A 144,179-nucleotide genomic window follows, 5' to 3' on the forward strand; every position below is an offset into this window, starting at 1 on the left:
GCTTCGTTGGCCGTTGGACAGTTTCTGGCGAAGTGTCCATAGACCTGGCATTTCCGGCATTTGAAAGGCAGCTGTTCATAGTCTAACTTCTGCACATGTGTCCAGTTCCCTACTTTGAGTTTGATGGCCTCAGGAAGCCCCTCCTCCAGATCCACCTCTACGCAGATCCTTGCGCAGTCGTATTGATCCTTGCTGTTCGCTCGATCTATGAATTTCCCTAGGGCATTTCCAATATGCATCAGGGAGTCCCAGTTCCAGCAATGAACCGGGAGATTGGGGAGCCTTACCCAAACCGGAACAGCTTTGGGCACATCTACTGCTGGATCAAAGTCGGGAGTCCATTTGTTCAGGTACAGACCCTGGGGGCCCATAAAGTAAGGGCCATTTCGAAAGATCAGCTCCTTATCTTCTTTGGAGGTAAACTCAAAGAGGAAGAATCCTCGACCCAGGAAATAAGATGTCACACTTTCGCTGATCAGCGGCAACCAATTTCTTTTAACCCAACTCTCTGTCGACTTGGGAGAAGGCCATAAGCCAGTAAACTGACCTATGAGGGCCCTCTCAGACAGAGACAGAGCAACCTGGATCGGGGTTTCCGGAGGTAATGAAATCTCGGGGATATCGTCAAGTTTCTTGACGAATCTCGCTGCTTCTGCATTTTTCTTCTTGGGCAACCCTTCAAGAAGGCGACTAAACGCTTCAGCAGGGGAGCTTGCCGACGGAGGAGGGGAGGAAGGGGTCTGGGGGGTGCCCAGCACCTCCATGGGCCCAAGATCTGATTGGCAGATCAAGGCTCCATGATCCTCAACAGGCACAGCCGCAAAGGAAGCGCGGACGGATCCTCAGCTGGTTCAACCGCGGAAGCGCGCAGGGGAGGGGATCAGCGAACTGGTCAACGGATCCGAGCTCGATCTGGAAAGCGCTGGGGCAGAGCCGAAGGCCGAGCAGGCGGCAGCTCTCAGGCGACAGCAGATAATAAATTACATTCTTTATTATTATTATATTATTATCTAATTTTAAAGTCAAAGCAAAAGCAGAGACTAAATTAGTATATAAGACACCTTATTTGTAACGCAAAACCCACCTCACAAATTCTACATTTAGATTATTCTACCTTCAAATATCACAACAATTATTCTACATTTGGATTATTCTACCTTCAAAGATAATAACAAATCAGACAATAACATGCAAAGATTAAAGAGAATAACAAATCAGACCGAGATTCAAGAAAACAAGAATATTCCAGAAGTGTGTGGAAACAGTGCACCGGTGTACAAAATAGATTAGCACCAAATTCAAGTCAAGATGGAACTGTAGCATCTTTGTGCAATTTCATCCTCTCGAACCTCTACATCTCTCACATCATCCAGCGTGAATTACAAAAGGTCAGCCTTATGCGGGCTGACCATCTCATCCTGGCATGATATCTCCAACTGCCAAAGTAATCAACACGTCATGTCTCCCCATTGTCCAAGCGAATGCAAATGGACTATTCACCAGAACCCCCGTCAATGTCGGTCTTAACAATAGATATATATTTGACTGTCCCGTACAATACTGAACGGTTAATTTTTACACTCTTCCCGTGCATCCACCTGTGATGCCTTCTGCATTTTTATGTCACCTGCTCTATCCATAGATCTGTTTTCTGGAGATCGATTTTCGCTGTACACACTCCGCACCTCTGTTGTTCATATCAATTCAACATACTCTCATTCGTCTTTATAAATAAGATGGCCGAACCAGCAGATCAAGACAATACAAATAAGATGGCTGAACCAGCAGATCAAGACGAAGATGGGTATATAAAGATAACATACCCTGAGATCGAACCCCTTCTTCACAATCTATTAATTTTACCTCAATTCTGCGAGCAGGTCAGAAACATTACTCCATCTATATTTAGTTTATTTCAATAGTTTGCACTCTCCGGATATAATTTGTTTGAAATTTCAGTGCATCTCCATGTGGCATGAATTCGATGGCTCGTTTGTTTTTATTTTTCGAATTTTTAATTTCATAGGTTAAAAGCCTTGGAAGCCAGAATCGCCTTAGAGAAATTGTATTCGGGATTGTCTAAGTGCTTCATTTTCTTTCAAAAACTGAATATCTGGAAGTATTTTATTCTCTGCTGGCTGGTTAAATGTCCTTTTGGTAAGTAACCACGGGTCCCAATTGAACTATAGAATCTATTGAGTTTAGTTTGATATTCCCCCAATTTTCCAGGGTTTGGCATTTTTTAAGAAAGAAAATTCGAAAAAACAAATCCAAAATATATTCAGAACTCCTTGTCTCAGCCATGAGAGGCTAGCCAGGTCCATGAAAGGCGTGTGACGCTATAGTCCCCATCCAGTTTCATTCCTACTGGCCGACATGCGAGGTGCAAGGGGGTGTTGAACTGCCCAAGATCACTAGGTTGGGCTGGGTGGTTGTTCAGTTAAGCAGCACCCCATTCTTGATAGATGGTGTATGTTTGCCACTCTTATGTGATAAGGAAGCGTCATTAAAAACATTTAAAAACCTGTCACCACTGATATCTCTTCTGAGCACCGAATTCAACATCCATGTCAGTTGAAGACAAAATTTTTCTGCCAACATATTGATCTGCTGAATATGCCTCTGTGGCATTGCTATTGTCTTCAGCTGACAATGATGGCATTGTAGCAACATCCTGTTCTGTTGAATATTCTGGTGTAGTTTTAAATTTTCCTATCCTCGTCAAGATTAAGATTTCTAGGGCCAGTTGAAGAAAATATTAAGGAAATGAAAGTCATATAATAAATTGTCCTGGTTTTCCCTGTCCTTCAAAGCAAGCATGATTCTATGCAGAGAAGTGATTCCATAATTTAGCAGCAAACCAATAGGCTCTTGGTATATGCAGTTCAGAGATTGACCATTAATAACAAATAAGTGCATTTGGAAACCATCCTTGTTAGGTTTATCAAACACTGGAGCCTTCGTTCCTTGTGAAGCGGAGCATGTTGATTCAAGATTGCATTTCTTGAGCCAATCTGGTGGGCAATTTTTCCTCTGTAGCCGAAACAATCAGATCACAGGCAACATCGATGTCTATTCCTGCTGACCTTGATTCAGCTTGTGCTGACTCTGGAGTCTGGAGAGCAAATTCTCATTTCTGGTACAGATTTGCCCGAAGCTTGTTAACTAGGAATTCAGCCCAAGTCATCTTCACAACAAGCTCTCTAAGTTGCTAATAGACCGTGTTGAAAATTGGCAGCTATTGAATGTATTTCCTTGAATAAAATTTCATTTTTGACCTTTCTAAAGTGACTTTCTAAAAACAGAAAGAGATGTCTATCTATGCAACCATGGGTTTCCAAAATAAGTAAATCACCTTCCATCAATTCGTAATCATATATATATGATGGAAAATCACTTAACTTTTCCTTAATCAATCTCAATTGTTTAATTTTTAACTTAATCATCAATATTATTATTATTATTACTATTATCATGTTTATGATATTATTATATTATTATCAAAAATAAATTCAAGTCTCTCAATCATGAAACTCAATCATGTCATATGTAACTCCCCTCAATTAATGCATATGTTACTCTCTTTCTCTCTCTTAATGGATTCATTCCTCGCTCTCTTTAATGCTCTTACACACCTCTTACACTCTCTTTCACACTTTAATGACTCGTCATAAAAAGATTCCTCTTACACTTTATTAATGCATAACTTATAAGTTATACTTATCTTTTAAATGCGTAAGTTACACTCCTCTCCTTTATGGCATAAGTTACACTCTTGTTTTGGCATATGTAACTCCTCCTCAAGGCATAGGAGTAAACCCTTCATGAATTCGACCTCCTTGCTCTTCCTATATATTTGTGCCTCTCATCCTCACTTGATACACTTGTGCTTGTGAAAGGAGGATTCAAACATGCGAAAGAGAGAGTTTGAGAGTTTAGAGGAAGATTGAGAGAGAGAGAGGGAGCCAAAGTGATTCCGTGTTTGCGTCAACTACTGCTATCAGAGATCTTCTTCAGATTTGGGTGAACTTCTTCATTCTCTCATTGTACTTTGTATCTCTATTGAACAATTGATTTCTAATAGAAGGAGAATCTGGCTGGGTTTTCCCATTGTGGGTTTTGCCCTGGTCATTGACCTAACTTCTTTGTGTCTCATTGAGTTATTGGTTGTCTTCCATTGTGCATATGGTTTATATGGTTTATGTTCTATCGACAATTACTTAACTTGTTTTTGCAGCATAAAGAATTTTTGGATTTAAGTGATTGTAACAGCATAGAACATCAGAATTTCAACAGACCGTAGCCCAATGGACATCCTTTGTCTATTTTTGGCATTTTTTTATATAATTATATTATTTTTAGTGCTCCAATCTGGTGGGCAATTTCTTGAGCCAATTCGGTGGGCAATTTTTCCTCTGTAGATGAAACAATCAAATCACAGGCAACATCGATGTTTATTCTTGCTGACCTTGATTCAACTTGTGCTGGCTCTAGAGAGCAGATTCTTGTTTCTGGTACAGATTTGTCTGAAGCTTGTGCACTAGGAAATGAACCCAGGTCATCTTTACAACAAGCTCTCTAAGTTGCTACTAGGCTGTAGCCCAATGGACAACCTCTGTCTACTTTTGGATTTTTTATATAATTGTATTATTTTTAGTGCTCCTCATGAGAAAGTCTCTTTCTGATAAGTTAGCTTGTTTCAGGCTAGATTCAAACAAGGCTGAAGATCTTAGTGCTCCTTGTGAGAGCCTCTCTCTGATAAGATGGTTTGTTTCAGGCTAGATTCAAACAAGGCTGAAGATCTATATTTTCCTTCAGTCTCCCATTTTGTCTCAATTTTCTACTTCAAATATTTATGATATTTTGTGGAAGGAGGGAATTCAGTTTGGAAAACCTTCATGGTTATGTATTTTTTTTCTTTCAACTATTGATGTTCTAAAATCTAACAAAGGAAGCCTACATAAGGTAATAAAATAAGATAATTCTGTTGATATCCAAGAAATGATCTCAATAGTAGGTCAATGGGATTGTTGAGTAAATAGTGCTGATACATGGTGGGAGTGCCCTATAAAACCTGACAGAAATTAAGTAAAATAAAGTGAGGTGCTGCTCTAAGCCAAGACCTAAAAACTGAGTTTTGATTGTTGAAAACAGATTTGAAAGAAATAGACCTAGAATATGGATACAAAGAAAGCAAACAAGGATATGCTAGCACTTGCTACCTAATTTAAGGCTGAATGGAGGAAATTCCGTATAGAATGTTGTTGGGAAGAGGAGTTGGAATATAAGTTGGATCGTGCATTGCATTGTTGCCTAGATGAGGTCGCCTACCGTTGAGGCTTGGGTGGCCTTGTTTGATTGCTAGTATGGGATCTGGAATGACAATATCATTGGGATCATTGAGAAGTAGGAATAGCCCCCCAATCCCACACTAATATACAATTAGGAGCATTTTGCTAATGATCTGTCTCTTGGTATTGTTGGTACAGGGGAGCACTAGGCAGATGAAGATGATCATTCAATAGGATGTTGGTCTATGGGAGGGGTGGAGAATCTGGGATTGAAGTTTGAGTGCCTCTTGCATGTAAATAGCCAAGCATTGCTAGTGGGATATTGAAAGAAATTGGAAAGTGTTCATAGCTCTTTAAACAGATTGTGATAATGCCCTTGAATGTTGCAATGAAAGTGTTAATTTTAGATAACAATGGTATGTTCTATGCTTAAGAGTAATTTACTTCATTTTTTCTTATTAGCCCAGTATCAATTTCCAAATTAGCAATCACATTAATATGACAGTAAATGCAGATAGAACATAAATAAAAACAGTAGAAGACAAGCCAAGACAAGAGGACAAGATGTGGCACATGCTAGGGACAAACCCCAATGTGGGGAAACCCTTTGATCAAGTCTTCTTATTATTCTTCAAAATTTCAACAGAGAGAGAGTACAATATACAAAATTCACTTGCTGAATCATAGTCAAATCTGTCCAGTCAAACTGCAGTCAATAGGATGCCTTAACCAGAAAGTCAACGCTGGTCAAATCAACAAAATTACACCTCCCAATCAACTCGGCCTCCAACAACAGTCCAAATCAGCTCAAAACAGTCCCAAAAATCTCAGTCAAACTCGGTCAACGCAGAGTCAAACCTATGCTCAACTTCCCTGCAGTCAACTTCCCTGTGGTCAACACTGGTCAAACAACACAGGTTGCCTCAATTTCTGTGCCCAGAAATGCGGCCTGCCCAAACAGAATTTCTCCAAGGAACAACACAGTCAAACAATGTCAATTGTTGCCCGGTCAACGTTGGTCAACCCTTCTGCAATTTGGTTAACCTAGAAAACAGAAAATTACAGTCAAACTTTGCACGTGTGGAGCAGAAGAAGGCTGCTGTGAATTTGTACAACCCAATCAGATGAGGATAGAGAGATGTGTGAGAATGAAGGATGTCCAAATGAGTGCAAAAGGAGGAGTCATCCTGGAGACTCAAAAGCAGGGCGATCTGGCTCAAGGAGGGCGACCGAAATACAAAGTTTTTCCACCATTTCGCAAACGCAAGGAGATGCAAAAATTCTATTTGGAGGATCGAAGATGGCAACGGGGGTTTCTTATACTCTCAGCATGATATTTCGATGGAAGCCTCAAGGTATTTTCAGAATCAATACCAGCGGCGGATGATTGATATAAACGATGTCTTCTGGGCGGTTGACCAAGTGCCAGTTATGTTTGATGATGAGGCCAATACACAATTTTTCAAGCCCATCTCCGAAGAGGAACTTCATGGTGCTATCAAGAAGTTCAAAAAGGACAAATGTCCCGGACCAGATGGCTGGTCGATCGAGTTCTTCTCGCACTTTTATGATATGTTTAAAGATGATCTGTTGGGGATGGTGGATGCCACTCGTATATCAGGGAACATAAACAGCGCTCTCACTGCCACTTTCATAGCTCTAATTCCCAAAAAGGAAAGATCGGAATCATTTGCAGACTACAGGCCCATTGCATTATGTAACATCCTTTTCAAAATCATATCAAAAATTATCGCTGAGAGAATGAAACCTGTTCTCAACGCCTTCATCTCCAAGGATCAGCACGCTTTTTTATCTGATAGGAATATTCTTGATGCAGTTGCCTCGACACAGGAGTGCTTATTTTCAGTCTTATCCAAAAACACTGATGCCGCTATCCTAAAGATAGATCTGGAAAAGGCTTACGACTGTGTTGATTGGGGGTTCCTCAGAATTCTCCTTGCAAAAATTGGACTGAGGACGCAGGGAATCAATTGGGTGATGGCATGTGTCGAAAATGTTTCATATTCAGTTATCATCAATGGTATCCCATCATCCTTTTTTCAGGCGGAGAGAGGGCTGCGACAGGGCTGTCCTCTCTCTCCCCTACTCTTTATCCTTGTCATGAATTCTCTTAGCACACAGATCAACAAAGCTGTTGCTGACCAGCGCTGTCTTCCGATCAAGATCTGTAAGAATATTTTTCTTTCTCATAACCTTTTTGTTGATGACATTCTTATCTGTGCCATGCTTCACAAATCTAGCTGGCTCTGTCTCAATGAGATCTTTCTTAAGTTTCAATCAGCAACAGGACTGGTCATAAACAAGATCAAATCCATGTTGTATCACAATGGCACTAATCAGGAGTTAGCTCAATGGATTGCCGCGTTATTTGGTATTAATCTGGCATCTATAATGGAGGGCTTTAAATATTTGGGTTTCCTCCTCAAACCAAAAGGGAACCGCAAACAGGACTGGTTATGGCTGATTGATCGTTTCTATAACAAAATCTCAAGATGGGAGATGCGTTTCCTTTCTCTGGGAGGCAGACTCATCCTCGTTCAATCGGTCCTTTCTCATCTTGCAGTCTATTGGGCTCATCTTTATTTCCTCCCGGCTTCCATAATTAGCAAAATCGTTTCTCTGTCTGCTAATTTTCTTTGGGGCGGAAGATCCCACCAATCAAAGATCCATTTGGTAAAGATGGACTCCATCACAAGACCGAAGAGGGATGGCGGTTGGGGCCTATTACATATGAGGTCATTTGGCATGGCCCTCCTATGTAAATCTCTGCACAGAGGCATCTTCGGAGACGGCATTTGGAGCTCCATCATCAAACAGAAATATCTGAAAGGAAGGCCGATCGCACATTGGTATAGGAGGAAATCCCTCGGCTCAAAGAGGGGGTCCGCCATTTGGCTCAGCCTCAGAAAGGTTCAGGCGCTCTTTATGTCTTTCTTAAAATGGAACATTTTTTCCGGCTCTGGCATCCTTCTTGGTATTGACTCAACTACTTATGGACTGGAGTCCATGCTCACTCCCGATCTCATATCATTTCTACACACTAAGGGGATCTTCACTTGGAATAAATTGATCCATTCCTGGTCGTCTTCTTCGCCAATCTGGAGGGACGGTGATGACCTTGGTCTGCCCCTTTCTCTCCGGCCTACATGGTCCTCTGCTGTTAATTGTTTTGCAGGGAAAGGTATTACTCAAACAGGTTTAAAAGACGAATTAGTTTGGTCGATGGGGTTCTCCAATCAGCATGTACGTGTCAAAGATTTATACGCAGCTGCCTCATCCTTTCTTCCGCCGCTTCCCGGCCCCTCCTTTCCTTTCAAACTCTGGAAATCTACCTGTCAGCTCAAGGCAATTTTATTTTCGTGGCTGGTTTTCTCTAACAGGAACCTCACATGGGAGGTTCTTCAAAGGAAGGGATGGATGGGCCCCGGAAGATGCTCCATGTGCTGTCAGGCGTCCGAAACAAATGTCCATATGTTCTTTCAATGTCCGGCATCGTCCCAAATCTGGTATGATCTCTCCTTATCATATGGTTTTCCTTACCAGGTTTTCTCTTCTGTTCAGGATGGTTACAGATGGTGGTCAGATCAACGGCCAGCATGGAGATCCTTATTCATCATCACGTGCTGGCTCCTGTGGAAATGGAGGAATGCTCGCATCTTCCAGGAGTCCAAGGCTCCTATTTCCTCCACTCTGATCCATATTTCTGCTATGCTCGACCCAGCTTGATCCTGCTGTTCTTCTATCGCCTTTTCTGTGCTCTATGTTGGATCTTTTTATGGACCTCTCCTTTATGTTAGAATGTTTTGGTCTCATGTGAATCTATGTTGCTCACTTGGAATGTATTGGTACTGATCTCAACAGCATTAGTCCTTTTTTTTTGGCCTTTCTGTCGGCCAGCACCATATGGCTTTATATGTATCTGTTCATTATATTTCCTTAATATAATATCATCATGTTTTTCTCTCTGAAAAAAAGAATGATGTCCAAATGAGGTAGATGCACCTTCTATTTATATGCAAATTTGAGGGTGATAGACATGTCTTTTGGGCTTTTGAGTCTACATTAGATTGTTGGCCGACCTTGACAATTTGTCAATTTGTCCATAAACGAAATAAATTCATAATTCCATTTGTAAATGTCAAAATTAGATGATCTTTAGATCAATCCTACACCTTTTGGAAAGTGGAATCCAATAAAAATATCAGTTGCATCATATGATCTATCCAAGGTGGAGTTTGGCCCTAGTTGCCAAATTTAACACTCCCTCTCAACTAGGGAGAAATCCACCTGCCAAACCATCTGACAATCTTTGCTATATTTTGCTCTGTTCTGCTCTACTCTGCTTTGCTTTGTTGAACTATGAAGAAATAATCGAGTGTATCATACCACTCTCCACTGACCCAAAGTCAGTCTCCATTGATCCCAGATCAATATCAAACATCCTAGCATAGGGAATATGGTAGTACACGATGTGTCCATCGGTAGTACTATGGTCCCTATCCTCATTTACCACTCATTGGCTAGATGAGAGGTACTTCCCATGAGTTCTAGACTACATGGGTAGGATGTATCGAAAGGAGAAGGTGAACCACTCATCTTGCTCATATTCCATAGGAGAAGGTGAACCACTCATCCTATGCATATCTCAACCATCATGGGGTATCACAGGGAAAGATGAACCACTCACCCTGTACATCGCGCACCACTAGGGGAAGGTGAACCACTCACCCTATGGTCGCTCATCGCTCCCAGAAGTACCCCAAGCCCCCCAAAGCTCCCAGAGCTCAATATCCATATCAAATGGGACCCTCATAAGAGGGTCTCTCCACGACTCCAGGTCGTTCATGGAAGGTTAAGAATTTGACCTTCCCCAGGGGCTTTGTAAGAATATCTGTGACCTGATCATCAGTCCCGACTCCTAATGTGATGGAGCCTTATTGCTCCCCGTTGTACCACATCCTAGATAAAGTGGTACTTGATATCAATATGCTTGGAGTGGTAATGAAACACGAGATTATTAGAAAGACGAATCCCACTTTGGTTGTCACAAAAGATCACGGTGGTATCCAGCACATGTCCAAATAGTTCACTAAAGAGCTTCCTCAACCAAACAGCTTCACGGGAGATCATACTAGCAGCAATATATTCAGCCTCAATGGTGCTCAAAGCAATTGACTTCTGCTTCCTACTCATTTAGGAAATCGATGCAGAACCTAGAGAGAAGCAACATCCAAATGTGCTCTTACGATCCACCACATTGCCAGCCTAGTCAACATCAGAATAACCATGGGGCCTCACATTCCGAGCAGTGTATCTCAGTCCATAGGTGATTGTGCCCCAAAGATATCTCAAAATATTCTTGGCAACAATCCAATGTATGTGATGAGGCTCGACCATAAACTGACTCAATGTATTCATTGCAAAACATATGTCCGGATGAGAGTTCACTAAGAACATCAAGGCCCCCACGAGTTGACGATACTCAGAAGGATTTCCCAAATCGGGCCTAGTAGCGCTTTTGCATAACTTCTTGAAGTTAAGTTCCATCAGAGTAGTCACGGACTTGCAGTCCACCATCCCAAATCTTTCAAGTAGCTTCACAATGTATTTTCCTTGAGAAAGGAAAATCTCACCTGGCTTTTGCCAGACCTCCAACCCTAGGAAATAATGCATCAGTCCTAGGTCCTTCATTTCAAACTCGGAAGCCAACTCCCTCTTACATTGATGAATAAGAGGGTCTGCACCTGTCAGAAAGAGATCGTCCACATAAAGTACCAAGATGAGAGGTTTGTCATTCTCAACCTTAAAGTAAAGGTTCAGATCAGCTTCACTTCTTGTAAAACCCAGCTTCATCAGATAGTTGTTGATCCTCTCATACCAAGCTCGGGGAGCTTGCTTCAACCCATAGAGGGCTTTCTTCAACCTGCATACATGTGTCTGACGATCTTGAACTTTGAACCCCTCGGGTTGTTAAACATAGACTTCCTCCTTAATTAAACCATGCAAGAAGGCGATTTTCACATCCATCTAGTGTAGGTTCCATCCTTGCGAGGCAACAAGGGCTATAATCGAACGGATGGTGGTATATCGGGCAACTGGTGCAAATATCCCATCATAGTCCACATCTTCCTTTTGAGAGAAGCCTTGAGCAACAAACCTAAATTTGAATTTTTCAGCACTTCCATCAGCTCTATGCTTGATCTTGTAGAGCCATTTTGAGTTGACAATGAATTTGTCCTTGGGTCTAGGGAACACATCCCAGACATCATTTTTCATAATCAACTCATACTCTTCGTTCATAGCATCCTTCCAAACTTGGTGCTTCATAGCTTCTTCGAATGTGCAAGGCTCAGTTTGAACAATGGTGCTCATGGCAGTTAAGTACCCTTGGTACCTATTTGGCTTCTTCCTTTCACGAAAAGTTCCCCTTGGAGCAATATGTCTCTCGGCATCTTCGAGAGTTTCCCTAAGCCACGAGGGTCTCCTTTTTTAGGAGGAGGGCTCACGAGGAGGTGGATCAATGGGATCCATTGGTCCTTCAACATCGGGCATCGACTCCTCCCGCGTCTCTCCTTGCTTTCCTGAATATTCTTCTTTGTCCGTCCTTGGAATAGGAAGGTTACTAAGCTTCCCAAGGGCAACATCTTCATCAAAGGTGACATCATGAATTATCTCTACTTCTCTTTGACCAGGCACATAGATTCTATATGCCTTAGAAGTTTCATTATAGCCCAAAAATGTTCCTTTCTTCCCAGATGCATCCAATTTGCTTTTCTTTTCTTTCGGCACATAAAAATATACGAGGCCACCAAAAATATTAAAGTGAGAAACATTAGGTTTCTTACTGGTGAAAACTTCTTCGGGAGTTTTGGAGTCCAATGGTTGATGAGGGCATCTATTTTGAACATACATGAGAGTGTTGGCAACTTTCGCCCATAAGAACTTTGGAAGGCTTTGATCATGAAGCATGGCATGAGTGGCTTCTATAATAGAACGATTCTTCCTTTCAGCAACACCATTTTGCTCAGGAGTATATGCGGTAGTAGTCTCCCTCTTAATGCCAGCTTCTCTACAATAGTCATTGAACTCATTTGATTCATATTTGGTTCCATTATTGGTCCTCAATATTTTGATCTTCTTCCCAGTTTGATTTTCGACCAAGGCTTTGAAAGAACAGAACCATGAGAATACTTCGTCCTTCTTCTTCAAGAAATATATCCAAGTTTTGCGAGAGAAGTCATCCACAAAGATAGCATAATATAAATATCCTCCCAAGGATGTCACGGGCATCATACCAGATAGATCAGAATGAACCAATTGCAAAATGTCGGTAGTCTTGCTATCACTTGAGGGGAATGGTCCCCTTGTATGTTTTCCTTCAGCACATCCCTGACAAACACCTTCACGTTCTACTTTAAATTTGGGCATACCTGTCACCATCTTCCTTACATCGGGAGAGCCTTATAATGTAGATGATCAAACCTTTGGTGCCATGATTCAGATTGAAGAGATGCGTCGCAAGACATAGCTCCCAATGGGCTTCCTCCAACTTGATATAGGCTATCAACCCTGAATCCAAGAGTAAATGATTCTTTGAAATTTCTATTCCAAACACGTACCTTTCCATCAATGAATGCCACCTTGAATCCTTTGTCTTCCATTGCCGAGATAGATACCAGGTTCTTCTTTAGATCAAGTACATATAGAACTTCTTGTAGATGAATGGTGTTACCTTGATTCAATTGAAGAGTAACATTTCCAACTCCCTTCACGGGATAGGTGGCATTGTCCCTAAGAATGATCTCCAAATTTGTATCATTTTCTATCAGATTTGAAAGAGCTTTCTTATACTCAGTGAAGTGCCTTGAGGCACCACTATCAATCAACCAATTTTCCAAGTTATCCGGTGGAGAGGCAATAGAGAGGGCAGATATAAGATAAAATTATTTTTGCTTGTTATCTACAACATTAGATTCATCATACCTAGAGTTTCTTGATCTTTTGGGAGGTCGACCATTTCCATGTTGAGTAGCAGGAGCATTCCTTTTTCCTTTGTTGTTGAATCTGCCATTCCTTTGATTGTTGTTGCCCCTGAAATTGTTGTGGTTGTTGTTGTCATCATCATGAGGTGTATCCCTTCTATTAGGACACTCCCTAGCATAGTGGCCAAACTTGTTACAATTGAAGCATCTTCCCTTCCTTCCATCTTTGAATCCCGATTTTCCTTGACATTGCTTTTTTGAACCTGCATTGTTCTTCTTTTTAGCATGAGCGGAGAATGCAATAGGTTCATTCCTATTTGAAGGCATGCCTCTCTCCATCATCCTTATCTCTTCTTGAGTGCAGCTAGTCAACAATTCATCAAAACTTGGAATCCTGTCATTGTTGAGGATAGTAGTGTTGAACACATGCCATTCACGAGGGAGACTTCCAAGGGCAATGAGAGTGAGCTCGCTATCAGCAATAACTTCTCCAATTGAAAGAAGATCATTTTTGATCTCGTAATCCTCATGAAGTAGTATTGGATATCTTCACCTCTTCCCTTCTTTATGTTCTTCAACTTGTTTTTGAGGAAGCAAACTTGGTTTGCATTGCTAACTTTGAACATGCCAACCAACCTGTCATACATCTCTTTGGATGTGTTCAAATTAGAGATGTATGCAACCAAATGCTTGTTAATAGAATCCCTGATGATATTCTTTGCTTTGACTATACCTTTCTTGTACTTTGTCTTAACGACAGCTGGTGCATTTGAAGGAGGTTCAGTGATCTTTCCCTGCACATAGTCCATAACATCCTTCTCTTCCAAAGTCAAATCAAGAGACATCTTCCATGCATGATAATCAAACTTATCATTGAGCTTGTAATCAGGCTTGAAGTAAGATGCGGAAGCCATTGACTCTTGTCATTGTCTAACAAATTTCAGTGATTTCTCTTCTCAGTGATTGCTCTTTTCACTCTTGCTTGGGCTTTGCCTTCATCTCAGCTCTGATACCATGTTAATTTTAGCTAACAATGGTATGTTCTATGCTTAAGAGCAATTTACTTCAATTTTTCTTATTAGCCCAAATCAATTTCTAGATTAGCAATCACATTAACATGACAGTAAATGCAGTAGAACATAAATAAAAACAATAGAAGACATGCCAAGACAAGAGGACATAAGATGTGGCGCATGCCAGGGACAAACCCCAATGTGGGGAAACCCTTTGATCAAGTCTTATTATTCTTCAAAAGTTCAACAGAGAGAGTACAATATACAAAATTCACTTGCCCAATCACAGTCAAATCTGTCCAGTCAAGCTGCAGTCAATAGGATGCCCTAACCAAAAAGTCAACGCTGGTTAAATCAGTAGAATTACACCTCCAAATCAGCTCGGTCAAACCCAGTCAACTCGGCCTCCAACAACACTCCAAATTAGCTCAAAATAGTCCTGAAAATATCAGTCAAACTCGGTCAATGCAAAGTCAAACCTGCGTTCAACATTGGTCAAACAGCGCATATTGCCTCGATTTTTGTGCCCAAAAATGCGGCCCACCCAAACAAAATTTCTCCAAGGAAAAATGTAGTCAAACAACGTCAACTGCTTCCCAGTCAACGCTAGTCAACGCTTCTGCAATTCGGTCAACCCAGAAAACCGAAAATCGCAGTCAAACTTTGCAGGTGTGGAGGAGAAGAAGGCTACCCTGAAGTTGTACGACCCAATCAGATGAGGGGAGAGAGATATGTGTGAGAATGAATGATGTCCAAATGAGGTAGATGTACCTTCCATTTATATGCAACATTGAGGTGAAGAGATGTGTCTTTTGGGCTTCTGAGCCTACATTAGATTGCTGGCTGGCCTTGACAATTTGTCCATAAACGAAATAAGTTCATAATTCCATTTGTACATGTCAGAATGAGATGATATTTAGATCAATCCTACACCTTTCGGAAAGAGGAATCCAATAAAAATATCAGCTACATCATATGAGTTGTCCAAGGTGGAGTTTGGCCCTAGTTGCCAAATTTAACAGAAAGGTGTCATGAAAAATAAAGTTCTCCCCACTTTCAACCTTTTGAAGATGGCATTGTTTCCCCTCAAGGGAAGGCTACCCACTGTCATCACATTCGCTCTTACTCTCTTTTGGTTGACTCTTCTCCAACTCAAATGGGGCTTCCCTAACGTGTTGGATTGATAAGGTTCTAGGGAGGGGGGTGCGCCCTAGGTGATGTTTGAAGAGTAAGTCTTAACAAAACATGTGGTTGTAGAGGTGGTATATGTGAGATAAAAAAGGTGATGGAGAACCCCATGACCAATGCCAACCAAATCTTGGGCGAAATGAAGTCAAAAAGAGGGTTATTGCATGAATGTGTGAGGCAAATGAGGGCTGCTATACATGCCATAAGTCAACCTTGGCTTGCTGAAAATTAATTTAGAAAATTATCCTTGGAACGCGAGGGGTGTTACTATAAAGCAAATCCATTAAGGAAATGTTGTATTAGTTCAAGCAACAACTTTGTTTGTTAGATGCAAGTTTAATATAACGACAATTAACATAAGGGGGATTTAATCCTCCCATTACATTATCCAAATGGTAGATGCTCCATTGCAAGGAATTCATGATTAGTTATAAGGTTTCCCTACAAAAATAATCATGTCAAGAATAGCAAAAATAAGCCTCACCATAAAATAGATGCAATACCTCCAATCTTCCATTAAGCTTGCTGAAATGATGTACAATGTAGCCCAAGGGGAGAGGTCCTTAATCCCCAAATTCTCCACAATCATTACAATGGAGAGAGAGCTCCTCTTTATAGTGTCTCTTCTCTCATATAATAAAAATCCATTATCTTGCCGACTAACTCCATGAAAAATCAAACAAATAGTAAAATATTGAAGTAGTTAGATCTCTCCTTAATTTGTTGTTGACTATGTTAGATCATGTGGAAAAAAGCCTCTCAAGGACAACTTGCTCTCATCCAAAAATAGAAGTTAGATCAAAAGTATCCAAGAGAGAGTGTATAGCTAAAATTAGGCATGAGAACAAGGTCAACATGCAAAAGTTCTACATGAAATTAGTCCTCCAAGAATGCAAACAAGCAAAATATAATACATTAAATAATTCTTCACATAGGAGGATGTGCTTCAAGGTCCACCTAGGAGAACTTTCTTAGTGTACCCTCTAAGATTCATGAGAAAGTAAACAATATAATAATCCTCCTAGGAGAATGCTCCACAACAACCTCCTCCAAAAATAGCAAGTGATCCACAAGATGCATCCAACCAATCCACATGTGGGAATCTTGAGACAACCAGCTCTATAGATGAATTAGATCAATTCAACCATTAAATAGTTAAATCAACCTCAATATGTGCACTCAAACGTTAACGCTGAAATAAAACCATATTCCTCAGCCATATAGTCACCAATTGATTAAGTCACCATGAACATGTGTGCCAATGAAGAATGCACTCTATTAAAATGTTATACCATGTAAGTAAAAGATGTTTTCCTTAGACGTTGCTATGATAACAACAAAACATGAAGCATCATCCACCACCAAGGGATTATTACATCAAAAGCATCATCCAACTTGAGAGGAAAAAGGTTAAATCACCATCAAATCAGATATAGTATCCTCCTTTCTCACTCAAACTTAGGAAGTAAGTTAATAACACATCAATGATGGTACTAACATCATCAAACACATTCCCCCTAGGTGATGTCTAGCAAATTTTACATCATTAAGTTATATCACCTTGGAAAATCCAACAATGGCAACATGAATCATTCAACCATAGCGACATTAGAATAGAAGGGATCATAAGAAATTGCTAACCCACCTAATCATCAAGTGCGTTCTCCATTACACATCCAACACATGAAGATCATGTAGAACGGCCCCTCCTAATGACACTACCATCATACATCAACACACCAAGTCCTAATGAATCGTCTACCTCCTAACACCATCTTCTAACCCTTTAGGGGGGCTTAGACCATCATTTGTATCTAAGATAAGCATATATATTGAACCGCAACATAATGAGATATTATACTCCACAACTTGTTGAAATTTCTAAGTCTGACACGTTAGAAATCCCTACTGCATTATCTGGTTTAATTTCTCCTACTTGTTTATTCCATGAACAAGTTATTTCTAAATATAAATACTGAAATAAACACAAATACAACCTTAACTCATATACAGATCAACAACTGAAATATTGAGACAAACACACAATGGACACTGTTATTTATGGACAATCGTCTCTGGAAAAACCCAATGCGGGAAAATCGGTGCAGCAGTTCTTAGGGTTTTATTATTATGCAGATTCTTCAGTACAAATAGGGTGCCAGAAATGGCTCACCCAACAGAGATTGTTACACGGCAATAATACCTCTTCTCGAAGACATATATTCAGCCTCTCAGCTCTAGTCTGCCCCACGAAAATCCTTTCAGCGCTTCCTCTCAATGTTGCACGAAGCAGAAGCGTTTTTTTGGAAGCAGAAGCGTCATTTTCCGAAAATCTAGGAAGCGAAGCATCTGCTATATATATATATATATATATATATATATATATATTTATATATTTTTTTGCATTTATACTCAAAACAAACATCCCAAATAGAAAATTAATTGTAGAAGACATGAAAACATGCATATTTTTGCATAAATCAAGATAGATATGGCATCCATGATTCCATTGTAGTTACTAGTATGTACAACAATCATCTATATTCTAGCTATAACAAACATACATCAAATTTTTAAGCATATTATAAAACATAAAACATTTAAGCATATTATAAAACATAAAACATAGAGCATATTATGATTTATCTAGCAAGTGAGCAACTGTCAACATTTGTCATGTCCAAAATTCAAATAATAATGTTTACAAAATATGTCACTTGGTCACCGCCAAGACAAAAAAGGTTCAAAATTCAAATTCACAAGCCTACAAGTCCAATGAGTAATCTATGACAAAAAGTAGTAGACTGTGAATATATCTACTAATCTCTCCTCCTTCCACCATGAACAGATCATGTTGGCGGGCGGGGGCCTCCACGTGGTCGCAATGAAGAAGATGGTGCCGGTGGAAGTTGTGGAAGTGGCAATGAAACTGATGAAGAAGAACCCCCTACTGTTGGTGTTGAACCATGGAACCTAGGAACCAAGGGACCAGATGGGGGGGTGGCATATCAACACGATCATCATCATCTTGGAATCGCTCAAAAAATTCATGCAAAAAAAACACTAGTTAACAAAAAAATTAAAAACATGAATTAGAGAAATGCTTTATAAGGAAAAATTGGAAAATTCATACCACAATGGACATACCTGGATAAGAGCATCCTCTAATTGCTCTAATCGCAACACTCCATCCTCCAAATTGGGCTCCTCTGGATTCTTGTCCCAAATCAACAGGTCTTTATTAGAGTTTGCATCTTCACAGTAATGGGACAATAATCGCAAGTTGTAATGAACATAAACCAAGCTCTCTGCCCGGTCTAAACTCAACCTGTTCCTTTTAACACTGTGGATGAAAGAATAAGAGCTCCAACACCTCTCTGCAGAAGAAGTGTTTACCACCTGTGATAGCACCCGCAATGCCAAACCCTGTAGAAGTGGAGTACCCCCTCCATGCATGTTCCACCACTCGAGAGAAGAAAAAGTCTCTCATCTTTAATTGCATGCATGCTCCCAAATGGACCAGTGTTAAGCGTATAGTTGCTCACCTGTCTCCGTATCAATGCAGCGTCCTCATCAGGGATTAATTTACTCAATGCAGCCATATATTTTTTGTGAACCTCTTGATCTTGGTGTGGTTTTCTCCTGCTTCCCCCCCAGGTGCTGGTGTTGAAAACCATGATGGATGATAGTATTTAGGTGTCAAAACATATGCTAATGCATGCAATGGAACATTTAGCATTTCCCATCGGTTTTGCACCTCTACACGAATATAATTGTACAAGGTGGTATCTCTAGGCTCAACAATGTCTTTAATTTGCCCCAACATGCTATCCATTTGCTCATACACCTCCCCAATTACTGGTCGATCTGAATCTGCAAACTTGATCATGTAATAAATTGGTTTGGTGAATCGCAAAACATATTTAACCTGTGACCAAAAGTAATTGTCAAGAACAGTGTCCTTGAATGCATTAGCACCATCTATGTCAGTGTTAATTTCATCCCATGTTTTAGCACACACCAGATTAGTTAAAGCTTGTCTCACCTTCACTAGCCGCCTAAAGGTGAGGTAATAACTAGCAAATCTTGTCTTTGCAATTTTAAGCAACTGCAACTTGGAGTAAGTGCCATAGAAGTAGTTTACCCTTGTATGCCCTGTGATGAATTTAATGAGTTGCTTCCCTCTCCTATAAAGCTTAGTAATCCACCCACATTCTTTGTGCTTCACAATATCATGCATCAAAAGGTTCAATGTGTGAACCAGGCACCCAGACCAAAAGATGTGTGGATGAGTACGCTCAATAATTTTTCCTGTTGCCTTACAATTTGCTGCATTATCTGTGATCACTTGAACCACATTATTCGGACAAACATCTTTGATTGATTTCAATAGGAGATCTGCAATGTTTTGTGCAGATGCAGTGATGGAGGAGGAGTCATGACATGTAATAAATATTGCACCACTAGAAGAAACACCAAGAACATTTATCAAATGTTGGTTTCTAATATTTGTCCACCCATCTGATACAATGGATACCCCAGAATATACCCACATTGCTTCCTCTTGGCCCCACGTCAACCTTGCTAGCTTCAGCGTAACTCTTGAAGCATCTACGTTAGCCTCCTGGCTCTCTACGTCAACACTTGGCCCCTCGGGGTCACCCGCGCAGACCTCTCTGCCTCTGCACAGTCCCCAACTGCCTTTGCATAGCTCTAGCTGCCTCTGTGTCAGCCTCTTTAGTCTCTATGCTGACGCTCTGGCACTATCCCGGCCTCTCTATTATGTACTCAATGCCCCTCGCTGCAACAGACCACTAGCTCAAATTTTCTCAGCAAGCCCCGCTCCAGAAAATCGAACTGACTGATCAGTTTTGGTGTGTCTCCAACTGACCCTCAAGCCTCCTCTTATACTTTCCCTGTTGAGTCTTCAATAGTTGAGATTAAGTCTCTAATCAATGGTTAAGATTAGGTTTGGCTTGATCCATGTCATTTATAACATTCTCGCCCAATTTTATATTAATACCCATTAATATTTTAATTTTCCTAAGTTTAGACTTAGGAACCCCATTAAATATATTAATTATTTTAATATCTCTCCAATCGGGTGGAATTTCCCCAAACCATTTCTGGGTCTTGGAGATCTTATGTGCCTTAGCATCTCCACCAATTTTCATGGCTAGAGCACATTCGATGCTACCACAATCAACACTCCCTCTTAGCGAGGAATGTGCTCCAGTAATGCTTCACCACTGATCTTTCCGCACCGGTACCTGTGCTGATGCTTGGCTTGTTGCCTCACATCATTTGCATTGTTGCTTCTTGTACTGCTGCCCATGCACTGCTACATCTGTACTGCAGCTCCCTCTCAATATGGTGCCCATGTTGCCCCTAGTACTGCCATTGCTAACTGCTGCACTGCAACTCAGTTACTGAGAAGTAAGTAACTGATCTACCCAAATGCTGACATCCCGGTCAGTCTGGAAGCCTCATGATGCTGAAGTTGCCCCTGCTGCTATCCCGTGCTCCCTTTGCTGCCATTGCCCTGCTGCAAACACCTTTGTGCCTCTTGCGTTGCTGCAACTTCCACTGTGCTGCCTCAGATTTCTGCACCCAAGCACTGCCTTGCTACTCCACTACACTTTGCTCCACTCGACCTCTGTCATCCTACTACTGTTATTAAGGGCTCCCGTAGTTGGATACGATCCAAGAGTTTGGGCACCTCAAGGATCCTGCCCCTAGTATGTAGTCCTCCTAACTACAACTCGATGTCTCCCCACCTCTTCTCTAGAGGTGCATGAGCACTCATGGCACAATCGTCATCAGTCTTGACTTCTTTTTCTGCCTTAGCTGGCGCTGCCTTGGAGTCGGAAGCCTTTCCCTTGTTTTTCTTCTTGGGACACTGGGATGCATAATGTCGATTTCCCTTGCCACTACTCCCTGCCTTGGTTAACCTTCTGATCTCTTCTTGGCGAAGAGCTGCCCACATCTCCTCCCAACCTGGAAGAGTAGCCCTGCCCAAAATACTTTGGACAAATGTCTCCCACTCCTCAGAGACTGCATTCAAGGTTGTCCTCACCATGAATTCTGGATCTGATGTAGACCCTACAGAAGTAAGTTGGTCACGAATCTCCTGCAATCTGAGGAGGAACGAATCTATCTGCTCTCCCTTCTGCATCTGATACGACCGCAGCTGATTTTCCAATAGCATCTTCCGCTGCACGGAAGAGCCTTGATACAATGTCTTCAAAGTATCCCACATCTCCTTTGTTGTGTTCTTTTCAGCAATATGTGGTACGACATGATCTTTGACCCCGTCAAGGATCATGCACTTTGCCCTCACCATTGCATCCTCATACTTCTCATTCTCAGCTGGGTCGACCGGGATAGCCATGGGTCTCAAGGCAAAGTCCTTGATGCGATGTTGATTCAGGACTGGCAAGATCCTGGCCTTCCAGATGACAAAGTTGGAAGCTTTGTCCAACCTGTCCTGATCCCTCAGCCCGTTCATTGCCATTTTCGCTCCTCTTTTGGACTCCCTCCGAGTTTCGACTTCCCTCCTGGAAATCTCCCTCTAAGTCCTGATTTCCCTGCTGGAAAACCTCCCGCCAAATGTCGAACCGCTCCTCTCCAATCCTCCTTGCAACTGCAACTCGGTTCTGGATTTCCTGGCTAGAAATCCATCAAGGTAGCGACTCCCTCTACCTTGGTTCTGTCCCATTAGGTACTGTCTTGCTTCGACAGAAACAACACCCCACCAGCTTTCCAACCACAATCTGCCCACAGCTCCCTAGGCCCTGGCAACTGAAGAAATTGAGCCTTCCAGCTCTGTGCAATCCCGACAAAGGCTGAATTGCTCCTCTGGCCAACTGCGTCAATCCTACCTGGCTGAGTAGGATGATGTGGCTCTTTGTGAGCCTCTTCTGCCTCTCTCTACCTCTGCGCTAACCCTCTCCTTGGCTCGAAATGATAACGCAGGCCCCCTGTGTCACTTATTCTCTGTTGCCTTCTGCTTAGGAGCAGCTTTGTCTCTCGGGACAACTGCTACTGATGCAAATGTCTGATATCACTGATGCCTTCAGTCCTCTTGTGATCTACAACACTCTGATACCATGTTGAAATTTCTAAGTCTGACACGTTAGAAATCCCTATTGCATTATCTGGTTTAATTTCTCCTACTTGTTTATTCCATTAACAAGTTATTTATAAATATAAACACTGAAATAAACACAAATGCAACCTTAACTAATATACAAATCAACAACCGAAATACTGAGACAAACACACAAGGGACACCGTTATTTTTGGACAATCGTCCTCGGAAAAACCCAATGTGGGAAAACCGGTGCAACAGTTCTGAGGGTTTTATTATTATGCAGATTCTTGAGTACAACTAGGGTGCTAGAAATGGCTCACCCAACAGAGATTGTTACATGGTAATAATACCTCTTCGCGGAGACAAATATTCAGCGTCTCAGCTCTAGTTTGCCCCACGAAAATCCTTTTGGCGCTTCCTCTTGGCCCTGTGTGAGCCCTGCTAGCTTTAGTGTAGCTCCTGAAGCTTATGCGTCAGCCTCCTGGCTCTCTGCGTTAGCACTTGGCCCCTCTGCCTCTGCGCAGTCCCCAACTGCCTCTACATAGCTCTAGCTACCTCTGCGTCAGCCTCTTTGGTCTCTGCGCTAACCCTCTGGCACTATCCTTACCTCTTTGCTATGTACTCATTGCCCCTCGCTGCAACAGACCACTAGCTCGAATTTTCTCAGCAAGCCCCGCTCCAGAAAATCGAACTGACTGATCAATTTTGGTGTGTCTCCAACTGACCCTCAAACCTCCTCTTATACTTTTCTTGTTGAGTCTTCAACGGCCGAGATTAAGTCTCTAATCAATGGCTAAGATTAGATTTGGCTTGATCCATGTCATTTAGAACATTCTCACCCAGTTTTATATTAATACCCATTAATATTTTAATTTTCCTAAGTTTAGACTTAGGAACCCCATTAAAAATATTAATTATTTTAATATCTCTCCAACCGGGTGGAATTTCCCCAAACCATTTCTGGGTTTTGGAGATCTTATGTGCTTTAGCCTCTCCACCAATTTTCATGGCTAGAGCACATCCGATGCTACCACAAGTCAACACAACCATCCAAAAATGCAACCAAGGGGTGATCAACAAGGTAAGTACATTGTGAGAAGACCACCAAGCAGAAAATACAATCATCCAACCAAGGAGAAGTGAGACTCCCCTAAGCCAAAGACCTTCAAGGAACCAATGACAAATCTCCATCAATGTGATGAAAATCACAAAGTGGAACCTCATACAATATGAGGTGTAATAGGTGCTTTTTTCAAAGTGGGGACCTTAGGCAAGTTAAGGATTTAAGTTAGGTGTAGGATTTGCAATTATTTTCCCAAATATTATGAGTCAAATATGGATAAAGCATATAAGACTTGGGCCAACATTCTAGAGTAGGATAATTTGGATGATGGAACATTGGTTTTGGTCCTTGGAGTGATTGGAGAATGCTTTGTTTGATGATGATGATCATCGTAAGATGCCATCCATATTCAAGACTCTTGCAGTAGGAGTTTTACGTTTAGTCTCATCTAGTGTCTACATAATTACCGTAACATTCCAACTTTGGTTCTGACTCCACTACCATGTGGAGACTCACAAGGAAATTGTGGTGGTGCAAAGACTTAAGAGGAATGAAAAGTAGATAGAAATTGGAATAATTGCTTCTCCTTTTTTACTATTTTGTGTCATAGACTTTAGCTCAGTTTATTGTTTTGGATTTTTTTCCCCTTGTATTGCATAAGAGGTAACCATGTGATTCTCATCACATGCTAGAGATTTTTACACGATGACCACCCTCCCAGTGGCATGATGTTCAAGTTTGCATTGATTCTGAGCACTTCAATTTGGTCTTACTAGGTCATATGTTGCATGATGATCTTCTTTGCACATTGGATATGCCTTTCATGCTTTCACGATGATGATAGGATGATTTGGCATAATGATGGTGATGATGTACACATAATGTTCTATTAATGATTATGATTATAAAGGCTTGATGTATTATATACCACCATATTTTTATTTCTAGCTCATGTATGGTGATAGCGGTTCATGTGTTTGTCATCATTTTGGTGAACATTGGTTAAGTCTAATAATGGATCATAATAGTCTAAATTGTTATTATTTGCCTTGTTTTACCATGGTGGATCATAGTCATCCTTTAATAAGTGTTGTCACACTTGTGTTGAGTTGCACTTCTATAGACCTAGGAAGGTATGGTGTATCCATATCCCAAATCATACTTAAAACTTCTCATCTTCCCCATTTTTCCATGCACATATTCCATTTTCCCTCTCATTTGATTTGTCATATGTCATAGTGAGGTCATGTTTCATATTCCCATGAGGAAAGTATCATCTTAAGAGCTATAAGCTCAAGGTTGATATAGCCAAAAAGCTCAAAATCCAAATATTAAAGCTTGATTTAGGCCAACTCATTAGGAGACCAATGCCCCTTGTCCCATGCTTAACAATCCATATCTAAAGAAAAGGGACTAATCAAATAAATAAAGAAAAAGCCAAGAAAAGGGCTGGTAAGTAACAATATTGAGGAATAGTAACTTAATGCTAAAAGTTCTCCATTGTCTTTAAAGGTACTTGTGTGGATGAATATCTTTAACAAGCCTTATGTGGCTATGTAGGTCAACTCATGAAGTTACCTACATTTGTCATATTGTACATCGTATCACATACTCTTCATTCAGTGTCCTTTCTTGTTTTAGAAGTTGTCACATGTAAATTTGTAATAGAGATTGATGTTGTCCCCACCATGGAAATTCTACGAGTTATTGTGAAGTTATAGAATGGCACTTTAATGTTTCTCCATCTAATGGCACTTGCATTTTGACATGGCTAATCATTAATGTTACATTGGGATTTGATTATTTGCCTTGATATTTGTGTACCAACATTGGGATCTTTGTACCTACATTAAGCTCTGTGACTTTGTGACTTTATTGCAATTTCTCATTACCTTGGGATCTGTAAACCTTACTTTGGGCATGATGGCAAGACCATTTACATTCTCTGGATGCCACACATGCCACATCACACTCATTTGAGGGGTCGACTTGCTCTCTTGGACCATTTAATCGTGGTTATTTCATTTGAGGGTCACATGTGCCTTCTTTCCACTCATCTAGCATCTTTTGAGGAGGATGTTGCATGATTTAGAGGAGCAACCCACCTTGGATTTTCATGGGTTGCCAATTGTTGCAGATTTGTCAATGAAGAAACTACTTTGTCAACAATCTCCCAAAGATCATTTTCCTTCGAAGGCAAAGTAACTCTTGCTTTCCAGGGTAGGAAGTTTGAAGCTCCATCTAATCTGTCATCAAACCTGAGATTAGTTGCTACCATATTCCAGATCGAAACCAATTCTTCAAGAAATGTGTTTAGTTCTCCAAGCACAATAAATTGAAGAAATGTGCTTGGTCCATTAAGCACCCAGTAAAAAAAAATTGCTAGTCCCCAGATCTACTAGATTTGTTTGTAGTAAACCTAGATCTACACTAGATTTTTTTGTTGGTCACTCGGATCTACAAGATCTACTTGTTATATATACCTAGATCTGCACTAGATCTATTTGCTGGAAACTAAAATTTGTCAAGATCTGCTTGTTGTAAACCCAGATTTGCATTAGATTTGTTTTTCAGTCTTGTAGATTTGTAAGATTTGCTTGCTTTATACCCATATCTGCATTAGATCCATCTACTAGTCATTTAGAACTGCAAGATTTTCTTGCTATATGCTTAGATATGTAGTTGTAGCCTTCTTGTTGTTGTAACCCTCAAATTTGTTGTGGTAACTATTTGGATACCATGTTAGAATCTCTATTCTAGCAACCTAGGTAAATTAACTTCTTATGGTTTCCTTATTGAAAAATTAATTTAGACTGAATTCTTCAGCTCATAGAATAAAAAACACTTGCTAGAAATTTATCTGGAAATAAAGAATTACTGGAAGCTTTAGGAAACTAATCTCCAAAATACAGAATTTTTTGCCCTTCAAATAGTTGTTAAGGGCTCTGAGACTAGGAAAATAACCCACTTAGAAGTCAAGAATTTTTTTATAGCAAAACCTATATGTTCTAGTGCACCGTACAATTTGTACAACCTTGCCAAATTTTTTTGTAAAAACCCTCTTTTTGCTACTAAAATTTGTCCTAGAAATTAGTACGACTACCATTCACTTTTGTTGGGTTGTATGGTCTTGGCCTCTGCATTTGCCATGTATGACCTGTTAAATTTCTGAGAGTTGGGTTACTCTCCTTTTGCTACTCTTATTGTTTCCTTTTTAATTCTTTGGACTTGAAAATCCTTTATCACTATCTCACTTTTGGTTTTCTAACACTCTTTGTGTCTTTTCCTTTCGTTTTGTCTTTCTTTTATAACATTTAGTTGGTGACCAAGTCTCCATAACCCTAATCTTTCAATGAAATTGGTTATGGAGATTAAATCCCAATCAATAGTGGAGATTACATTTAAATAATTAATGTAGATACTTTACATTTTACTAGACATTAATCAGCTCACCAATGAAAGACTATTCACTTTAATCATTAACTTTAATTAAATTGAATTTCAAAATAGAAATGACCTTTTTTGATGACTTCCACACATAAGACACCAGACCTATGCGGAAGTTCCTGTCCAATGCTACAAACTGTTAGGATAGTCCGACACATAGGATATAGTTAAGTTCAACTTGGTCTAGTATAGAGTTAGGTTAGAGTTAGGTAAAGTGTGTTTCTTTACCGTTGTACATTTTGTAACTTACAATCCGACGGTCACGATATGTAGTGATCCGACGGTTCACTCTCACCTCGGTATTACCGACACTTGATCCGTGGCTTGACACCCGATTGGTCCATGAGTTCTATTTAAAGCGCATGGAGGGTCATTGTTCGGGTAATCCGTGTATGAGAGAAACTTATGTAAATTTTCATTCTTTGATTAATAAATTGCCTGTAGTACCCACGTTGGGACAGGCCGTGCACTGTTTCCCTCCTTGCACTCTGAAGGTTTTAACCACGTCAAAAATACTGGTGTATTGATTTGAGATCTGGTTGTGAGCGGTGTCCTTTTGGTATTCTTTCTGTGGAACTTACCCTGTAAATTCCTACATGGTATCAGAGCTATTTGAGGGCCGCGTCCGTTGGTGATCCAAATCTGAAGCCGGTAGAACTGCATGCGGCTGTCGTTTCCTAGATCTGTTGTTTCTGACTGCTTTCGGGCCGAGAGGACTGCTCTGTTGCGTTCGGAGCATCTGTTCCAGTGAGGAACCCCTTTCGTTTCATGCGAAAAGGTTTCCGGTAGCCCTAGCTGCGTCATTTTTCAGATTGGGAGGTATACAGTGTTTTTTTTTGCAGTTTACTGTTAATTTCTCTCTGCTTATTTCGGTCTCAGTTTATTTAGCCTTTTTTTTAACCGGATCTATACCTTTCATTTCTGCGTATGCTCTTTGCCCTGCGACTCTGTGCGATCTGGGCAAATCAGAAACAGAAAGGAAGGATTTTTCTCATGCGTATGCTCTTTTCCCTGCACCTTAGTGTGATCTCGGAAAATCAGAAACATTGAGAAAAATATTTAGTTTTTCGGCTAAAGCTAACCTTGAGATTTTTTTTAAAAATTTCTAGTTTTTTGGCTAAAGCTAACTTCGAGCCGCAAGGTTCGTTTTTCTTTGCATATTCGTGTTGGGTTTTGTGTTTTGTGTTTTGTAGGGAAAAAGAGCTTTCTCAAGGCAAGCACGCAAACCGAGGCCCTCCCCTCTCTCTCTCTCTCTCTCTCTCAAATTTTTTGTATAGATCAATTGGTTCAAAGCTATTTTTAGAGAGTAGAGGTCTTGGGTTCAAGTCTCCATTTTGTGGGGGCGGATTTTTTCATTCCCGCACATTCGCGCACTTTGCCGGCAACGTCAACAAGTTTTTTTTCAAAAAGCCATAACTTCTTCATCCGGAAGCCTTTTTCAGAGCCGTTTTTTTTTAAAACCGCCTATTTTTTCGAGATCTATCCGTTGGTACACTTACTTTCAGCATCTTCAGCTTCAGTTTTTTTTAAAAATGGAAAGTCCATGCCAAGTCATTCTTGACAGCACTAACTACTTCCAATGGGTAGAATACATGGAAGATTTACTTAGAAGTAAAGGTCTCTTCAGAATAGCCACAAACCAAGAGAAGAAACCAACAGATGAAGACAAGGCGGCAAAATGGGAAAATAGACAAGATCAAGCACGTGGTTTGATAGGGATGTCTATTTCTCCTGATCTTAGATTCCACATTGCAGGACTTGAGACTCCTCATGAAGCATTAGAAAAACTTGCTAAAGTTTTTGGGATTAAAAATGAAATTAGATCCCATCAACTTGAAAATGAGCTGCTTACTTTGGATCCTAATAACTTTTCTTGCATTGAAGATTTCTTGTCCAAATTCAAGACCCTTAGATATCTCTTGGAAGGTGTTAAAGTTAAGAAAGATGATGGTAACCTTATTTATTCCATCCTTACTAAGTTAGGACCAGCCTACTCTGTATTTGTTTCCACTTTCCATTCTACAAGGGAAGCTTTCATTTGTCAAGGACAAGACTACAAGGCCCCTTCCTTTGACTCCTTTTGTGATTCCTTAATAAGAGAACAAGAAAAACTCTTACACCTTGGTCTTCTTAATCTTGGAAACTCTTCCACGAAAGCGTTAGCCGCCCAGCAGCACCCAAATTCAAGGAATCCTAAGAAGTCATATCCTCAAAAGAATGGTCCTAAACCATCTCAGCCTCAAAATGAAAGATCATTTCAGCAAAATGATAAGACCAATAAAAACAAATGGAAGAAGACTGATAGACATTGTAACTTTTGTAATCGAGATGGCCACTTAGAATCTAAATGCTTTAAGAAGATGGAAGCCTTGGAAGCCGCAATGAAGAAACATAACATCCATCTGGAGCCTACTTCAACATCAACTTCCGGAACGGCACTTTCTGCATGTCATCGTCAATCATCTCAGTCTGGTTATGCATTAAATGTATCTTCTTCTTCTTCTCATTCTCATGAGTGGCTCATTGATTCTGGAGCCTCTTGTCACATGGCCAAAAACCAAGCCATGTTTTCTTCTTTAAATGATTGTAACACCAAAAATATATATATTGGTGATGATAGATCTCTTAATGTTGTAGGGACTGGAACTGTTCATCTAGACAATGGTCAGTTCAATGATGTATTATGTGTTCCAAACTTATCCTGCAACCTTCTATCTGTCTATCAGATAACTCATTCAGGTGAAGGTAAAATTGTTGAATTTTCACCTCATGATGTTGTAATCAAGGATCTAAAAGATCCTAAACAGATTCTAGCTACTGGTCTTGCTGATGATTCCAAAAGGTTGTATAAGTTTCACAACTTTGGGTCATCCCATCTTCCCTCAGTATTTGTTGCTCATAATGATGAAGTGAGCAAACTTTGGCATGAGCGGTTTGGTCACTTAAACTATCGCTCCCTTCAGCATCTATGTAAAGAAAATATGGTGACAGGTCTTCCTATGGTATCTTGCAAAGATGGTGTTTGTTCCGGATGTGTACTCGGAAAACATCATCGTGACAGTTTTGACAAACGTGCCTCTTGGCACACCTCAGCCCCTTTACAGCGTGTGCACAGTGATTTATGTGGTCCTCTTCCTGTTAAGTCCAAAAATGTTATCATTAGAAGAGATGTAAAATTTGATGAAAATAAATCGGCCTGCGAGCCTAGTCCGGCGGATGTGCCACCTCTTCCTATCTCTTCTATCTTTGAAAACATTTCTTCTTCTGATGATGAAAGCGAGGATGATAATCCTCCCCCACCTTCTCAGGATCCTCAACTTCCAAGATGGGTCCGTGCTACTCGGGATGCAGCAGGTGATCTTGCCGGTGATCCTACAGATCAGCGACGTACACGTTCTCAGTTTGAAAGAGCCTCTTCTTTACTGGCTCAAGCTCCAGTAAATCATGATCCTGACACTTTTGCAGAAGCTTCAGGCCATCCACATTGGGAAGCAGCTATGAATGAAGAATATCATTCATTGATGACAAATGATACATGGGATCTTGTTCCTCTACCAAAGGGACGCAAACTTGTTAGATGCAAATGGGTTTACAGAACCAAGTATGGACCAGATGGGAAAGTTGATAAACATAAAGCTCGTCTAGTTGCTAAGGGCTTTTCACAGGTTGAAGGCATTGACTACACTGAAACCTTCTCTCCAGTTGCCAAAATGAACTCTATCCGCCTTGTTCTTTCCCTTGCTGCCTCTTTAAAATGGGAAGTCCATCAAATGGATGTTAAATCTGCCTTCTTGCATGGGGACTTGCAGGAAGAAATCTATATGGAACAACCCATTGGCTTCATACAAACAGACTCCAGCCTCGTTTGTCGACTTAAGAAATCCCTTTATGGCCTCAAGCAAGCTCCTCGGGCTTGGTATGCCAAAATGGATAGCTTTCTTTTAGAATCTGGCTTTTCTAGGTGTCATTCTGACAATACTGTCTACACCAAGAAAGTGGGCAACTCTCTTATCATCCTTGTTCTTTATGTTGATGATCTTATTCTTACTGGTAGTGATCCCAACCTTATAAACCATGTGAAGTCCAGCCTTAAAAAGAAATTTGAAATGACAGACTTAGGACACTTACACTATTTTCTCGGTCTTCGAGTCTTGCAATCCCAAGAGGGTATTTTCCTTTCCCAGTCCAAGTATGCTTGTGATATTCTTCGTCATTTTCATATGGAAGACTGTAAGCCAGCCCCTTCTCCCTTTCAGTCTGGAGTCAAACTTTCAGTCTCTTGTACTTCTCCTGAAGTTGATGCTACCTTATACCGTCAACTTGTCGGAAAACTCTTGTATTTAACCCATACTCGTCCTGATCTTTCCTTTGCTGTTGGCCTTGTTGCTCGTTTTATGCAAAACCCCCGTGAAAGTCATTGGAAAGCAGCTAAAAGAATACTTCGTTATGTTCGAGGTACAACACAGTTTGGGATTCATTACAGTGCCAAAGCAGCTCCTCTGTTAGTTGGTTTCACTGATTCTGATTGGGCTGGTGACCCTGATGATCGGAAGTCTACTGCCGGCTATGTCTTCACTCTTGGTTCAGGACCTATCACATGGGCTTGTAAGAAACAGGCTGCCATTTCTCTTTCGTCAGCAGAAGCAGAGTACCGTGGTGCCGTGGAAGCTAGTAAGGAAGCCTTGTGGCTTCGTCAGATCCTATCAGAGTTTGGCTTTGAGCAGCAGCATCCAACCACACTTTGGTGTGATAATCAAAGTGCCATTCAGCTATGCAAAGATCCAGTCCAGCATCAGCGCAGCAAACACATTGAACTACACATGCACTTCATCAGAAAGCTCATTCATGACCATGTTCTTGAAGTGCAATATTGTCCAACAGATGATCAGGTTGCAGACATCTTCACAAAGGCTCTCACAGAGGCGAAGTTCACTAAACTTCGATATATGCTTGGAGTTCAGGAAGTTGTCACTAAGGGGGGATAGGCTCTAGTGCCTCCTTCCTTCTCCTATTGTGTCATATTTGTAAATCCTTCAATCCTATCCCAAGTTGTTCTTAAGGGGGGATGTTAGGATAGTCCAACACATAGGATATAGTTAAGTTCAACTTGGTCTAGTATAGAGTTAGGTTAGAGTTAGGTAAAGTGTGTTTCTTTACCGTTGTACATTTTGTAACTTACAATCCGACGGTCACGATATGTAGTGATCCGACGGTTCACTCTCACCTCGGTATTACCGACACTTGATCCGTGGCTTGACACCCGATTGGTCCATGAGTTCTATTTAAAGCGCATGGAGGGTCATTGTTCGGGTAATCCGTGTATGAGAGAAACTTATGTAAATTTTCATTCTTTGATTAATAAATTGCCTGTAGTACCCACGTTGGGACAGGCCGTGGACTGTTTCCCTCCTTGCACTCTGAGGGTTTTAACCACGTCAAAAATACTGGTGTATTGATTTGAGATCTGGTTGTGAGCGGTGTCCTTTTGGTATTCTTTCTGTGGAACTTACCCTGTAAATTCCTACACAAACAACAACACCTATTCCTTTCATAGATGGAATGTTGAATGAACTTCATGTAGTTAGGTACTTCTCAAAGCTAGACTTACAGTCAGGGTCCTATAGAAAACATAGTAAGGTTAGAAGATGTGGCAAAAACTTCTCTTCGAACTCATGAGGGGCACTATGAATTCAAGGTGATACCGTTCGGGTTAACTAACACTCCAACCACCTTCCAAGTAGCCATGAATGAATTGTTTCGGCCCCACCTAAGGAAGTTTGTAACTTTGTCTTAATCTTTTTTTATGACATTCTTGTTTATAATAAAACATGGAATGAATATTTCAAGCACTTGAACCAAGTTCTTTATCCTTTGGAAGAAAACCAATATTATGCAAAGATGTCAAAATGTACTTTTGGAAAAGAAGTTGATTATCTAGGTCATGTGATACCGAAGGAAGGAATTCAAGCATAATTATGGCAATTACAAAATGGCCCGCACTAAATAAAATTTCTAAGTTAAGATGATTTTTGGGTTTGACAAGATATTATCAAAGGTCAATTTGAAATTACACTCATGTGACTTCCCCGTAACAAACCTCTTAAAGAAGAATTCATTTCAATCGGGTGATAAAGCGAAAAGGCTTTTTGAAGTATTTTGATTTATGAACAACCCCTGTATTAGCAACCCCTAATATTTCAATACCTTTTGTAATCAAATCTGATGCCTTAGGTTTTTGAATAGGAGCAGTGTTGAGGTAGGATGCTCACCCTTTTAACATTCAAAAGTAGAAAGCTCAACAAAAGAGATTGTTTGAAATCTACATATGATAAAGAAATGCTTGTTTGACACTATTGTAATCTATCTCTGATATAGATAGATCACAATAGTGTCCAATACCTCCAACAAAAAACACTTCCAAAGTTTCAACATAACAAAATTGGATAGAGAAAATTGCCAATTTTGACATGGAAATACTACATTAAAGGGGTAAGCACAATATAGAAATTGATGCTCTTTCAGGAAATGATGCAGAGGTATTGTCACTTGGAGTGTCGGTTGTAGTCCTTGAATGGTTGGATGAAAACCGAGGTGAATATGCCAAGAACCTAGAAACATGTGCCATAGTCAATAATTCCATGCAAGTTTCCAAATTTGAATCGAAGAATGAATTCTTGTGATATAAGGGAAGAATCTATCTAAGTCCGGCCTCAAAATTTAAGTCTGATGTTCTTAAGGAGTCTCATGAATCTCTAGCAATAGGACATGTGGGTTTTTCAAGTCTTAATATAATGCATCTCAATCATTTTTTTGGAAATGAATGAATAGAGATATTAAGAAGAATGTAGTAGAATGTGATCAATGCTAGAGAAACAAAATGAAAGTGTTATGATGCCAAGGCTGCTCCATCCCCTACACATCCCAAACCAAAAGTGGGAAGAAATGTCAATGGACTTGAAGGGTTACTATTGTTAGAAGGGAAAGATAAAATCGTTGTGTTAGTTGATAGACTCACTCAATATGCACACTTCATAGGATTGAAGAAATCAGATTCCATAAAATGAATTGTTGAATTGTTCGGCAAAAATGTTTCTTAATTACATGGTTTCCCAAAGATCTTTGTCAGTGATAGAGATGCTAAATTTAAAGCAAATTTTTGGAAGGAATTCCTTAAACAAATGGGGATATCCCTTAATATGAGTTCAACTTATATCCCTCAAACAGACGACCTATTAGAAATTTTCAATAAATGTTTGGACGATTACCTCTATTGTTGTGTATTTGACAAACAAATTAAGTGGTTTCAATGGTTATACATTTTTTAGTGGTGGTACAACTCCAAGTATCACATATCAACTAAAATGACCCCATTTCAAGCTCTCTATTGTTTTGTATTTGACAAGCAAAATAAGTGTTTTCAATGGTTATACCTTTTTAGTGGTGGAATGACTCCAAGTATCCCACATCAACTAAAATGACCCCATTTTAGGCTCTTTATGGTTATGAACCTCCTAAATGGAAGGAGTTTTCCATAAATGAAATCAAATTTCCTATAGCGAGGGAACACTTAGATGAAAACCAAAAGGCTATTCAAATACTTAAGGAAAACTTAAACATCACAAGGAACCATATGAAGCAACAAGCCAACCAACATAAAACTGAAGGAGAATTTGAAGTTGGAGATTGGATACTTGTTAAAATCTAGCAATGCAAACAATTATCCTTGAAGCAACAAGAAGAAAATATGTTGGCTCCCAAATTTTATGGACCATATTAGATTAACACGATGATTAGTCAAGTAGCATATGGTGTGGACTTGCCAGATAAGAGCTAGAAAGTGTTGGGAGAACACCAAACAACATAGAAAACACTTCCTACTTTGGGTGATGAAGGAAAAGTCATTTTAGAGTCAGAAGCTATACTTGCTACTAGAGAGAAGAAGGTCTGCTCTAGAGTATTTAAGGAATATCTCATTAAATGGAAGAAGCTATTGGATGAAGATGCCTCTTGGGAGTTAGGGAATTTCCATTAGCAACATCCTTCATTACCCTTGCTTTCGGGATGAAACATGTTTAAACTTTAAAGGGAAAGACAATGTTTATATATATATATATAGGCTAGGGTAATAAACAAAACAAATATTAAAAGAAAAAAGGTAATAAAATAATGAAAATATTAAATAGAAAAGTAACCCTTTGTAAAGGGTATGTATGTGCCACCTTATGCAATATTTATTTGGGCCCTCAATTGTAATTTATCATATTGTTTATTCATATTTATACATTGAATATTTTACTCTTATTGTCTCCAACATTGAGCAAATTTAATTGTTAAAGCTTCTTTGCACCAAATTTAATGGTTCCATAAGAATCCTTTCCCAAGTGTTGCAAGGTGAACTTTAAGCTTCACCAAAAACAAGAGGACCAAATTTAATGGTTCCATAAGAATCCTTTCCCAAGTGTTGCAAGGTGAACTTTAAGCTTCACCAAAAACAAGAGGAAAGAACCCTAGGATGTTCTCACTCAATGCAATGAAATAAGTAATGAGATGATCAGAAGGAATTGGGTAAGAGGCTTATACCTCAAATTTCCTTCTCAATCAAGCATGGTTCCCTTCTTTGACCTTGTAGCAGCTCCCTCCTCTAGCATACCTGAAAAGAAACAAGCCTTGCAAAATAATACCCTAGAAAATCACTCAAAGGAAATAGATATTGAACAGAGGCTTAATAGGCAAATCTCTCTCAAAATTCTCCAACAAATGAAAAGTGAGGAGGCTTCCTCCTTATATAGATAAAGACTCTTCTCAATACAATAGACCAATACAATGTGCTAGCTCAAACCATGAGCTAAAACTATGAGCTCAAGTTAAATCTATGAGCAAATATCGTGTGTGGTCGCAAAAACACCTAGATAATCCTCAAAAACAAGGGCATCGTCCTCAAAATGGTGAATAATTTAACAATATGCCGTGTGTGGTACAAAGGGGGCATGAAGACAAATGTGCACTGTAATATTTGTGCCAACAACCCCTCAAATGTGTGATGAATGGTCAAGCACACGCCAAATAACAAGGGGTGCTCTTCTAACTAATCCCATGAAACAAGGAAGAGGGATCTCAAAGTGAAATGACCTCCAAAGAAAGGTGACATCATGCCACATGTGTGTCACGTCCAAGGTAAGGATCCCATGAAGAGTAGCACATGTGGAACCCAAAAGGCTAGGCGCTTCTCAATAAAACAATGTAGTGGGTGATAACCAATGTCATAATTACCTATAACCATTGTAACCTCTTGTGACCAAATATAACCACCCCCAACAACCTCAAGAAACTTCCCATTTGTGGTCCATGAGAGAGAAACCAAGTCATGCATGTGAGTGAAGTAGTCCAATGGATAGGGGCACACTCCTAGAGTGATCCATGTGCGGTTGAGATGATGTGGCAAGTAGCATCACAAATCCCTCCTCTAGCATCCAACTCCTTTGCAAGCCATTAGATGATGCACACATACTAATTTCTTCTAGCACAACATAAGTTGCTTTTTAGAATTTGCCTAAGTTTTACCATGGAGGAGCAACCTTAACTCTTATACATGTAACTAATTGTAGGACTTAGACTATTTCCTAAGTCCCTAAGTAAAAGGTACCAAAAGTGATGAGTACTTATGGAAAGGGAAGGGAAAAACTTCATGAGATGACCCTCAAAGTCATAGAAGATGTTGTATAGGCCTTACAACTTTGTTCAACTAGCTTTTAAGAGCTAGGTTTTTATATGAAAGTCTTTAAGAGGGAACTTTACTATTGAGTTTCCTTTCCTTAGGAACTTTTTCTTACTACTTTTAGTTGCCCTTCTATTTATTCGTTCACTTTCTTTCTTTCATTTGTCAAGTTTGTTTTTCTTTAGATATTCATGAACAAGCATGAGACTAGCAGTATTAGATTCATAAAGAGGCAACATAGCTCAAGCTTTAACATTTTTGGCTTTTTTTATTAACTCTCCACCTCTAACCTTCTTGGCTTATTTGACTTAAGCTTTCTTGGTTAGACACTTTCAGTGACAATTGACATGTCAAACATGAACGAGAATAACCTTTAATATATGGAATGGCTTTTAATGGGAAGAATGAGAAGTGAAGTATGGTTAGGATGTGGAATATGTTACCTCATTCAATTTCCTAGTAGGACAACCTAACCCAAGAACTGACGACACTCCTAAAGGACAACTATGTCTTGCATGGTACAATGAGGTAAATAATACAATTGTAAATGTTATATAGTTCTATTAGATCTCATTTTAATGTTTACCACTTTCATGACTAACTCAGAAGTTAGTCATGTTATGAACAACCCAGTGAAGAGGAAGAAGAAAAAAAAGTGAGATGTTGAATGGAAGAGGAAGAACGTTCGAGACCTAGGGTTTGGAGCTGCAACCTGCAGCCTCAACAACAGTTCTGGAAGCACAAAGAGACAGATTAGCAGATTTACTCCACAGAGGTCGAGGACTGACCCGACAAATGGTAAACGAGGGGTCCACTGGGACCCCAACCTTCAAGCAGGCAGTCATGCAAAAGCAGAAAACGCAGGAAGGATTTAAAATCAATGGCTATGGAGATCGTAAGGATGGCAGCGGCAACAGCGGAGAAAGGACACAACAGCTGCAGAAAGAGACAAGAAAAAACCCAAAGATGACGGGTAAAGCCAATAATGGACAGGAGAAAAACGACAAAAGACCAGAAGCAGAACAAAGGAACACAGCACCAATAATAGCCCAAATAGAAGGCGAAAAAGAAAATGGAACAGAGCAGCACTCACAAGAGGAAGAGGAGCAAGCAAAGACTGCCAACCCCGGCTCCAAACAGGCAACTCAAGGAGCATGCAAACCAAAGAAAAAGGAAACCCTTCGAGTAGTCTTCTCAGATCCGAACATTCAGGCCTATAGAGACCACATGATGGAACATGCAATTATTTGCAAATTTATGGGACTGTGGCCAACAGAATGCACACTCTGCCAATGGATCAAACAACACTGGAAACCAAAAGGTGATGTTAAACTCCACCTTGGAGCAAAAGGCTTCTTTACTGTTGTCTTTACAAACTTAGAAGATAAGGATAGAGTCTTCGATGGTGGACCTTACTTCTTTGCCTCAGCTAGACTCTACATGAGGCCATGGAAGGCAAACTTTGTACCTGAACAAGAGACATTCACACAGGTTCTTGTGTGGATCCGCCTATTCTCCCTTCCTATAGACTACTGGGGACTGGCAACGCTTAAGCAGATAGGAGACCGGCTCGGAACCTTCATTAAAGCTTCAGAAGCAACAGTGCAACGAAGATATACTTCCTGCGCACGTATTTGTGTTGAGATGGACGTCTCAGGAGCCCTGCATGAAGGTCTGTGGCTGGAATTCAGAGATGAAGATTACTATCAAGCCATCGACTACGAACAAATCCCCTTCCGCTGTAGAAGGTGTCATGAACACGGACACCTTGTTAGAGAGTGCCCTCTCAACAAAACAGGGGACGAACACAAACAAGAGCAAGCAGCAAAGAATAAAGAGGCCTTCACAAAGCCAAAAATAAGACAGAGAGCTAACAGAAGAACACACATAGCAGAGACAGGACCTAGTATCATCAGTAACACCTTCAACATTCTAGAAACTAATACAGACTCAGAAGGCACTAATAGAGAAACAAAACTTATTGAAGCACCAAAAAACAAGACAGAACACACAACTAAGGATGGGGAGGAAAATACACTCAGAACAGAAGTTCAAATGCAAGAGTTCGAAGACGAACATGATGAAGACACTGACTTGATAACCAGCGACGAGGGTAGCGAGGATTTAGAGCTCAATGCAGTCCTAGAAAAAGGAGTCAACCTCCCAGCCATGGAAAAAAACTGGAAAACCCAAGGGCTAGACAACATTCCGGAAGAAGAAATTAGGAAAATCAGCGATCTCTTCATCGCAAGACAAAAGGCGGAACTAGATAGGCAAAACAGAAGATTAGGAATCACAAAAGGCACAGGTAATCAGTCAAAGAGCATATCTCTTAACCCAACAGGCCAGAAGCCAAATAAAAGAAGAGGCAGAAGAACCAGTGGGGAGGTGCTGCACGATCTGGGGATTCTAATGATCAACTCTGGGAAAATGAAGGCTCTTCATGCCTTCCCGTCCTACCAATGAGTTTTTAGTTATCAATGAAGGTCATCTCATGGAATGCAAGAGGGCTTAACAGCCAAGCTAAGCAAAGACTGCTCAAGAGAAAGTTCCAACAAGAAAAGCCAGACATCATGTTCATACAGGAGACCAAATGCGCTACTAACCAAATGGAGAACATCAGCAAAAGGCTAGGCAAACCTATCAAATATACAGATGTAGCCAGTCAAGGATGGGAAGGAGGCATAGCTACACTTTGGGACACCCGAGCAATAAACATTATCTCAATGGAGGCTGCACGTTCGTTTATTGCCACAGAAGTTCAAATAACAGGTTACTCTGAAACCTACCTATGCATAAATGTCTATGGACCGCAAAGATTAGATGACAAATTTTCTTTTCTTAATTCTCTTATGAATTTAAAGTTAAGATACCCCACCTCTAAGATCATCATGGGGGGAGATTTTAACATGATTACCTCCCTACTGGAGAAGAAAGGAGGTCTCAGAAAGCTTAACAAAGATACATAACTCTTTGTTGATTTCATAGAAGCTACCAAGCTAGTAGACATTCTCCCCAAAAATGGCTCCTACACTTGGAACAACAGAAGAGGAGGAGACAATAGAATCGCCTCCCGGCTGGATCGATTTCTGATTTCGGAAAGTATCTTACTCGGAGGAACAACTGTGGACTCTGACATCCTCCCAAGTGGAGGATCAGATCACTGGCCTATAGCTTTGGAAGTAGCCATCCTATGCACCCCTAGAAACAAGCCCTTCAGATTTGAAAAGTTCTGGTTAACTCATCTCGACTTTGCAAATCTGCTGAAGGAATGGTGGCGCGAACCATCAGATCTAAGAGGAACCAAAATGTTCAAGTTCCAAAGCAAGCTAAAACACATCAAATACAGAATTAAAGAGTGGAACACTGAGAAGTTTGGGAACATCTTCCAGGAAAAGAACATCATTGAAGGTAAGTTAAATCAAATTCACAAGGAATGGGCTTCCGGGAACTACAGAGAAGACTCAAAAGAACAGGAGAAGGTTCTGATGCAGCAATGGCAACTTCGTTGCCAACAGGAAGAAGTTTTGTGGAAGCAAAAATCAAGGATCCAATAGCTGAAGGAGGGAGAACAAAATACAAAAAAATTTCACAGATCGACGCTGGACTACAGGGGGGCAAACAAAATCCTCAGGCTCAAAAATGAAGCAGGGGAAATTCTTCAAAACCACAAGGACATATCAATGCTGCTCACCAGGCACTTCAAGCATATAGCTCAGGAAACGCAAGAAGAAAGATCCGAAGCCATAGAGGAGCTAACTAAAGCTATACCCAGCATCATAACCTCTGAGCAAAACTCTTCTCTGCTAAGAAAACTCTCAATGGAGGAGGTGGAAGACGCGGTCAAATGTATGCCAAATGATAAGGCACCGGGGCCTGATGGCTTCACAATCAACTTCTACAAAGCTTGCTGGCCAACTATCAAAACAGAGGTATGGGAAGTTGTCGAAGACTCTAGACGTTCAGGCTCTATTCTCAAATCCCTGAACTCCACTTTCATCGCGCTAATCCCCAAGGAAGAAGAAGCCAATTCCCCTAACAAGTTTCGACCTATAGCTCTCTGCAATGTGATATATAAAATCATTTCTAAAGTCATAGCCAACAGACTTAAGCCCTTTCTACCTGACTTAATCTCAGAAGAACAGTCAGGGTATGTGGAAGGTAGGCAAATTCTAGACAACATCCTTTTAGCTCAGGAGATGGTTCACACCCTGCAGACAAGGAAACTTCCAGGTATGCTAATGCAGCTAGATCTCTCAAAAGCATTTGACAAAGTCAACTGGAATTACTTGGAGGCCATTCTAAATGCCTTTGGCTTTGACAAGCAATGGACCAAATGGATCCTTGCTCTGATCAAATCTTCCAATTTTTCCATTCTAGTAAACGGCTCCCCCTCTGCTCCTTTCTCCCCCTCCCGAGGCATTCGACAAGGAGACCCTCTCTCCCCCTTCCTATTTGTAATCCTCATGGAAGGGCTCAGCAGGCTCATTCGCAAAGCAAGAGAGGAAAGGAAGCTTAAAGGCCTACACCCTTTCCCCTCCATACCTGCCACAACGCACCAGCAGTTTGTCGATGACACAATGTTGCATGGCTCTCCAACCATCAAAGAAGCTATGGCCTTCAAAAACATTCTTCATCTCTTTAGCAAAGCTTCAGGCATGGAGATAAACCATGCCAAATCGACTATCTTCTTCTTTAACACTCATCCCGCCATCCAGAACCATCTCTCCAGCATTCTTGGCTTCCGAAAAGGCTCTCTCCCTTCTAAGTATCTGGGAGCCCCTCTCACTACTAAGCCTTGGCAAAAAACTCACTGGGAAAACAACTTAGCGAAACTGGAGAAAAAATGCAAGCATTGGACTCACAGGGCTCTTAACTTTGCTGGGAGACTTGTCCTCACCAAAGCTGTACTGCAGGCCATACTGCAATATTTGCTATCCATCATGCCGACCCCCAGTGGTATCATGCAGAAGATTAGAAACATCCAAAGATCCTTTCTATGGAGTGGCAATGCGGAAAAAAGAAAATGGGCACTGGTAGCCTGGAGCAAGCTATGTACCTCGAAAGCAGCAGGTGGTTTAAGCTTAATTGACCCCCACACCATCAATATGACATGTGGAGCCAAGTTGTGGTGGCGCTGGCTGAAGGAAATCAACCTACCTTGGGCCAGACACTGGAAGGAGAAATACACTCCTAACTACAACAATCAGGACCTAATCAGGATACAGGAAACACCGGAGGGTTCTCCAATATGGAACTTAGCTAGAAGAAACCACAACTTAATTTAGGACCACAGCTTCTGGGAGATCCGCAACGGGGAAACAACCCTCTTCTGGGAAGATGCATGGCAGCAACTCCCAAAGCTGGAACAACCAGAGCTAGAAGAGTTCAAAACAGAATGCCAGAACAGGGGAAAGTTTACAGTCCACCACTACTGGAACCCTAACAGTCGCGACCAGGAATGGAGAGAATGGGCTATCCAGGGCGTTGAGAACCCAATTGAAGAAAACAACAACACAAAGGACCTCCTGAAATGCATAAACAATCGCACTATCAGAAAGACCACAGAAAACGACATCCTGAGATGGGGTATGAAAGGAAGCGGGAACTTCACTCTCAAAGAGGCCAGAGAACAGCTAGAACTCTTGGAGCAAATGGAGGCGATACAATGGAGCAGCAAGGTTTGGGATGCCATATTTTGGCCTAAAATAAAAACCTTTTTATGGCTCCTCATGAGCAGAAAAACTCTCACATGGGAGAACCTGCGCAGAAAAGGTTTTGAAGGCCCCTCCATATGCCCTATGTGCAAACAAGCAGAAGAAACCATGAACCACCTTTTCAATTCCTGTGAATGGGCCGATCACCTATGGCAAGGGATGGAAACTATATTGCAGCAAACAAATAGAGATAGGGAATCCATTCAAAATACCATCATGAATTGGCCTAGCAAGTACTCCAACAACACAAGAATCAACAACATATGGAAAATTCTACCAGGCTTCATAACTTGGACCTTATGGAAAGAAAGAAATCGCAGAATCTTTCAAGATGAGCACAGGAATATAGAATACCTGCATAACACCTTAATCCAAAACATGCGCCAATTAATCCTGGTAAAATGCAAGGCAGACCCTGATAATCATCCTTCGGCCGAGGACCAACGAATTCTGAATGCCTTCAACCTGCTCAATGCACAACAACTGGGATCCATTGGGCAGCAGCAAAACCTAAACACAGAGCTGAGGGGCTGGAGGCGACCGCCGGAAGGGTTTTTAAAGCTAAACTTTGACGGTGCCTCGAGAGGCAATCCTGGCCAAGCAGGTATTGGAGGAATCATCCGAAACCATGAAGGAGAAATACTTTACATATACAACAAAGCTCTTGGGGAAGGCACAAATAATGAAATGGAATTCACAGCACTGGAAAAAGGGCTAAGAATCCTCCAAATTAATCAAACAAGCAAAGCAGTAATTGAGGGAGACTCCGAGGTGGCCATTAATGTGGCCAGGAAAATCCATGGAGGAACGCCAGCCAGCAGAGTCACAAAACACTGGCGATTGTCCAAGGTCACAGACAACATTGCCAAGCTGATAGGAGCAATGAAAGGCCTCATCTTTCAGGCGGTAAGGCGAAATGCCAATGCGGTTGCTGACCACTTGGCAAATCATGGGATTGAACACCCCAACGAAATATGGGACAGCTGTTGGCAGCAGGTTGACAACCAGCAATTAAAGAGCAAATGCATCCAACTCTCACGATTAGATATGGTGACGGCAGAGGAGTCCGACCGGAGGGTCGAATAGCCCAATGCCATAATTGCATGAACAGGCTGACTAGGCGCGTACCATTAATTTCCGGCAGGATGCGAAGGACACACAGGATGAGGGCAACCATGACAGAAGCAGGTGACAAAGATTTGTGCAGGGCCACAATCTGTGGTGATATGAGCCGCCGAAACATTATAAGGAACAGGGACACATGGCACAATTTGGAGCAAGCAGGGCGCGGTGACCGTAGACGGGTTCAATTATCCCACAACCCAACCAAAACTCCATCACGTAGCAATTATGGTGATCTGACGTGCAAGTTGCACAAAGTTAATCGATCACACACCGGAAACCTCCCCGAATTTTGTTATTTAACCACTCTCAATTGCCCAACGATAAACATTGTCTCAGTGTGCAGCAAAACCATTCTTCCTCACTCTGCAAACAACGCTCGGGATACAGCTAGGCAAGACAGTAACACCATGGCTGGGGAGACTAGCCGCAACAAATCCGCCAACAATGATCTGCAGCAGGCAAGAGAGATGTTTGAGAGGCGAACCTCGCAACGGAACAAGCGCAAAATCATTGATTTAGAAGCCACTGTCCAGGACGAGGAAAGTAAGCTCTCTGATCAGCAAATCGGGAAAGAAGTCGACTGGCTCCAGGACCCTGGAACTCCCAGCACTCGGGCCACTCAGTTCGTAAGAACTCAAGCGGAAAGTTGGCGAATGAAGACCCTCCTCGCCAAAGCTATGGATGTCCAAGGTGAACACGCAGAGCAGCTGCGTAAGCTCAAGCATTTTGCCGAAACTATGTCGCATGACCACATGGCAGTGGTGGAAAGCAACGAATTTAAATTGAGCGCGATCCACCAACAAGTTGATACCATGGATCAGAAACTCACTGTGCTGATCAAGCTTCTGAAACAAACCATTGGGCAAGACAACAAGCCCTCCAACATGCAGAAGAGTGAACCATCAGGAGACCAGCAGGGCAACTCATCCAAGCCTGGGCAGATCTACATGTCCAGATCCAACTCGGTCCTGGAAATGTTCAAGCGCCTCTGACTCTGCAGTCCACCGGGCCTCCGCTGCTTTCCTCCTCTCAAGCGGGTTATTATGTCTTCGGTCCAGGTTTCCTCTGTCTTTGTCTGTTGTCCACTCTTGCTAATAGCCGCCCTGCGTGGTGTGCATGTTCTTAGTTTACTGTTATCTAGTCTTTTCCAGTCATCAGTCAATCTAGTCTCTTCTGGTATCATGGGGCAAGGCCTGCAGCTTAACGGCCAGTAATCTTCTTCTGCAGAAATTTTGTACCATATTTTGTTTTTTGTTAATATCAAAGCTTACTTACAAAAAAAAAACTCAGAAGTTAGTCATATCCATAAGTGCATTTGTTATTTGAGGTGCGAGGGAGGAGATCTGGTATAACATGGCTTAACACAAGCACATATCTGTATGAGAAAATGAGAAAATTGTTTGAGTCTGGAGAATATGAACATGAGAGCTCATGCAATAAAAAACACAACACCCTTGTGAGGGTGCCTCTAGAAGTAGTTACTCCTTGGGGGCAACAGGTTCATACTTGTGTTGCATGATATTTGGGAGTGTATGTGTTAGTTTCTTCCATGGTTGAGATTGCTTTGTTTATAGCATTGTGATTTTAGTGACTATTCTTAACGCTTTTTTGAAATTATTTATGTAGGATGTTGTCACTCCACCTTCATTTGTGGAGGTGTTTGGGAGGTCTAAGTTATGTTGACCACTCCATGCCAACTACCCCATAGCTGTATTTTTTTCGCTCAAGGATTTCCATCATGTCCGAGCACTCAGATGATCCACAGATTCATCATTATCAGTATGTACACTAGAGTTTTGTAAACCCATTCTGCATTTTGTAATGTAAATGATCCTAGTAAGACAAATGTATGTACCAAAATAGGTAAATTTATTTTTCTAATGATGATTTCTATCCTAGGAGGTTTTTCGTCTTACTGACTCATGTGTGTTTCCAAACACGGATGATCGGTAGGGTTTTTCCCTCCAGCCTCACCCCAAAGCAGTGGTGGATTTTGTCGTCAGGATCTTAGATGAGTCCTAGTGTTATTTATCGAGTCTCTGTAAAAGTAATTTGCGAATAATTCTAGCTATTTGGTTAGATTATTTTATTACAAGTCACTTAGTCTACTAGATCATTTATTGAGTCGCATAAACGAGTAACTTATAGAGGGTTTATAACAAACTAGTGTTCCCCCTTCATGGGTTAGAATGTAATATTTCATGTAAATAATATTTTAGCTATAATGCTAAAGTATTAGAGGGTTGAAAAAGTTATTAATCCCCTCATGAGTCAATTAATTAAATTTTCTGGCTAAAATAAATTAAAAATGGTAACCCATAAATTTAATTAATTTAGGTCCTACGAAAAATTAAATTCTCCAACATCTAAAATTCGTGGGTTTTAAAGTTTTTAATTTTTGGAGGTCCACGGCCAAGGGAATATTGAAAATTTCAAGATATTTTGGACCCTTGGATCTTAGTAGTTAAGTCAAAGTCAATTTTTTGAGGCAATTAACTTAAAATAATCGTTTTTGAGTCAATTAAAAAGAAACTAAAAGTGAAATTTGATTTTCCTCAAAAAGTAACTTAATTTCGACGGCGATGATTAAAAAATCATTTGATCTTCGTCAACGGTTGAGATTACTTTGATAGGGATCAAACCATGTAGTTGTTAGAGAATTTATCTATAAATTAGAGGTCTCTCTCCATTATTTGAATATTTGATCATTGAATTGTGTACTTGCTCTGAAAAGCTATTGTAACTTTTTTTGGTGAATAAAACACAAAGACTTTGGGGTTTCAGACGGTGGTGTTCCTCTTGCAGATTTATGTGGTAATATTGCTCTTAATACTCTGTTGCTTTTATTTGTATTTGCTGGATAATAGCCTTCGAGGATTGACCTGTGCACAGGTATCTTGCACAGATTTCTAGGTTTTTAAAATATCATTTTGATTTGATAAAACTAGTGGGTATCTCTATTTCTTGATGATTTTATGATTATTTTGAATCTTTGTTAATCTAGCAATCAGATCTAAGTGTGCAAAAGTTATTATTAAGGATTTGGATGTTTGGGGAAGTTCTCAACTAGACCAATTGACTCTCAGATTACAGAATCTAAAGAGGCTATTGTTTTTTAATTTCTGAGGTCATCTTACAAAATATTTTATTTGCAAGGTTTTTTGAGCTTGTGCCTCTTTAAAATTTCCATTTTATTTATAAATTTGTGCAAAATTGTTTAAATCTAGCTAATAGAGGGCTTTGATCTGCAGATTTGAAAGCAGAGTTGGACTCATACTCCTCAGATCTACTAGATCTGTAAAATATTATTGTAAATTTGTAAATTTCAAATTTTTTAATTCATTGGGGTTTTGCGTATTTCATATTTTTGTATATACATGTTTTGGGATTTTCTATCTTTTGTTTGTGCAGGAACAAATCTGAAGATTTCCGACAATTTTTGTGGATTTTGGAGACAAATCTAGGCCCTGAAGGGCAAGATCTGATCTCCATTTTATTTGCAGGTCAAGGAAAATTTTCAGAAAGGAAACTTGATCTAGGTTCTACAGATATTGCGAAAGATCATGGGCAAATTAATTATTTTGGGCCTGTTGACCTTGCCGCCTACACCTACCTACAAGTTAGCGAGAAAAGCCTTTAACCCCACAAGGTGTGGTTGGTGGCAGGGAACTCAAAGAATAGGCTGTCACACTAATCCTGACTCTCTCCCTTTGAGCTATGTCCTAGGTTAGCTAAGGGGGGTGATCCCTAATGAAAAGTTAAGTTAAAAAAGATGTGAGTTTCTAAGAGAGTGTTATAGTGAAAATAGATTACTTTTAAGGATTTATGAGCAAATATGGAGTGAACAACTTGAAATAACATTGCCAATCTAATATGATTAAAAAACCATAAAGCCAGTGCCTTATAAGGAATTTGCTCAAAGTAAAATGCAATGCTCTCAAAAGAGAAAACAAAGTAACCCTGAAATGTAAATAAGAATTGTTAGCACAAGATATGTAAGATACAAAATGCTTTTTGAGATAATCAACTTCATAAATCAAAACATGTGAAGCATATCTTGTCAAAACCCAAAAATTAGTAATTAACTTGGAAATGTAAAAGAAAGGAAGTGCTAAATCAAGACATCAATATGCAATTAGACTTGAAACATGAAAAGAAAACACTTGTTTGAAATGATTACAATACTTGCTTTTGGAATAGACTTTGCATATGAAAACTCAAACCATCAAGAGACAAGTAAAATAAATGTAATGGAAAGTTCTCTTGGTTAATTTTATTAATTAGCTCTACAACAAGATTACAATTTAACTCTTCAATCCTCAGACCTCATCCTCGCCCATTGATATGGATCTCACAGTGAGGAGTCAATAGAGGAGTAGAGGATCCCTAAGATGTCTACTTCAACCAACTTATATTGGAGGTAAAATTTTAATGAGGCTTGGAGCCTTCTTACACTAAAATGCCTAGATGAAATGCAAATTGTGTTAATTCCCCAAATTAAAATAATGATACATGCAAATGCTTCAAAGAGATTGATTTGCAATGCTTGAAAATGAAATAGTGTTCAACATAAGTTGCAATTATAACTTCAATTGGAGGAATAAAATTAGTTTACAAGTGTTGCATGTGTTTCATCAATGAATTAAAATGATACAAGTAATTTGCTTGAAAGTAAAATTTGTTTCAAATAGACAATGACAATAAATTGCTCCAATATTCAAGATAACAATGTAGCATAAAATTGAAGCATGTATTCAAGTGCTCATGAAACAATTTACCAAGGTAAATGGAAACGAATCAAAGTTTGTTAAGAATATAAAATGCTTGCATGTAAAGGATGAATTGCCCAAAGTAAAGTGTAAGCTTGTAGCTCCAAGCAACAATGAGAAAGAAAATGCAAAGCTCAAATGAAATTGTAACAAACTTTAACTTAATGAAATGTGATAGTTAGGTTGTGTTAATTCCTAATTAAAGCATGCATGTAAGTGAATGAAGTATGAAATCTTAAACCATGCAAATGTCAATCCACCCAAGAGAAGCCTCCCTCTAAATGGGGAGATAGGATACCATGGGAGAAATCCCAAGCTCCCACAAGCAAGTTAGATCTTTTATTAATATTACAATGAGAAGGGGGCCCTTCAAAGTTCTCAACTATACTTCAAGGAGAGTCCTCACAATAATTTCTTGAAACATGGACACTAGACCTCCTTTCTTGAGAAAGCAGTGACAAGATCTCACAAAACTTATGCAAGGGAAACAAGGTGTGAGTTTCCTCCAAATGCCCACGGCTAAAAGAGGAAAATGGGTAGTCCTCTAGTGAACTCGACTTGGCCAAAATAAGCGTCAAAAGGGCTCACGACATCCTTGGAAATCGAACCCCCAACACTTGCCAAAGGTCTTGCAAACACTTGTTAGATGTTGCGGGAAATTGCTCTTCAAAATCTGCCACACAAGACTTAGCAAACAATCCAAACAACGACTGCAAAATAAGTTAAGTATTAATGGAAAAATCAGCAAGATAAAATGTATATGTACAATTATAATTTACAAAAGGCTAAGCTAAAGAGTGAGAGTAAACTCTCGTCTTTGCTTAGCCATCTTCAAGCTCTTAGATAGCAAATGAAAGAAATGAAGTACAATGTTTTTTTTAAAAGAGATTTAAATTTAGAAGTTCTCGGCTTGTGTACAAGTTATGTGCCGAAATCCCTGCAAAACCACTTTATAAGATAAGACTATGAAGGTTCAAAGAACAAATGAGAGCTCCTTTAAGAATGTATCAAGAGTGGGTTGGTCTCTCCAAAGCATGAGTAAAAGGAATTATACCAATTCTCAACAATTCATCACACTCGAAAAGGAGGAACACTTCATGAATGAAACCCCAAAGTCTTTATTGATATTTCCGAAAGTGTACAAGGCAGCAACGCTTCCGCAAGCACAATAGCTAGTAACAATATATTACAATGTGAGAGCCCATGGCTCTATTATATAGAGAGTTGGGAGCAAATCCCAATGAAGAATGACAATGACAAATGGCATTACAGCCAATCCCAATGTAGAAGTGATTAAACAAGTGGCATGAGGTGACAATCCTGTAAAAATTTCTGTTTTCCCACCCCGGTTTTCAGTTTCTCCTTATTTCTCCCATGTAGTTAAATGCCCATTCCCATAACCATACATTTAACAGACTGAAAAAAATAAATATTGCTGAAAACACAAATTCTGGAAATTTTTCAGAATGCTGGAAATTGCAGAATTAAAAATCAGCGATTAAAAAACAGCCATTAAAACACATTAAAACACTGATATTTTTGGTCAACTTGACCCTGGAAAAACCCCCTACAACTCTTGGGGAAAACCAGTTTGAGAGCTCTTCTTTATTTCTGAAAATTGTCTTTTTACAGTGAGAATTATTCAGCAAAAAATCAGCAAGCAAATTTACAACTTATCTCCTTTCCCGTGCCTCACAGCAATCTGGAAATTACAGCAAACAGGACAACAATAAATGCTGTACGACCTCCGTTTTGTGTGCAGAAAAATCAGCAAACTGCTCCTCGATTTTTGTGCAAAAATCTGCCTTTCACTATGTGCTGAATCAGCTGTACAAATCTGCTCAACTGCTGCCTTGGAATGTGTGCCAAGCTGCTGTCTCCTTCTCCTTCCTGCTCAGAAATCTCTCTTGCTCTCTTGCTCTCCTTCTCCCAATCTGCTCATGAAAGAATGAATGACCTTTTCCTCCTTTAATATAACTCCAAGTGACTTTTGGGGTGATCCAAGTGACTTTTGGGTGATTTCTAAATCCAATGGCTGAAATAGATTTAGATCAATGGTTGAGATTAAATGCTCATTTAAATCTCACTTTCTATTTTTTTAATTCACCCCACTTTAATAAAGACCCATTTAGTCATTTATTTCCAAAGTCACTTTTCCTTTCTAATTTTTCATTGACTTTATAAAAGTCACTTTAAAATTAGACTTAATAACTTTATCACTTAAAGTCACTTTTAAATTAGATTTAACTTTATAAAATTATAAAGTCACTTTAGGAGAAAAATTAAATTCTTTTTGGACACTTTTCCCTAGGCCAAAGATCAAAGCCTAAGGGAACCACCTGTCCTCCGGTACCAAATTTCAACACTCCCTCTTACCGAGGAAGGTGTTCCTCACCACACCCATCTTGTCTCTGAAGTAGACATGCTTGCCCTGTGGTAAGGCTTTGGTAAGGATATCTGCAACCTGCTCATCAGTGGAAATATACTCAAGCTTCACAGCTCCCTTCTGAACATAGTCTCTGATGAAATGATATCTGATCCCGATATGCTTTGACCTGTCATGAAATACTGGATTCTCCGTGAGTTTAATGCAACTCTGATTATCACAGTAAATCACTGAAGGTCTCAACGGCTGACTAAATAAGCCAAACAACATCTTGCGAAGCCAGATAGCCTCACAACTAGCTAGACTGGCTGCCATATACTCTGCTTCCGCTGAACTCAGTGCTACTGACTGCTGCTTCCGGCTGAACCATGACACTACTGCTGAACCCAATCCAAAACAACACCCTGAAGTGCTCTTCCTATCAGAAGCACAACCTGCCCAATCAGAATCAGTGTATCCTGCCAATCTCACTCCATCTCCCTGCCTGTAGTCCAGACCATAATCCACTGTCCCCTGCAAGTACCGCAAAATGTGTTTTGCAGCCACCTAGTGAACCTTCCTAGGCTCACACATAAACTGACTCATCGTGTTGACTGCAAAACAGATATCTGGTCTAGTGTTGACCAAATACATCAAGGAACCAATCAGCTGCCTGTACAATGTGGGATCCACCAACTCGGAATCCGAAGCATGAAGCTTCTTCCAGTTGGTGATCATCGGTGTCGACATGGGCCTACAATCCTCCATGTGGAATCTGCTAAGGATGTCCACAATATACGTCCCCTGCCCCAGGAAGAAATGCCCCTCCTCCTGCCACACCTCCAAACCCAAAAAGTAATGCATCAAGTCGATGTCCTTCATCTCAAACTCCGCCGCAAGATCTCTCTTGCAGTGCTCTATGAGTCTCTCTGCACCTGTAATGATCAAGTCATCCACATACAGCACCAGAATGAGAGGCTCCTCACCAATCACAATAAAGTAAAGGTTTGGATCTGCCTCACTCTTTGTGAAACCCATCCCCTGCAAGTATGCATCTATCCTGGAGTACCAAGCTCTGGGAGCTTGCTTCAGGCCATAAAGGGCCTTCTTCAATCTGCACACATGGGACTCCTTCCCATGCACCTCAAAACCCTGTGGCTGCTCAATGTACACCTCCTCCTGTATGAAGCCATTGAGAAATGCGGTCTTCACATCCATCTGGTGGATCTTCCAACCCATCTCTGCTGCTATCGATATAATGGAGCGGATCGAAGTATATCGAGCCACGGGAGCGAAGGTCTCCTCATAATCAACTCCCTCTACCTGGGAGAACCCTCTAGCCACAAACCTCGCTTTGAATTTTTTAATGCTGCCATCTGCAGTATGCTTTACCTTGTAAAGCCATCTGGAAGTAACCACGGATTTGCCCTCAGGCCTCGGCACCACCTCCCAAACATCATTCTTCATGATAGAAGAATACTCCTCCTGCATGGCCTCTCTCCAGACCTGCTGGCTAGCTGCCTCCTCATAGCTAGAAGGCTCAGAGTCAAGGATGCTGGTAACCATCGCCATATAGCGACAGAACCTCTCAGGTGGTCTACTCTCTCTGACCGACCTCTTTGGCTCAGCAACAGATGTGGCATCTCTCAAGGTGTCCTGAAGCCACTTGGGCTTCCTCTTCCCTGAGCATGCTTCTCCCATAGGAGAATGAAACTCCTCCTCCTCATCACCATCAGTAGCCTGAACTCCTGACTGTCTGTCTGCTGTCCTCCTGCCTGCACCTGAACCTGTAGAAGCTGAGGTACCGTGTGAACTGTCCATCAGTGGACTCCCTAGTGAACTGCTCTGCATGCTACCCGGAGCACCACCCCTCTGGCTCGGCGAGCCACTGCTCACTGATGGACCTGACATCCTCATAGATGTACCTCCGGATCCTCCTGATCCCTGCCCACTGGATCCTTGCGACTGACTCAACTGCTGTTGAGGGTCTGGCTGATCCAGATACTCTAACTCCCGTGACCTCCTAAAGGCCCTGTCCTCCTCGAACTTCACATCCCGTCTGACAACTCTTCTTTGTGCAGGAATGTAAATCCGAAAGGCCTTTGAGGTCTCACTGTAGCCCACAAAGATACCCTTCTCTGCGGTGGGCTCTAGTTTGGTCCTCTCCTCCTTGGGTATATAGGAGTATGTAATGCATCCAAAGATATGAAGATGACCAAGATCAGGTTTCTTCCCAGAGAAAGCCTCCTCAGGAGTCATGTGCCCCAAGGCACGATGCAGACTCCTGTTCTGCAAGTAAACAGCTGTGTTGCAGGCCTCTGCCCACAAGAACAATGGCAACCCCTGATCATGTAACACAGCTTTGGCAGCCTCTATGATGGATCTGTTCTTCCTCTCCGCAACTCCGTTCTGCTGGGGGTTGTAAGGAACAGTGAACTCCCTCCTAATGCCTGCCTCCGCACAATAGTCAACAAACTCTCCAAGGGTGTACTCTTCTCCATTGTCCGACCTCAAGGACTTGATCTTTCGACCTGTCTGAGTCTCCACAAGAGCTCTGAACTCCTGAAACCGCTTGAAGACCTCACTCTTGGTCTTCAAAAAATAAATCCAGGTCCTCCTGGAGTGATCATCAATGAATAACACATAGTACTCATATCCACTCAAGGAAACATGAGACATCCGACCGCTCACATCGGAATGAATCAAATCAAGTATCCCCGTCGCTCTGCTGTCACTGCTGGGAAAAGGGGATTTGGCAAACTTGCCCATCACACAACCTCTGCAAGTATCAAAGTGATCAATACTGAAATCTGGCACACCTGTAGTGATCTCCCGCAATGTCCTCAAGGCTCCATGATACATGTGTCCCATCCTGCGGTGCCAAATCTCACACAGCTCAGAACTGCTAGCTCTGCTGTCGGTACTACTGCTCAATGCCAAAAGGGGCTGGAATGCAAACTTGTACACCTTTGCATGGCGTACACCTATCACTCTAGCTGAATCAGCTGGAGCGTCCCTGGGATACATCAACACCTGTCCTCCCCTGAACAATACCTCATATCCTCTGTCCTCCAAAGCTGAGACGGATATGAGGTTCTTCCTCATCCCTGGCACATAAAGAACCTCTGACACCTTCAAGGGATGTTTGGACTCCCTCTGAAATGTCACTGTCCCCACCCCGACTGCTCTAACAACTCTGTCATCACCGAGTACTACCTCAATATCAGTGCCACTCTCTGAAAGCTCTGAGAAGTACTCCCGGACTCCTGTCATGTGACGTGAAGCCCCACTGTCCACATACCAGATACCTGAAGATGCTCCGCTAATCGAGGGAAAAGCATGCTCCCTCTGAACCTGTGTGGCAGGTGATCCTGTACTAGAGGACTCACACGTAGTGAACGCAAACTCTCGGTCAAAACGACCAGCAAAGTCCTCAATCTCTGCTGAAGCTGCCACGTCCTGGTTCTTCCCCTTCTTCTTCTTCTTCTCCGGACACACAACTGCATAGTGTCCCATCTTTTGACAATTCCAACACTTCACCTTGGAATAGTCCTTCTGTGAGTTACCCTGTTTACCTTTACCTTTGCCTTTGCCCCCACCACTGCTTGTGGAAGCCTGCTTCTTCCCTTTGCCTTTCTTGCCTCCTGCCACCAGTGCTACGTCCTCATCCTGCTCAACTGGCTTGGCTGCCCCAAGCTGTCCCTTCCTGATCTCTGTCTGGACTCTGAATACAATCATCCCAAAACCTCTCCCATGTGGGAAGGGTCTCACGTGCACAAACCCCATCAGCAAAGTTCAACCATGAACGGGGGAGGCCATTCACTGCAATACGCACCAACTCAGTGGATGGAATGGCCTCTCCAATCGCTGCCAACTCATCTCTCACACTGGTAATCTTTGTGAGATATCCAGCTGCACTATCATTCCCCATCTTAATGTTCTTCAGCTTCTCCTTCAGGACCATCTTCCGGTTCTCATTGGTACTCTGGTAGAGATTGGACAATGCTGTCCACATCTCATGGGCATTGCTCTTTCCTCTCACATGAGGAATGCAATGGTCTTTGATTCCGTCTAGAATCAGCCTCTTACCCTTATTGTTCTTCTTTTTATACTCAGCCAACTGAGTAACATCAGTGGGCACAACAACAGGGTTCTGTGCGGTATGCACCATGATATCCCAGACTTCTGCCTCCTCAAAGATACTCTGCATTCTCTCCTTCCAAACGTTGTAATTTATATGCCCATCCAGCCTATCCTCCACCCTCAATCCCAATGACATCCTGCTGTCCTAAAACTGAAAAATAGCACTGCTGTAGTAAAGATAAAACTGTTGTTTATGAAAAAATCAGCTTGCTGGAATTTTCTGAGTGAAAAATCAGCAACTGTAATTTTTCCTTTTGCTGTCCCAAACTGCCCTTCAGCACTCAAACTCTGATACCATGTAAAAATTTCTGTTTTCCCACCCCGGTTTTCAGTTTCTCCTTATTTCTCCCATGTAGTTAAATGTCCATTCCCATAACCATACATTTAACAGACTGAAAAAAATAAATATTGCTGAAAACACAAATTCTGGAAATTTTTCAGAATGTTGGAAATTGCAGAATTAAAAATCAGCAATTAAAAAACAGCCATTAAAACACATTAAAACACTGATATTTTTGGTCAACTTGACCTTGGAAAAACCCCCTACAACTCTTGGGGAAAACCAGTTTGAGAGCTCTTCTTTATTTCTGAAAATTGTCTTTTTACAGTGAGAATTATTCAGCAAAAAATCAGCAAACAAATTTACAACTTATCTCCTTTCCCGTGCCTCACAGCAATCTGGAAATTACAGCAAACAGGACAGCAATAAATGTTGTACGACCTCCGTTTTGTGTGCAGAAAAATCAGCAAACTGCTCCTCGATTTTTGTGCAAAAATCTGCCTTTCACTATGTGCTGAATCAGCTGTACAAATCTGCTCAACTGCTGCCTTGGAATGTGTGCCAAGCTGCTGTCTCCTTCTCCTTCCTGCTCAGAAATCTCTCTTGCTCTCTTGCTCTCCTTCTCCCAATCTGCTCATGAAAGAATGAATGACCTTTTCCTCCTTTAATATAACTCCAAGTGACTTTTGGGTGATCCAAGTGACTTTTGGGTAATCACTAAATCCAATGGTTGAAATAGATTTAGATCAATGGTTGAGATTAAATGCTCATTTAAATCTCACTTTCTATTTTTTTAATTCACGCCACTTTAATAAAGACCCACTTAGTCATTTATTTCCAAAGTCACTTTTCCTTTCTAATTTTTCATTGACTTTATAAAAGTCACTTTAAAATTAGACTTAATAACTTTATCACTTAAAGTCACTTTTAAATTAGATTTAACTTTATAAAATTATAAAGTCACTTTAGGAGAAAAATTAAATTCTTTTTGGACACTTTTCCCTAGGCCAAAGATCAAAGCCTAAGGGAACCATCTGTCCTCCGGTACCAAATTTCAACAAATCCAAAAAAAGAATTTGAATTTGTTGAATGGAGCTCCAGTGCCAAGTGTAAAAATAGAATTCTGGCAAGTGGACATCATTTTCTTCTTCCCTTATGTACCAAATTCGAATTTTATGGTTGAATGACAAGTGTATATGGGTGGTAACTCACGTGGGGACAATTTCCCACAAAAATCTCCACCAAATATTCTCCAAAATCCTCTCAAATGTGCATTAATTTCACAAATTCGAATTTCCAAGCAGCTTTTTCATTTAATGCCTGAAATTTGATTTTATTTGAGCATATGTTCTTTCCTTGATTTTAGGAGTCCACATCACCTTGAGACTTCACTTTAACTCCCCCATAATTTTCCACCTCATTTCCACAACATTTAGCATGTGTGGATATTTATTTTTCTCAATTTATTTAATTTCTGGCTTAATTAATTGTCAAATTTCCCACTAAACTTAGGAAAAGTGGGTTTTGAGGGTCCAAAACACATTATTAACCCTTCAAAGTGTGTCATAGTAGAAAGTTGAGGGTGAGAAGTGTAATTTTGATTACTCATACCCCATTCAACTTCTCTAGACTACACTTATTACAATTTAAATACAATTTTATTTGCAATTTTTGACTTGCGGGAAATCTAAAAAATTAAAAAATGACTACCTAGACCTAACCAAATTCCACGAAATTTTTTGTGTGATCTAGCATGGTAATATACATTGACTCTAGACACTAAAATGTGTCAGGGGCTCAAACTTCAAATTGTCACTTCAGCTTTGGGAAAACGTGAGTGAAAAAACCTAAAAAATTATCCGCCTCTGAAAAAGAAGGGATAATTAACCAGATGAAAAAAACACTCCAAGGTGTACTCGTTTGTTGATCGAGTCCAACATCTTAGGCCTGTTACAAACTCAAAATCCATCATTGCTAGTATCACTTATTACAATTCCCCGTAGGGTGTGGAATCTGGGTACAAAAAAGATGATGAGAAGATAGAAGTAGAGTTAAGAAACTCTGTTGACTGACGATATCTGATGGTACAAGTGTCATTTGGATCATCCTTGGGCATGGAGTCGTCATATAATCATCAGGTGCCACTCTAGTGGTCAACAGGGCCTAGAGGCATTGTGCTGGCCATCTCCAGCTCTCGCCCCCCTTCCTTTCCTCTTGACCTAGCTTACGACCTCCCCTTTTCCTCCTTTCCTCCTCTCAGCCTCCCTCATTTCCCTCACGGCCTCCCTCATTTCCATTACCTCCTTAGCCCTCATCCTCAAGCTTCTCGACCCTAAGCTCCCTCTCGGCTTTCACCAAGTTTTTTCACTATTTTTTTCCCTAAAATTTCCAAAGAATTTTGACAAAAATTCTCTAAAAATTTTAACAATTTATTTTTATTTTTATTTTTTATTTTTTATTTTTTTATTTTTATTTTTTATTTTTCATTTATTTATTTATTTTTATTTTTTTGAGTTGGCATTTGGATCTGAGGATCTTCAGTGATTTGGGCAACTTATCTCCAAGTATCTTCAAGCCCCTAAGGGCGAACTGGTGCACATTCTCTAAACCCTTACCCCATTTCATTGATTTGATTGAGAGCATGACTAATACTGTCATAGAGTTTCAGTTAGCTGAAGTTTGACAACAGATTTGGTTTGCATCTTTTTTTTTTTACAAGAACGGGTATGGAATTATATTGATCTTTGGCCAAACTGCCTTTCACCGGTTACATTTGGTCGGGCATAGCCCTTAACTTTCCTTCCACTAGCTGATCAGAGGTCCCAAATCCTGGGTACCCGCGGAATTTATTCCAGACTATCGATTCTATCTCTGTTATTTTCCCTATCTTAAATAGACAAACAAACTGATTTAGCAAAATGCAGAAGAACATGACAATCGTTATGGAATGGAGTCCCAGCTCTCAATTTCGTCTACCAAGAGACAGCCAGCGGAAAGAGGAACTGCCCTGTTGGCTTCTATATCAGCATCTTTATTATTTTCTCTCAAGACATGGAGGAGAGATGTAGTCCGGAAGAATTTCATCAAGGTTCTGATTCTTGAAATGATTCTTGCCAGGCTGATGTCTACAAGAGAGGAATCCTCTACTAAGACTTTGATGATGGCTTGAGAATCTCCTATAATGCTGACTTCTGAAAGACCCATAGCCTTTGCTTGCTTAAGGCCTTGCAGAAGTGCCAAGGCCTCAGCTTGCATGCTGGTTGACTGCCCTAATCCCCAAGCGAACTTTGCCACTGTTATGCCCTCTTTATTTTTTATAATGCCACCTGCCCCAGCCAATCCAGGATTGCCTTTCGCTGCTCCGTCGAAGAACAAAGAAGATCTGGATTGCCTGAGAAGCAAATCTGACAGTTCGTTCTCCTTCCCCCTGAATTGCCATTCTTTTGTGATCTTGTGGTGCCTAATTTCGCCTGAGAAATGGAGGCCCATCGAGGCGCCCCAATCTAAGTCATGCTGACTCAGATTCAGCTTCGGCAGATAATCCCCAAGATTTTCTTTCCAAAGGAATTTTGTTTTAATGATAATAACCTATGCGTTGAGACTTTCATCCCTGAAAACTCTTCTGTTGCGCTCGAGCCAGATCTGCCAGCAAGCGAATTTCGGCAGGGAGAGCCATGCTGCTCTGAATCTTTCGTTTTTTGGGAGAGTTTCAGGGTAGTAATTCTGCCAATTTGCAAAGAGATCAGGAATAGTCATGGGCAAAGTGAATTCAGAATTCCAGAAACTCAGAAGTCCTTGCCAGATTTCTCTTGAATAATTGCAGTCCAGCATGATATGCTGAGCGTTCTCCTTGTTTTCATAGCATAAATGGCAGCGGGAGGGGCCTTGAAAGCCTTTCTTCTGCAATCTGTCGGCTGTTAATATCGCTCTGTGGCATAACAGCCAGCAAAAGGCGTCGACCTTGGGTATGGATTTAATGTTCCAGATCCCATTCCATACAGCTGGGTTCGGGGGGACATGAGGTCGATCCTGCAAACTCTTATAACCTTGCGCCACCGTGTACAGTCCTGGGGTGGCTCCCCATCCTCGGGCGTCCTTCTTACCCACGCTCAGAGGTGCCATCCCGTTTAGCGATGCAAGGAGCAGATCGCGAGCTTGAGACAGCTCAGGAGGGACAGGAGGGAGTCTCCAGCACAACCATGTTCTACCTTCCCACTGCGAGATGTCCTAAAGCGTGTTGCAGCCTGCGTTGTCCAACCACAAGCGCAGTGGTTGTAGGGAGCTGTAAGACGATAAGGGAGGATGCATCATGATTCTATCTTCCCATATCTTGCAATCCTTACCGTTTCCAGGAATCCAGTATGCTCTGTCTCTGATTAAAGGGACTGCTTTTTGGCAAAGTTTGATCAGCTGAGAGCCTGTGGTGGGTAGAGGGGCGTCCAAGCATCTCTTTCTCTTTCCCCTGAAGTATTTTCTCCAAAGAGCTCTTTGCGCCTAGCCTGGATGTGATCCAATGACTCTCCAGAAGATCTTGGCACCCATGGCTATGTTTTGGAGGTTGAGATCCTTGAAGTTGAGGCCTCCTTCGCTCTGAGGCTTGCAAATTTTCTCCCAGCTGACCAAAGGGATTTTCCTGTCATTATGATTGCCCCCTTTCCAGAAGAACTTGCGAATGAAGGCTTCCATTTTTTTTATGATGCCTGAAGGGGCTAGAATTATAGAGAATTGAAAAATGGGCAGGCTGCAGAGAGCGGATTTGATGAGGACAGCTTTTCCAGCGAGATTTAGCCATGAAAACCCCCAAGCTTGGATTTTGGCCTTAAATTTATCCAACAGAGGGACCCAATCTTTGCTGTAAGCCAATTTACGAAAAATGGGGAGGCCCAAATATGTGAAGGAGGACCAGTTAAGGGAAGCAGTGAAGCCCAGAATTCTTGAAATGATTGTAAGGGTGGAAGTCGAAATATTCCAACAAAAGATTTTACACTTACCCTTGTTTAAGTTGTTGCCTGTAGCTTCACTGTAATCGTCCAGGACCTCCTTGAAACTTGAAGTAGATCTGGCGGAGGCAACCCCTAATAAGAGGGTATCATCCGCGAACAGGGTGTGATTGACATTTTTAACACCTCTTGCTATATTGAGTCCCAGGATCTCTTGGTCAACCAGTTTCTGATCCAGGTAGAAACTCAGGACAGAAACATGAAGAACAAAGAGGAGTGGAGAGAGGGGCAACCCTTCCTAAACCCGCTTGAGGCTTTGAAGAAACTAGTTGCTCTCCCATTCACAAGAGGGGCGATCCAAGGGTCAGCAATACAAGCATGAATCCATTTTAAAAAACCCATTCCAAAGCCGAATATTTTTAGGACCTCCCAAAGAAAGCTAAGTCTAACCCGATCAAAAGCATTAGCTAAATCTAATTTAATTACCATACATTTCTCTTTGCATCGCTGGCTCGAGTGGATCGCCTCTTGAACCAAGATGAAATTGTCAGCAAGCTGTCTCCCTTGAACAAATCTGCCTTGGTTCTCTGGGATGATGGCTGGAAGAATGCCTTTTAGTCTATTGGCAATGACCTTTGTGATCAGTTTGTATCCAATATTACAAAGAGAGATGGGGCGGAACCGATTGAATTCTTTAGCACCCTTTTCCTTGGGGATGAGGGCGAGGAAGGCTGAATTAGTGCTGCCCCCAATTTTCTGGCAAGTTTGCGATTTCAAAACCATTTTGTAGAGGTCTTTCTCCACGATCTGCCAGCAGGTTTGAAGGAATCTTGCAGTGAAGCCATCCGGGCCCGGGGCTTTGTCCGGCTCCATGTCGGAGAGAGCATCTTTTATTTCTTGTATAGAGATCTTCGCCTCGAGCTGTTGGTTCATTGAGGGAGAGATCCTAGGAGGGACCGCCTCCAAGAATTTAGAGTTAGGGTCCGTCACTCCCTCTTCTCTATACAGGTTTTGAAAATGATTGAAAGCTGCTCTCTTTATGCTATCAAAATCTTTGTGAGTTGAGCTGCCATCTTTAATTTCTGCAATAGAATTGAAGCTCTTTCTGGCTTGAGCTTGTTTGTGGAAGAAGGCAGAATTTCTGTCTCCTGCTTTAAGCCATAAACTCCTTGACTTCTGTCTCCAGTGTTCTTCCTCCGAAAGGCAGGCTTTATGGAAGATTTGCTAGAGCTTAGCTTCCTTGTCTAGAACTTCTTTAGTGATTTTTGCATCCTCACTTTGAGCATGGTGGTGGGCGAGGTTATCCTGGGCCTGCTTTCTCTCTTTTGCAGGGGAGGGGAGGGATTTGGCCCAAGATTTGAGGGCCGCTTTCAATCTTCTAAGCTTTTCTTCCCATATGAAGAAAGGGGAACCTTTTACAGGCAAAATCTAGCATTTTTGAACCAGCTTCAGGAACTTTGGTTCCTTAACCCAAAGAGGATTGAATCTGAAGGGGATGGGACCCATATCTTTATGGCCCGACATCTCCAGCAAAATTGGCTTATGATTAGAAGCGCTACATGGGAGGATATGCAATCTGGATTCTAAGCCCAGCAGAAGGAAGGAACTCTGCACCAAGCATATATCAAGTCTAGCAGCAATATGACCAGGACCTATTCTTTTATTAGACTAGGTGTACTTACCATTTTCTGGAGGGATGTCTAGCAGATCCCAGTCCTGCATGAGGTCTTCCACCCATTCCCTTGCAGGGTCCCTTATGATTGTTCCTCCTCGCTTTTCCTCCATACGCATGGTAAGGTTTAAATCTCGTGCCACAATGATGTCCTCCAAATTTTCTGACTCCGACAGTTGTCTGATGGAGTCCCAGCAGTCTCTTTTCTCCCCTATATTTGTTGGAACGTAGACATTGAAAAGGCTGACTGTCTCCCTTGTGTCCAAAGGTTGGAGCTTCAAAAATAGCCAGTGGGTGTTGTGTAACTCGGTGACCAGCCTATACTTGAGAGGGTTCCAGAGGGAGCCCAGACCCCCAGAGGCTGCCCGTGCTGAAACTCTGTGTCCGCTGCTTCCTTTCCAAAACTTTTTGCTGATTTGGAGAAACTCCTTGTCCTCCATTTTGGTCTCCTGGATCAGAAGAATGTCTGGGGCTTCTCTTCTTATAAGACTTCTTGTTGCTTCTTCTTTCACTTTGCTCCCCATTCCTCTGCAATTCCAGGAGACGATCTTCATCATTTATTTTTATGATGATGGGCTCCCTTGGAACCCTGCACTTGATTTTTGTTCGTCTTTGGATTTTTCCCAAGGAGTTTCTCCAGAGTGGGCTGGCTACCCTGAAGCTTGTCCTTGTAGGTTTCCTGATCTCTCTTTTCTCTAGCAGATTTACGGCCTCTTGCAGATCTTCTGACCGATGTCTGCATGTCTCCTATTTCTCCATCCTCCTCAGACTCCTCCGAGTCATGTTCCTCCTCGGATGCTTCTGTTTGCTTTTCCTTGTTTCTTGCCGTGGCACTTTCGTCAGGTCTTGCATCTGTTGAAGTCGTTTTTTCTGGTGGAATATCTTGCTTATCTTCTTCCTGGGGAGTCTCTTCAGCGGAGCTTAAGACCACATACCTGTTTTCTTGACTTTTTGACGGGGGAGCATTCTGAGTGGAGGCAGGATGGGGTGCATGAACCCCAGATTTCTTTTGGGATGCCTTTGACCTCTTGACCTGGTTCCAACCCTCTTCCTTACCTTTCTCTGCTTCCCCTTTGTTCGGGCACCCTCTTGCAAAGTGGCCATAGATATGGCATTTACGACATTTGAAAGGAAGTTGCTCGTAGTCCAGCACTTGAACGTGCGTCCAACTGCCTACCTTTAATTTGATGGCCTCCGGAAGCCCCACCTCTAAGTCTACCTCGACACAGATTCGGGCGCAATCATACTGGTCATTGTTGTTTGCTCTATCAATGAATTTTCCCAGAGTGTTCCCTATGTGCTTGAGGGACTCCCAGTTCCAGCAATGCACCGGGAGATTAGGGAGCCGAACCCAGACAGGAACCGCCGTTGGGACATCCATGGTCGGGTCGAAGTCAGGGGTCCATTTATTGAGATAGAGACCCTGAGGTCCCATGAAGTATGGCCCATTCTTGAAGATCAGGTCTTTGTCCTCCTTTGTGTTGAACTCAAACAGGAAGAAGCCTCTACCCAGAAAATAAGAGGTGACATTGTTCTCGATCAGGGGAACCCAGTTCTTGATGACCCAATTTTCTAGTGATTTTGGCAAGGGACAAAGGCCCATGAATTGACCCACCAGGGCTCGATCTGCCAAGGACAAGGCAACCTGGATCGGACCCTCAGGAGGAAGGTTTACCTCCGGAACATCGTCGAGCCTTTTAACGAATTTAGAGATTTCAGACTTCTTCTTTTTGGGCAGCGAAGCCAGGAGAGAGGAGAGGGTTGCTTCAGCTTTCGGGGGTGGAGCATGCAAGGGACCAGTAGGCGAGCCTTGGGCCTCCATTGCAGAGCACAGATCAACAAACCCGATCTGCTCCAACCAAGAACAGGAAGCAAGGCATCTCAAAATCGGAAAAAAGAGATCTGATCAGACCCTGCAAAACGAGGGCAATCTAGGCAGTTCTGGCAGGTGTAGACGCACAATGCGGTCTTGGCAGAGAAGGCCTAGCGGATCCAGGCAGCCCCGTAGTCAGGAGGACCCGGATCGGGGCGGAGAGGCCGAGAGGGCAGCGCCCAGTCAGGCTATGCAGGTCGCAGCGAGGGCAGTAGCGCTTAGCCAGTCGCAAAAAGCCCTGCTTCAGTTTGCATCTTTTACTCCAGTACATTTTAGAAATAGAATTATCTTCGGAAACTTTTGCATGCTAATTGAAATTTTTTTGAATATTGTTTCACTGCTTTTTCAGTAAATTTATTTCTGAGTTTTAAGATCAAATGCATCACTAGGTTGGAAATAGTTAAACTCAGAAATTTTCCAAATTGTTAGTTATCAGTTTGTCATGTGAAGTTTATGTTGTTATAGAAAAAATCTGAATCTTGAATGGTTATAGAATCATTGGTTTAAAATAAATTGTTGGCATTGTCATTTGTTTTAAGAGCAGATTACTAGAACTGATATTTTAGACTTTGCACCCAATTGTTGTGATATGAGTTTAAACACTTAATTTAAATCCTGAAGTGCATTTGTTTTTACATGCTCATTCAAGAAGGATTAATTTAGTTTTACTTATGCATCTAATGATCTTTGATTGAGTACCTCATACAAATGGATTTCTGAATATGAAGTGTTTTATTTCCAACATTTTACATTGGTTTCCTATTGTGTTTTCAGTAGTTACTTGTGCAGACTTCATATTTTACATTGTTGGTAGAAGTATTTGCTTTCACATTAAGATCATTTTTTTGAGCCTTAAGAAAAAACACTCACGACATACCTCAGAATAACTCATATTTTAGGCCCTATTTTCGCCATCACATCATTTCACTTTGCATTAGATAACCACTTTGTCAGAGACAGGGTCCGTTGAGGGATCAAACTTAGAACAAACATTTAACTAAGATTAACCAAGTCCCTGCATTTCACATAGCTCTAAGTTTTGCATTTGCATATAAGATAGTCGAATCATTTAGAAATTGTTTCCCATCCATTACTCGGCCCTTATTTCCTTTGCAAAATAGTTGACTCCACAAGGCACTGGTATCATTTTCCTCAAATCAAATTGAATCCTTCAAACTCTTGCGCAATCTAAACAAGTATTGGTTGCTTACCTGTGTCTCCCAAATTGGTTGTTTACCAACTGATCTTCCTTCATTCCATTTCCATAGGGTCTACTCCCCTTAGTCTGCTATCGGGAGACAATTCAAATGGAGAGATTGGGGATTAGGGTGATAGCCCCCGATCTGAGCCATTGTCGCAGTGCCTAGACATTCTGTGCGACAACAAGTTCTAAAGAAGAACTTACTATTGGGAGCTTTGTTGCATGAGTTTGTTTCACTATGTTCCAAAGAAGTGTTGAAATATGTAACTAGGTTCGGTCTTCATAATGTCATATGCATTCTTGATTTCATTTATTTGATGTTATAGAGAAGAAATTTATTATTGTCATTCTTGATGCATGGATTTCATGCTCACGGTAAATTTATTTGTAGGTCAAGCACCCATTTGAGTGCTTCTAGGAATTTTTTATGAAGTCAAGAAGTCAAAGAGTCATTGTAATATGTAAAAGACCCCACTGGGCATATTGTATCATGTCAAGAGAATTATTGTAAGTCAAAAAGTGTCACAAGACTCCCTCCAAGACAAGTCGACCTAAGCAAAGATAAGTTGGCCTCATAAGGGTTGTTCGAGCTACTTAGATGGTATATATAAGAGTGTCATCTACCTCATTTGGAAGCAAGCAATGCACTCAAGTTCGATCTCAAGGACAAGAAGGGAAGAAAGACAAGAAGACCTAGCGAAGGGGAAATATCTAAAAGAAGAAATCGAAGTTTGAAGGGCTGTTTTTTGGGCTAAAATCTTCCCACACGTGCGAAGAGTTAGGGCATCAATTTGTTACAAGGAGACCAAATTGCAGAGTTATCAAGAAGCCAAATTTTGGTACTAAGAAGACCTACTTTGGAAGGCAAGCATCCAAGAAGAAAAGATTAAACTAAGCGAAGGAGAAAATGGACTCTATTCTGCCCTACCTAGTTCACACGTGCAAAAATCACAAAGATTGTCGAAGGCCAAATATTGCAATCTTGAAGCAACAACTGAATGTTTGAAGAAGAGGTTGAAATCTGAAGTTCTGAAGCAAGTTGAATTGGGGTTGACTTTGTGAGAAGCAAGTTCATCAAGAAGAGGTTTGACTTGGTCTTGGAGGAGTCTTTGTCAAGGGTCTTAGGTCTTGGAATTCGTCATTTGAAGATTCTATAAGAAGAGAAGAATTCTTGTGGATTTTGCTCTCAAGAGGAGTAGTTTTGGCCCTAGCTAGCAGCCTACATTTTATGTCCTCTTGTCTCATTAATCTTTCATAGTTTGGTAGTTGTTTGATGATAAGAACACAATAATAATCAAGTGAAAGAAGAAGCTAATTACAAGTACATAAAGTTAAGTAAAAGAACATCACAAGTAGTTATCAAAGTAAGAGAAATCACCCTAATCTAGCTGCCCTTGATTTCTCAACATGGTATCAGAGCTAAGGTGACTACAACAAGGAAAGGAAGCTTGAAGATCATCTAATTGAAGAAGGATACATAAGGACCGAGCACAAGGAGATCATCAAGGAGAACTAAGAAGCATCAAGGAGGACTATCCATCTCATCACAAGGATCATATCATCTATAAGGAACAACACTTTGAAGAAGAAGACCTCAAAGACGCTACCTCCATTCAAAGGACTCTACACTTGAAGCTTTGTTGGGAAGCTTACACATTCTACAATCATCAACCAAAGGAAACAAGGCAATCAAGCTGAAGATATCAACATCAAAGAAGCATCTTCACTTGACAAGTAAGTATTCTACATTTTATGTTTCAATCTACAATGAATTCTTTCTGCAAGGAGAACAACAAACTTGTTGGGTCATCGAATTACCTTGCATGGAAGAAGAGAATAGATTTGATCCTCGCAGAAAATGAAGTTAGTGAACATGTCATGGGATCAATCACCAAACCTCCTCAAGGGAAATCTCAAACCCTATCCAAGTATATGAAAGGAGAAATAAGGGCTCAAAGAATCCTCATTGAGTCAATCAAGGATTCTCTCATCCCTTATGTAGCAAAGTTGAAGACATCTAAAGAGATATATGACAAATTGGTGGATATTTTTTTTTTTGTTCTTCTTTCTTCTTTGTAATGTTTGTTGTTGTTATTATTATTCTGTAAGCACTGCAGGAGAAATCATATCTTTAAGAACTGAACTATACAAGATGAAAGTCTCAAGGGAAGAAGGGGTAGCTTCATATTTCATGAAGGTATCTCAAATTAAAGACCAACTACAAGAACTTGGAGAAACAATGTTTGATCCAGAGATGACCACCCTAGTACTCAATGCATTACCAGATGAATGGAGAAACTTTATATCAAACATCAATGGGAAGAAGGAAACCACTCCATTAAGCGATCTGTGGTCATAAGGCAAGATTGAAGAAACTAGATTAAAGGCGAAAAATAGTGTTGGATCAAATGAAAAAAGAAATCATATGATGCTATGGCAAGGAGGAAAGGAAAATTTGGAACGTTTGAGCCTCGAAAAATGTTTCAAAAGAAAATTGACATGTCTAAGATTCAATGCTATGAATGTAACGAGTATGGGCATTTCAAAAGGAATTGTCCTAAACTCAAGAAGGACAACGAAAAGAGAAAGGAAGAAATGAAGCCCATGTCATCGAAGAAGTAGAAGAACCAGAAAAGAAGAAGACAAAGGAGGAGGAAGTGAAAGACCTCTACTATGACTAAAGATAACATCATATACTTGGTTCTTTTCAGTTTGTAGAATATAGCAGTCATGATAAAAAGCATCAGAAGTATGATAGGGTACATTATAATAGAGATTGAGATGACATCTTCATAATGGCATGGAAGGACAACCGAAGTAGATGTCTATATTGTTGAAGCAATCATAGTACATGATAGAAAGTAAGTAGCTCATGGCATTTTCATTGGAAGCATAGAAGGATAACTGAAGTAACAGGTTTGAATAATTGATGAAAGTCATCTAGCAAGATAGTAAGAGAAAGAGATCATTACACATCGACATCATTAGAGGGGAGCAGTTGCAAAATGAGGATCATCAAGATCCTCCATTGGAATCTTTTTTAGAAAGTTCAACTCTACTTAGAAAAAGTATGTGTCTTGCAGATAGTCTACATTCCACATAGTGTGGATCCACAATTTAGAAGAATGATGGTATGATGTCAAAGATGTGCAACATGTCAAGTTGGTTGAAGCATTTTCATCTTCAAGCAAGAAAATGGAAGCTGCTGAAGGAAGTCTAGATGACAACATGAAGGAAGAGGTACGTATATATTCGGTATCACATGGTTGCAAATAGAATGGGTAGAATGCTCTATCTCATAAGCATGATAAGAGAAGAAGAAACTCTTCCTTTAGAATGATGCATGAAGACATGTAGGCAATATGCTTTGAACTCCTCTACATGATATGACCTCGTGGAGAATATGAGGTGGTTGGCAGCCATGATTCTTATGATGAAGGAACTATGTATAAAAGATCCTGAGAAAGCAATATGTGAGAGAAAACATATTAGAAGATGAAAGAAGAGTTCGTGAAAGATGTATCTAAAGTCACGTGAGATAAGATAAGTGATCAACATCTATTAACAAGAAGGATTAGCTTTGACATCTCCATCAAGAAGGTATGAAGACCTTGATATGTATGTTGGAGAAGGAGAACCTTGGGAATGTATGTCTTGGAGATGGATTCATACAATGTGTGAAAGGATGTTGATGTTGCAAGAAGCAAATGTCATGACGAAAGGCCGTCATAAAGAGGTAACTTTGATTTATTATTCATTTTGATTTTTGAGAAAACATTTGGTTGGGTTGAAATAGGGCTATCGAAAAAGGGTTGTAGAAAGTCACCTACAACTAGTACTCATGAGATTGGATGGAAGATCTTGAAAGAAACATGACTTGAAAGAGGTAGTTGTATGAAGAATAGCCAGATATGGACTAGAAAGTCACTTCCCGATGAAGAAAAGGATGGCATGACTATTGGTTCAACAGTATGTCTCATTGAAGGGAAGTGATGGAGAAGATGGTTGATGCCCTACAGAGAAGTTCTGAAAGAAGAAAGCTCCATGATGAAGAAATTGAAGTTCATTCATGACATGATGTAGAAAGGAGGAGCCCTACAAGCAACTAATAGTACCATGATCTCCACCGAAGACTAGATAGATGATGTTGGTTACAAGTCCCTAGTTAAGAGGGAGCTTTTATAGGAATGAGTGGATCCTCCCTAGGTGAGAGGGAGAGATATACACATCATTCTTGTCTTCATGCTATGAAGAAAGAATGGAGGATTGGGTAAGCATTTGGTTTCCGATACTCTTTGAGGATGAGGCAGGGCATCCAATAGGTAAGAGTAGTTGAAGAGGAAATTCCTTGAGGATGTGTTAATCCAAGACAAGAATGGTCCTAGAAGGACATACCTTGTGAACATCTGGATGGGGTATGTGCCTTGAGAGAGAATGATAAAGGTGTCTATAAATCATTTGTCTCCCCAACATTGTGCTCTAATCTTGTGGAGAGATAGAGTTGTTAGTCAAGGCCTTGCTATGTGACAATGTTGGTTGATATGATGAGATGCACTGATATAAGCTGAATAAATAGCTTATGAGATGGATTACCAATCTGACTCTTCTTATGAGAATTCTTCAGTATGAGAATGTCCAAGTACCTTGTTATGCAACTAGGTTCGGTCTTCATAATGTCATATGCATTCTTGATTTCATGTATTTGATGTTAAAGAGAAAAGAAATTTATTAGTCATTCTTAATGCATGGGTTTCATGCTCAAGGTAAATTTATTTGTAGGTCAAGCACCCATTGAGTGCTTCTAGGAATTTGTCATGAAGTCAAGAAGTCAAAGAGTCATTGTAATATGTAAAAGACCCCATTGGGCATATTATATAATGTCAAGAGAATTATTGTAAGTCAAAAAGGTGTCATAAGACTCCTTCCAAGACAAATTGGCCTAAGCAAAGATAAGTCAGCCTCATAAGGGTTGTTCGAGCTACTTAGATGGTATATATAAGAGTGCCATCGACCTCTTTTAGAAGCAAGCAATTCACTTACGTTCGATCTCAAGGACAAGAAGGAAAGAAAGACAAGAAGAGCTAGCTAAGAGGAAAAAGATCTAAAAGAAGAAGAAACCGAAGTTTTAAGGGTTGTTTTTTGGGCTAAAATATTCCCACACGTGCGAAGAGTTAGGGTATCAATTTGTTACAGGGAGACTGAATCGTAGAGTTGTCAAGAAGCCAATTTTTGGTACCAAGAAGACCTACTTTGGAAGCTGAGTATCAAGAAGAAAATATTAAACTAAGTGAAGGAGAAAAATGACTCTATTCTGCGCTACATAGTTCACACGCGTGAAAGTCACAAAGATTGCATGAGGCCAAAAATTGCAGTCCCGAAGCAGCAGTCGAATTTCTGAAGAAGAGGTCGAAATCTGAAGTTCTGAAGCAAGTTGACTTGGGGTTGACTTTGTGAGAAGCAAGTTCATCAAGAATAGGTTTGACTTTGTCTTGGAGGAGTTTTTGTCAAGGGTCTTAGGTCTTGGAATTTGTCATTTGAAGATTCTATAAGAAGAGAAGAATTCTTGTTGGTTTTCCTCTCAAGAGGAGAGGTTTTGGCCCTGGCTAGCAGCCTACATTTTGTGTCCTCTTGTTTTATTAATCTTCATAGTTTGGTAGTTATTTGATGATAAGAACACAATAATAATCAAGTGAAAGAAGAAGCTAATTACAAGTACATAAAGTTAGTAAAAGAACATCACAAGTAGTTATCAAAGTAAGAGAAATCACCCTAATCTAGCTGTCGTTGATTTCTCAACAAGAAGATTGGGTGGAGTTGTAGTCGAGGTAACTTTTTTGTTCTAAATTGTCATGGTTAGGTATTTCATTGTCAATATTCCTGCCCCTTGTGTTAAGGGGAAATAATGGAAGAGATGTCATAACTTTGAGCTTTTTCAACGCGACTTGTAGTAGTGATGTTGGCTGCAGGAAGCTATCATTAATGGTTTTATTGGAACTTTGGGAATAATATTTGATCAACTTATCCATTCATGGTTAACCACTTTAGTGCTTATTGTAGTCCTACCCTTTGAGGTCTTGGGGGCAATCCTTAAACCTTTTTATTGGCAAGGCTGTAGCCTCATTCTACACACACAATGCACATGCAATGCATTGTGCTCTTTGAGATCTTCTTGAGAAGATGTGCTTCATTTTTTAATGGTGTTTGTGAGCACCACCATTTCCACTTGAATGTGTTTGGCCTCATTGTGAAATCCCCATGCTTATCATATAAATTCAATGATTCTATGTCACATGGACCAACTTTGTGTGATACCTTCCTTGATTATATATTTATGAAAACATATGTTCCTTTTGTCTATCTTTTTTTCTTTTGTTAAAGATTTTGTAATATAATTCAAGTTTTTATTATGCTAGAAAAATCTGGATAGGTATTTTTAAATTGTTGATGTTTATAGCTCGAACAAGTGCTTCTGCATAGGCTAGGTGTTAGGCATGCAGAAGAGGTCCAATATCCTCTTTACGTGCTTGCTCATGAAGAGTAAGTGATTAATACGATTTATTTCCTAAGTCTAACTTAGGAACAAATTAACAATACATTAACTAGTTTCTTAATGTTGGCTACTGGGCTAAGTTTCCAAGGATAAATAATTTAATTATTTAAGTGAATTAGATTGAATCTCTATCGTTTATCCATGCGGTTAGGAAATAATCCTGGCCATCTATCACTTTGGAGATTGGGGGTTAGAGATTTAGCTCAAGATGACATTATAAAAGAAGCCTTCGGGGGAGGATGAAGATACATCAAATTCTTGGGAGAGAGATCTTCTCAAGAAAGGCTAAAGAGAAGAGAAAGGTGTGCAGCAAGGTGATTTCAGGAGAAGGAAGAGAAGGTCGAGTTTGTGGAGAGAGAGAGGGCTGAAGCATGTTTGGGGCCGAGATTTTCCAGGTATGCTTGCATAGAGGTAAAAGAGATATTTCCTCTAGTGTGCAAGGGGTTGTATAGATCAAGGAAGTAGAGGCCGATTTGCAGGTAGAGAAACCAAAATTTTCTAGCACTGAGAATCTCCAAAGGGATGAATTCTTTAGGGGGCCAAAATTCCTAGGGGCTGGAATTCCCAGGGGCCTGAAAATCTAGTTTCTAAATTGCTGCAATTTTCTGTGTATTCTTTGAGGGTCAATTTCCCTGTTAAGGTAGCCCTAATTTTCCTAAGTTAATTAAGAGTAAAGGAGAATTTGTGGGGAAGAATTGTCTATTGTTTTTTGTGGTTGATTTTCTGTTTTATTTTCACTTAAATTTTTTATTTAAAGTTAAAATACCGGTGTATTTATTTTCAGTAGTTTTCAAAAAAATATTTTACTAGGTGAAACATGATCTGGTATTAAAAAATTAACATGGTATCTGTAAGATTCCCTCTTGGAAAACACCCAAAATACCCACTGTAGTTTTCAGAGTTTATAAGGTTTTCCAGTGAAGTTTTTTGTCAAACACTTTGTTGACTCACTGCTGTAGGTATCCTTTTCATTTATTTAATTCAGATAACATACATAGTGGTCATTACGTGCCATGAGAATGGTTCTCAATAACTTTGACTGATTTATGAAGAACTATAAACAATGCTACTTGAGAATGGATTCTGAGCATTAATATCCATTTAATTAACTTGCCAAAATATATACAGTGAGCAATGGGAACAAGAGAACCTGGTATATTTAGCAGCCATATAAAACATAAATCTCCAATCAGCTCCAGCAATCTATTTTCAGCAGAATGGAGTGACTTCTAGCACGAAAATTACAGTGACTACTTGTTTCAGCCATAAACTTCAGATCTGATATGCAAATACAAACTCAGAAAATACATAGCAGCACTCAGAAAATAAACAGCAGCTTGTTCCAGGCACTAGTTCAGAGCAACTCGCCCATTTAATAGCTCATGAACAGAGGTACTAATTGCATTTGAGCTTAGCTCCACACACAGAAATGAAGGGACTGGTAATATGACCCTCTTCATGTCTGCTACAGGTTGTTGGAGTATGGACTGAAGTCTGGTAACCCATCTCTTCTCTGCTTGGACTTCAGGGAATCACACCCAGCACACAAACACGTTGTTTCTTAATCCATAACTCGCACCTCTAGTTGAATAAACGCATGGCCATCAAGGGGAGTCTCTTTCAGATTCTGACCATGGCAAAATCGACCCCTTGACTGAAGATGAAGCGCCAGCAAGCATCAAACTCGTCTCTGCTACACACAGAGATATTTGACCTCACATTCTCCTTCAGAACTTGTTCCTTTCAGCAGTATGGAGCTTGATCACTAAAATCCTCTTGCATTCACTAAATTGATACACTGGAATGATCTTGATTCTGGAAATCTCCATTGGTTCCTCTAATTTGTCAAGAAATATGATGAACACAATATCAGAAGATAAAATCAACTGATAAAACCTCTTTACTTCAATCTTTTACTCCATGATAGTGTAATGGTGAAATCTGAGTGATTTTACTCTTGGAACCAACTAAGGTGTCTAGTTTCAACACTGAAGCTAGCTATGGAAGATAGGGTTTTTCAAACCCTAAGTTTCTCTCCCAAAAACTCTCCAAGAGCTCCTTTTCACAAAATGCAAGAGATAGAATGAGGAGGACCCCCTCATTTCACTTTTTATAACTCATTTACCTTTTCCCTCCAATTAAATATTAAAAATACTTTTTTATTATTATTAAATAAAGTGACTTTTATTAACTAATTAAAGCCACTTTTAACCTCAAAAAATGCTTAATTTGACTCCATGGTCACACGGACAACCCAAAGCCCCTTTTTATCATTTTGCCATGTAGATCTTTGCGCCTCGATTCCAATGAGCTATTACACTATGATGTTTCTCCAAGTAATCATCCAAAGACAACAACTTAAATGTAATTAATTAAAATATCTTTGTTAATAACCCTGTTTTACGAGAATCACTGGAATGCAACGGAACCAAGAGCGAACCGTGTGGAACTAATCGTGATGTGAAATATGTCAAGCGATCTCAGTTAGACCTCGTAGAACTCCTCAAACCCTCCAGACCCACCAATAATGTAATCCAACTCTTGCGACCTAGATGACATAAGCTCTAGAGACTTCTCCTAATCTCATCACAAGATAATGCAAAAATTGGGGACATTACAGTATCAAAGCAATAAACTCTAAGGAGAAGGAAGATTGATTTTTGTCACAAGGGAACTTGTACATGCTACCGATACATGCCTTGGTTCATGATAGTGACAACTTATGCAAGCTTTGGCACAGGAAGATGGCGCATTTGAATCACAAGGCTTTGCTTATATTACCGGAGATTATCACTAGTCTCTCTGAGTTTAGCGTCGAGAAGCATGATGTTTGCAAAGGGTGTGCTTTGGGTAAGTATTCCAAGACTCCTTTCCCAAGTAGTGATTGTAGGTCCAAAGGGTTATTGGATCTAGTACATTAAGATCTGTGTGGTCCTATGCCAGTGGGGTCCTTGAGTGGGTACAACTATTATGTGACCTTTATAGATGATTGTTCTAGTATGACTTGTTTGCAAAGGGTGTGCTTTGGGCAAGTATGCCAAGAGTCCTTTCCCAAGTAGTGATTCTAGGTCTAAAGGGTTGTTGGATCTAGTACATTAAGACGTGTGTGGTCCTATGTATGTGGGGTCTTTGAGTGGGTACAACTATTATGTGATTTTTATAGATGATTGTTCTAGTAGGACTTGGATTTATTTCATGAAGACCAAGAATGATGTCTTCAACCAGTTTCAGGAGTTCAAAGCTCTTTTGGAAAACTAGATAGGGAAGAAGATCAAAGTCCTTATATTGGACATCGGGGGTGATTATACCTCTAATGAGTTCAAGGACTTTTGCAGAGAGGCAGGCATCAAGAAAGAGCTTTAGCAGAATTAAGCTGCTGAGAGGAAAAATATGCCATCGTTGGGGTTGCTAAAGCCATCATCCATGATTAGGTCTACCCATGTTCTTGTGGGTTTAAGCATGCAATACAATTGTATATATTCAGAATAGGAGTCTTCATAAGGTCTTGGGGGACAAGACTCTTGAGGAGGTGTTGATAGGAGTAAAACCAGAGGTGAGGCATTTTTGTATTTTCAGGTATCTAGTGTATATTCATGTACCTTCAGAGAAGACGACAAAGTCGGATCCCTCAAGGAAGAAGGGAATTTTTGTTTGGTATAGTGAGACTTCCAAGGCATGTAGGGTATACATTCCATCACAAGGAAAAATTGTGGCGAGGATGTGAGGTTTGAGGAGCAAATAGCCTTGAGGAAGTCACATGATACCATATCAGTGGCAGTTGATCGGGAGCAAGAGGCTTCAAAGGTTGAGGAGAGGCCAACAATACCAACAATAGGTACTCGGTCTTCAAATCAAGAAGAGAAGTAGGAGGCACCTTCTAGTTTTGTCAAGAGGAGGATGAGATAGCTTTAGCAGACTCTGGGAGATACTCAAAAGCATGTGGAGGCTTCTAGGAGGACTTTTAGGGAGAGTAGACTACCATAGAAGTTTTCTAGCTACATGGCACTTATGAGTGACATTAATGATTCTAAGCCTTCTATCTTTAAGGGGGAAACAGACTAGCAGGTTTGGAGGGATGCCATGATGGAAGATTATTCTTCCATTATGAAGAATGATGTATGGGATATTGTGCCTAGGCCAGAGGGGAAATCAGTGGTTAGTTCGAGATGGATCTTCAAGATCAAACATGTTGCAGATGGTGACATCGAGAAGTAAAAGGCTAGGTGCATGGCGAGAGGGTTCTTCTAGAAGGAGGGAGTGGATTATGAGGAGACATTTTTCTGCAGTTGCCAGATACACTTCTATCAGGGTTGTTGTGTCTATCACCTCAAAGATGGGGTGGAGGATACATCAAATGGATGTGAACACAACATTTCTTAACATAATGATTGAGGAGGAGGTGTATATTGAGCAATTGTAGGGTTTTGAAGTGCATGGGAGTGATTCTCGTGTGTGCAGGTTGAAGAAGGCACTATGGACTCAAGTAGGCATCGAGAGCTCAGTACTTGAGGATTGATGGGTATTTGCTAGGCATGGGCTTCACCAAGATTGAGGCAGATTCCAACCTATACTATATACTATTCGGTGATAATCCACTCATTCAGGTACTTTATGTGGATGACCTCTTTCTTATAGGCACAGTGAAGCTCATAGATATGTGTAAGAGAGACCTAGCTACAGAGTTTGAGATGAAGGACATCGGAATGATGCACTAATTTTTGGGGTTGGAGGTGTGGCAGTAGACCGGTGAGATCTTGCTCTGACAAGGGAAGTGTGTAGTTGAAATTCTAAAGAGATTTGTGATGGTGGATTGCAGGCCTATGTCTATACCCATAATAACTAACTCGAAGAAGTTGAGTGCTTATAATTCAGAGTTGGTGGATCGCACATTATACATGGAATTGATCGGTTCTTTGATGTATCTGGTTAATGTTAAACCAGATATATGATTTGTTGTGAATACCCTGAGCTAGTTTATGGAGGAGCCAAGGAGGGTGCAATGGGTGGCAGTGAAGCATATGCTTAGGTATCTACGAGGTGCAATGGAGTATGGGCTTAGATATATTAGGAGTGGTGGAGTGCAGTTAATGGGCTATATAGACTTGGACTAGGCTAGGAGTGCATTGGACAGGAAGAGCATGTCTAGGTGTTGTTTCAGTTTAGGGTCAGCAATGATCTCATGGTTTAGTTGGAAGCAGTCTTCCATGGCACATAGTTCTGCAAAGGCAAAGTATATGGCAGCTAGCTTGGCGAGTTTTGAGGCCATCTAGCTTTGCAAGATACTCACTGTGTTATTTGGTCTTGAATTGGATCCGATAGTGATTCATTGTAACAATTAGAGTTGCATCAAGCTTTCTGAAGATGCAACGTTTCATGATAGGCCCAATCACATAGAGATTACATAACCACTTTGTCAGAGACAGGGTCCATAGGGTTGTTGTGAAGCTTCAATACATATCCACAGATGAGCAAGTTATGAATATTCTCACCAAGCCCCTGGTGAAGGGCAAGTTTGTGTTGCACATAGATAAGTTGGGGATGGTGCAGAACACCTTCCTCCCTGAAAGGGAGTGTTTATGTTTATAGCTTGGGAAAGTGCTTCTGCATAGGCTAGGTGTCCAACATGCAAAAGATGTCCAAGATCCTCTTTAGGTGCTTGCTTATGAAGAGTAAGCGATTAATATGATTTCTTTTGTAAGTCTAACTTTGGAAAGGTACATTAATTAATTTATTGTGGTAAGTTTCTAAGGAAAAATAATCTCTACCATTGATTTAAGTGGGCTAGGAATTAATCCTAGCCATCTATCACTTTGGAGATTGGAGTTGAGGGATTTAGTTCAAGATGAAATTATTAAAAAAAGCCTAAGGAGAGGATGAAGACATATCAAATGTTTGGGAGAGAGATTTTAGGGATTTAGTTCAAGATGAAATTATAAAAAAAGCCTGAGGAGAGGATGAAGACATATCAAATGTTTGGGGGAGAGATTTTCTCAAGAGACTGAAGCGAAGAGAAACGTGTCCATCGAGGTGATTTTGGGAGAAGTAAGGGGAAGCCGAGTTTGTGGAGAGAGAAAGAGGGCTGAAATCTGTGAGGGGCTGAGATTTTCAAGCTAGGTTTGCACAGGGGTAAAATAGAGATTTCCTTCAGTGTGCAAGGTGTCGTACAAAACAAGGAAGCAAAGGCCGATTTGCAGGTAGAGAGGCCAAACTCTTCAAGAAGAAACTCCTACGGGAGCCAAAAATCCAAGTTCTAAATTGCTGCAATTTTCTGTGTATTATCTAAGGGTCACTTTCCCTGTTAGGGGAGCCCTAATTTTCATAGATTAATTAAAAGTGAAGGAGAATTTGTTGGGCAGGTTCTTCTACTGTTTTTTGTGGCTGATTTTCTGTTTTATTTCTACTGCAAATTTTTATTTAAAGTTAAAATACCAGTAAATTTATTTTCAGTGATTTTCAGAAAAATATTTTACTGAGTGAAACATTTTCTGGGTATAAAATAAACTGCTAGGGAAATCAAATCAGATCTGTTACTAGAAAATTAACGCAAACACCGTACAAAATCCCGAGTCTTCTTATTGTCAAACATTTAAGTTCTGGCCAGTTTGTTCATTTTAGTATTTAAACTTTAAACTTGTATGTCGGATTGAGATTTCCAAAATGTGTTTGATTGCTTGATTTTTGTTAACTTTTTGTGATTTGTGGCATGTTGATGTTTCATGAGTTAACTAACTTCAACAAATATTTCTCCAAATAGAGATACGGTGTCATCTTCAGACATTTGAGTCAAAGTTCAAAGAGTCGAAGGCTATACTGTTTTGCCTAAATTTCAACATATTGGATTTAGCCGAAAATAAGGTTAGCTAGCCTTAATTTTATACTAGTAAAAGGTAACTAATTTTCCTCCTGATATACATTAAGCATTACTAAAGCGCGTTATTTCTATTTGTCCAAATCACGTTTCTTTTAAATGCTATCTTTCTCAAGTACTATATTTCAACTAGAAGTATAGTGCATGTGTTTGTGGTCTAAGACATTTTTTAGACTGTGGAGGATGAATACTGATAATCTCCCTTTGCATGCAAGGTATTTAACTTTTTACTTATTGGGTCTTTTAGTTATTTTTTATAATTGTTCATTTTCCCGTGTTCATTGCCTCTTGCATGTTGTGAATTAGCTTCATGAATTTGTTTGATCCTATTTATTAAGTTCTATTCAAATAAAACATTTGAACCGTTTAGTAAGGTGGATTTTTAAAATATGGACGTCTTCCTGCTGGAACTCTCCTATTACAGTTTAATTCGGATTTTCTAATCATGTAATTGATTGGATGCAAGGCATCCAATATCATTGGAAGTTTGACTTTTATTTTGAGTTTAGCATAACTTATGTTTTAAATCAGATATCTCCATCATAAAATGTTCTTAAATTTCTTGTTTGATAGAAGCGTGGCAAAGGATCTTAGGGTCTCAACGTTGCCTTCAATATCGTGATTTTGTTTTAATGCATTACTCCTTTTTGTTCTAGCAATTCTTCTCTATTCTGTATTTTTTTCTTTGCCCTTGATTCATATGGTTCTGGTTATTATCTAGTGTACTTTTGATTTTTCTTTCATTCAGTGGTCTTTTGCTTGAATTTGAATTTTACCTGATCTTCAGACTATATTAAGCTCTTTTATTTCATGATTGGCTGCATCAATACTGGTGGCCCTTCGACAACTTTCTTATTCATTGTTGGAGACCATTTTCAGTTCCTTCCAATAAGGGTCAACCTTTTTATATATTTTGCAAAGACTGCTGGTTTGTATTCTTGTAAATATCAACAAATGACACTCCTAACTGCTGATATGTTCCTTTATTGCCAGGGACAAAAAGAAGGGGAGGATCAACCAGATCAGAACTGGAATTCAAAACAAACTGGTAATCCTCATGTGATAGCAAACATTGAAAAGAAAGATCAAAACAAATCAGAAGTGGAGGAAGAAAAGAAGACAAAGAAAGTTGAAAATGTTGGGGCAAAAGAGGATATTGAAATAAAGGGCAAGGAAGTTAAAAAATATGAGGACAAAGAGAAGAGCAAGGAAAACGATAAGGACAGTGATCATAACGAGGAAAAGAGAAAAAATAAAGATGAGGATCATGACCAGGGCAAGCAAAAAGAGAAGGACAAGGAAAAGAAGAAAATCAAGAGCAAAGATTGCACAGATGGAAAGGAAAATGGAAAAAGCGACGAGGAGGAGAAAGATAAAGTGAAGGACAAGGAAAAGAAAAACAATAAGAACAAAGATCACAAAGATGACAAGAAAAAGGAAGAGAGCGAGGGCAAGGAGAAAGGGAAAGATACAGAAAGGGACAAGGAAAAGAAAAAGGATAAAGAAAATGAGAAAGCAAAGGAAAAGAAAAACAAGGATAAGGAGAAAAAGAAAGACAAAGAAAGTACAGACCACAATCATGCAACTGAGAGAAAAATAGAGTGCTCAGATGATAGAGAAGATAAGAAAAATAAGGACAAAGATCATGACGATGAAAATAAAAAAGAAAAGAGTGAGGAGAAGGAGAAAGATAAAGGGAAGGACAGGGAAAACGATAAGGACAGTGATCATAACGAGGAGAAGAGAAAAAATAAAGATGAGGATCATGACCAGGGCAAGCAGAAAGAGAAAGACAGAGAGAAGGACAAGGAAAAGAGGAAAATCAAGAACAAAGATTGCAGAGATGGAAAGGAAAATGGAAAAAGCGACGAGGAGGAGAAAGATAAAGTGAAGGACAAGGAAAAGAAAAAAAATAAGAACAAAGATCACAAAGATGACAAGAAAAAGGAAGGGAGCGAGGGGAAGGAGAAAGGGAAAGATACAGAAAAGGACAAGGAAAAGAAAAAGGATAAAGAAAATGAGAAAGAAAAGGAAAAGAAAAACAAGGATAAGGAGAAAAAGAAAGACAAAGAAAGTACAGACCACAATCATGCAACTGAGAGAAAAACAGAGTTCTCAGATGATAGAGAAGATAAGAAAAATAAGGACAAAGATCATGATGACGAAAATAAAAAAGAAAAGAGTGAAGAGAAGGAGAAAGATGAAGGGAAGGACGGGGAAAAGAGAAAAGAAAATAGAAAGGGAAATGAAAGAAAAGATGAGGATAAGGAGAGAGATAAAGATACAGAGGAGGACAAGGAAAAGAAAAAAGATAAAAGAAATGGAAAAGAAAAGGAAAAGAAAAACAAGGAGAAAAAAAAAGACAAGGAGAGTAATGACAAGGAGAAGAGAATGGAATGCTCAGATGATAGAGAGGGGACCATGGAAAGGTCTGTTGTTATTGGGGATTCCCTGGAGAAACCAGTGGATGCAGAAGATAACAAAGATGAAGGGAAGGACAAGGTAAAGAAGGAAAAAAAGGACAAAGATGAAAAGAAAAAAGAAAAGAGTAAGGAGAAGGAGAAAGATAAAAAGGACAGGGAAAAGAAAAATGATAAAGAAAATGGAAAGGAAAAGGAAAAAAAAGACAAGGATAAGGAAAAGAAGAAAGCTAGGGAGAGCAAAGACCATAAACATGCAACTGAGAACAAAACAGAGCGCTCAGGTGATAGAGAAGTAATGATGGAAAGGTCTGTTATTACCAGGGATTCCTTGGAGAAACCAGTGGATGGAGAAGATAATGTCTCAGGAAATGAGCCACAGAAAGAAAATAAGTATAAGGAAAAATCTAGTTTAAATAAAGAGAAAAATGTGGATTCACTGAAAAAGAAGTTGCAAAAGTTGGATGCTAAGCTGGCAAAGATATCTGCCAAAAGGAATGATATCTTGCGGAGACTTAAAGAAGCTGGAGAGCTGGTACGGCCCATGGAGGAAACCGATGCTGCTGTTCTTCACTCTGTAGAGCACGTTACTGAAACATTCAAAGAGGTGCCCATGGAAGATGGGTCACAAACATCATCAAAAGCTGATATTTTGTCCAGTGAACATTAGAAAATTGAGAAGACAGTGGATTATGCTTTAAAGAACTGGATGTAGTTCTGTAGAGAGTTTTTTTTACATGTCTGACAAGATGACCAATTTAGGTGAACCTGTAGTTGATAATAATGGCATTGTGGTGAACTGCTAGTTTCTCTTAATATATAAGGGAATAAAGCACTTTTAGCAGAGTGCACATGTAAGTATGGTGTTTTGTAGCTAGTTTCATTCAGTGTTATTTGTATATTCAACACATCTATTTATTTAGCAATTTCTTATCATGTAAAGAACCTGTAATACACTGTTCCAAAAACCACTCGTTGCTTAGTAATATGCATTCCATGTTTGCGATGATGCCTTCACCTTGAACAAAATGTTAAGAGCCCTGTTTTGTTAATCATTTGCATTTCAACCTAAAAGAATTTACATTTTTATTAATCAATTCTTGTGTTTAACCTTCAGAATTTACTATAAATCTCTATGGTCTTTTACTTCTGCTGTAGAAGGTGATTTAGCAGTTGTCACCTTGTTTCTTCTTGGCTAGTTTTGAATTAAAATATAAAACCCATGACCTCCCATCTTAATTTCTTTAAAGGCAAGAAATGTTTGGAATTGGTCTTTGAAGTTGAAGCGATGGTATTTTAACAAGACTTTGTAGCATTTATTTGTTGCGATTTGCCATGAAATTATGAAATTCGGTTTTAAATGCATTATGTGTTGGCTCTAATTCTTGGAAGTGAAAAAAACAAAAGTACTTTATGTGGACCAGCTGTTGTTATTATCTATTTAAATTTGAACAACCTTGAAGAATTGATGTCATTTACTAATTGAAATCTTGCCTTCGCCTCTGCCATTCCATCACTGCTATTTTTATATTGGAAGCAGAGTTGCGGGGGAACACCCCCCCCCTGAACCCGCTCCCAATAAAAAAATTTGCGCTCCCTGCCAAAACAGGGAGCGATTTCGGGAGCGTCGCTCCCGGAGTGAAAATTAAAGCTCGAGAGCGATCGCTCCCGAGCTTTTAATTTTCGCTCCGAGAGCGACGCGCGCGTGCCGTCGGGAGCGAAAAGCGCGAAAATAAAAATCGTGGACGCCAAAAAAAAAGTAATTTTATTTTTATTTTTTTAAGGGCTTGGGGGGCATTTTTTATTTCATTGTGACTTGAATGAGTTGAGGAGAGCCAAGGAGATTGTGCAAAGGAGCGAAAAGAAGTGAGGAGCGAGCGCCGAGGAGCAAGGAGCAAGCCTGCAAGGAGGTTAGTAACTTAGTAATTTAGTAGTTTAAACTTTAGTTACATAGTAATTTAGTAATTTAGTTTAGTTTAGTTAGTAATTTAGTAAATATATAACTTATTTAGTAAATGAATCATGAATCTAAATAAATTAAATTAATTAATCTTAATAAATTAAATTAATTTTCTCATTCCCATTCCCATTAAATTTTGCAAATTCAAAAGCCTACAAATATCAAACATCATGGACTTGGTTATATTTCTTGGCATTTTCTTCTTCTTGGTCCCTTTTATGGTTATTATGGTGCTGGAGAGTTGGAAACAGAGGGGCCAAAATGAAAAGGGGGATGAAGACGCTGGAGAAAGTGGATTTGATGAAAACCCCGGTGAGGAGGAGCTGGAGGAGGGTGAACATGACTCTCAAAAAACTAAACAAGACCAAACCCCATTGTGGAAATATGTTAACAGGCCTGAAGCAGGGAGAGGGGGTGGAACCACTAAATTTCATTACCCCCATTGCAACAATAATTACACAGGTTCATACACCCGTGCCAGAAAACACCTCTACGGGAAAAGGCCATGGGATGCAGATAAACAAATAGGAATCAAAACTTTTGCAGCTGTGTCAGTAGCAGATAGAGCCAAATACATAAGGGAAGAGGAGGAAGCCCAATACAAATCTAACAAATCAAGGGGTTTCTTTGAACCAAGCTCATAATCACAAGCACAAAGAACTCCTTCAGCATCCTCCCAAGGCAGTGGATATGGAGGCACAGGGTCACCAGCTTTAAGGCGTAGAACCATATCAGATTCCCTTGATGAGGGGTGTAGGAATGATGTGGATTCAAAAGTTTACAGGTTTCTCTCTATGCATGTGGGATACCATTCAATGTTCTTCGCTCACCTTATTGGCACGAAATGGTTTCTGCCATAAATGATGCCCCTAAAGGATACAAGAGCCCTGGGTATGACAAGGCAAGAACCGTTGGATTTGATCATGAAAAAAGAAAAAATATCACATTCTTCGAATAGAATGACAAGTTCTTGGACTGAACATGGGGTGTCCACTGTATCTGATGGATGGACAAATGTAAAAGGCAAGCCATTGATAAGTGTTCTTGTTGTGTCTGTTAGTGGTGCCATCTTTCTAAATGCATATGATTACTCAGACAAGTTCAAGACCGCCATCAACATCGCATAAGCATTACTTGAAACAATTGACCGTATTGGGCCGTACAATGTCATCACATTGATAATGCTCCTAATTGTAAGGCAGCGGGAGCAATTATTGAGGATAAATACCCCAACATATTTTGGTCTGGGTGTTTGGTTCACACATTGAACCTTTTGATGCATGATGTTGTTAAGAACAAAAATGAACAATACAAATGGATTGGTGATTTGTACAAGAAAGCCAAACAAATGATAAAATTTATTACAAATCATAGCAATACCCATGGCCTTTTCCACAATCACTCAAGATTGGAGTAGTTAAAGATTGCAAAGGCTAGATTTAATAGCTATTACCTCACCTTCAGGCGTCTTTTGAAGGTAAGAGAGTCATTGGCTAGCATGGTATCAAGTCCACACTGGCAGGTATTAAAGGAAAGGGCTACAAATGCAGCTGACAGACGAGGTTTTGAACTGGTGGAGGAAGCCGCTCTTGATGGTATGTTTTGGTCAAGTGTGAGGCAAGCATTGGATTTCACCAAGCCCATTTATCACATGATTCGGTTTGCAGATACAGATAAACCAGTGATTGGCGAGGTGTATGAGCAGATGGATACCATGTTGGGGCAAATAAAAGATATTGTTCATAACAAAGATCCTGACTTGTACAAACTGATTCATGATTGTGTGTGTGTACGATGGAATAAACTTAATATTCCACTACATTGCTTAGCGTATATCCTTACGCCAAAATACTACTCTACATCTTGGTTGGGCCAACCTGCACTAGGGGATGGGATTAGGACCAAACCCCATTTAGATGCAGAGGTAACTAGAGGATATTTGGATGCAGAGGTAACTAGAGGATATTTGGATGCATTAGAAAAGTTGATACCTAACAGGGAGGAATGTGCAGTTGTGCGCCTTGAAATAGGAAGATACTTCAGTGGCACTGGTTTGTTTGGTACCTTCCATGCAATGGAAGACAGAGACAGATTTGATTCTCTCACATGGTGGGAAATATATGGCGACTAGGGACTTTTGCCAAAATTGGCAAAAAAAGTTCTATCACAGGTTGTAAATACTTCTTCTGCAAAGAGGTGTTGGAGCACCTACAACTTCATACATAATATGAAAAGAAACAGACTCAATGAAAACCGCGCAGAAAGCTTGGTTTATGTGCACTACAACTTGAGGTTGTTGAGTCATCACTGTGATCAGGCTTATGAGGATCCCACATATAAAATTTGTGACAACCACCCAAAAGATGACAATTTGGAGGATGGCACTATACATCTTGAAGAACTGGAAGAGGAACTTATAAGGGATGAAGATGAAGCAGCTGCAGCAGCCATCCCACCTCCACCATCCAGTAGCAGTGCTCGAATTCCGAGTCTTATTCCTTTGCTGTCGCCACCTCCATCTACACCCTCACGTGGAGGGCATGTGCCTTCTAGTTTTGGTCGTCGGTCTGTGCGGGAGACTCCTAGAAGACCACCACGACCTACTCATACAGGAGACTCTCGTGGCAAGGGCCACATGTAGATTTACAGTTTACTTGTCTTTTCTAGTTTCTATTAGTTTTCATAACTGTTGAGTCTTGAGTCCTTGACTCTTCACTCTTGACTCTTTCATATCATAATGATATTTTTTGTAAACAATATATCAATATGACAATGAAAGTTTGAAGTTGGCAACTATAACTCATTGGTAATGATTGTGAATCATGAATATGATGTTTCGTGAAAGACTAAAGTTGATTCATTTCATTTCATTATTCATGATTCATTTTATAACATTTCATTTCATGTTAACAGTTAGAACTTAGAAATATCTAAGATATTATTTCTTGTAATGGTTAAACTTAGCTTACAAGTACAACTTTGTTGATCAATGATGATAAATGTTATATATTGAATTTTCAATTTTGAAAGCTTGAAGTTGAAACTTTAAGATTGAATTTGATGAATCATGATTCACGAGACTCAATATGTTGCAGTTGTAATATGTATGTCACTAACTTGTGGACATGGTTGATGAAGATTATAACTTCTAGATGATTGATGTGATATGGTTCAATGATAAATCTATGTTTTTTTTTATGTTATTTATATCTAATTCATCATTCTACATGTTTTTGTTGACATATATGTATCAAAAACTAAAAAATATAAAAATATATATATATTTTTAAAGAATCGCTCCTGGATTAGCTCCCAAACCGGGAGCTTCTGAAAATGTCGCTCCCGCTCCCGTTTTCGCTCCCGCTCCCTGCCGGGAGCTTCTGAAAATGTCGCTCCTGCTCCCGTTTTCGCTCCCGCTCCCTGCTTTCGCTCCCGCTCCCAAGTAACACTGATTGGAAGTTTTCTAATGGCAAATACCTGCTCCATAATTGCAATGTAGCACACGGACCCCATGTCAAGCACCAAATATTGCTCAGTTTCATGTGTTTATACCTCTCCATAATTGCAATGTAGAACACAGACCCCATGTCAAGCACGAAATATTATTCAGTTTCATGTGTTTAATCATACAAATCAACTGTTTTCTTGAAACTGTTATTTTGTATTTTATCAATTTTAATTATGTTCAACCAATGAAACCATCAATGTTTTTCAAACTCCAAAAGAGGTTGCTTAAAGTCTTTACTGTGTTTACCATCACGCTGTGTAGATTGCACACATTTGATTTTGTTATTTCGATTATTGCTTTCAGATGTGCTGCTAAACCATAGTCATTGTCTTGCTACTTTCAGCTGAGGTGATTTTAAATTCTTGTATTTCTCATCAGAAGTGACTTAATAAGTAGACAAATTCATCTTTTCTGGAAGGAATATATATAGGGAGAGAGAGAGTTCCGTCTTGGTTGACTCATTATTTCAAAATTCTGACAATATAGCTTGTCTTAAAATGGGTTAAATCCCCTCACAACGAAGTTCCCTAACATGGGTTAAATCCCCTAACAACAAAGTTTCCCTGGTCAAAGTTCCCATCAATGACATAAAATTATAACTTACAGACCCATCAATGACATAAAATTATAACTTACATCAAAATTCCCATTGGATTTGTGGAAGCATTTGCATGGAAAAGAGTTGAGATTGTCCATTTATTAATTATGTTAATTTTATCTCTAGATTTCTTATCTCAATTATTTTTATATTGGAATTTTTCTCAATGGTAAAGACACTCAGGTGTAGATGTTATTGAAGTTGTCAAGTATAATACCTACTCCATAATTGCATTGTTAAACAGAAACTCATGTCAATCAACAAATATGGGTCAGTTATGTGTCTTTAATCATATGATTTATTGTTTTTATAAAACTGTTATTTTATGTTTTTATTAATTGTAATCATGCTCAACCAAGGAAACCAACATACCACCCTTGTTTTGCGAACATGAGAGGTTCCTCAAACTTTTGATATCAAATATTTTGGTCTATCTCGTGGGTTTAATCATATGGATCAACCATTTTTTGTAAAACTATTATATTATGTTTTTGTTAATTTTAATCATGCTTAACTAAGGAAACTATCATTGTTTTGAAAATTCTAAGAGAGGTTGTTTAAAGTTCCAGTGTGTTTACCATCATGGTGTTGTGTAGATTGCACACGTTTATTTTTTTATTTTCAATTATTGTTGTTAAATGTTTTTATTGTTTTGCTACTTTCAATCGAAGTGGTTTTAAATTATGAATTGTATTTACTATCAAGTGTAAGTTAATAAGTGGACAAATTCATTTTATTTTGGTACATTTTTTTTCCAATAAAGCAACTTTTGTTCTAATTGATTAATTATTTCAAGATTCCAGTAATTTGTGTAGTTTTAAAATAGGTCAGAGCCTTGAATAATGAAGTTCCTTGGTCAAATGTCTCATCGATAAGATGGAATTATAACTGGCAAAATTTCTATTGGATTTGGGTAAGAATTTCCATGGGAAAATAGTTGAGTTTGGCTATCTTTTAACTCACTATGTTACTACCAAACAAGTTGGAAAACACATTTAATTTTTGTCGAATTTGATAGTATGATTATATGTGTTTTCTAAATGTATTTACTATCATGTTTTGAGAATCACACATGGTCTTGTTGAGATTGACAATACCATAACATTACTTGTTTTAGATGTTGTCATTTCCTTGTATAATCTTAAACACATTTAATTTTTATCGAATTTGATAGTATGATTATATGTGTTTTCTAAATGTATTTACTATCATGTTTTGAGAATCACACATGGTCTTGTTGAGATTGACAATACCATAACTTTACTTGTTTTAGATGTTGTCATTTCCTTGTATAATCTTAAACACATTTAATTTTTGTCGAATTTGATAGTATGATTATATGTGTTTTCTAAATGTATTTACTATCATGTTTTGAGAATCACACATGGTCTTGTTGAGATTGACAATACCATAACATTACTTGTTTTAGATGTTGTCATTTCCTTGTATAATCTTAAACACATTTAATTTTTGTCGAATTTGATAGTATGATTATATGTGTTTTCTAAATGTATTTACTATCATGTTTTGAGAATCACACATGGTCTTGTTGAGATTGACAATACCATAACATTACTTGTTTTAGATGTTGTCATTTCCTTGTATAATCTTAAAATTTCATAGTTGTTATTGGCCACTTGATCCATAAATATAGGGCGTATTTTGTAATGATTAAAAACCCTAAAATGCCTTTGTATTAACTTAGGTATAAATTGCAAATGTACAGTTATGACAAAAGTTATGTAAATATAAATAAATGATCCTATTCATAAATGATGTAATTATGTTAATTTGGATTTCTAATTTAAAGCCAAGTAAAGTTATGTAAATATAAATAAATGATCTCGTTCATAAATTATGTAATCAGGTTAATATGGATTTATAATTTAAAGTTAGGTTTGACTAGTGAATGGATAGACACGTAGATGATGTGGATATGTTTCTATAGTGTGTGTGGTTGACTTGTCATGGTAAAGGGTAAATATTAACACCTAATATAACTTTGTTTTTTCAATTGTGTAAATATAAATAAATGATCTCATTCATAAATTATGTAATTAGGTTAATATGGATTTATAATTTAAAGTTAGGTTTGACTAGTGAATGGATAGACACGTAGATGATGTGGATATGTTTCTATAGTGTGTGGTTGACTTGTCATGGTAAAGGGTAAATATTAACACCTAATATAACTTTGTTTTTTCAATTTTGTTTAAAGATTTTATTAATTTCTAATTTATTTATTTTTGAGTGTTTTTGTTTAAATTTTATACTCTGTTTTTCTTTAAATTTGTAGTATTGTTTTTTTTTTTCGAGTTTTATTACCTTTTTATTGTTGTGACCCATTTTTCATATTTTGCTTTTTTTTGTTCTTAAATGTGATTAAAAAAATAAATGAGAAATAAATTTCCAAGTAATAAGACATAAAATTCAATTTTATGTCAATTTTTACTTTATGTTTGTTTGTTTTTTTGTTATGGTGTTAATAGTCAAGGCAACAATTTCAATTATTCATAATTTTGACTCCAAAAATAAGTGATATTACCAGAGTATCCATTTTCAATTTGAGAGTAAATTTTTTGCAATAGTAATGTTTGTCAATGTCAATATCTTAAAAACTTACAATTTAACTATTGGTAACACCACTTTTTGATTTAGGGGTTGATTTTGGTGTTTTTGACAAAAAAATATGGGTTTTTTTGAGTTATAGTGTTTTTTTTTTTCAAGTTAGAGTTCTTGAAGTCAATAACTATGTTAAATGTCTTAGCTAGGGTTTTGAAAAATTGTAGAGTCCTAGGTTATGATAAACTATAAGGAATATCTTGTACCATCTTGTGAAAAATGTTGGTATGTACTTGAAATTTCATCTTATGTATATATAAAGTGATGGGACCAACCCATGACTTATGGTTTAACGCCAACAATAATAATTAACAACAAATGATTTAATCAACGAATATGTGATTACTGAGGTAATCAAGGGTTAGCGCTGATATTTTGGGTGTATTGATTAATTTGTACATTGAGAGGACAACTGTCTTGGCCTCGGATTTCCTTCCCGCTCTTAGACTAAGCCCTAATGTTAGCTTAAACAACAATTCTATATTTATTCCGCATTATAGAATCGTTGTTTAAGCATTTGGTATCAGAGCCAATTTTATCTTTGCGTTGGTGTAATTGTTGTGCAAATTTATAACTGTGCTCATATTTTTAATTTGCATGAAGCCGTGCTTTAATTTTATTTTATCTTGTGAGGAATTATTGCCGTCATTTACAGTAATGCTGATATTTATGGCAGTTTTTACTCATACTCTGTGACTTATAGTTCTCTTATAGTTCTGGTTATATTAGTGCGGAGTCATATGGAGTTTATTTAAAATGTCATTTTGACTTATTCTTTTCACCAAACATTGTTTTTTACTTTGGTTAAAGAAATGTTTATAATTTTATAAGTAAATTTTTTAAGTGTTTCGTCAATGCGGTAATTGTTTCTGCTTTCCATATTTTTTTAATTGCTTCATATTAACTGTGTATAAGCCATTTCACGTAACATGAAATGTGAAGTACTGTGTATATTTTTGTTTATGCAATTTATAATAAATAATGTCTAGTGATCCATATAATTTTAATTGATTAGAGAATAGCCACAACATCTCTAATTAAATAATATTATATATTATGATAGGTTAAGATCACATAAAGATTATTTAAACATTAAATTGTAATTAATTATACTAAATATAATAAATTTTATCCCACAATTTTTTTTATTATATTTATGTAATTAATTAGGATAAAATATTCATAACTTACCCACAGTGATTATGAATCAATAGTTTAATCATAAAGTTCAAAACTAAGATAGAATTTATATCAAATTATAATCATAATATACTCTTAGAATTATGAATTAAGTGAATAATTTGATAAATTCTATCATAAATAATAATTGAATCTGCGTGAATTAGAAATTTGGCCCACAAGCAATTTTTATGTCATTCGATTCAATTTTGAGCATGATCTACATTGGTAAAACATGAAAGTTTATTTAGGCCTCAATTTTTAACTTAAGCATGTGATCTTTAATTTTATGCAGTTGTACAACCTACAAATTTCTCTGAAATTCGTTGTGATATCCCTGAACTTAAGGGAGATAACTATAAGGTCTAAAAGGAGAGGATTCTCCTTCATTTGGGGTGGATGGACATAGACTATGCTATTAGGAAAGATGAACCACCGGCACTCAATAATACCAGCATTGCAGCATACATCACGCTTTATGAACGATGGGAGAGATCTAATTGCTTAAGCATGATGTTCATTAAGAGTGAAATTTCAGCTGGTAATTGTGGTTCCATTGATCAACATGAAAAGGTCCGAGACTTGTTGAAAGCCATTGATGATCAATTCGTCACTTCAGAGAAGGCACTAGCAAGTACCCTAATCATGAAGTTCTCGTCCCTAAGGCTCACCAATGTGAAAGGTGTGCGCGAGCACATCATGTAGATGAGGGACACTGTGGCTCAATTGAAGAAACTCGAGGTTGAAATATAGGAGTCTTTCTTGGTGCACGACATCCTGAACACCCTTCCGCACCAATATGGACCTTTCAAAATCTCATACAATACACAAGGATAAATGGTCAATTAATGAACTCATGACCATGTGTGTTCAAAAGGAAGAAAGACTGGTGATGGAACTGGGAGAAAGTGCAATGCTGGCAACGCGTGGAAAGGGAAAATCTCAAGCCAATCAGAAGGGACACATGAAGAACAAATGAAGGGACACATGAAGAAGGAATGCGCCAAATTTCAGAAATGGCTTACGGACAAAGGTAATTTAATCTTGTTTGTTTGTTATGAATCTAATATGGTTAACGTCAATATTAACACATGGTGGATTGACTTTCGATCAACAATTCACATTTCGAATTCCTTGCAGGGTTTGCAAAATCTAAGGAAGCCGGTGGGAAGTGAGCAAAGCATCTTATCAGGAAGCTATAGGAACATGTTATTTAATTTTAAGTAGTGGCTTTGTTTTAGAATTAGAAAAGACCTTTTATGTTCCAAGTTTTTCTAGAAACTTGATTTCAGTCTCAAGGCTTGTACCTTTTGGATATTCCTTGAACTTTTCAGAAAAATCCTTCAATTTATTTTATAAATCTGATTGTGTTGGGAATGGTATTTTGTCTAATGGTCTTTACTGTATTAATTTACAAAACAATGTCACCTATGATTCAATGCATGTTCACACTGGCACTGAAAGATGTGTTATTATTGAAGATTCCTCTAAATTATGGCACTGGAGACTAGGTCATATCTCCATAGAAAGAATTAAAAGATTGGTAAATGAAGGGGTACTTGATACTCTGGATTTTACAAATTTTGAGACTTGTGTGGACTGTATAAAGGGAAAGCAGACCAACAAGTCAAAGAAATGTGCCAATAGGAGTTCGGACATATTAGAGATCATACATACTGATATATGTAGTCCAGAAATGGACTCAGATGGTCAGTGATACTTCATCTCTTTTATAGATGATTACTCACGATATATGTATCTCTACATGCTTCATAAAAAGAGCGAAGCATTAGATGCATTTAAGATCTTCAAGGCTGAATTAGAGAAACAATGCGGCAAGCAAATTAAGATCGTGAGACCATATAGAGGTGGAGAATATTATGGTAGATACACAAAAGATGGACAAGCACCTGGGCCATTCGCTAAATTTCTTCAAGAGCATGGGATTGTTGCCCAATACACCACGCCTGGTTCACTCGGCCAGAATAGTGTAGCAGAAAGAAGAAACCGAACATTATTGGACATGGTGCGGAGTATGCTTAGCAGCTCCAATCTTCCTAAATCCTTGTGGACTAAATCACTTAATACGGCAATGTATATATTAAACTGAGTTCCAACCAAGGCTATTCCTAAAATGCCATTTGAATTATGGAAAGGTTGGAAACCGAGTTTGCGACATATGCGCGTTTGGGGATGCCTGTCTGAAGTGAGAATATATAATCCACAAGAGAAGAAGCTGGACCCAAGGACCATTAGTGGGTATTTCATTAGATATGCTGAAAGGTCTAAAGGTTACAGATTTTATTGTCCATCTCACAGCACTAGGATTGTGGAATCAAGAAATGCAAAGTTTCTTGAAAATGACTTGATCAGTGGGAGCAATCAAACCAGGAACATAGTTTCTGAGAAGGATCATTTAGAATCTCAACCTTCCACCTCAAGTGATAGATTGGTTATTGTTCATAGCACCCCTCAAGTACAAACTGGTGTTGAACAACCAATTGTTGAAGTTCCACAAGTTGCTGACAACATTCCAGTAGATCAGGTAGTTCAAGAGTTGCCAAGAACTTTTGAACAACAAGTTGAACCACATACTTCTCAGGAAGATGATGGTACAACATTAAGAAGATCTACTAGACCAAAGAGATCAGCAATTCCTGATGATTATGTTGTGTATCTACAAGAATCTGACTACAACATTGGAGCCGAAAATGATCCAGAGTCATTTTCACAAGCCATGAGTTGCAAAGAATCAGAATTATGGTACAATGCCATGAAGGAAGAGATGAATTCCATAAAGAGTAACGAAGTCTGGGATCTTGTTGAGTTTCCTAATGGTCCAAAAGCCATTGGATGTAAATGGGTCTTTAAGACAAAGAAAGACTCATTGGGCAACATTGAGAGATACAAGGCAAGATTTGTTGCTAACGGATTCACTCAGAAAGAAGGAATCGACTACACGGAGATTTTTTCTCATGTATCTAAGAAAGATTCCTTGCGCGTTATTATGGAATTAGTAGCCCATTTCGACTTGGAGTTGCAACAAATGGATGTGAAAACAGCTTTTCTCAATGGAGATCTAGAGGAGGAGGTTTACATGAAACAACCTGAAGGATTCCCCTCTAGTGATGGTGAGAAATTGGTTTGCAAGCTCAAGAAGTCATTATGCAGTTTAAAACAAGCATCCCGCCAATGGTATTTGAAATTCCATAATGTAATTTCTTCTTTCGGTTTTGTAGAAAACATTATGGATCAATGTATATACCTGAAAGTTAGTGGGAGTAAAATTTGTTTTCTTGTTTTATATGTGGATGACATTTTGCTAGCAACCAATGATAAGGGTTTGCTACATGAGGTGAAACAATTCCTCTCTAAAAACTTGGATATGAAGGATATGGGAGAGGCATCTTATGTCATTGGCATTAAGATCCATAGAGACAGATTTTGAGGCATCTTGGGTCTATCGCGGGAAACCTATATTAATAAAATTTTAGAGAGATTTCAGATGAAGGATTGTTCACCAAGTGTAGCTCCCATTGTGAAGGGTAATAGGTTCAATTTGAACCAATGCCTGAAGAACGACTTTGAAAGGGAAAAAATGAAGAACATTCCATATGCTTCTGTTGTCGGAAGCCTAATGTATGCTCAGGTCTGCACAAGGCCTGACATTGCATTCGTTGTGGGAATCTTGGGACGATATCAGAGTGATCCAGGTTTAGACCACTGGAGAGCTGCAAAGAAAGTAATGAGGTACCTTCAAGGAACCAAAGACTACATTCTTATGTATAGACGGACGAACAACTTGGAAGTAATTGGCTACTCAGATTCTGACTTTGCTAGATGTGTTGATTCACGCAAATCAACATTAGAATACATTTTTATGATGGTCGGTAGAGCTGTATCATGGAGGAGTGCCAAACAGACCTTTATTGCCACTTCCACTATGGAAGCCGAGTTCGTCTCCTATTTTGAGGCTACTTTACATGGTGTATGGCTTAAGAGTTTCATTTCTGGGCTTAGAATTATGGATTCTATCTCTAAGCCCTTGAAAATATATTGCGACAATTCAGCTGTTGTTTTTATGGCTAAAAACAACAAAAGTAGGAGTCGAAATAAACACATCGACATTAAGTATTTAGCTATAAGGGAACGTGTTAAAGAAAAGAAAGTGGTCATTGAGCACGTTAGCACTGAGTTGATGATCGCTGATCCTTTCACTAAGGGCATGCCACCGTTTAAATTCGAGGATCATGTAATGAATATGGGACTTGGTTCCATTATGTAGTTTCTCATTGTATGGACAATGTTATTTTAATGAAATTCTTAATTATTGTGATGTTTTTCTCATATTTATGTGCACCTTAATTTGATTTGAGAAAATTTATCTGTGTAGGACCAGGAATAAACATAAAGTTTATTCATTAAGAAATTGTTGCCACATAAATTATAATAAAAATAAATACATAGTAATACATGGAAGATAATACTCGTCATTAGAGGACTTATCGCCATGATTCATGTATCTATTACTTAATACAGATTATCAATGGGTTTTAAGATGAGACATTAAGATTGGAAGTATGGACCAAGTGGGAGAATGTTAAGCTCCATTAAGTTTTTCCCAACTGCTGCCTACAATTACGGAAGTGAACTGCAGTCATTTCCTTAATTTTTGGAAACCAACTGCAGTAATTTCCTTAAATTACGGAAATCAATTGCAGTTAATTAATTTCTTGTTGGGAGCTTCTGAAGTGGTCCATTACTTCCTCTGGAGTTCTCTACCATGATTTGTGGACCACTTGACACATAGCCTACAGAAGCTTGATGGAAGCTTGGCTATATATGTTTCTGTTTAGTCCCTAAGCTTGTATCTCAATCCCTTTCAGTTTTACACCATCAAGTTGAGAGAGCAGAGCTTGGAAGTGCCTTCCAGATTTTCTGTATTCTTCTTCTTTCTTCTTGCGTGAGGTTGTTCAGTCCCCACTGTGCACAGATTTGACGATCGTTGGGTGGAGAGAACCTGTACGCGAGTGCCATTGTGCTTATGCTGTCACGTGCTCTTCTCGCTTCTAGATCCAAGAAGGATAAGCGCAGATCTAAAGTTTTTCCAGTGCCAAAACTTAAGGGAGAAACAGTGACAGATTGAGAGCAAGCATCGATGGCTGGAGGTATTTTTCTTGGGCATTTAAGCTTTCGATTCTATGTTTATTCCGCATTATAGAATCGTTGTTTAAGCTAACATTTCAACTGCGAAAATATATTGCAACAATTCAGCTGTTGTTTTTATGGCTAAAACCAACAAAAGTGGGAGTCGAAATAAACACATCGACATTAAGTATTTAGCGATAAAGGAACGTGTTAAAGAAAAGAAAGTGGTCATTGAGCATGTCAGCACTGAGTTGATGATCGCTGATCCTTTGACTAAGGGCATGCCACCGTTTAAATTCAAGGATCATGTAATGAATATGGGACTTGGTTTCATTATGTAGTTTCTCATTGTATAGACAATGTTATTTTAATGAAATTCTTAATTACTGTGATGTTTTTCTCATATTTATGTGCACCTTAATTTGATTTGAGAAAATTCATCTGTGTAGGACCAGGAATAAACATAAGGTTTATTCATTAAGAAATTGTTGCCACATAAATTATAATAAGAATAAATACATAGTAATACATGGAAGATAATACTCGGCGTTAGAGAACTTATCGTCATGATTCATGTATCTATTACTTAATATAGATTATCAATGAGTTTTAAGATGAGACATTAAGATTGGAAGTATGGACCAAGTGGGAGAATGTTAAGCTCCATTAAGTTTTTCCCAACTGCTGCCTACAATTACGGAAGTGAACTGCAGTCATTTCCTTAATTTTGGGCAACCAACTATAGTAATTTCCTTAAATTATAGAAATCAACTGCAGTTAATTAATTTCTTGTTGGGGGCTTCTGAAGTGGTCCATTACTCCCTCTGGAGTTTTGTACTATGATTTGTGGAACACTTGACACATAGCCTACAGAAGCTTGATGGAAGCTTGGCTATATATGTTTCTGTTTGGTCCCCAAGCTTGTATCTCAATCCCTTTCAGTTTTACACCATCAAGTTGAGAGAGCAGAGCTTGGAAGTGCCTTCCAGATTTTCTGTATTCTTCTTCTTTTTGCTTGCGTGAGGTTGTTCTGTCCCCACTGTGCATAGATTTGACGATCGTTGAGTGGAGAGAACCTGTACACGAGTGCCATTGTGCTTATGCTGTCATGTGCTCTTCCTACTTCTAGATCCAAGAAGGATAAGCGCAGATCTAAAGTTTTTCCAGTGCCAAAACTTAAGGGAGAAATAGTGACAAATTGAGAGCAAGCATCAATGGCTTGAGGTATTTTTCTTGGGCATTTAAGTTTTCGATTCTATGTTTATTCCGCATTATAGAATCGTTGTTTAAGCTAACATTAAGAATGTTATTCTCTCACCTAACCCTTACGTTGTTCACTCCGGCATTTTCATTCTGCTTGCTTGGTGTTGAGAGCTCTGTTTGCCAGATTTTTTTTGTTGGTCACTGTAAATGGCTTCGAGCCCAATACTCTATTCACGCCCAACTATGGGTTACTTTGTTGGTAGGTGGTATAACTCTGCTTGTATTTGCTATCTAATTAGCTCGGCTCTGTTATTAAATTATTGGCTTTGTTGTGAGGGTTTTTTTGTTCTCGGTGGTCTGGTGCTCTTCTAGTGTCACTGTCTCTCCTTCGTTCTTTATGCGTTTTGCTGAGCTTTCTTCAATGGTATTTTCAGCTGTCTGTATGGTTATTTCGTCGTTTGACTTGTCTGCAGTGTATTGTGAACACAGGTTGCGGCCTCAAAAGGACCCTTTCCTTTGCATTCGTTCAACTCCGGCAAGGTAATGACTCTTTCTCTGCTAAATGTTGTCTCCACAGTTTTTCTTGTATGCTAACAGTTGCTGCTCCTTGTGAGCAGGGTTTCTTTCAATGGCCGTGACCCAAGTGTGGGTTCCTTCGTCCAGCGCTGACTGATGAACTGGTAAGTTCTCTCGGGGTTTCTTCTCCCTTACTGTCAGTCACTCATTTTTTGTTTAACCTTCAGTTCGACGATGCTAATGCTTTTCTATGGTCTCTGTGCAGGTTGTTGTGGCTTCTAGTCGGACTACTACTTGGCCCTTCCTCCAAACGGAACCGGTAGGGTCGTTCCCTGTTGCAACTTGTTTAGTTGAGGGTTTCCTTAATCGTTTCCTTCCTTGGTGTAGTCGGTCATTAGACTAGGACCTGGGTCTCTGTTGTCTCGTCGTCTAGTTGATGGCAAATTGGCCTTCGGGCTTAGTTGTATTTGATTTCGTTGATTCTTCAATGGACTGTAACGGTTTCAGGGTTATAACCCTAACCCTCGTTTCTCTGTTTTACTCCCGGAGGAGGGTTTGCTCGGCCTTAGGGTCGCTGGACTTTAGAACTTGTATTTATACAGTCTATATGTAGGTCTTGATACTGAGATACATTTAAAGATGAATGAAAAAGAGATTTCGTTATGTAGGATTACCTTTCTTGCAAATGCATCGCTCTTTGTGACTGTATTTAATTTATTCTCTGCTATGGCTGTTGCGTATTTGTGTATTTCTGATAGGAATTAGATAAAAGAAAAACAAGTATTGGACAGACGGATTCAAGAATGAAAAATGTCTCTCTTTTTATTGCTCTTTTGTGTTGGAATGTCGAACCTTTTCCACATTGTGGTACATTTGTTTTGTAATGTTACAATACATTTATGCAAACAATTCGCAGTTGTTTCTTCAATTACACGGTTGTTCACTATCTTGCTGTTTTAGTTTTCTCGTTCTGTGGAATACATAGATAATATATATCTTTCTGTTTTTTTTTAAGTAAATAGTTGTAAAGTAAATAAAACAAAACAAAACAACAGTGTGGTTGTAGCAACCCGCACCTAACTGTGTTGTCCCTAATTACCTATTAACTGAAAATGAAACAAAACAAGTTCGTAACATTGTTTTAATTAGCAAACATAAATGAAATCTAATGATGATGAACTTCTCCTCCTTAGCTGGGACCAACACCCGGTCATGGTGCCCTTAGCTGGATGCCCCTGCAACATAAAGTCTAATTTGTTGTTGAAATTTTGTGTACTTGCAAATTTGATTTTCAGCGTATGCCCTCATGATGGCTAAGTACTTTTAATGTTGATTTAACATAATCATGAGTAGATTAGTTTTGGTGATTTTGAAATTCTACATATCTAAAATGTCTTAAAATAAGTCAAAACCCCTAGCAAGAAACTTCCATGATCAAAATTTCCATCGATAAGATAGAACTATATCTTCCAACAAAACTCTCGTGGATTTGTGGAAGCATTTCCAATGAAAAGGATTCTAGTTTGTCTATTTATTAACTTTGTTATTTTAATCTTTGGATTTGTGGAAGAATTTTCATCTCTATTATGGTTATATTAGAATTTTTCTTAATGACAAAGGCACTTCCCATTAAGGCGTAGATGCTAGTAAAGTGTGATACCTAATCCATTATTGCATTGTTGAACATGAACTCATGTCAAACAACAAATAATTGTTCAATTGTGTGGCTTTAATCATATAAATCATTGTTTTATAAAATTGTTATTTTATGTTTCTATTAATTTTAATTATGTTGAATCACGAAAACCACTATTGTTTTGCAAACAAAAGTCTTGACATTGAATATTCTGTAGTGCCTTTAATTATATAAATCAATTGTTTTTCATAAAATTATTACTTTATGTTTTTATTCATTTTAATTATGTTCAACTAAGGAGACCATCATCGAAGAAAGGTTGTTTGAAGTCTTGATTGTATATATTATCATGGTGTTGTGTTGGTTGCATATACTTGATTTTGTTATTTTCAATTATTGTTTTCAAATGCCCACAGGGTTTGGATTGACGGTGAATGGGTGCGCTGTTAAGGCACTCCTTGCAATAGGTCACCGGTTCAAATCTCCCGTGGGTACGTAGGTTAGTCTTAATATAGAAAAAAAAATTATTGTTTTCAAATGTTTTTATTGTTTTGCTACTTTTAACTAAAGTGGTCTTAAAGTCTAAATTGTATTTGCTATAAAATGTGAGTTAATAAGTGAACAAACTCAACTTCTTTAGCAAGTATATTTTTTTCCAACAAGGCAAAGTTTTTTTCTATTTATTTAATATTTCAAGATTCCAATGATCTATATTGTCTTAAAATGAGTCAAATCTTGAACAATAAAGTTCTCTAGGCAAAGGTCCCATCAATAAGATAGAACTATAACTTTTGACAAAATCTCTATTGGATTTGGGGAAGAATTTCCATACCTGATTTTTTTTTAGATTTACAAATGCAATAACATGATTTATTATTATTATTATTATAACTTCATAGTTAATAGTTGTTATTGGGAGTTTAAATTCACAAAATATAGAGAACATTTTTTATTTGAAGAAGTTTCTAGAATGTCTTGTATTAAATTAAATTGTAAATACACAATTATAATGAAAGAGAATTAAGTTATATGAACATATAAATAATGATTCTACTTGTAAATAATATAATTATGTTAATATGGTTTTACAACTCAAAGTTAAATCTATATAATGCAGTTTATTTATTTTTATTTTATGTTTTTAAATTTTGTTTTTAATCTTTTTTAAATATTTATTTTATGTTTGTTGTAATATTTTAATTTTTAAGGTTGTTTTTTAATATTTTTGTTCTAACTTTTAACATGTTTTATTTTTTTAATTTAAATTTTGTTCATGCATTTTTTTTGTAAGTTTGGTAAGACTACATTTTTATCATGTCCAATATATCACCTTGATGAGGGCATGGAATTGAACCAATGACTTCACATCAAGTGTATTAACAAAGCAATTGAACCAGTCATTTCACATCAAGGAGTGTCTTAACAAAGCACCCGATCATCATCTATCCAAGACCCCATAAACATTTATGCATTTTTTTAATTTTCATTTTTTAATTAAAAAACGATTTAACTTTTATTTTTCAAATCTATTTATTTTTAAAGTGGTTTAAAAGAGATAATTGATAAATAAATTTTCAATTAATACTACATAAAAGTCAATTTTAGCTTTTTTGTTTTTAGTGGTTAAGGCTACATTTTCAATTAAGTCAAAATTTTGTTTAAAAAATAAAAACAATGTTATCGAAAGCATTATTTTCCAGTTCGAGGGTCAATTTTCTGTCATGATATTAGTTGTCAATGTCATATTTAAAATTAGTTACAATTTTAACCATTCCAAAAAAATGGTGTTACTAGTAACATTGTTTTTTGATTTAGGAGTCGTTTTTGGTGTTTTTTATTTAAAAAATATAGTTGCGTTAGAGTTTTCATTTTGAGGTCAGTTTTTGTTAAGTCAGTAAATGTGTTGGATACTTCTAAGGTTTTGATGTATTGGGGAGTCTTAGCTTGTGATAAGTTTGAAGAGATATTTTATACCATTTTATGAAAATTGTTGGGATGTATTTGTAAGTTCAATTTATGTATATACGAAGTGTAATTTGTTATCAAAACTTGGTGCACTTGCAAATTTGAGTATTTTGTAATGTTGGTTATGTTTATTTATTTAACATAACAATGAGTTGACTAGTTTTAGTGATTTGACAAGCAAACCAAAACTAAGAGGACAATTTAAATAAATATTATTATTTAAATTTAAAAATGAAATGATGGTATCATGAAAAAATAAAATACAAAATAAAGTTAATGCAATATAAAAAACCATCAACCCCAAGTTTAAAGATCAAAATTATTTTTAAGAATGATCTTTTTGGTAGAAATCACATAGGAGAAAATTTTGTCGACACATTTCGAACCAGCTAGCCAGCGAGTGTGGTTCATCATCAGGACCAAATGAAAATGCAAATCATGGCACAGGCTTAAATAGATGACGATGTAGAGACCAAAAGATCTTATAACGACTAGTTTATGAAAATTAATATTTTAATAACGATTATTAACATCAAATAATATTTCTATAACGGCTAGTTTAAGAATAATATTATTATAATTTATAATAATAATTAAGATTAAAATAAACCCGGATGTGGGTGCTCCCGAGGCGCATTCAAGGCTGGTTAATATTACGCCGGCAGTTGGCTTCGCACCTGGCGATTTGGCACGGCTCGTATTACCCTCCCGCGATTGAAATGAATGTATTATGGTACAGGCAGCTCGTTAAGCATTCGGCATTGAATGCGCTCCCTATTCGAGATTCGGCACAGGTTGTTTTAAACATGGCTCAATTTTTGGTTTTGGTTATCGTTCTCATCGGGTCTTTCCATATCCGTCCGCCATTATTCCTGCATCCTTGCTTCGCTCTGGCAGCTTGGGGGCTTCTTTGGAGTCTATTCTTTGTCTGGTTCGCCCACACTTGGCCCTACTCTGTCTGATCTTGTTTGGTCCCTTTCTCAGGTCTCTCTGTCTTCCTGAAGATGGTGCGTCGCCGTGGTGTTTCTCGTCGAGGAGGCACCAGTGGTAATCGTGGTCGTTCTCAGCCTGCTCCCCAGAATATCATTCTGCTCGCTTCGGCTTCCCCGTCCTCTGATCATGGCAAGCCCTTCCCGCATAACTCATTTCAAACCACCCGTTTTAAATTTCACAGTTGGCTCAATAAACCAATTCTCTCAGCCAACATTACAATCATTTTGGCTAAGGAAGAAGATAAGCCCAGCAGCTCAGTCCATACCTCACCGTTGCAGTCTCAGGACGACATTGTGCTCCAGGGAGATGTGGTAGGAACTGTGTTTAAATGTAATGACTTGCAGGAAGCGAGGTATGTGCCTGAGGTCCCTCAGCCTCCAGTTGATACTGCTCAGCAAAATCTACCTGCGGTCGAGCCGGCGCACCCTTCTGATGGCAATCTGAACATGGTAGTTCCTCCAGGTGGCTGCGACACGGGAGATGGGGACAATGTCGTTGACATGTGGATGGGCTCTCCTTTCCGGGTGGAAAAGGATGCCCCAGACTCTTTGAAACATGTTTGAAATATACGGTACCGCGCCTACTGAAGGTTGCTTCCCTTCTGGTCTTTATATCATATTGCTATGCTTCTCTGGATTATGTCAATTATGTTTTGTATCAGGTCCTGGCTGGGTATAGCTATCATCCATTATAGTCTAATGCTTTGTATCAAGTCCTAGCTCAGAAAGCCCTTGTTTTTGTTAAGTTTTGTATATGGCTATCAGGGCAGCGCAAATATTAGTAAAGCCATAGTTCTCAACTTTTTTGTAGTGTTGTTCACCACTTTGGTTCGCATTTTTGTATGTAAGGGCTCTAGAAATCATGTATTGAGTTTTCTCAATCCCGGGATTGGTGTCACAGGATTATCTGTATATCAAGGTATCTGGTCTTATGGCCCCTAAGTCAGGGTTGTTGGATGGCTTCAGCCTCCTCTGAGGTCTTAACCTCTCTGTAAATATTTTCTCTTTTTTAATAGATTTAGCCTTTACGTAGAAAAAAAAAAAGAAAGATTAAAATAATAATAATAATAATTAAGAAAGATCAGGCCCAAGGGTTAGCTCAACTGGTAGAATCCCCATTGTTAAGTACCTCATCGATTGGGAGGTCACAGGGTCAATTCTCCTCTACGCCCTTGGGGTTAGACCCTGCTAGTTTGGCTGACCGGCTTGATTCCCTTTGGGGTTGAAGAAAGAAAGAAAGAAATTATTTTAACATCCACGAGGCTAAAGATAGCCTATGGGACAGATTGTTTTTTCATATGCTTGATGTATTCAACCCTTTTCTGTGAAGCTTCAAAATAAATGCTCCCAGCTTCTCAACAAACCCCTTGCTAAATAGATTATCCCAAGAGCTAGCTACCAGCATATCTACATAATTTTCCCTGTCGTCTTTGAAAGCCTCACATTCTAAAATAAAATGTTTTTCTGTTTCTATTTTTCCGGAAGAACAAAAAATGCAAACTCTTTCCTTCCACACTTCTTTTGGCCTTTTCTAGCGCTCTGTTTCACAACGGAGTTGATGAGAATTAGTCCTTAACTAAGCAATAATAATTTTGGCTCTCCAAGAGATATTAGCCTCTATGTATGCTTTTGGTTGATGACTATGACTGGGATTAAACTCTAAAATATAGTATTTTTTCTTTCTTCCTAGCTCCTCATCCCAAGTACGCTTGTAGAACTTTTCCATAACAAGAACTTTTATCTCTTTGTTGTTTATGGGACACGTGTTCAAGCAAATACCTCATTTACTAAAGCATTTGTTATTTTGTTGCATCCAAGTATTTTTTCTCTTACAAAATCTGTCATTAAAGAGAACCTTAGGCCATCTACCCTCTTCCATTTGCTCAAATTTTTTAAATACCTTATGACTCGTACCATAGCAATTGCTTCAATAAGAGTACTCTCTGTTTCACTTAACAAGATAGCATAAGGAACTGCACTTTTAATCTTGAATTTGTTTGTAATCAAACGGTTTTAAATTTTCTCAATTTGTCTCCATTGCATGTCGAATGTACTGCTGGCCCATAGTTCACAACCATAGAGAATCATCGTAATCACTAGAAACCCAAAAAGAGTTTGAGTGGTTTTCCAGTCCCATAACTCTGCCTCTCTACACCTATTTTGAAAAGCATAAAATGCTTTCCAACCCCCCAAAGTTCTTTTATTTTTACAACCATTCCAACTTAGATTTTTGTTGAAGTCAATTCCAAGATATTTGTAACCTGCAACTTCTTCCAAAATGTTGTCGTTAAAATAGAACTTATGTTGGTTATATTTTATTTTGACTTTGCATCTCCAGTGTCCGTGACTACTCATAAAAAATAAATAAAAAAATTAAAAAAAGATAAAAAAAAAAAAAAAATGTAAACATTAATAAGAAACAAACAATCCAAATCAACCAAATACAAAAAGAGTCAAATAAATAAAATAAATAAATAAAAGTCAAGACTTGAATTAATGAATCAACATCCTATAACAAAAATAATAATTAAAAAATACTAAAATTAAAACAAAACAACAAGAAAATATATATATATATATATATATATATATATATATATATATATATATATAATTATTATCATTATTATTTTTAACCATTAATTTATGAAAAATAATATTTTAATAATAAATATTAAAATCAAATAATATTTTAACCATTAATTTATTTATATATATATAAACATTCGCATTGCTAAAATGAAAATGACCTTTTATAAATTTCTTATATATATAAACATTAACATTGCTAAAATAAAAGTAACTTTAACATTGCTAAAATAAAAATGACTTTTATGAATTTCATAATGGTAACGTCATTTGGTAAGATTTAAAATGTTATAGGCATAAATTTTTTTTGTAATATTAAAAAAATAGAAAATAAAAACCACTCTTTTATATCTCCTTTCATATAACTTAATTTTACAAACTTCGTAATAAAAAATAAAATAAAAAATCTTATATTTTTAAAAATATAAATTAATCTTAATGATCAATATTCTAAAATTAGTCTAAAAAGCAATATCCATAATCATCACCGTCATCTTATAAATGAAAATAAAGTAACAATTAAATAAAGTACAATTTTATGAAAAAAAGGAAGAGGGGCATTATTGATAAAGGAAGGGGATTAAATCATTTCGTTCATCTTTTGTGTTGAAGTTAAACCTGCAATGGCCATGCCACCAATCCTTTTCCAAAATCAAAATACCCGTTACAAGAAAATTTAAATGGTTCACAACTTCATTCAAAATAAAATAAAATAAATATTTTTTAACATATTTCTCCATATGCAAGGTTAAGAAAAGTGTAAAAAAATACTTCACATAATATTAAAGATAAAATAGTTCGCAAAACTACAATGTAAAACAAAAACATCTTAAGTCATTGTGATGCCTTGCATTGATTGTTTGTAATCTATATTCAAAAACTTAGAAATGAATTTAAGTTACCATTGGTTTTTTTTTTTTTCAATTAGTTTAAATATTAATTAGATAATAATACTAATAATTTGGTTTATTCATATATGGAATAATGAAAGCCAGTGATAGTAATTTTATTATTTTTAATAATATTTTAAGGTTATATTTGTTTTATGGGGTAGTTTAATTGATGATTGTTTTGTTAATGAAGTGTTATGTTTTTTTTCTGTTTGGGATAGTTCAATTGATAATGGTTATGGAAATGAAGTTTCATTGGACCAAAAGTCTTGGGTTCAGATCTTGTGCTATCCCACCGATGGATGAGAAGTTAGACATGATAAAAATGTAATCCTACCAAGGTTACAAAAAAAAGTGTTATGTTTCTTAAAATTACAAGCTCAAACCTCTCTATGGGTGAGGCGACAAAAAAACAAATTAAGTTTGTGGATTGATCTAGATGGATCGCTAAAAAACTCAAAAATCAAAATTACTGAAACATAGCAAAACTAAGACCGGATCAAAGAGCTTGTTTTTCTGATTCCAATGATGCAAACAATTCCTCAATATGAGCTCGTAAGGGAAAGTTGAGCTCAATCAAAATTCTAGTCAAACTTGGCAAAAGATAAAGTTTAGCACGTAGCCAGATAAATTTAGAGTCTCGCTAAAATTGACAGCGCAACCATAATGACAACTAAATTTGGTAAAGGCTTTAACAGGGGTTAATTTTGGCAGAACCACCAAATATGTCAGTACCGCGCCTAAATTGGCGACAATTTGTGGCCCAATAATATGGGGTCATGATGCCCAATCATGGGCGCCAGAGGGCACCTAACGTCCAGCCAGTTGGGCCCCTGACCGACCAGGGCAACGAAAAATCCAACCAACAATTTATAACTTGTTATAACTAAATCTTAATTCGGCGAACGATTAAATGTTTTAACAAACCATCATTATCGATGTGCAGATTATGGCATAACAATTATATAAACCGCTCTAAATTAAACTCTGCCAGTTAAAATCTTGGTTGGCGGGTGGTTTATACTAGCAACCAGTGTTAAACGATTATCGACAGTAAATATGAATTTTCAGCGAAGTCCAAATATAACTGACGGTTGTATATCATTTAACTAACGGTTAACAAAATGTTACATAAAAAATATGTTAACCAAATCGAAGGTTATAGTTTTGAAACGTGCCGCTGGTTTGAATTCAACGGTGGTGTTTTGTCTGTTATATAAAATGGGTTGTCGAAGGTTGGAAACCGCGAGCTCTCCGCCAACCCAACAGCGTGACAACCATGCGCTAACCATCAGAAGATGGGTGGGGGTTTTGTCATGTCTTCCTACCAAATGCTCTGTAAACATTGTTTGCCCATCACGTCGGGGTCGGAGCCGTGAGTGAGAAGGTCGACAAGAGGAACCAAGAGCGGCAAAATCACTACCAAATCCTCTGTAAACTCATTTTTATTAAGAATTTTGCAAAGATTTCAATGGCGTAGTCATATTTGAGATATGAGCAGCGGATCTCAAGGGCCCTGGGAAAAACCCTCATGTTTTCATTGATGGTTAGAAAATCACTTTTCAAAAGTAGGTCATGTTTACTGTCAAAAGTCTCATAGAGACGAGACGAACTTGTTGGTGTTGTGATTATTGTGTTTTGGACAATGAAACTTCAAGTCAGTGCCAAGATTGGAGTTATAATGATGTATTTTGCCCTGTACTCATTTTCATTTTGCTGAGATGAATGAAAAGGTCTCCCCCTATTGACGCAAAGCCCAGAGACGCAATCCACACTAAACGAACTCAGTGATCAAACATTGTGCGCATTTTCTTTATGGTGTCTTTCTGTTGCTTCTTCTTTAAGTGTTTGCATATATGATTTTTAGATGCTCTCTCATGCAATTCCGTTAACATCAACAGAAGAAAAAATCTTGGATAATGTTGGTATCAAAAGCATACCGAATCAAGTTTGGTATCAAAGTTTGTTAAACCGCTCTAAATTAAACTCTGGCAGTTAAAATCTTGGTTGGCGGGTGGTTTATACTAGCAACCAGTGTTAAACGATTATCGACAGTAAATATGAATTTTCAGCGAAGTCCAAATATAACTGACGGTTGTATATCATTTAACTAACGGTTAACAAAATGTTACATAAAAAATATGTTAACCAAATCGAAGGTTATAGTTTTGAAACGTGCGGATGGTTTGAATTCAACGGTGGTGTTTTGTCTGTTATATAAAATGGGTTGGTGAGGGTTGGAAACCGCGAGCTCTCCGCCAACCCAACAGCGTGACAACCATGCGCCAACCATCAGAGGATGGGTGGGGGCTTTGTCATGTCTTCCTACCAAATCCTCTGTAAACATGGTTTGCCCATCACGTCGGGGGCGGAGCCGTGAGTGATAAGGTCGACAAGAGGAACCAAGAGCGGCAAAATCATGCGCGATGGTGTAACCTAGCCTAAGCAATAATGCATGGACACAAATTTCATGGAGCATATTCCAAGGGAATATTCCCAAGAATAATTTTTTGGGATGTTGTTAAGGAATCTTGAAGATTCACAAAATAATGCATGGACACACATTTCAAAGAGCATATTCTAAGGGAATATTCCCAAGAATTTTTTTTTGATGTTGTTAAGGAATTTTGAAGATTCACTGGAGGTCCAGGGATGATAGTGGTTGAATATAGTTGAGTTTAAACTCATTTTTATTAAGAATTTTGTAAAGATTTCAATGGCGTAGTCATATTTGAGATATGAGCAGCGGATCTCAAGGGTCATGGGAAAAACCCTCATGTTTTCATTAATTGTTGGGCACGAAATTCGAGACAGCGAATCACCTTTCAAAAGTAGGTCATGTTTACTGTCAAAAGTCTCAGAGAGACGAGACAAACTTGTTGGTGTTGTGATTATTGTGTTTTGGACAATGAAACTTCAAGTCAGTGCCAAGATTGGAGTTATAATGATGTATTTTGCCCTGTACTCATTTTCATTTTGCTGAGATGAATGAAAAGGTCTCCCCCCTATTGACGCAAAGCCCAGAGACGCAATCCACACTAAACGAACTCAGTGATCAAACATTGTGCGCATTTTCTTTATGGTGTCTTTCTGTTGCTTCTTCTTTAAGTGTTTGCATATATGGTTTTTAGATGCTCTCTCATGCAATTCCGTTAACATCAACAGAAGAAAAAATCTTGGATAATGTTGGTATCAAAAGCATACCGAATCAAGTTTGGTATCAAAGCAGTGTTCTTGCTGATGTGAATTGCAAATGTGAATGATGCCCAAAGATTGGACGTGCAACAAGAAGGAAAATAGAGAATGACATAGCTTTACGTCAAGCTTTCTACAGGTTGGCAAACAAGGTAGAAAAATTGTTTGCGGATTATGAGAAGAGATTGGCAAAAAAAGAAAAGAAAAAGAAAGCTAAAGCAGAGGATGATGCTTCAGTGAACTAGGGATTTGGAAGATACCCTCTTGAATCTCCATCTCCATCTTCAAGTGAATATTCTTCTTCTCATCATTCAAATCGTCATCACCAGAGCATTCAAGAAAAGAATGTTGAATTGAAGGAACTGCTACAAGAAGCAGAAGAGAAACAGAGATTGCAACTTCAGTGACAAGTCGTAAAAGTTACAATGTAATGAAGGCTTAACAATGCCATCCTCACTCACTCTAGAATCGACAATTGAGGTAATCAATGTTAGTGATTCTTTAGTTTCATGTTAATCATTATGATGATGATTTTGGTGCATTTGAAATACACTCCAAAGCCACAAAGGGGAGTTTGATTTAATGCAGGTTGAGGCTACATCACACCATTCCAACAATTGTGATTGTATGTCATCTCGAAAAGGAGGTGAGCACTTCAGAGGACGAGCTAAGTCAAGATTTCCTTGCCAAAACCGCACCAAAGACAACCCTTCAAGGAAGGTTAGGTTGTCCAAGAAGGATATACAAAAGAGGTCAAGAAAGTCTAGCAAAAGAAAAACCAATGCAGCAATTGCAAGGGTGGACAACATAAATCTGCGTGTTGGAAACTCCATCTAGAGCTACGCCTAAAGAAGGCCCAAAAGCATATGAAAACACATATCAAAGAACCAATCGATGAAGTAGTTCAACAAGAAAGCTAGCTATAAGAAGAAATTTCATTAACGTGGTTAGGTAAGAAATGGGTAGCCTTTTTAAGTGGTTGAGTATGGTCACTATTATATATCACATGTTGCTTTTAAATACCCCATAGATGTGAAAAAACTTGTAAAAGTGATGGAAGTGTAAAATATCACTTATGAATGCAAGAGGCTTTAACAAGTGTTAACTTTGGCATAATTGCCAAATATGGCGACACCCTACCAAAACTTTGCAGCTATTTGTGGCCCACTAATATAGGGCCACATGGCTTAATCAATGGGTGCCACTTGGCACCCAAAAAGTCGCTAGTTGGGCCCCTGATTGACTAGGGCAACGAAAAATCCAACCGACGATTTATAATTTGTTATAACCAAAATTTAATTCAATGAACAGTTAAATGTTTTACCCAGCGATGGTTAGAAACATTTGGATTATGGCATAATGGTTATATAAATTGTTCTAAATTAAACATTGGCAGTTAAAAGCTTGGTTGGTGGGCGGTTTACATCGGCGGCTAGTGTTAAACAATTATCGACGGTCAATACAAATTTTCGGCAGCGGTTTTAACATTGGTTTGACAGAGTCCAAATAGGACCAACTATTATATATTATATATTATATATCCAGTGGTTAAACAAAATGTTAAAAAATATATGTAAACAAGATCGACGGTTATAGTTTTGAAACGGGTAGATGGTTTGAATTTAACAATAGTTTTTTGTTTGTTATATAAAATGGGTTGGTGGGTTGGACCCTGTGACCTCCCTGTCGACCCAACAGCGTGACAACTATGCACCAACCATTAGGCCATGTGCAAGAGCTTCGTTATGTACGCCCACCAAACCATATTTAAACATTGTTTGCTCATTCCATCAAGTGCAGAGACGTGAGTGAGAGAGTCGACAAGAGGAACTAAGAGCGGATGAATCATTCGCAAGGCCATAACCTAGCTTGCAGAGCTATGTCCAAGCGCAAATTCTAAGGAGCATATTCTATAGGAATATTTCTAAGAATATTTCTTTTAGATGTTGTTGAGGAATCTTGAAGATTCTTTGGGGGCTCCAGGGATGACAGTGGCAAGATATAACTGAGTTTATACTCATTTTACTCGAAATGTCACAAGGATTTCAATGACACTGTTAGATTTGGGATTTGACCAGTAGTTTTCAAGGGTCATGGCAGAAACCCTCATGTTTTCATTAATTATTGGGCACAAAATTCGAAACAACAATGCACTTTTTAGAAATATATCATGTTTACGGTCAAAAGTCTCAGGAGGACAAGACAGACCTATTGGTATTGTAATTGTTGAGTTTTGAGTAGTGGATCTTCAAGTCATTCCCAAAATTGGAGGTATAATGATGTATTTTGCCATGTACTCATTCTCATTTTTGCATCGAGGATTGAAAAGGCCTCCCCACTATTGAAGCAAGACCCAAAACCATAGTTCACAGTGGATGAACTTTGTTATCAAGTATTGTGTGCACTGTATTTATGGTCTCTTTATGTCACTTCTTCTTTAAGTGTTTTCATTTCAAGCAATTTTGTTAACATCAACCAAAGAAAATATCTTGGATAATGTTGATATTATAGGTACACTGGATCAATAACATTGTTAGATTTGGGATTTCAGGGGCGGTTTTCAAGGGTCATGGCACAAACCCTCATATTTTCATTAATTACTAGGCACAAAATTTAAGACAACAATGCACCTTTTAGAAATATATCATGTTTACAGTGAAAAGTCTCTAGAGGACGAGACAGACCTATTGGTGTTGTGATTGTTGAGTTTTGCATAGTGAATCTTCAAGTCATTCCCAAAATTTGAGGTATAATGATGTATTTTGCCATGTACTCATTCTCATTTTTGCTTAGAGGATTGAAGAAGCCTCCCCACTATTGATGCAAGGCCCAAAGACATAATTCACAGTAGATGAACTTTGTTATCAAATATTGTGTGCATTGTATTTATGGTCTATTTATTTTGCTTCTTTTTTAAGTGTTTTCATATATGGTTTTTACATGCTCTTTCATGCAATTTTGCTAACATCAACCAAAGAAAATATCTTGGATAATGCTAATATTATAAGTAATATTGGATCATGGATAGTGGTTTTTTGGGAGGGCTGAAGGTGGGAACATTCTTATTATACTTGATCAACAAAATACCAGCGGCAAAATATATGCATGTGGGTGTGCGCATAATTTCTCCAATTTTACAATCACTTCTATTAGAGAGGAAGACTCAAATTGCCTAAATAACAATCAAATTTCAAACTTATTTTTGCTTATTTTACAAAAAAACATCCAAATGTAATATAACTAACAAATAAGCATACCATGAGTTTAGTTTTAAATAACATCACAAAAATGTTCACTTGCACTCTTTTTATTGTCGTTTAAGTAGAATAGTTTTAATATTTTTCCTTGTGGAATATACAGGTATTTTTTGTCAATATAAAAAGTTCAATTAATTCATAGAAAAACGTATAATGGATAGACATGGTAGCCTCTGCTCTCCTGGGCTCACTCCAACTAGATTTGTCGACCAAAGAGTAAAAGAAAACCTGGGAACAACCTGCCACGCTTTGCAAAATAACAAAAAGTATAATGACCATAAGGCCCAAAAGAGAGAGAATGAGAAGACAACCATTAACAATTAAGGAACATGAGGAAAGTTGGGTGGATAACTTGCACCAAGCGCATCTGGGGGGCGAGGATCACCATGAGCACGAAACTCCACTTGAGCTAAACACCCCTCCATCTAGTCTAGGCAATCATTGGTACGAAGTTGGCTCCTTCTTATAAATCCCAAACAATCCAAAGATATCCCATTGGTTCTGTTGTAGGTCATTCAAGAAGGCAATGACTTCATTTCAGTAATCATGCCTTTGTTGTCTCATTTCCTTCAACATTTTCATGATACGCCTAATCTATGAGTCCAAAGTTTCCAAAGTGGGAGGTTGGTCCACAAAGCCTGGCGAAGGTACCCGAATTTGAGCCAACTCCCCATCAAATTTTTCCCTTGCACCCCATCATAGCCACCACCACTCCTTTTCCACTCCACTTGTAAGGACCTCCGGTTGCGGGTGCAACGGGTGCCGGGCGGGCGCGTGGGCGGACGCACGGGCACGCTGAATGACAGTTTGCGATGACACATGCGACATAAAATGTGACGATAATGTAAACACATAATACGACTAAGTGTTAGGCGTGGAGCACATACATATACGACAAGTTAAAACTATGTAATATGGAGTTTTACATTTTACATGCGTGGAATAATAAAACATAAAATATAATGAAGCCGACATGTAAAAGGAGTGTGGAGCATACGACAAAAGATTATGGGGGTGGTCGGCCATGGGTTAACACCCCATGTAACATCACATACGAAAGCATATATATAAGACAAGCGTGGGAGCTCATAAGACATCGAATCATTCGCTCTTGAAATCAGCGCAAAGGGGTAAAAGACTACGCAAGGGTAAAGGGGAATACACATGTCTTATGTGTAGTTCTCTCCTTGTGTGGAGATGGAATTTTGACCCGGGTTGAGATGTGAAGGTTCGGTTATGCAGGCAATTGTGTGCAGGATTTGGCAAGGTGAATTAGGAGGCTCGGGTGAGTGTTTCACTTTGTGCAAAGGTGCACATAATTTGTAAGAAGGTTGTTCTATGCCTTGATGTAAAAATATTCTAAGTGTTGGCTTGAAGTTTGTCAAGCATCACTTGCATTTGTACAATTGAAGTAAAGCTGTTATAATATATTGTTGGGCAGACTTTCTGGGAGTTGCCCCTCCCTTTGTACTTGTTTATTGTTGATGTTCTCGGTTTATTGTACATGGTTAATGATTGAGAATGATCTTCTTTAAAGTATAAAGGAAAACTCTTTACTAGAACATAAGTTAAAGCAAGATTATGTTGGAGTAGGCGTAGTCCATAAACGTTAGTATTGTTAAAAAAAAAGCGTTCGGTGGTGCCGCACCTCGCTACAAGTGGTTGAAAGATCACCGCAGATGTAGGGGCGTGACAATTGGTATCAGAGCAAAGGTTGCTCGAGACAGAGATAAGGGTTGTTTCAGGTTGCAGGATACTCAGTGGAGTTCTTGTATGGTCGAGACTAGATCACAAAGGAAGAAGAAGCTGGTCGAGATGGCAGCCGGGTCTAGTCATGGTGGCAAAGAAACTCCTATGGAGTTCATTGAAAGGGTGTTGGTAAAGTTTGAAGATATGGAGATTTCTTTTGAAGAGAAACTCGATGGACTTCAAATGCGGTATGATGAGCTCAAGACACAGAATGAGTACACTGAATATAGGTGTGCACAACTCGAACAAAGGGTCAGAGAAGTCGAGGAATCAAGGGATCAAGGTCTTGCAGAAATTGAGAACTTGAAGAAGACTCTTGAAGATACAAAGAATGAGCTTACAATTGTGAAGAAGGCTGTGGGGCATAACTCAGGTGGAGGAGTGCCTCATGTGAAGGTCAAGGAACCGGAATCTTATGATGGAACAAGGAAGGCAGCAATTCTTGGCAACTTCTTGTGGGACGTGGAGCAGTACTTGGAGCGGTTGAACCTGGTTGATGGTGAGACACAAGTCAAGGTAGCTACTCAGTTCTTGACAAAGGATGCTAAGATGTGGTGGCGAAGGAGAGTGGACCAGATTGCCAATGGCAGTGCTGATGACATCACTTTGTGGAAAGACTTGAAGAAGACTTTGCAGACCCACTTCAGTCCTCAAGATGACACATGGGAAGCAAGGACCAAACTCAAGTACATAAAGCAAACAGGAAGCCTACAAGCATACCAGCAAGAGTATTTAAGTGCAGCTCCAGAACTTCATGACATGGCAGAGAAGGACAAGGTGTTCAACTTCATCATGGGATTGAAACCTTGGGCACGCAATGAGGTAAGGAGGCAGAAGATCAACACACTTGAAGAAGCTTTTGTTGTAGTTGATAGGATGGTGGATCACTTTGAGGAAACTTCTGATGACAAGAAGAAGAAGTCCGAAAAGCCAAAAGAGAAGAAGAAAGATGATACTCCAAAATCAGATGATGGTGCAAAGATGAAGAAACATTTGAAGTGTTGGTTATGTGAAGGACCACACACGGTGAAGAATTGTCCCTCTAAACTAAAGGTGGCTACGGTTGCACAATCTGATGACGAGGATAATGATGCTTCTGTGGGGATGATGCAAATACTTGGTGCTTCTGCTACTACAAAAGCAGTCTCTAAGGACGATCCAGAAAGAAACAAGTTAGAGTATGTTCGAATGAAGATTGGAGATACTAATGTGCTCACTATGGTAGATAGTGGGGCTTCTCACAACTTCATGGGAGAAGATACTGCAAAAAGAATTGGGCTGAAATTTGTACCAGCAAAGGCACAAATGAAGACAGTGAATTCTCCTCCTATGAACATCCTTGGTATAGCTGAGAAGGTGGACACTACACTTGGTGAATGGACCGAGAAGGTGAACTTCACTATAGTGCGGATTGATGACTATGAGGCTGTATTGAGGATGGAGTTTATGAAGCAATTTGATGCTATGATTGTACCACATTTGAAGAAGCTCTACATTTATGATGGAAGGGAAGATGTACCTATTGGTGTGCCTACCATTGGTGCAACAAGGCCTCATTGTAAAGTGGGAGCAATGCAAATGGAGGATAAGGAAAAGGAGAACAAGCGGTTGTCCACTGTTGAGGCAAAGCTTGTGGAACAGTCATTGGTCATTAGATCACTCTCAGATAGCATCTTGGACTTAACAAGAAGGCTAGAGTTGGTGGAGGATGATGATGATGATGATGAGGTATATGTGAGGCCGGATGTCCAGAAGGAAGACCGGGTTGCTTATCTACAAAGGATGGAGATTGAGGATCCTGATAGATGGATTGAATTGATTAGTGAGGAGGAGCCTTCAGGCTCTGCTCCCTCTACATCTTCTTAGATGAATAAGAAGATGGGATCATTGTTAGCTGCTCATGGCAGTGAGCCCTCAAGCACATGGAGCAGGTATGATTGATGGTGGCACATTGCAGATGATGAAGAGGACTTCATGGACCTGAATGGGACACATCGAGAGTTGGTTTGATGAGATGATCTCTTCACTTTGGAGGGGACACACACATGGACAACATGTTGCAGATGAGATGGATGGAGTTTCCATGGACCTGAGCATGGATTATAGACATCATGGATGATGGTATGTTGTCGAGGACGACAACGATTTCAGGTGGAGGAGAATGTAAGGACCTCCGGTTGCGGGTGCGACGGGCGGGCGATCGTGCACGGGCACGCTGAACGACAGTTTGCGACGACACATGCGACATAAAATGTGACGATAATGTAAACACATAATACGACTAAGTGTTAGGCGTGGAGCACATACATGTACGACAAGTTAAAACTATGTAATATGGAGTTTTACATGCGTGGAATAATAAAACATAAAATATAATAAAGCCAACATGTAAAAGGAGTGTGGAGCATACGACAAAAGATTATGGGGGTGGTCGGCCATGGGTTAACACCCCGTGTAACATCACATACGAAAGCATATATATAAGACAAGTGTGGGAGCTCATAAGACATCGAATCATTCGCTCTTGAAATCAGCACAAAGGGGTAAAATACTACGCAAGGGTAAAGGGGAATACACATGTCTTATGTATAGTTCTCTCTTTGTGTGGAGATGGAATTTTGACCCGGGTTGAGATGTGAAGGTTCGGTTATGCAGGAAATTGTGTGCAGGATTTGACAAGGTGAATTAGGAGGCTCGGGTGAGTGTTTCACTTTGTGCAAAGGTGCACATAATTTGTAAGAAGGTTGTTCTATGCCTTGATATAAAAATATTCTAAGTGTTGGCTTGAAGTTTGTCAAGCATCACTTGCATTTGTACAATTGAAGTAAAGTTGTTATAATATATTGTTGGGCAGACTTTCTGCGAGTTGCCCCTCCCTTTGTACTTGTTTATTGTTGATGTTCTCGGTTTATTGTACATGGTTAATGATTGAGAATGATCTTCTTTAAAGTATAAAGGAAAACTCTTTACTTGGTTGCAAGAGAACATAAGTTAAAGCAAGATTATGTTGGAGTAGGCGTAGTCCATAAACGTTAGTATTGTTAAAAAAAAAGCGTTCGGTGGTGCCGCACCTCGCTACAAGCGGTTGAAAGATCACTGCAAATGTAGGGGCGTGACACCACCCCAACTGCTGGCCACGCGGCCCCATCCCTCTCTGAGCTTGACCCTGTTGCCTGAGCATTGCTACAGGCACACCAAGCCACCCGATAAAGAACCCTGTTGTAGCACAAGCACAAGACTCTTGCCCTTGAACCCCAAGTCGTATGTCCCCACTGGAAAAATTAACAATATTAATCCCCACAAGCTCCCACAACACCAATTCAAAACTCTGACTCTACCACCACTTATCAAGCACCATAGTCACCTCAACTCCCCAAGGTTCGCAATATGCACCTCCGTAAAAACCAACACCAAATTCCCAAGAGTTACCACATGATACCTAGAAATTGCATACAAATGAGAACTTGGGCCAGATATCACCTAATTCACTACATTCCACTAGAGGGCAAATGAAATCTCACTCTAATAAAATGCTCTTGGTACATGAACAAAAGAAAAACACAAAGAAAACCCAAGAAACACTACAAGACATGTGGTGAATTAGGCTTCTTTATAAATCCCAAACAATCCAAGATATCCCATTGGTTCTGTTGCAGGTCATTCAAAAAGGCAATGACCTCGTTTTAATCATCATGCCTTTGTTGTCTCATTTCCTCAAACATTGTCATGATACCCCTAATCTATGAGTCCAAAGTTTCCAGAGTGGGAGGTTGGTCCACAAAGCCTGGTGAAGGGACCAGAGTCTAAGCCAACTTCCCATCAAATTTTGTCCTGAGACCCCATCATTAGCCACCACTCCTTTTCCACCCCACCCCACCTGCTGGCCACACGAACCCATCCCTCTTTGAGCTTGACCCTGTTCACTGAGCATTGCTACACGCGCACCAGGCCACCCAGTGAAGAACCCTGTTGTAGCACATGAACAAGACTCTCCCCCTTGAATGCCAGGTCGTATGTCCCTAATGGAAAAATTAACAATATTACTCCCCATAAGCTTCCACAACACCAATTCAAAACTCCTCCACCACCACTTATCAGGGACCATAGTCACCTCAACTCCCCAAGGGTCGCATTATGCACCTCCATAAAAACCGACACCAAATTCCCAAGACTTCCCACATGATACCTAGAAATTGCATACAAATGAGAACTTGGGCCAAATATCACCCAATTCACCACATTCCACTAGAGGACAAACGAAATCTCACTCTAATAGAACACTCTTGGTACAAGAACAAAAACAAAACACAAAGAAAACCCAACCATACTACAAGACTTACCCATATTCCTTCGCAGTTGTCGAATTTCATCCACCAAGAACATTGCCAAGTAGCCCAGAGATGGAGAAAACACTAGTGACCTCTAGCCCCTAGACCCCAAATTGTGCATTGAGGCTTTCCCACAAAGTCGTGTTGAAAGCCCTACCTCCTCTGCAATAGTTGCAAACAAAGGTACTAGGTAATCAAGCATGCAAAAGTTGGCACCATGTGCATACTCAACATTGTTTCCACCGCCGACTCGATCTCCTATACTCGAGTCCATGAAACCACCAACAATGAAACCAAAACGTCATCTAGAGGTTATATGCCCAAGCCCTTTGTGATGCTTCCAGACTGCCCTTGCCAAGAGTCCTGGAAAATCCTTTTTGTTTCGTCACTTGTCATAAGATTTGTCCTTGGTGCAGTGAGTGTCGATGTTACCTTGCTCCTCCATGCAGCTGGGTACAATAAAAACATTAATGTCAATTACTTTTCTTTTTTTCCATACAAAATAAAATGTAAATTTCATAAATACTTCAATTTATAATAATAATAAAAAACATTATGTAATTATGTAAAATAATGGACTAATGAAAAAACATTATGTAATTATGTAAAATAATGGACTAATGAAAAAACATTATGTAATTATGTAAAATAAGCACTTTGAGCCTAACTCCACTTTTCCATACATTAAAAGAAAATATTCTAAAATTCCTTCATTAAAGAGGACAATTCCAACTTATGCACCATCATTTTTCAAAACGTTTAATTGTGTAATTTTGGAAAATAATGAATTTTCATATCACTAATTCATGACAAAACTAAATTAAAAATCATTTTAGAAGAAGATTAATTAATATTAATAATCATAATGAAATCAAGGAAAAATTGTATAGGTGGAAAGTAAATTCGACTTTCCACTTAATTGTAAACTTGTAGTATTTCATAAGGTTTAGGGTCTCATTTTGTTTGAAGTTCAAAAAATTTGGGAATAAATTACGCTATTCTATTGAAAAGAGTGTTGGTCTAATTATATCAAACAATTGAAAATTAATATGAACATTAAAAGGAGAAATGTGTAAGTGAACATTAATATAAATGTTAACCAAATTTTTGAAGAAAAAAATAAATATATTTAAAATAAAAATTTCAGAGAATATATATATATATAACAAATTAATAATTATAAAAATGTATTTATTACAAATATAAATAATAATAATTCACCATAATATATAATATAGAAATATAAATATTTTTTTCTATCAAAATTGAAAAATAAAATAAAGTAAAAGTTTTGATGAAAAATATAAATCAAATAAATTTTGAAAAATAAAATAAAGTAAAAGTTTTGATGAAAAATATAAATCAAATAAATTTTGAAATATGAAATGATTAATTAAATTAAAATTAATTTGAAAAAATTCAATAGGATCAAATAAATTTTGAGATATGAAATGATTAATTAAATTCAAATTAATTTGAATTCATGATATGAAATGATTAATTAAATTCAAATTAATTGGAAGGAATTCAATATGAGGATCAATTGATTTTGAAAGTATTAATAATAATAATGACTATGGTTATATAACAGACGCAGCTACATTGAACATAGTAGTAAACTTTCTTGACTAGCATTTATAATGACCAAGTTCCTCGAACAATCTCCTTTCTCGAAGCAATGGAATCCATGTCCCTTTATCTCGGCCATTCAGAATGACCAAGTTCCTCACACAATCTCCTTTCTCGAGTAAGCAATGGAATCCACGTATCCATGTCCCTTTCTCTCGGCCATTTCCTTAATTCATGGTTACGCAAAGAAAATGTTTACACGGGAAATTAAACCACAAAGGATGTCGCATCTACATTGTAAAACTTTTGATGCATACGGTTTTGATTTTAAATCCTTGATGTTTCCTTTGAGAGCATTTGGCAATACATCAGTGGAAATTCCAGCGTAACTATTTGTTTTTAAGAGAGGGAATACATCACCGAAAATTCAAGTGTTCTTTTTCTGCCTCTGGTAGTGATTGATTTGTGAGTTAATTTTAAATTCACTATTTAAATATTTCTCACGACATTTTACAACATACCCAATGATATATATTTTCATTGCCTTCACGAAGACCTAATGATATATATTTTTATTGTCTTCAAGAAAACCCTGTACTCTCACTGTATCGGTGGAACCCTCTGGTAATAGTGATGAAATGAAGCAAGGCTATTAAATATTATTATTACTTAATCGATCCGGTTACGTTATTCTTCTGTTGCGCAGGAACCGTTCCCAGCTTTTCAGAAACAATTGGAACAGGTACGAAACATGCCAGATCCAACTGGAACAACTAGGGGAGATAAGGAAATAAATGGGAGCATTCTAAAAGCAAATGTGAGAACAGAGAAATGGTTTTATGGGCTAAAAATTCCAGCTACAACACCCTTCTAAACAGATCAAAACGATCCAAGACTGTTAGCTGAGAGCATGAACTGAAACTTTCACAAATATCATTATTTAAGCATGCTTTGTTCCATGTTATGTGGGGTTGTCTATCTCTATAGGCCATGAAAATCTGAACTGCAAACAGAATTACAGAGGATAATATTTTTAAGGATTCAATGGAAACTGGAGGTATTCATATTTTATTTTTTCGTTTGGTGTACGAGGGTTAAAACCGGTGCCATGTTTAAGGAAGTTGGAGAACATGTATACAAGGCTTCTAAAATAGCTTCTCACCTTTTTATTAATTAATTGAGGATTGAATATCCCAGTTTTTATCGAGAATCAGAGCTAAAAAGGAATTTAAAATTCAAGAATATTTTCATTTCAAAATACAGGAGATCTTGTGATTTTAAAAATATAAATATTACTTTATGTTAATACATTTAATGACATCATAATAATATACAAATAACTCGCTTCTGAAGAAACCTTTCGTTTTTCAAGAAATACTTTTTACATGAATTAAAGATCGGAACCCACCTCTGAAATTGATTAAATTAAGGCAACGATTTGTTCCGATTGATAAATTGAACATAATTCCAAAATATATTTTTTATTTTGCGCAGAACATCTTAGGGAGCAAAACTATGTAACATAACTCTTTTACAAACGACTAATTTATGTATGAGAAATCAACTAAAGAAACAGGACATCACCATATCTTTATAGCGATTTTTTTCTTTTGGAATCTGCGTGCTGTGAATGTACTTACTGCTTTTTCACCTGTTAAAAGTGCAACAGTGTTCCTTAAAGATCTAATAATTCCTAAACTACAGAAGACAAACCAGACATCCACATAAAAAGCATATTCACATCAAAAAAAACACTAAAATATTTTTTTAAACTGGAGAAAAACAAAAGATCCGGCACATATTAACGTACAAAAACCATTAAAATACGAAGTGGCTGGAAAAAAACGAGCTTGCTACTTTGATTCTTGGCTTTTCTTTGACCCTTTTGTAGTCCGCTGAAAGAATGGTGTTTCTTCTACTCTTGTCTTCTACATTCTGCCAGAAAATTGGACTCTTCGACATTTTTCTGCCCTTCCTCAGCAGCAAAGCCTATGTTTTGGCTAGGTTTTGATATATCCCAATAATATTGCTATAGCAGCTATAATGCCAATTTAGCTGCTTAGACCGGGCTTGCACGTATCATGCTAGTTAGTAATGAAGTCCAATAATAAATAATAAACCATAAAAAAACATATATATTCAAATACTTTGTTCTATCTTTTCTGCAATTACATAAATAGTCTGTCCCACAAATAGCAAGGAGCTAAAAAAATTTGTTATGGAGAAGTTTCGTAAAAGGGTATGGAGAAAAGAGTTGGGTAGAAAGAAGAACTACATTGAGGAATTCAACCCTACGTGTGATCTACAGTAAAAAGAGTTCATTGGAGCTAGCATTCCGTTGAGGGCAACGGTTCTTATTGCTCAATTAAAGACCAACTCGCATCAACTTTGGTGTGAAACAGGACATTGGAAAAGGCCTAAAGAAGCTTGGGAAGAACAGGTGTGTACATTTTTCATGTCTGGGGTAGTGGAATCGGAAAAACATTTCATTTTGGAATTTGATGCTTTCAAAGACATCAGAAAAAGTTATGAGAACATATTAGCATCAGTTTCTTGGCATTGTCTTTTTAGCGAGTGGATTGTTGGAAGGTTGGGCCAGCTCATCATCAATTTGAATCGGAAAAAGATTGAATTGCAAAAAGCAAAAAAACAGGGAACTAACAATCTCATATACTATTTTTAGTTTAATAAACCTTAAAATATCATTTCTTTTCATTACATAAAGCTTTCATCCTCGGTAAGAAGATGTCAGATCCCTTAGGGTAGCCTTTAAATTCTACAGATATAGTCTTTAGGTTTCCAACGAAACCCAACAAACCTCATCAAAAGCACTAGAACCAACCCTTCCAAACCTCACTGGTATGCAAATAGAGGTTAGAACCAACCCTTCCAAACCTCACTGGTATGCAAATAGAGGTTAAATCTGGAAACAGCCATATATGCCTATCTCGTGACCACTGACATCTTCAAATTGGCTAATAAAATGATTCTCCCCTCCCCCGCTATTCATGAAAATAGCAATTGCTGCATATTCTACAAACCCACACAACAATATTTACAGAAAACAACAAACCTTATCGAAAATACAAGCATAAATCTATCTTAATCTGGTTCTGAGGTAAGACATCACGGCGGAAAAAATTCCACTACCGTACACAAAATAGCTTAACCACCTCGCATACGTTGCTACTGCATATTCTACAAATCTCAGGCTTCCAATTGAAGCATACCTTGTTAAAAATACTACCACGAATTCATCTGAACCTGGGGATGATGTACAACTCAAGTTGAAAACTTTCCCTCTACACAAAATTGCTCGCCCACCACAGTCAGCACTGTACATGAAAACAGGTCACTGCTGCATATTCTACAAATCAACGAACTATATAGAAAACACTATCACAGAAACATCCAAACCTGGATAAAATACATCTTGAGATTGCAACTTCTTCAAACAAAAATTGTTTCAAATTTATAAATTTGATTGGTAATGAAAATCAGGCAACTTTTTCATATGAAAATTGCTTCAAATATGTATTTTTCTCCTTTAGAGATGCAAGCTATATGCTCCAAATCGTCACATCCAAAAGCGGCTCACCCGTACTAACCAACCACTACATCAGGCCTCTTCTGGAAACTAAGAATACTATTTCCTTCAGGCATAGCAGTTCATTTTAATACTTTCACCATCAATTGGTTTACTCTCACAGGTCTGCTGATATACTCCTTGTGGAATCAGTAGGGGTGAGACCGCTTTGGATGCTGCGATTTATGGCAAGCAGCACATTCTCAGGAAGCAACTAATGAAACTACCTTGCTAATTTCCACAAATTCACCATAATAAGAGGAACAACATAGTTTTGCTACCACTGAAAGTAGTAAATATAGGCTTTCTATTCAAACCCTGAGCCTACATCAAAACCCTAACCCTAAAAAGCAACGCCCTTTCATTATTTCAAACGACGGATGCTGCTTCAGCTTTTAAAAGTGGAATTCTAATTTGACAGTGAAATTGACTTTTATGGACTATTTTAACTATCCAATATAGTTAATCATTTTAATTGCCCTTTAAAAAAAATAAATGGCATAATTTCATAAATATATTTTGATACTCAAAACAACGTTATAGCTGATGTGATTATCTCTGCTGGTTCCAAAGATCCCATAAAAATCATAAATATGTGCGGTTTCAGTGAAAGTTAGACTTCATTTTCATGTGTGTGTATTTTTCGCAATATTAATTTTTTTTGTTTACAAGGTTAAACTTCAATTTATTGTTGGTGTAATTTTGGATATATATATATATATATATATTATAGTTTATAAGTGATTTCTACAATTTATAATAATAGAGATGTTGTAATGTCATATTTAACATTCTGATTTGATCAAAATATAATAAATATAAAATTGATAATTATATTTATAATTATAAATAATAATCAAATTAGTCTATATTTATCTTGTCTCTGAATCTAGTAAACGCCAAGAAAGATCAAATCAATTCTCTTGAGATGCAAACCTCAAACCTCTTTTAGAGTGAGAAGAGATTTGATCATTCTCAACAAACTTGATAGATCTGAAGTTGCGATGGATCTAAACTTATATCTGACATTTTAATGATATAGCGTGTTTATGAATTTATAAACAACCATAACTATTAATATGATTTGTTTTTTAAATTATATTTGGCATTTTTAGTGATAACCATGTTTGTGAATCTATGAACTACAATAACTATTAAAATAGTTTAGATTTGGTAATGGTTGTGAGTTGTCCTTGAAACCTTAAAAGTATTTAAGTAAAAAATTTAGAATAGTATGTATATTTTAACTTTAAAAGAAATCTAGTAATAGTAGAATGATTAGTTATAAAGATTATTAATATATTCAAAAGATTCATATGGTTATTGATTGAAATTCATTACATATCCATACAATAAAAAATTACTTCTAACTAAAAACAATTAGCTAATCTCAATCTATGGTTATGGTAAAAAATTACTTCTAACTAAAAACAATTAGCTAATCTCAATTTATGGTTATGGCCACGCGCTCGAGCTCCACCATGCCACATCCTCCGACCTTTTCCCCTTGCAATGCATTCAAACTGTGGGGGTGACCTGGCCTCCTTTCAAAATACTTGGGGTGGTGTGGATACGTGATAAGATCCTCCCCTGCTCTGAAGCAGCATAAAAGTTGGCACACCATGCCAAATCCTCCTAAAAATAAAACCTGGAGAATTTTGTACCCAAACATCATAACAAAATGAAATTTTAACATCCATGAGACTAGATATAGTCTATGGGACCACTAGCTTCCTTGTTTTTTTGCCTTTTGCAATTCAGTCTTTTTATTTCAAATTAATTTAATGATTAGCTCAGTTGACCCAGCCTTCTAACAGTTCCCTCACTGAAAAGACAATGCCAAGGAACTGAAGTTAACATACTGTTATAATTGTCTCTAACCTTTTTGAAAGCATCGCATTCCAAAGTGAAATGTTTTTCCAATTCCACTGCCCCAGAAGTGCAAAAAGTACACACCTGTTCTTCCCAAGCTTTTTTAGTTCTTTTCCAACAACCTTCTTCACACTAGTTGATGCAAGTTCATTCTTAATTGAGCAATAAGAATATTTGTTCTCCATGTAATGCTAGCTCCAATATATTCTTTTTGTTGGAGATCACAAGTGGGGTTGAATTCTTGAACATAGTGTTTCTTCTTTCTACCCAACTCTACGAAACTTCTCCATATCAAAACTCTTTAAATCCCTTGCTATTTGTGGGACATGCATTAAGGTAAATATTTCATTTTTACATCCATTTGATGTTTTGTCTCATAAGATACCGTTAGGGAATAAAAGATGGGGTGACGTCAACCATCCTTATCGGATAGGTGACCTAACCTACCCCAAGTGACCACATCACACTAACATCAACCTTCACCCGAATTATTAAGTGTTGCCACATCGCACTTAACCACGATGCTTACCAGGTTGGCCATGAGTCCCATTAGACCCCTCATTCCTTGGTTAAAGGCATAAATCACGTTATAATATATGTATGGGGTCCTCCACCAAGTTACACCAAATGCCAAGCAATCAACCCCACTAGTCTATGTCCTCCCGACAATTAAATCCTGAGAATTCCGTCCCCGTCTCCTTTTGAAATCTTTGGGGTAACTCTTTCGAGATTACATGGACAATTGATACTCCCTCAGCGCCCAACAAATCTAATTTCCTCCTCTTTCACCTTTGGGCGTGGCCCCTGATCACATGGCATATGATACTCGAGCCTCTTGGCACCTACGAACCCTGAACTTCCAGCCCCATGGCACATGTATAAGCATATGTTTAGGGCTTCCTCAACCCCCAGGCCTTGGTTAAGGCATCATTCATACGCGCGATATGTTGCCTTTGTTAAGCTTATTTAATATATATATTACATTATCCTACCCGAGCTTAGTAATGGTAACAAACAGCTTGATACCAATTCTCACTGCAAAAATAAGTACGATAGAGATTTGTCCCTCCATTCATGCTTAAGCTTAATGGTCCAGTTTTAGGCCCATAATAGTCTAGCAATCTACAAGCCACTTGCACTAATAATAAATAGAAAATAAACTCATGAATGCATACAATAATCCATTCAATTACCCAAGAATCTTACAAGAAATCAACATTTCTCAAATATGCAAGAAATCACATTCATGTTATAGATCACATACATAAACCAACACATTAAACCAATACCATTGCAAGCCTTAATCCAGCACATTAAACACGTGCTTAACAATCAATGTATAAAAGCAGGTGTACACTTATCTGGTGAAATGTACTCAGCAATTGAGATTGGGATTTCAACTCTCCAACCAACCTTACACCATTGCAGCTAGGCTTTTCCTCCAAGCCAGATTCCACAGCTTGAGTAGTGCTTAACACTGTAAACTCAATACTTCCAGCTAAATCAAGGCCTCAAAGGTAATCCACATTTACCCACCGAGCAGTCAAATAACCAAATGCATATCCTCCAAGCCAGATTCCACAGATTGAGTAGCGCTTAACACTGTAAACTCAATACTTCCAGCTAAATCAAGGCCTCAAAGGTAATCCACATTTACCCACCGAGCAGTCAAATAACCAAATTCATAGGGACTTACTTCCATTAAAACAGTTTTTCCCACTGTCATGTCATAGGGCCTAATCTCGATCAACTTCATCAGAGGGATCTTTTATAAACACTCAATATGACATCTCTAGCCCAGGGCATAATTTCATTATTGCATGGGAAAGTTCTTCAATGGAAAGCTACTGATAAATCAGTAGGTTTTTCAAACCACCAACTTCCCAATGGCATTTCTCCGCCTTCAGCAAACCACTGCTCAATATCAGTAACTTTAACTCAATAAGCTTTTATCAAACATGGGAAGGTTCTTCAGTGGCACCTTATTGATGAATTAGTAGGTTTTTAGACCACAAGCTTCCCAACGGTTTCTTTAGTCCTAAAGCAAGCCACTTTTGGTGGTTTCTTTAACCCTAGACAATCCGCTACTCAATTACAAGAAGAGAGCTTAATATGCAAATTTTGAAAGGTTCTTTGGCTGGCAAGCTACTAATCAATCAATACATTCTTCAAACAATAAGCTTCCAGTGGTTTCCTAAGGCAAACCACACTCGGTGGTTGCTTCAGTAGTAGCTTAATATGCAAATTTTGAAAGGTTCTTTGGCTGGCAAGCTACTAATAAATCAATACGTTCTTCAAACAATAAGCTTACCAGTGGCTTCCAAAGGCAAACCACACTCGGTGGTTGCTTCAGTAGCTTAATATGCGAATTTTGAAAGGTTCTTTAGCTGGCAAGCTACTAATCAATCAATACGTTCTTCAAACAATAAGCTTCCAGTGGTTTCCTAAGGTAAACCACACTCAATGGTTGCTTCCGTCCTCAAGCAACCATAGGAGGATCACAGTTCAACATGGGAAGGTTCTTCAGGTAGATAAACTACCATAGGAACACAAAATCACCCTTATAAGGAATTTCTTCAAAGAGTGTGAGCACCAGTGTTCCCAGCCCAGGGCCACACCTAATGTTTCCTCAACCACCCCGAGTACCTAAGTATCTCATCTCATGGCAAGTAGCTTCATCAAACTACAAATTTCACGGTGGGTTCTTTAGTCCGAGGAAGAGCATTGTTGGTGGCTTCATCAATCTTGAGCAAGCCATCGCTCTCTATCCTAAATTAACAAACCCTCTTGGATTCTTCAGTTGGTTTGTTTTCAGTCTGAGTTCTCCCTCTCTGTAGAATTTTCCTTTTTCACCTGCACTGACTCTGCCCCTTCCGAATGGAAGAATAAATGAATGTTACCAAGAGCCTCTCAGCCTCCCACTTTTTTTCTATTCTTTTCTTTGAGCGCATTGAGTCCCCCACTACCGTGCTGCAATTGTTTTGGTTGCATGGTTAGACATTCTTGTGACCCCTGGCTTTCAACTCGGCCAAAGTGGTTCTGTTTTTGTTCCCACTCTGTGCGTCCCCTCATTTGATTCAATTGATGGGGATTATGGGCACGTTGTCCTGTCAGCACAGCCCATGTGTTTCTTTAATATTTTGTTTTTTAATAACACGCTCAGCTTCATTAAACATAGTCAACTTCTCTGACTAACAAGTTCCTCTCCTTTCTCAAGGAATGGAATCCATATCCCTTTCGCTCAGCCATTTTAAATTTATGGTTACACAAGGAAAATGTTTACAAAAAGAAATTAACCCACAAAGGTTGTCACATATACATTGTAAAACTTTTGATGCATCGAGTTTTGTTTTTAAATCCTTGATGCGTTTAGTTTTGCCTTTGAGAGCATTTGGGAATACATCAGTGGAAATTCAAGCGTAACTATTTGTTTTTAAGAGCGCCGGGGAATACATCACCGGAAATTCAAGTGTTCTTTTTCTGCCTCTGGTAGTGATTGATTTATGAGTTAATTTTAAAATCACTATTTAAATACTTCTCAACGTTTTACAAGAGACGCAATGTTATATATTTTTATTGTCTTCACGAAGACCTAATGATATACATTTTTATTGTCTTCAAAAGAACCCTGTACTCTCACTATATCGGTGAAACCCTCTGGTAATAGTGATGAAATGAAGCAAGGCTATTTAAATATTGTTATTACTTAATCGATCCGGTTACGTTATTCTTCTGTTGCACAGGAACCGTTCCCAGCTTTTCAGAAACAAGATTCCAGCATTCAGCCTTTCCGGTAGCCTTGGAACAGTTACGAAACATGCCAGATCCAACTGGAACGACTAGGGGAGATCAGGAACTAAATGGAAGCATTTTAAAAGCAAATGTGAGAACAAAGAAATGGTTTCATGGGCTAAAAGTTGCAGCTACAACACTCTTCTAAACAGCTCAAAACGATCTAAGACTATTAGCTGAGAGCATGAATTGAAGCTTTCGCAAATATCATTATTTAAGCATGCTTTGCTCCATGTTATGGGGGGTTGTCTTTCTCTATACGCCATGAAAATCTGAACTGCAAAAATCTTCAAGTTCAGGATTTACTCTATATTGAAAAACATAATTACAGACTACGGAGGATAATATTTTTAAGGATACAATGGAAAATGGGGGTATTCATATTTTACTTTTTCATTTGGTGTACGAGTTTTAAAACCGGTGCCATGTTTAAGAAAGTTGGAGAACATATATACAAGGCTTCTAAAATAGCTTATCTCACGTCTTTATTAATTAATTAAGGATTGAATATACCAGTTTTTATCAAGTAATCAGAGCTAAAAAGGAATTTAAAATTCAAGAATATTTACATTTCAAAATACAAGAGATGTTGTGATTTTTAAACATATAAATATTACTTAAATGTTAGTACATTTAATGACATCATAATAATATACATTCTGGAGAAACCTTTCGTTTTCAAGAAATAATTTTTACCTGAATTAAAGATCGGAACCCACCTCATGAAATTGATTAAATTAACGCAACGATTTGTTGCGATTTATAAATTGAACGTAATTCTAAAATATGTTTTTTATTTTGTGCAGAACATCTTAGGGAGCAAAACTATGTAACGATCCGCTCTTACAAACGACTAATTTCTGTGTGAGAAATCAACTAAAGAAACAGAACATCACCATATATTTATAGAGACTTTTTTCTTTTGGAATCTTCGTGCTGTGAATGTACTTACTGCTTTTTCACCTGTTAAAAATGCACCAGTGTTCCTTAAAGATCTAGTAATTCCTCAACTACAGAAGACAAACCAGACATCCACATAAAAAGCATATTCACATCAAAAACCACAAAATATTATTTTAAACTGGAGAAAAACAAAAGATTCGGCATATAATGGTTTTTGTACATTATATACAAAAACCATTAAAATACGAAGTGGCTGGAAAAAAACGAGCTTGCTACTTTGATTCTTGGGTTTTCTGTGACCCTTTTGTACTCCCCGCCGAAAGAATGGTGTTTCCTCTACTCTTGCCTTCCACCTTCTGCCAGAAAATTGGAGCCTTCTACATTTTTTTGCCCTTCCTTAGCAGCAAAGCCTATGCTTTGGCTAGGTTTTGATATATGCCAATAATATTGCTATAGCAGCTACAATGCCAATTTAGCTGCTTAGACCGTGCTTGCACGGATCATGCTAGTTGGTAATGAAGTCCAATATAAACAATTAAAAAAAACATATCTATTCAAATACTATGCTCATCTTTTCTGCAATTACATAAAGCTTTCCTCCTTGGTAGGGTGATCTCAGAACCCTTAGAGTAGCCTTTAAATTCTACAGATCTGATCTATAGGTTTCCAACGAAAACCAACAAACCTCATGAAAAGCACTAGAACCAGCCCTTCCAAATCTCACTGATATGCACCTAGAGGTTGAATCTAGCAACAGCCATATATGCCTATCCTGTGACCACTGACAGCTTCAAATTGGCTAATAAAATGATTATCCTCTCCCCCACTATACATGAAAATAGCAACTGCTACATATTCTACAAACCCACATAACAATATTTACAGAAAACAACAAACCTTATCGAAAATACAAGCATAAATCTATCTCTTAATCTGGTTCTGAGGTATGCCCCACGGTGAAAAAAATTCCACTATTGTACACAAAATAATTTAACCACCTAGCATACGTTACTACTGCATATTCTACAAATCTTGAGGCTACCAATTGAAGCATACCTTGTTAAAAATACTACCACAAACCCATCTGAACCTGGGTCTGATGTACATTGAAAACTTCCCCTCTCTACACAAAATAGCTGGCCCACCACACTCAGCACTGTACGTAAAAACAGGTCACTGCTGCATATTCTACAAATCAACCAACTGTATAGAAAACACTATCACAGAAACATTCAAACCTCGATCAAATACATCTTGAGATTGCTAATAAAACCCATCAGGCAACTTCTTCAAACAAAAATTGTTTCAGATTTATAAATTGGGTTGGTAACGAGGATCAGGCAACCTTTTCAAACGAAAATTGCTTCAAATCTATATTTTGCTCCTTTAGAGATGCAAGCTATATGCTCCAAATCGTCACATCCAAAAGCGGCTCACCCGTACTAACCAACCACTTGATCAGGCCTCTTCTGGAATCTAAGAATACTCTTTCGTTCAGGCATAACAGTTCATTTTGATACTTGCACCATCAATTGGTCTACTCCACGGGTCTGCTGCTATACTCCTTGTGGAATCAGTAGGGGTGAGACCGCTTTGGATGCTGCGATTTATGGCAAGCAGCACATTCTCAGGAAGCAACTTCACAAGGTAGATTGAAACTACCTTGCCAATTTCCACAAATTCACCCTAATAAGAGGAACCAATGCATCCAAGGATACAGAAAAAACAAGTCATGGAGTCTGTGCTACCATGACCATGTACTTCATACTTCCAACTAAAAGAAACTAAGGTCCAAACTAAAGTATGCATCAAATGACCAACCAATCGCGAAGCTGAGAACTACCCATCATACCTCTTGCGGCATAAACAACCCAAAAGCTAAAAGATGGACTAATAGAAAAACTCGAAATAAAAGGTCAGACTAGCAATACAGAAAGAGAAAAAAACTGTAAGCATTTGAACAAGCAATGATCTCATTCACAGAGATCTACACAGGAATTCATTCAATCTATAAATGAAGGGCTCAAGAAAGCTACACCACTAACAAAAATACAAAGGCGATATGATATATAATGCAAGTATTTGTAGTCGAATAACAAGAGTTGCAACTGTCCATCAATTTTCCAATTCAATGATTAATTAGGAATCAAGACTGCTGGATGATTCAGTTCTACTTCTGAGGTATTCTCCGTGTGTACTAAACGGACGGGAAATAGCTAAATAACAAACTCGTTACTGCAACTATAATCCAAATTATGAACCCTAATGCCTATACGGGTGGAAACCACCCAGCCTTATCACCACATGAGCACATCCCAAAAAGAAAAAAAAAAAGAAAAAAAGAAAAAGAAAAAGAAAAAAAAAGATGTCAAAGAATACAAAGCTACTGTGTTTTGCGCGACATAAAAATCACGCATTTATCATCTTCTGTACCGGACTCAAAATAACAATAAGAAAGACGACATAACAAGAAGAAAAAACGACAGAAAAGGAAAATTTACCTCTACTGCAGACAGAAAATGAATGCCGTGCAAATATAATAGACGGCCTACAATATCAAAGAGATGTGTGACAGCCGAATAACATAGTTATACTACCACTGAGAGTAGTAAATATAAGCTTTCTATTCAAACCCTTAGCCTAAGTCAAAACCCTAACCCTAAAGCTCCCTGGTTCTCGTTCTTTCATGGTTCGCTTTTTCACTTTACAAAAAGCAACGCCCTTCCATTATTTCAAACGAAGGATGCTGCTTCACCTTTTAAAAAAGGAATTCTAATTTGAGAGTCAAATTTACTTCTATGGACTATTTTAATTATCGAGTATAGTTAATCATTTTAATTGCCCAAAAAAATATAGCATAACTTCATCAAATATATTTTGATCCCCAAAACAACGTCATAGCTGATGTGATTATCTCTGTTGGTTCCAAAGATCCCATTAAAAAATAAAAAATGGGTGGTTTTAGTGAAAGTTAAACTTCATTTTATTGTTTTGTTGGTTAATTGGTAGCGATTTTTATTTTTATTTTTGTGTTTAGTGGTGTTTTCAAGTTTTGATGTTGTAATGTTTTGTTTAACATTTTGATTTAGTCAAAATAAAATAAACATAAACATAAAATTGATAATTATAATTAATAATTAAATTATTGTAGATTTATGTTAACTTTGTTAACTTTGGATCTACTAAATGCCAAGAAGATTAAATCAAATCTCTTGAGATGCAAACTTTTTTTTAGAGTGAAAAGAGATTTGATCATGCTCAACACTTGGTAGATCCGAAATTAAGATGGATCTAAACTAATATTTGACATTTTAATGATATAACATGTTTATGAATTTATAAACAACCATAACTATTAATATGATTTGTTTTTAAAATTATATTTAGCACTTTTAGTGATATAGCATATTTGTGAGTCTATGAACAACAATAACTATTAATATAGTTTAGATTTGGTAATGGTTGTGAGTTGTCCTTGAAACCTAAAACTATTTAAGTAAATTTTTTAGAAATAGTATGTATAGTTTAACTTTACAATAAATTTAATAATAATAGAATAATTAGCTATAAAGATCATTGTTGTATTTAAAAGATTCATATTGTTATTGATTGAAATTCATTACATATCTATAAAATACAAAATTAATTCTACCTAAAAGTAATTAACTAATCTCAATTTCCTTTTTTTTTGTTCAAAGGAAAAAAAAAGTAAGCATCTTGCTATTCAATATGAATCAAAGATACATTACAATTCCATTGACCTAATGCATTGCAACTCTTAATGTAGCGTTTACATGGTATACAACTTATCTAAAACCCATAATTCTACAGGACTTGGTCTGAGAAGACCAATAGCAAAAGCAACAATAACAGTTTGATTCAAAAATGACAAGAAATTGTTACCTAAAGCAAGAAATCCTAGAGCACAAACCTCAATTAAACTGCAAAGAAAGTTATTTTCTAACATTACTTAACTAAAGGGGCAAAGAAATTGTTGAAGCATGACTGGGGCATTTGACATTTCATCAAAAAAGAGATCCCACTGAAAACAAACAAAAAAATATCTTTAGATAAGTTTGCATAATCCCCAAAATTTCCAGACATTGTCCCTGTAACAACCCCTGGTTGATTTTCTATGTAAAATAAATATAAGATCAAAGTCATGGGACATGTATTCCAAGTTGAATGGTGGGCAAAAACATCCTAGTGGATGTCACTTTCAGTTTATTTATGGCTAAGGAAATTGGTAGAGGTATTGGCAAAGACAAAGTGGCATTAATTAACATTTTATTTATGAAATAAAGGAAAATAGGAGAAAAGGAAGGTGAAGAGACATATATTTGCATGCTGAGGAAAATGAAGGAAAATTGAAGGAAATGAATAAAATAGAGGCTTCAATGATAAAAAGGCTTTTGAGGCTCAGTTGCTAGACTTTTGTTAATTTAGTCTTTGGCTCTCTCATTCATTCTCTCATACTCTTGCACACTTAGAGTATTCTTGGAGCATTCTTAGAGCACTTTGGCATAGCAACATTGGATTTGGAGAAAGAAGGCAAAGGAAAGCACAACAGAACAGGTAGATCAACAACTACAACTGCATCGCTTTGCAGGTAACAGGTTGCATGTGTGATTTCCTTGTTGATTTATGGATGCATGGTATATGCATGTCATTTTCTAGTTAGGTGATGTTATTGGCATGGAGTATTGTCTGAATTTACCGTGGATTTAGCCTTGTCTTGCCATTTCCTGGATAGTCATGATGTTGTGGGTTTTTTCCACTTGATTGTTTTCCAATTGGTGCTCATAATTCCTTACGGTTGTGGGTTAGAACAAACATTGTGGAAGCCCTGGAACAACTTGGGTTGAGTTACTAGTCTTAGAGCTTAGGTTGGGAAAATGCTCTAGAGCCCTTGGGTTGAGTTACTAGTCCCTTGATCCAGGTTGGACAAACACTCTAGAGCCCTTAAAGGCTGTGGGTTGAATTACTAGTTCCTGAAGCCCTGAATAGATTGGGTAGAGACCGGTCTCGTTATTGTTAGTGATGTCCGACCATGAGGTGAAATCATTGGTTGAGGGTTGAGGTGGTTTGTCCTCTGGAAGCCCTGGTTTGGTTTTGCTTGGTTTATTCCGTGAAATCCCACATTCTTTCTTGGAATATGGCAGGCAGGGATTGGCTGAAAAAAGAGATTTGGTTTAGCCCAATCTATTGTCAGGTGATACGTGGAAGCCCCTAACTTTGTTGAAATTTTCATATGTTAATAAGAGGCAATTTCTATTTTTGATATATGAAAATATGTATTGATTATGATGGTGATATTATGGCTGAGTTGCCATGGTTTATATGTTGGTTATTTCCTATAGCTCTTGACATGTTTGATGAATACATGAACGGTTGATGAATGCATGGACTAACAAGTGTTATCGCAGCTAGCTAGAGAGGGTTTAGAACCTTCTCAATGATTCTCACGTGAAGACTATCATTTTATGATCAGATATGCATTCATGACCTATAACTTACATGCTTTCCATGTGTTTCATGAAATGTCTAGTATGTTTTGGTCGGTCTAGGTCAATTTTATGACTCAAGTTTGTATGTTTAGCCTTGTTGTCATGTCATTTATGATTCTAAGAAGTTTCAGGAATTTTTGAGTAGTGGTCTGGATGCTTGCCTGAAAAGGTGGCACTGGGACTACATGCTCTGAACTGGACAATTTGGGTCACAACCACACTCAGGTAGTGTTGTGCACGTGGTTGGAGGCCTATAATTGGATAGAGACCTTGTCATGCATGTGGTTGGGGGTTAAATTGTGAGAAATGCAACCCCAGCTCAGGACTTGGTCACCTGGGGTGGTTCTTTGGTCCCTGAGTGTCTTGTAGCCCTGTGGGATGTTGTGAGTTGTCAGTTTGTAGGCCCCACTTCCTTAACTGGAGCTGGGAGGTCAGGTCATGTCATAATAACTCTTTGTCTCATGTTTACCGTGGCAGACCAATGAAATTGGGTAAATATGAGGGGGGTGGTTATGGGGTGGTATCAGAGCATGATTCAAATATTTTGACTGGATGGACTAGATGCATGTTGTTATGCATGCATTATTATGGTTATGGTTATGCATGCATAGTAGGTCATGCATGCATCGTGGTGGTCATTGTGCAGTTTATGTCATCATGATGTTGTTGGTATGTTATGATGCTAATATGTTGGCTGAGATGGAGCAGGGGATGCAAATCATTAGAGTGAGGTTGCAGCACTAGACCTCGGGATAAGAACAAATCGTCATACATGTTTGTATGTTGAGCATGCAGGTATGATGGATAATAATTGTTATATGCATTATGGTTATATACATGTCTGGTGTTCTATTCTTGTTTTGGTTACATGCATAACAGATACTAGTTGATCAATGTGGTCATATGCACATGCGTCGGATAGTCATGAATGACAGTAACTTGTTATATGCATTGTGGTTATACACAAGATGATTATGGTCATTGCATTTAAGATCTTGATGTTACATGTATCTTGTTAATCTAGATTGGTCTGTTCAGATGGTTATGGTTATGATATTCAAAGATGAGTCAATATATTTATGATATTGTGTCGTACTAATCTACACTGACTTGTGTATGTGATAGTCTCCCCTAAGATAAATTGAGTTATGAGTTTGATTATGTTGTTTATTTGGTTTATCTAACATGGTATGTTTACAAGCTATTTGAGTGTTTGATTAATTGCATGATATGACTATGTGTCTATAAGATCACATGAAGGAATGATCTTGTTTTAAGATGGTCGTACTAACACAATATGTGTCAAGACAGTTGATATACACTTCAGTGCAATAGGGTGCTAGTTGTAGCATTATGACCAATGATTGTGAGTTAATTATTGAATATGACATGGTTGTTAGTCTTGATAAAGGCCGATTTCAATTTTAATAGACATCATGTCTTGATCTGTGGAACATGTGACTAATATCTATGGATAGTTGCAGGGAAACATGCTTGGTACTTGCATGACAAGGTAACAATTGATTTGTTTATATAACTAATAGTCAGGTTATGTGATAACACATAATAAGACTCAATTGCAACAAGGTAAAAGATAAAAGAAAGGAATTATGTGAGAATTGTTGGAAATATTGAGAGGGGGGTGAATCAATATTTTCTTTCAATTGTTATTATTACGAGTTAGATTCTTTACAATTTAACCAGAGAAACATATAAGAATAATTTTACTAAGTATAAAAGAATAAATACAATGTATGATAATTATTCCCAAGCACCAACTTGGTTTTGATGAGGCTCCGACCTCTAGGGCTTCAACCCTATCTTCACCAAGGCTCCAACCTTGAGTTTAGGGGCACCTACCCCAAGGACACCAATCTTGTTTGTCTTTTCTTCTTTTAATTGTAAATTCAAAATGTACTTACTTGACTAACATAAATGAGATCACCTTACTCTGTTTGTTGATTTCAATCTTCAAGATCAGCTTCACTTGTCCTCTTACTTTACTTCACTTAATCCATCACTGGTTATGCCACTGTTGGCTGCTTACTGAGGTGGAGGAATCTTCATTTCACTTACTCCATTAATGTGTTATCCAGCAATGGCATTATTCCACTGTCTATGTCCATTGTTCACTATTTATGTCCACTGTCCAGCTAAGGCATTGTTTCACTGTCTAGAAAGGAACCTGAGACATAGCAATCCGAGTTAGAAACCAAGTCCTTTTATCACAGAAGTAAGTTGATGGTCCACAGTCCAAAGTTCTGTCTCTTAATCGGACCCATATAGTTTTTACCATAGCCAAGAATCCACAATTATGTTTGAAGGTTTATCATCAAACTATTGCATAGAAGTGTCTAGGTTAAGCCACAGTCACCGAGCCAGAGATCAGAGGTAAACAGGAGCCACAATCACCGTAATCTTCAGGTATCTGAGTCTGAGCATTGTTTAGTGAATTAAAAACCACACAGTAAAGGGATCCGCACCACTATTTAGTAAATTAAAAAAACTATAGTTTGATGCCTCCTCAATTCGAGCTTCTGTTCAGGTGTAGGACCTTGTTTATTTCAGTTCTTTTGAGGTCTGAGGTGCAGAAGAATAGCCCAGTTCAAAATTTATATTTTTGTGCTCTTTTTAACCCTTAATAATTAGTTTTCACGAGATGTGAACCTCCTTCACATGTGTCCATGATTGTGTGTCCAAGTTCTACGTCAAAAATGAGGTCAAGCGTCCTATATTTATAGTGATTTTCGTTTTCCAAATGAAGGGACATGTCCCCTATAGGCAGGCCGACATGAAGGACAAGGTAAGGTTGGCTCTAGGACATATTTATAACTTTAACTTGTAAAATTCATATCTCCCAAACCGTTTGGAGTTTCGGGTTGAGTAATAGCTCGTTGGAAAGGAAAAATTATGCACTTTAAGATGGTGAAGATCTCATATTGAGCGGCTGCCTCTAAGATAGTGAAAAACATTTTTAATGTGACTAGTCATCAATTACTGCAGAATTGGAGGTAGGACAGAATGGCTTCATGGAGAATTAGGCCATTTGAAAATGTAAAGCTTCATGGTGACATTTACTAGGAGAGTTCAACAATATATATATTTCATCAATGACAATTATTGACTAACAAGAATTCCTTTGGTTATGTTCGAAAACTGCGGTTCCAAATGAATGAGTGCTTTGCATGAATACAAGAAGTCTTCTTAACCTTGATTTTGTTTGACATTATGTGGATACGTGTTATATTCATGAATATGTATATGACAGGTATAATAGATGGTTTCTAGTCTGGATTCATCAAAAGAATTGGAGTCCCTTCAGAGATTATATATGTACATGCTCAGTGACAAGGTAGTGTGCTTGGCACAACAAGGTAAGGTAACTGGTATATTGTATAGTTATTTATGCAGTGACAGTTATGTGTTTATGGCAGTATGATGCAGGGGATTGCATGGCAAAAGAGAATGCCATGAAATCTTGAAGAAGGCTCAGGTTGAGCTTCCCCTTAGAAGCATTGGGAACCCTTGGGGGTTGAGTCATGGTGTTTGTTGCTAGTTTTGTGCTTTCGGTGCTTTGTGATTTGTTTGTGCTCGATTCACAGATTTGTTTATGTTTGGTGCATGACCATGCCACTTTGGTTGTCGTGTCGTATTGCTATTGGTTTTTCATGGTTTACTTTTTGTTTGTTTATGGTTATTTCCTTTCATGTTTTGAGGGTCTTGGGAATTGGTTGGGAAAAGAGGAAAGTTAATGGAGTTTGGGGAGAGTTGAATGAAACCCAAAAGGTAATGTACAACCCGGATGAAGCTCGATGCGTAAGTAAAGGGTAGCTGGAGGCAAGAGCATGATAGTCAGTTGGATTGGTTGGGTCCATTGGGGTAAATGGACAGCAGTAGGATGGACATGAGAAAGGTAACCAGAAAAGGTAATGTTGGGAATCACGATTGTCGTTAGACCAAAACTCGTAGGTGTTAGTCAACGATTACATCACTATAGATAAGGATCCACGAGAGGTGGTTAGTCCATGTCGCATAACACACGGGGAGCGTTGGTTTATCCAATGTCCAACAATATCCCATCCAACACAAGTCGGTTGTGTATCGAACTCGCGACCTATGCTCTGATACCACTTGTTGGGAATCACGATTGTTGTTAGACCAAAACCCGCAAGTGTTAGTCAATGATCGCATCGCTAGAGATAAGGATCCACAAGAGGTGGTTAGTCCATGTCGGGAAACACACAAGGAACGTTAGTTTATCTAATGTCAAATAGACAAGGTGAATGGATTTAAGGCGTCAGATGCCTTGGCTATGTTGGAAATTATTGTTGTGCACGAATAAAGGGAGTTATCCTAACTTTGACCTTATGATATATGGTAATTATGTTGTGATCATGAATTTGTTGATGTTTATATATGTATACATGTATGTATGTATGTTGTTGTCTGAAAGGGTCGTCAGGGTTCATGATTATTTTATGCTAATGTTTATATGTATATATGTATGTATGTATGTCATTGTCCAATAGGGTCGTCAAAGATTGTTCTTGTGGAGGAATGATTGCTTATGTAGGTGAATGACATGAAGAGGTTCCCAGTATGATGAGGAATCAAGTGGGAAGAGTAGCCCTGACATATCTATGAGGTCAGTATCATGTGGATATGAATGGATGTTATGTGTTGATACTATGTCTATGTTTATGCTATGGCAGGTAATGTTGAGGGATGTATCAGCGGAATGAAAGCAATGTGATCAATGACATGTTGGGACAAGCATGGATAGTAGAAAGACACTAGAAGCAAGGTTTTCTGGTAGAGACAATGTGGTCTTTGGATGTGCAGTACTATTGTTGTGTATATGTTGTGCATGTTGTACATGTGGTGTTGTGTATACATGGTGTTGTGTACATGTTGCATATGCCATGTTGTGTACGCATATATGTGGTGTTGTGTACATGTTGTATGTGCGATGTTGTGTACATGTGGTGTTGTGTACACGTTGTGCAGGTGGTGATGTGTACACGTTGTGCACATGGTGTTGTGTACACGTTGTGCAGGTGATGTTGTGTACATGTGGTACACTTGATGATGTTGTACATGTGGTATTGTGTACATGTCGTACATGTTGTATTGTGTACATGTGGTACTGTGTTATGTGTATTGTGTAGTCATTGTATCGTGACGTGTATTCATTGTGTTGTATTATGTGTACATATATGTGTTGTGTTGTACACCAAGTGTAAGTGTATGTGTTGTGTTGTATTCCAGGTGTAGGTGCATGTATTGTTTGGTGTTGCACGCTATGTGTGGGCATATGCGTGTAATGTACATTGTGTGTATGTGTACATGTTTGAAGAGAAGGCATTGGGTGCTTACTGGGTTTGGAAACCAATTCGCTGTGTGTACGAAACGGACAAAGAATAAGGCAGAAGCAAAGAATTATTCGAAGGATAAGTATCTGTATTTTATTTCAGTTTTTATTATGCACGTGATCTATGATTTTGATTTATGATGGTTGTGTTTTGATCTAACCAGATGTCATATGTTTATACGTGATGATTTGGTCAATAAGCTAGTTCGAATTGTTGTGACAGGAAGTAAAAAGAAAGCAGGTGTACCTTATTGACGAGCTACCGATGAAGTATGATTTGAATTTATTTCAATTCATTTTGTTTTTAATGGAAATTATGTTCTTGGTACAAGAAAGCATGGAAAATGCCCAGTTCCAAGTAGTTGGAAATGCTTGGTTCAGGGGATTGAAACTGACTGCAACAATTAACAACAACAACAAAAGGAATTGGAACATGCAATAGTATGTTGGTAAAGCACTTTAGGAGTAGGGCCATTGTGGGACACTAGTACCTAATAGTGTCCATTGATTTCCATGAGCATGCTATGACTGATATGATGGTTTTGAGGTAGGGATATGCCTTGGTTTTGGACCTTCCAATGAGAGGAAACCTTGCTAAGGGATGGATCACCTGAGGGACAGTGTAGCAGAGGAGGGGATGCCAACAAAACTTGGAAGGTGTGTGGCTACATGGAGGGGGGTAAACGGATTGCCCAAGGGACTGTGTAGCAGGGAAAGGAAGGCCAAGGAATGAATTTGTTTTGGTCATTAGCATTGTCAGATGGAATCAGAAGCACATTTGGAGTGTGCCCTGAAACAATGAGTCGGTAATTGTTCACTGAGATAATAAGTAGCGCAGGATCATAGTGATGGACATTGGATGCACATTTGACTGCGGCACTGGATTATGGAATTACTGAGAAGAATATGAATCCTGGTACTACTTTTGAGGGTGGTGGTGTGAGCCTATCGATTCCCTTGTTGACTGATGTGGGCATCATGTCCTTTTATTTGTTGGTTAGAGCAAATGTGCATGTGTATATTATTGTGAGTATTTTATCAAGCTGGATTATAAAGCCCCTTAGATAGTATGATTATTTACTGGTTGAAGCAAATGTGCATGAGTATATATGTGATTGTTATTGTAAATAACATAATCAGTTGTGTTCAATCAGAGATTTTAGAGGCCGAGGCGAACATTCTGGATGGCGGTTTAACTTTGTAGGTCTGAACCAGTGTTACAGCCTCGGTATCTCACTGATACGAAACCTGGAGGAGGGCAGTGCCCTGCTCACTGAGCTGCGCAGGCGTGGGCAAGCCTTGGCCCAACAAATGAGGAGAGCGGGGTCCAATGAGACCCCTTCATACAAATAAGTAATGCTAGAGAAAGGAAAAGCCCCACTGGAAGGGGTGAAGATTTTGGACTCGGAGAATGTAGCCCAAGATGGACCAGGAAGAAGGAAGAAGATGGGTGGGCAGACCAAGAAGGCCCAAATACACAAACCCATAAATGACATCAAAAGTCTCGAAGGAAAAAACAAAGGACACCCCGATCCCAGCAAGGAACCATAAGAAGCAGAAGGCGAAAACAAAGCTAAGGAAGATGGAGGTGGTTAGCCCCAACTCAATTCAAATATGGAAGAATTGGGAACCGAGGGGAAGAGATCAATGAACCTAGGGCACTGCAAACCCAAAACAACAAAAAGTTTGTGGGTCATCATTACAGATCCAAAAATGCAAGCTTACAGGGACCATATGTCAATACATGCGATTATTTGTAAGTTCATGGGTTTTTGGCCAACAGAAAAATCTCTCTGCCTATGGATCAAACAACAGTGGAAACCAAAAGGATATATCAGACTCCACTAGGAGCCAAAGGCTTCTTCATGGTAGTCTTTGCTAACCTAGAGGATAGGGATCGAATTTTTGATGGCGGTCCATACTTTTATGCCTCAGCAGGCCTATACATGAGAACATGGAAACCCAATTTTGCACAGAACAGGAAACTTTCAAGCATGTACCTGTGTGGATACCACTTTTTTCACTCCCCATTGATTACTGGAGACCCGCGATGTTAGAAAAAATAGGCAACAAGCTGGGAACCTTCATCAAAGCTTTGGAGGCCACACTGCAAAAAAGGTATACATCTTGTGCACGAATCTGTGTTGAAATGGATGTATCAGGTGCCCTACATGAGGGTCTGTGGTTAGAATTCATAGATGAAGACTTCTTCCAAGCTATAGACTACGAACAAATCCCATTTCGATGTCAGAAATGCCACGAACATGGCCATTTGTTCCGGGAATGTCCTTTGAACAAGCAGAATGAGAAAGGCACAAAAAAATTCAGCCAGCCTCAGGAAGGTTTCACTCGTCCGAATGGCAAACATCGAGCCAATAGGAAGCACAACCCCAAATCAAGTATCTCTACCAAAAGCAATCTCAATGCTTTTGAAGTTCTTGGATCTGAACAGGAAGTTGCAGTAGACCAACAGGATCTTATTCCCTCGATGGAAGTCCGGGATGCTCCAATTGCACAAAACCTTGATTCGCATCCCCTTCCTTCAAATGTGGCCTCTCAAAATCAGGAAGCATCAAAGGACTCTTAAGGAGATGTAGAAATGATAGTTAATGAAATAGGAACAAAGGAATTGGACCTCAACAACACTCTAGAAAAGGAAGGCATGTATCTAGTTAACATGGTAGAGCAGTGGAAAAAAGGCATGGATTTCATTCCAGAGGAGGAAGTTGCAAGAGTGAATTTGTTGTTCTTAGCAAGACAAGACACTGAATTGTTAATGCAAAAACGAGGTGTAAGCGCCACAAAGGGATTGGGAGTCAAGGCCCTAGGTCTACACCACGCATATCAATGCCAAGCATAAGAAGAAGAGAGGTCGAAGATCAAACAATGAAGCGCTTCAAGAGCTGGGTCAAATGCTCCTCAATTCAGGTAAGATGAAAGCCCTCGAGGCTTTTACACAATCCTCTTAAAACTTTTGTTTATCTATGAAAATTCTCTCATGGAATGCTCGAGGGCTAAATAGCCAAAGAAAACAAAGACTTTTAAGAAAAAAAGTTAGAAATGAAAACCCTGATATGATTTTCCCGCAAAAAACTAAATGTTCAAATCTAAAGATGCAAGGACTAAGCAGAAGTCTAAGGAAAAGTATGGAATACATGGAAGTGGAAGAAAGTGGACAGGAGGGAGGCCTAGCCACTTTCTGGAATCCCCATATCCTCCATCTCATTACAGCAGAAGCGTCCAGATCCTTTATATCTCTGGAAATGCAAATCATAGGAGACCCAAATTCTTACCTGTTTACTAATGTTTATAGCCCCCAAAAGCTGGAGGATAAGTTGGAACTGCTAGATCGCCTCTCTAAATTGCAGAATAGATATCCCACAGCCAAAGCCATTTATGGAGGAGATTTTAACATGATAACCTCGCTAGCCGAAAAGAGAGGGGGAATAAGAATGTTGAATAGGGATGCAGAGGCATTCAACAACTTTATCAAAAATGCCAAGCTGGT

At 38.6% G+C, this 144,179-nt stretch overlaps 1 protein-coding gene across 1 annotated transcript; it reads left to right on the forward strand.

Moving 5' to 3' along the window:
* The first annotated feature begins 1,248 nt into the window (after positions 1–1,248).
* LOC149232933 (uncharacterized) lies at positions 1,249–81,742 on the forward strand. Its single transcript, XM_089379563.1, has 2 exons — positions 1,249–1,880; positions 79,310–81,742. Exons 1-2 carry the CDS (start codon positions 1,737–1,739, stop codon positions 81,404–81,406), a joined length of 2,241 nt encoding a protein of 746 aa, XP_089235689.1. The 5' UTR covers positions 1,249–1,736; the 3' UTR covers positions 81,407–81,742.
* Positions 81,743–144,179: the final 62,437 nt, after the last annotated feature.

This window comes from Pinus tabuliformis, chromosome J, assembly GCF_031772625.1.
Source record: "Pinus tabuliformis cultivar Carrire ecotype Pingquan chromosome J, CPIR1, whole genome shotgun sequence".
NCBI classification, from domain to species: domain Eukaryota; kingdom Viridiplantae; phylum Streptophyta; class Pinopsida; order Pinales; family Pinaceae; genus Pinus; species Pinus tabuliformis.

Bases quoted from the DNA above. Each gene is read 5' to 3' on its own strand.
- LOC149232933 (XM_089379563.1), top strand. From the start codon at position 1,737: ATGGCCGAACCAGCAGATCAAGACAATACAAATAAGATGGCTGAACCA. The intron at 1,881-79,309 runs GTCAGAAACATT...CTTTATTGCCAG, and splicing joins TACCTCAATTCTGCGAGCAG to GGACAAAAAGAAGGGGAGGA.